At 40.8% G+C, this 144,179-nt stretch overlaps 2 protein-coding genes across 2 annotated transcripts in view; both read left to right on the top strand.

The window, feature by feature from the left end:
• chd5 (chromodomain helicase DNA binding protein 5) overlaps positions 1-20,204 on the top strand; it is a 32,954-nt gene extending 12,750 nt beyond the window's left edge. Inside the window, exons 11-39 of the mRNA XM_008306924.1 lie at positions 282-413; positions 644-752; positions 1,015-1,206; positions 1,409-1,609; positions 1,874-2,011; positions 2,307-2,428; positions 2,627-2,800; positions 3,112-3,253; positions 3,479-3,610; positions 4,268-4,385; positions 4,523-4,647; positions 4,747-4,993; positions 5,330-5,502; positions 8,021-8,195; positions 10,741-10,827; positions 10,966-11,054; positions 11,416-11,549; positions 12,536-12,680; positions 13,692-13,851; positions 13,962-14,041; positions 14,255-14,450; positions 14,550-14,639; positions 14,746-14,889; positions 15,729-15,837; positions 16,057-16,189; positions 16,308-16,503; positions 17,520-17,683; positions 18,900-19,026; positions 20,077-20,204. Of these exons, the coding sequence (XP_008305146.1) occupies positions 282-413; positions 644-752; positions 1,015-1,206; positions 1,409-1,609; positions 1,874-2,011; positions 2,307-2,428; positions 2,627-2,800; positions 3,112-3,253; positions 3,479-3,610; positions 4,268-4,385; positions 4,523-4,647; positions 4,747-4,993; positions 5,330-5,502; positions 8,021-8,195; positions 10,741-10,827; positions 10,966-11,054; positions 11,416-11,549; positions 12,536-12,680; positions 13,692-13,851; positions 13,962-14,041; positions 14,255-14,450; positions 14,550-14,639; positions 14,746-14,889; positions 15,729-15,837; positions 16,057-16,189; positions 16,308-16,503; positions 17,520-17,683; positions 18,900-19,026; positions 20,077-20,204 (4,162 nt within the window). The remainder of the gene's footprint in view (positions 1-281; positions 414-643; positions 753-1,014; positions 1,207-1,408; positions 1,610-1,873; positions 2,012-2,306; positions 2,429-2,626; positions 2,801-3,111; positions 3,254-3,478; positions 3,611-4,267; positions 4,386-4,522; positions 4,648-4,746; positions 4,994-5,329; positions 5,503-8,020; positions 8,196-10,740; positions 10,828-10,965; positions 11,055-11,415; positions 11,550-12,535; positions 12,681-13,691; positions 13,852-13,961; positions 14,042-14,254; positions 14,451-14,549; positions 14,640-14,745; positions 14,890-15,728; positions 15,838-16,056; positions 16,190-16,307; positions 16,504-17,519; positions 17,684-18,899; positions 19,027-20,076) is intronic.
• A 6,187-nt stretch (positions 20,205-26,391) lies between these two features.
• Positions 26,392-137,204, top strand: arhgef10la (Rho guanine nucleotide exchange factor (GEF) 10-like a). Its single transcript, XM_008306919.1, has 27 exons — positions 26,392-26,737; positions 35,590-35,880; positions 40,314-40,341; positions 46,659-46,837; positions 48,958-49,053; positions 49,144-49,271; positions 51,092-51,187; positions 51,926-52,034; positions 53,142-53,242; positions 53,697-53,774; positions 55,013-55,192; positions 56,344-56,460; positions 61,608-61,700; positions 62,603-62,773; positions 64,758-64,903; positions 65,772-65,944; positions 68,895-69,010; positions 70,348-70,475; positions 83,106-83,206; positions 95,479-95,600; positions 112,715-112,801; positions 117,525-117,739; positions 118,658-118,815; positions 121,098-121,240; positions 127,948-128,119; positions 132,627-132,749; positions 133,347-137,204. Exons 2-27 carry the CDS (start codon positions 35,595-35,597, stop codon positions 133,886-133,888), a joined length of 3,888 nt encoding a protein of 1,295 aa, XP_008305141.1. The 5' UTR covers positions 26,392-26,737; positions 35,590-35,594; the 3' UTR covers positions 133,889-137,204.
• The last annotated feature ends 6,975 nt before the right edge of the window (positions 137,205-144,179 follow it).

Here is a 144,179-nt window from a genome sequence, read left to right as displayed (position 1 = left end):
GCAGCATTTTTTGATATTTTTCTAGACTTTTCAGTTCTGTTTTGCAGCCTGCCACTTGTCATATGTACAGCCAATATCTTTTTTTCTATGTATATACTAAAATTTCTGTGCATATCTGTGTCAAACTTAAATGACAATAAAAACAAAAAATATGTTTCATATGATTTTACATATCCCATTAACAAATGTAAAAAGGAAAAAAACAAATTCCTTTTTCAGTGTCTGATTACTGGTCAGTATGTTAAACCTCTGTTTCTGTCTATGCTTATTCTTCTCTGTAGTTTCGATAAAGATGGTGACGTGCACTACCTGATCAAGTGGAGAGATCTACCGTACGACCAGTGCACCTGGGAGGTGGATGATTTTGATGTCCCAGAATATGACAACCATAAAGCCTCTTACTGGGACCACAGGTTGGTTATCAGCATTTTTACCTCCTTCCCCCCACGTAAAGCTAATTCTAATGCTGTGAGGATGACAGTGAGAATGCATAAAATAAGTCCACTGCACACAAAAATAAACAAAGCCATATGTCTACATTTACTGCTGCTTCCTTTCTGCCCTGCTCTCAGTCTGTGATGCCCTTGTTTGAGACATTTGTCATCATATAAAATTGCTGCTGCAAATTCTTTTTTTTTGTTAGAGAGCAAATTTTAGGGGAGGATCAACGCCCCCTTGTGGTGAGGAAAGGAAAGAAACTCAAAGACGACCATGCAAAGAGGGAGGTCCCTCCTGATGCTCCCATCATAGACGTAAGTTAGGATATTCAGATGCACTTAAGTGACAGAAGTCCCATAATTTGCTTTAAATATATGCTTCTCAAACTGTACTGTTATGAGCTGCTTGCTGCAGGATCTTTCTATAGTAAATATCCTAAAAAAAAAAAACCCTGTGAAGCCACAATTATCCTAGTTTATTGATAAATGTGCTGTACTTTTGTTCTTCTGCTATACATATAATCTGATTTCACCAAAGTTACCGCTACAAGACACTACCATATTTTCACATTACCAGCCGACCATCAAATTTGAACACCAGCCATGGTACATCAATGCCACTGGGGGAACGCTGCACCCATACCAGCTGGAAGGCCTGAACTGGTTGAGGTTCTCCTGGGCTCAGGGCACAGATACGATCCTGGCAGACGAAATGGGCCTGGGAAAGACAGTGCAGACAATAGTGTTCCTCTACTCACTGTACAAGGAGGTAAGATCACATTTTAGTTCTCCGAGTGCAATGAAAAAAAAGCACATGCTAGTAATACCAGTTCTCATAATATAAATGGTAATGTGGACTTAAAGATTAAATCATCTTGAATGATCAGAAAAGCAAATGATAAAACCAACAGTGTTTCTTCTTTCTGTGATGTGCTGCAAGAGCTTAGTCCCGTCTTTCCCCTCTCTGTCAGGGTCATTCAAAGGGGCCTTTCTTGGTGAGTGCGCCCCTCTCTACTATCATCAACTGGGAGAGAGAATTCGAGATGTGGGCTCCAGATTTCTACGTGGTGACGTACACTGGAGACAAAGACAGCAGGGCGATCATCAGGGAGAATGAGTTCACCTTTGAGGACAGCGCGGTCAAATCAGGACGCAAAGTGTTCCGTATGAAGGTACCGTAGCTCTTCCAGCACTTATCCAGCTACTCCATACCTATCCAGGTTAAATGCTGTTTTTCAGATGCTTTTTTTTTCTTAGTTTTTTTGAACCCATAAATAACAGAAGAATAAGGTTCTGGTGGTTGACGTTGTACATGACACTGAACAATGAAGACTTCAAGGCGTTTTATAGCGAACAAGTCAAGTGCTTAATCATGTTTTGCATCATTCGATCCCACACTTGAATTGTTTGATGTTCTTCCTTCTGCCCTCTTGCAGAAAGACACTCCTATCAAATTCCATGTGCTGCTGACATCTTATGAGCTGATCACTATAGATCAAGCTATTCTGGGCTCCATCACCTGGGCCTGTCTGGTGGTAGACGAGGCCCACAGGCTGAAGAACAATCAATCAAAGGTAAAAAAAATAAAATAAAAAAAAGCCTCTTTATCACTGCCAGCAGTGAGATGCCATCTTTTCCAGAAGTAGTGTTATTATTATTTTATCAGAGAAACAAAAGAAAAACATAGATATGACTAAGAAATGTTTGCCCACAAGCTTAATACAAGAAATTAAAATTCAGATGTAAAATAACAAATGCTTTTAAGGTCATTTTGATGGAGAGAGGTTGGAGTTTTACAGTGCATGTGTCCTTGTATGCCATCTTCGCCTTAGCACGTCATTTCATCGTGTTGCACAATGTGCTGTCCAGTTTTTCAGAATCCTCAATGGGTATAAGATCTACTACAAGCTGCTGCTTACTGGAACTCCTCTTCAGAACAACCTGGAAGAGCTGTTCCACCTGCTTAACTTCCTCACCCCAGAGCGCTTCAAGTAAGTCCTGCTTTCTTCCTGTCATTCTTATTCCCCTGCCTTTTTTCTTTTTTTTTCTTTTTTTTTCATGATGTTTGACATTCCTTAGATAGATAGATAGACAGATGGATCTTGTGTTATTTGAATTAAATCGATGGCTGATCAAAAAGTGCCAGTCTCTGATGTAAATTCATTTCATTATTTATTTCTTCTGGGCAGTAACCTGGAAGGCTTCCTGGAGGAGTTTGCTGACATCTCTAAAGAGGACCAGATCAAGAAACTCCACGACCTGCTCGGTCCTCACATGCTCAGGAGGCTGAAAGTTGATGTCTTCAAGAACATGCCTGCTAAGACAGAACTGATTGTCAGAGTGGAGCTCAGTCCCATGCAGAAGTAAGATTTGGAATAATAGAAAAAGTATTTGGAGTAGAAAGTTGTGACTGCATGCCACTGCTGTCTATTTTATCTGATTAAAAGTAACATGAAAATCATTAAAATTGCAGTCACATAAAAATTTGGACCTGAAAACAGTTACAGGCTTCTCTAGCTCTTTCTAACTTCATATACAGCAGCCCTGGAGTCTAGATCATTTACCTTTGCGTGGTGACACTAACTTGTAACTGTATCGCAGTTTTAAATTAAAAATCGGAAGTAACTGATTGTTATTTTCACTCTCCTTTCCTCTTCTGACCTCTGACCTGCAGGAAATATTACAAGTTCATCTTGACGCGAAATTTTGAAGCTCTGAACTCCAAAGGTGGAGGGAACCAAGTGTCCCTGCTCAACATTATGATGGACCTGAAGAAGTGCTGCAACCACCCCTACCTGTTCCCTGTGGCTGCTGTGGTACGGACACACATCCGTCTGGTCCATTTGTTTCAGTACATGCCATGAAACCTGCTGTTCAGATCAACCTGCACTTACTAAATTATTGCCCTTGCACGCTCCTTGGGTTTAATCAATCAATCAAAATTACTGTTTCATTCATTCTTTATTTCGAACATATTAAAAGAAAAACTGTTGAACTATTATTTCTCCAGCTGATGCCCGGATTTGATTTTTGTCTTGAAGGAGGCTCCTGTTTTACCCAACGGTTCGTATGATGGCAACCTACTGGTGAAGTCCTCAGGAAAACTGACGCTGCTTCAGAAAATGCTGAAGAAACTCAAAGATGAAGGACACAGAGTTCTCATTTTCTCTCAGGTAAAGTCAAAAAGAAATATCGTGTCTTGGCTAAAAACCATGGTTTTCACTGATTGGGGAACATGTAGTCATAACTCACTGGATATACATAACAGCTATATTGCCATTTCTGGTGCACATTTCAAGCAGCTTTCTCTTCCCCTTCCACTAGCTGTGTTTTCAAAATCCCCTTAGCTACAGAAAACAACAATAGTCACCTCTGAGCTAGCAACCTAGACAGCAAAAATAGCAAGTTCCGCTAAGGACCACAAAGCATTTCCACCTTATGGTGAAGAAGTGTTTTTTATGATGTCACTCTGCATGCAAATGTGTCACCGGACAAGTTCCCCTTCACTATTTTGCAGGAGCACCAATGCTGCATCCTGGCATGCCTGAGATAACTGTGATTGGTTAAAATATACTCTTACAAACTGTTTTCCCCTTTAGCAGAATGATAATGAGGTGCAGCCAGACCATTGTGCAGCACTGACACAGATTGGCCTGGCTGTGCAAGACCAGTGACCACGAAATCCTTAAATCTATCTGTACTGTAGCTGTCTCAATGCCAATGTCAGTTATATGATCTTTTTAAAGATCATTTTAAGTGACAGTGCAGTTTTAACAAGTCCAGTCTGTGTGACTGTTGCAGAACAACTTATAGTACCATCTTGTTCACAGATGACAAAGATGCTGGATCTGCTTGAGGATTTTCTGGAGTTCGAGGGGTACAAATATGAACGCATTGATGGTGGTATTACTGGAGGCCTGAGGCAGGAAGCCATTGACCGCTTCAATGGTGAGTTTTTTTTTTCTTTTTTTCCCCAGAATCCATTTGTGAGTTTATGTGATCGCACGTTTTCCTCCACTTGGCTTCCACTCACTCACACACTCTTGCACACACAAAGCGACGCTCTGCTTTGTTTTGTGCCACAGCGCCAGGCGCGCAGCAGTTCTGCTTCTTGCTTTCAACACGAGCCGGAGGTCTCGGCATCAACTTGGCCAGCGCAGACACTGTCATCATCTACGACTCTGACTGGAATCCTCACAATGACATCCAAGTACTGGTTTCTCTCAGAATATGTGATGGATGCTTGTATGCTTTTGTCGCGTTTGTTCTTTAATTACATTAAGACTGATCTATTCTACTATTCCCCCAGGCCTTCAGCAGAGCTCACCGTATAGGTCAGAACAAGAAGGTGATGATCTATCGTTTCGTGACTCGGGGCTCAGTGGAGGAGCGAATCACACAAGTAGCGAAGAGGAAAATGATGCTGACCCACCTGGTGGTGCGACCTGGCCTGGGCTCCAAAACAGGCTCCATGTCCAAACAAGAACTGGACGACATCCTTAAGTTTGGCACTGAAGAACTATTTAAAGATGAAATGGAGGCAGCACGAGCTATGGGTATGTCTACGCACCATTTTTAACAGTTGTAGCTGCTCCGCACTCAATACAGAAAAGCTTCAGAAAAGTTTCAAACCTCTGCTTGATCTTTAAACTGTAGATGACATGATGGTAGATGGAATAATACCAAACAAATGACATTTAGAAAGGATTTTGTGTGGGGGAACAAACCAACTCCCCTTTGTAAGCTGCTAAAACAGTCCTGATGATCCATGTTTCCAAAAAAATAAGCAACACAGACTAAGACTTTATATGTAGGTCAAAACTGAAATAATTTTTGTCTGCTCAAATGGTGCTGCTTCTGTCAGTTATTAAATAAGAGCTTCATATCAACAGGTGACAACAAAGATGGTGAGGAAGGCAACGTGATTCACTACGATGATGACGCCATCTCAAAGCTGTTGGACCGCAGCCAGGATGCCACCGAAGACACAGAGATTCAGAACATGAACGAGTACCTGAGCTCGTTCAAGGTGGCTCAGTATGTGGTGAAAGAGGAGGACGGAGAGGTGAGAATATAACTGTGTTCTTCTGTCACAACAAAACTGGGATCACATACAAATGAAAAAGACATCGCTGGCAGACTGTCGATCTCATTCATGACCCGGTTTGGTTATTTGGCTCGATGTGCTAGATTCTGAAACTTGAAGAAACAAGATGACACACTTTAAAATAATGCTTGTTTTTAGGACACCCGGTGGTACTTTTGCCTGCGTGTTGAGCTATAAAGCAGTTTTTTTTCCCCCACAATGCTTTTGCTGGATGTTTTTCCCCAGTATGTGTTTCAGGACACTTGTGAACACCATGAGTATGCAATACAGGTTTTGACATTTTATAAGATGGGTTTACATCCCAGCTCTGTTTGGTTTAAAGGAGGCAACATCAAGCCAGTTCTTTTTGGTATGGTAAAGTTATTTATTACACACACAAAAAAATTCCCAAACAAAGGAAGCAAAACTGCTGAGGAAAACAGGGCTTGTGGTTGCTCCAAAATCAATGAAAGAAATAAAATCAAATAAATGCTCCAACTTGCTAAACAAACTGCAAACAGAAACAAAATGAAAGAACTAAACTCTCTACTCAAGCTGCAACACTAAGTACGCAACAGAAGAATTCCTAACTTAATGTGAGTGTTGTGGTTAAGCTAAGCTTGGCCCAGCAGGCAGGCAGTCATAGCGTTTCATTACACAAATCACAAAGCTCTCAGCTATGAATATTCCCTGGTAAGCGGCTACAAAGCACAAGGACAACAACTAACTACCAGCTAGCAGAAAATACCACGTTACTTACAAATGTTTTGGAATTTCCAAGAATACATGAGAACAACAGGCGGCAGAGATGTGAGCTGCTCACATTAAATCACTTGACAAGTTAGGTGTACTTTTACACCCAGGTGTAGTGATTGCTGCAGCCTGATTGGAGCACAGGGCTGGGCAGTGGTCCAATCAGCCATGAGGATAAACTGGGAGAGGAACAACGGCTAGAGCTTCAAGCCAATCAGCCAGAATGTCAGGCAGAATGTGAAGAATGTACAGGAGTCAACAGGCTCGTTGGAGAGGAACTGTGCCTGGAAAGTGGACGAGAACAGCAAAGTCGACAGTCACTGTGAAGTTTCCAGCAGCCTTCAGTCTGTACAGCAACTCACAGAAACAGGCTTATTAAAATGATCTCCCACGAGCATATGAGTTTGTACACAGTCTCCAATAGTTTTGTTTATGACAGGACAGCCTTTAAAAATGCTCTGCAGGTTATCTGTGATGTCTGTTCATGGTTCATTCATTTTACATGAAATCCCCAGTAAATCAGTATCAGGTTAGTTTGGCACAGTACATAAATCAGGAGACCAAACATGTCCCTCTGAAGCTACATAAATAAATCAAAAAGAGTACAGGAAAACAGCTCTTATTACTGAGCAGTCAGATATTATTTACATATGTTATTTTAACAATATTCACATTCCTTACCAGAAATGTTGTTAAATAGCTAAAGAGTGTTAATATAGTGTTAATATACTAGAACTACATATTGTCTACAGTTTATGATGTGTCATCTGAATGTATTCAGCCTCTCTGCCTGATAAACATCACCATCAACCACACATGTCAGTTACACCCTCAAAATCTCTGTAAATCAACTAAAATGAAAAGTTTCTGTCAAATGTCATATTGATGAGTCAACATCTAAACCGATCAGGTATTAGATCAGCCAGACGTTTAGTGCCCTGAGGCTGTGCGTCTCACAATGTTGTCGTTGCCTGTGTTTGATGACAACAGACTAAGTCAGGATCAGGTCGGATAGAAATCTAACCAGCAATCATTGTGTAGCGATCACCGGTGACCGTATCTAAGCAGGTCCTGCTCATCTCGATGAGCCTAAGCCCAGTCAGGGGCCCAGACAAAACAATTTACATACATGAAACAGGGTCATGAATGGTTCATCAATATAAAAGAAGGGTCAAGGCCGCTAAGGGCTGTAACAAGATGTTACTGGACCAATAAAAGGATGAGAAATCGGTTTTCCAAATATTGAATGATGTAGGAGATGCTTTGTTTTTAAAGATACAATAAATCTGAATGTAAAAGCTCGCCGTGATCTTGTAATTCACAATGAGCCCACCAGGATCCTGAGCCTTGTTACACAATGCCTTGTTGCTCGGCATTAAGGCATACCATGATCATAAGTTAAAATATTTTACATTAGATTCAGGACAAAATGTAACACAAGGACATATTTAGAAATACTTATACTGAAGTCCAAGGGCAGCTAGTTTAATGCATTTTCACAAAAGCTGCAGTAAATAGTTGTATTTCCACGACAATAGCGTGATGACACTTAATGTGAAATTTGATTTCACAGCAATAATAATTAATTCAAGTCAAATCAGCATTTCATAAAAGTGACACATTCTTTTAGGGGAGATTTTAATTTTTGCAGTATTTCTATGTTTGTATCAGAAATTGCAGTGGTTTATTTACGGTCATCCTATATATCACCTTCTCACCAATGTTTATCTATGTGTCTGTTCAGGAGGAGGTGGAGCGGGAGATCATCAAGCAAGAGGAGAATGTGGACCCAGACTACTGGGAGAAACTCCTCCGCCACCACTACGAGCAGCAGCAAGAGGATCTGGCCCGAAACCTGGGCAAAGGCAAACGCATCCGAAAGCAGGTCAACTACAACGATACGACCCAGGAGGACCAAGGTAGGCTCTGTCAACACACACACAGCTTCTCTATCAGCACCCACATGTCTGGCTTCATTGTTTTGCCTTGTGCCTCCACCAAGACCTATTTCTAAAGTCTTAATCTTGAGGATTATCTCACAGAAAAATACTGAATTTCTTGGCAGCGTTGTGGAAACAACTGCCATGTTCTGTTATTGCCTCACTAGTTTTAAATGTTGGTACCAGATTTGGCATTCCAGCCCATTTTTAAATATGAGCAGAAATACACAAGAGAACCCTGGAAGAAGAATACAGAATAGATGAGCTTTCTGGCTTGTTAGCTACCGGCTTACCAGCTGGCTTGTGGACACGAGGCAGGCGAGCCAAAAGCATATTCTTAAGGAAAAAAAAGGCATTATTTTCTAAATAAGCCACTCTGTGGACTCGTATTTAGGGTTTATTGTATGAATCTGTTCCTTGTCTTCAAAGGATTTTCCAGCAGTTTAGCAGTGACAAGGTGTAATACTGCCTCCAACAGTTAAATGTTGCATTTTGAATTGGCATTCTGGGAGCTGTTGCCTGTATGACAACACACTTTACACCGAACTCATCACCACTAAACAGATCATCTTAAAGATTAAGACTTTATTGGTTTTTCTTATAGATACTTCTCTGAGTTACACAGATCCATGTTGAGTAGCCTCTTTAAAGTGGGAGATCTGTACTGACGCTTTGAATATGTCACTTAAATCTGTTGCCTTAATCTGCCCCTATTATAAAGGCACATTTTAGTAAAAAGGCTGAATGTTATTGGGAAATATGTAATTGCAATTCCTCGGAATGACTTTGCAACTGATTTACAATATATTTTTTCAAACTTTTGTTCAATACTTAGAGTTCAATAGATTTACAAAATCATTAACTTGACAGTTCAAACACCAGGTCACATGTGCTGCAAAATGTATGGGTGTGGCTATTTACATGCTAAACCCCAAAACCCACTGGAGGGTTGGAAAAGCAGGTTATCTTTAAGAACTGCCAAAATTACAACATTTATCAGAGCCAGAGAATGGCTTTCATCTACTCATCTGTGGTTCCAAAGGGAAAATTAACCAAAATCAAGCTTAAAATCTTGAAATTTCAGCAAAATCACTTTATTCTGTATCTCAAATTTTAAAAACTGCCAAAAATAAAGCCCTTCTTTTACCAGATTCTATGAAAAACAAAGAAGTCTGTGCTCCCCCGGTGTCACCGTAGAGCCGTTGGTGTCTCAGCTGTTATGTGACAAAGATTCTAGGATTTTTCAGCTGAACTGCAGGCTGTGTTTACACAGAGCAGATCGGGGACCACAAGTATGAAAACCAATTAAATATGTAAATAGTAAATTATCTACAGTATGTAGAGCTGCCACGTTTCCCCTCCAGTATTGGAACACCTGTGAGCATTTTTTTTTAAAGTGGTAACTGCTGATTTAAGGTCTTTTCAATTTTTAGGATATAAATGATAAAAAGAAATTCAACTTTTGTTTTTTTCTTTTTGTTTTATGATTTATTGGCACTAGAACTTTGTTGTACGGCACTAAATCAATTTTTGAGTTCTCTCTGCTGCTAGCTGCGTTTGTGCTGTTTCCATAGACGTGCAGATTTTTTATTACAGTACAAAAGAGGCCCACAGTGAGTAAAAATATGACAGGAGCAACACTGCTTGTGTCAGTCAAACCACAGCCTATATGCCACTACAGTGTAGTATAATTGATAAACGGGCAAACAAAAGTTTCCATAAAACTGAATTACAGCATTAGTATCATTTAATAGCCACGCCTTGTACATCCCAAATTGCAGTCATTGCCATTTACTAATTGCATTCTTTCAAATTCAGTTTCAAATTGAAATCGATTACATGTTCAGCCCTACCGTGTATATAATACTATATCTGAATATGTAATGAATGGGCCAGATTGTTTTAGTGTGATCATTTGATTGACATAATCAGAAAGTCTGTCTGTACAACAACATGTAGAGCAACTGAAGCATCATGTTTGCCTTTGATATTTAGCTAATTCATTATCAGAACAGTGCTGCTGAAGCTGCTGCCTGAACAAGCTCTCACATGCTGGCTGTTATTAGTGAGGCAACAGTGTGACATTATCTCAACATGGGATCATTCGGGTGTATCCTCTTATGTTGTAATTCTTAACAAGAGCTATTGGCCTCTATTATATGTGCCACAGAACATGTTATACTGGCCCAAAGCTCACTTATATCTCATGCTTTTATGTTGGTTTTCTCAATGGGCTTTAACACAGCAGTACAGCAGTTTATTACTGCTGCAGTTGTCCCGTTGTTGAACTTTGGAAGCGTGCGCAAAGATTTCAGAGCCCATTGGGGCTTAGAGTACACTCTAAGTTAAAGTGATTGTGTGCCATAGTTGTCAACTCTCACCTCACTTCCAGAGGACAGAAGTGGTACGGTATGTGCATGCGCAGCTGTAGTGGTCTGTAGTAATCTGCAGTGCCATGGCGCCCTCAGGTGGCCACCAACAGAAGCGAACGCAATGTACTGTTTCTCTTTGATGTGTGGCTCAGAGTGGCAGGATGATCTTTCAGACAATCAGTCGGAGTACTCCGTGGGGTCCGAGGACGAGGACGAAGATTTCGAGGAGAGGCCTGAAGGTAAGCAGCACAAACATCATTAACCTCATTTAACTTTGAGCTGTGGTAATAGAATTAATCACACAAATTACTGCTGATCAAGGTTGTAATTAAATTAGCCTGTCTTTCTAACAATGCACTTGGCTTTGTTGTTTGTAGGTGGACGCAGACAGTCTCGCCGGCAGCTCAAGAGTGAGAAAGACAAACCTCTGCCACCCTTGCTGGCACGTGTTGGAGGAAGCATTGAGGTATGAATTCCAAATCATCCTCCTTTACAGGTTGTCCTCATGCATCTTAAAGTGTATAGACTATAATCTGTCAACCACAATGGACACAAGGGGTCACTGTAGGATCCCTCATGCCGTATGCTTACAACGAGGAAATTTTGGGTCACTATACGGCAATATGCCAGCGGGCCTCACTGCTGTGCCGTTGATTCTGGTTCAGGCCTCTGTGGAAAACAGCAAACAAGGACACAATTAGGATCAATAAGTCGTCACATTGTTCTCACACTGTGAAACACTTAACCTTCTGCTCAGTTCTGACTTTTTGACCTTTTACCCTGCATATTCTCTTTCGCCTGTGTTTTCTCATTATCGTCATTACAAGGTCCTGGGGTTCAACGCTCGCCAGAGAAAAGCCTTCCTCAATGCCATCATGCGCTGGGGCATGCCTCCTCAGGATGCTTTCAACTCTCATTGGCTGGTTCGCGACCTGAGAGGGAAGAGTGAGCGAGAGTTCAGGTGATGCCCTCACACCTTCTATCCTTAAACTTTGTTGCACCAACTAATGTTATTTGATTAAGCAACAATTTTTAGTCAAGAGGGGCCTAGCCTTATGTTAAGAGGCAGCTCTGGGCCATTACCTTAACTGTTAAAACTGTTTATTCGCCTCGAGCAAAGCTCAGAAATGCTCATATCAAGGCTGCAAAAGACGGCCTTGCTAATTTCAGGGATCTTTCATTTTAGAATAAACTAGACATGGACATGACAGCAGCAGAGATTCATATGCAAAATGCAATTACCCTTAGGCTGTGTTTATTAGTTCTAAAGTGAATCATCCACACTTAATTACTGCTGCTAATGATACAAAAAAAACAACAATTTGTACTACAACTTGTATTGCTACCCCCACCAATACTGCTAGCGTTACTGCTACCATTGCTGTTATTCTTCTTTCTACTACTTCTATGACTGCAGTCAAGCCACAACCAGGATTTAGAAATGATCCAGAATGTTCTTATTTTATTTAAGCTATAAAATGACATATTTTGTACAAGTTATTTCCCATTATCGAAATGCTATTTCAACGCCTTTGGTCACTAATAAAGTACTGAATCCCATATAAATTTGGCATTTTGTTAGGTCAAAAGAAGTCAAATTTAAATGTGAGCTTATAAACCGCCCACTAAAAAATAAACTCCCCCAGAATGCTAAAACTTTCAAATTCCCTGACCACCACTACTTCCAGTCCAAACAGTGTGCTATACTTGCTAAGAACATCTTGCCAAGCCAATAATGGTGTTGTAATGTACAATTATTTCATTACACGCTACTACCTCTGCTCTGAATGCGGTTAGTGCTTCTCCTACCAGAGCTACTCCTGTGCCTGCCTTTATTAGTATTCCTGCCTCCTGAGCTCCTAACAGCGGTTTGAAAATCTGGTACTAGTGCAAGTAACCTTTGAGAAATTTCTCTTATGTCTACTTTAAAATGTCTTTGTTCTTCAGGGCCTACGTGTCTCTGTTCATGAGACATTTATGTGAGCCGGGGGCAGACGGAGCGGAGACCTTTGCTGATGGAGTCCCCCGCGAGGGGCTGTCTCGTCAGCATGTTCTTACCAGGATCGGAGTCATGTCCCTTGTCAGGAAAAAGGTAGTGGTTATTCAGCCAAAGACATGTTCCACGAGAACACCGAGTCTCATGCTGGAATGCTGTGAGAAAAAGCAGGTTAACGTGTCGAGGCAGAAGCAGAGAAAGAGCACTCCTCAGGCAGAAACAAGCTTAACTTTTCACATTTGTTTGCCATGTGTGTATACCTGAGAGAGATGTTTGTGTGTAATGACTTTTATAAATTCCCAGTAACTACTAGCTTTTTCCAGACTAGTAACTTACTAAAATGAAATTGTACCAGTAAAGTTCAGAAACATCTGCAGTACCTTCCAATCAGAAATATTTATTTATGCAAATAGGAAGTCATGCAGCAACACAAGCTGTAGAATCATTTCCAAATATTACAATTTACCTGGCAATTTTTGAGTTTTATTAATCTGTTTATTCATCAGTTGACTATTTTTCAGAGTTACTAGTATTCATTTAGAATGAGCATGCCAACCAAATATTATTTGGCTAAATTTGTGATGTAAAATCTTGCAGTTTCATTAAACAGCAGTCAGATATTTTGATACTGCTAGCTTAATACGCTGTGAACAGCTGCAGTTGTATTTAGTAGCAACTATTATCTTTGCTAATTAGTTTGAGGATTTAGTATAACTCTACACACAGTAAACACTGTTCAGCATTTATTGCATTTTTCCTGTGTTCATTTGAATAAAAAGACAAATTACACATTTTTGATGTTAGCGTCTACCTGCTCAGGGACTGCAGATGGTAACTGGCAAGCAGCTGCATCTGGAAGAACGCAGCTCTTCTTCTATGAGATGAGAAATGAGACAGATGTATTTTAATGAAAGTTTTTTGTACGCAGCCTCTGGCAAATAGATGTAATAAATAAAACTAAGTTTGAACTGAGTTGATGCATCATTCAACAGACAAAATGAAAACGTAACAAATGATTCAGTGCTGCATTTACGTTCCAGTGCAGTTCTTCCTAATCTCCATATGAGAAGAAAGTGTCATCGTATGAACCAATCTGTTTTCCTGTAGGTGCAAGAGTTTGAGCACGTAAATGGGAAGCTGAGTTCTCCAGATCTGATTCCTATTGGCATGGAGCTGAAGAAACTGACTGAGAGTGTATCTTCTGACCCCAACACCCCGGTACCAGCCAGTCCTGTCGCCACACAGCCTGGTACCCCCATCCCACTAGGTCAGAACAAAGTGTTGGTTATGTCTGATTTTCATCTCTATGTAAAGATAAAGGTCATTCTCAGAAAGACACATTTCTGACAAAAAGCTGAGTTGTTTTCTGTATTGCAGAAAAGAGTGAGTCTTTCCTGGGCACCGCTGAGGACAAGGAGACCACAGAGCAAGACAGCAAGAAACTGTCAGAGCAAGAAGTGCGTCCTTTTATTCCCCTCTACCCATCACTTTCATTCTGTTCTCCTTTATTGTCTTGTCTAACTTCTCATGGGTCATCACACTGAAACCACAACTCATCATCCTCAGAAGACACTTCTGTCAAACTCTGACACCTTTTTAACTTGTCTCCCTGCCCTCTAACAACTTTCCTCTTTCTCCTCTCGTTGCCCTGTCGGTTTTTCCCTCGGCAGGCTTCCAGCGCCGAGCCGGCAACGGTACCTGAGAAGGCAGCTGACAGTGAAGAGAGCAAGGCCAGCTCAGAGGAGAAAACAGGAGATGAGAGGAACAGAACTGAGTCACCGTCCACAAAGACCGAGCCATCTGCTAACCCAAAAGACTCAGCTCTCAAACAGACAGAGCTGCCATCCAGCCATACCTCGCCGAAGAGTGAGCACTGCATAATCCATGTGATGCTAATTTTATTCATCTGCAAGGCTGTACTAGGTTCATTAAATCTTTTTTTTTTTTTGTCTCTGTCATCCTCAGCGGAGCCATGCAAAGAAACAGAGAAGTCCTCAGAAAAAGCAGACACAGATTCTCCTCTGGCAAAAACTGAGGACAAGGAAAATAAGCCAGGTACAAACAACTCAATAACTAAAAGCAAAGCAGTATTCATGAGGAGTCCATGTAGACCTATTATATAGATGTTTCTTCTGAGAAATCATTCTGCCATTTATTGCAGACGATGTGAAGAGTGAAGATGCATTAGAAGGTCGATTAAATGGGGACAAAGACACTTTGGATGAGATGGATGAGAGCAGGAAGGAGGACAAGAACGGATTCAAAGCCAAGTTCATGTTCAATATCGCTGATGGAGGTTTTACAGGTAAGAACAGATTTGATAGTAAACTCACCAAACAAGTAGTCTGTACTCCAAAGATAAACTCGTGAACTGAATTCTCTCATGAGCAAAGTTTCCCAGTTGGTAGTCAACTCCATTACAATTTATAATATGAACCCTGTTAAGACATTTTTTAATCAGTTTTAACATGTGTTTTATCTTAAAGCTGCTAAATTTCAGCGATAAAAGAAACAAATTTAAATCTCAGCGGCATGCATCTGTCATTCATCTAAAAAGGAGAAAACAATAGATATATAGTATAATATAATATTTGTTGTATCTATGAATCATCCAAACTCATTTCCATGATATCGGCGTGAAATATTGCACAGGTCAGTTTGAACTGAAATTAAATTAAAATGTTTAACATGAAGAGTGTAAATAGACAGACAGTAATGTAACAACTGAAACTCAAACTAGTATTTTTTGGGGGATATTTTTGATCTCACTGCTGGAAACACTACATTTAAATCAAATTTTTTTTAATGTCATAAGCTCACAAAGTCGCTGCCTAAGAGTAGAAACAGTCTTCAGGTGATCCTTGGAGTCTCTAACTTTCAGTGAAGAGAGACAGCTGTCTTTGCTTTTAGACTTTACAGGGATGTTTGTATCTTGTGTTTCTCTTTCTTTAATACACCCCAACTTTATGCTCTTAAGTGTCTTACTACAGGCTGTTTGTTTCAGGTCACATATTGAAAGAACTTTGTTTTGCCATGAAGTGTGTTTGTGTTAGTTAAAATGCTTCCCTTTAAATGCTGGAAACATCTTGAACATCACTTTGTGTTTTCATAGAAACTGTCTGTCTTTATTCCTCTCCCTGTCAGAGTTACACACCCTCTGGCAAACTGAGGAGCGAGCGGCGCTGTCTTCTGGAAAGATGCATGACATCTGGCACCGTCGCCATGACTACTGGCTGTTGGCTGGCATCGTAACGTATCCTCTCCCAGATGTAAGGGCGAGAAGCTCAGCATCTGGCAAAGTAGTGTAATTACTTATGACATGAGGGAGCTGCAGCTGAACGCTTGATATTTACACAACTGAGAAGTGATATAAAACTACGCTTTCAGCAGGTCCGGCTTTGCTTTTCCTTTGAAGAATTTTATGAGCTTTCTGTGCTCCCATTTGTTTTCCTTGACCAGGAATCTATTTCAGACATGGCTATGCTCGCTGGCAAGACATTCAGAATGACCCGCGTTATGCGATTCTGAATGAGCCCTTCAAGACGGAGATGCATAAGGGCAACTACCTAGAGATGAAGAACAAATTCCTGGCTCGCCGCTTTAAGGCAATTTTGGAGTCTTTGTGATTTAAAAATAACCACTGAACACTGAAATAATTCAAGGATTAAAGACTTTTTTTATTATGTCTGTCACGCCTGTGCTTCATTTTCTTTCTCCCTGTAGCTGTTAGAGCAGGCTCTGGTGATTGAGGAGCAGCTGCGGCGGGCAGCCTACCTGAATATGACCCAGGACCCGAGTCACCCGGCCATGGCTCTCAACACTCGCTTTGCTGAGGTCGAATGTCTGGCAGAGTCCCACCAGCACCTGTCCAAAGAGTCTCTGGCTGGGAACAAGCCTGCCAACGCTGTGCTGCACAAAGGTCTGCGGTCTACTCTTAAAAATAGCAACATTTGTAACTGTAACTCAAGTGCCCAACCTTGGTAAAGGAGGAGAATAATCCTACACACATGACTTATTACAAGTAAAATGACATATTCATGTATGCTGTGCTGCAGTGGGAGGAGCAAAGTTTGAGTTTAAATGCCCTGGAACGATCAATATTTCACTTCACTGTAGTCAGAAAGCCTTTCATATTCAATACTAGGTTCTGTTTTTTCTTTTGATGTGGGTGAGTACAGTATTGTTTCATTGAAATAACACTTAACTACTAAAAAATCGATGCAGCACTGTGATTGCTGGAGCTACACTGGGGGAAAAAAAGTCTTTTATTGAATTTTTTTTTTCTAAGTGCAGCATTCATCCTTATTTTCTGAGCAGAATCTCCTTGTACACAAAGACCATTTTTGACCTGTTTTGAACGCATTTTCTTGTTTCAAAACACTGCCACTCTGTTGTAAATTCCTTAAAAACATAGATATTTCAGCTGGATTAAGGTTTATCCATCCATTCAGACGGTAAATGAGGTGCCAGAGCGAGTGCACACAGATGTTTTCACACTGCTGTTATGTGAAGAGCTTCTGAAAGGCATCCAGTAAAAAGATCCTGTTCGACACAGTGGTTTCATTTTATGCGAATTTGACTCACCATCAAAACATGCTTACAGTGATTAGCAGGATGAAAAGTTTGGGAACAGGCCAAAGACTGTATGAAACTGAAGCGTTAAAATGATAAAGTTGCTTCAAAATGATGTTTTCTGTGACCCTTGTTGATTTATTTGCCAGTGAAAAATGTTACGCCGTTCAGTTCTTGGCAGTTGATGATTTCAGGTCCTGGATCAAACAATTAATTAGCTTTTTTAATGATTTGAGGCTCGCACTAATTTTTAATAGGATTTTTGCTCAACTTTTCCAAGCATTTTGCCTCCCTAGTGTTGTTCATGTGCAGGAATGAACTGAGCGTTTACATAAGTACAACCGCTCTCGTGTGTTCTCGCAGTTCTGAACCAGCTGGAGGAACTTCTGAGTGACATGAAAGCAGATGTGACACGACTTCCCAACATGCTGTCCAGGATCCCGCCGGTGTCGGCCCGCCTGCAGATGTCTGAGAGAAGCATCCTGAGCCGCCTCACCAGCCGAGGCAGCGAACCTCCACCACAGCAGGTGAGATGAGACCTGACAGCTAACAAGGTCAGATAGCTTGAGAAAATTATCTTTAATTGTTCTAAAATAGGGACTACACAGTGGGTAGCACTGTCGCCTTGCAGCTGGAAGATCCCCGGTTCGCATCCCAGTTACAACGCCTGGGATCTTTCTGTGCGGAGTTTGCATGTTCAGAGTGGGTTCTCTCCAGGTTCTCTGGCTTCTTCCCACAGTCCAAAAACACATTGAGGTTAATCGGTGATTCTAAGTTGTCTGTAGGTGTGAATGTAAGGCATTACACGTAGCCGGGTGACTTGCAGCTTAGTGTACGTGTAAACCAAAGGCCCAAACGCATTCAAATATCACCGTTTTTGCTACCTGAAATGGGGCCTTAGTGTGCTTGGTTGTCTGTCTCTGTGTAGCCCTGTGATGGACTGGTGACCTGTCCAGGGTGTCCCCTGCCTTCGCCCTGAGTTTGCTGGGATAGGCTCCAGCCCCCTGCAACCCCAGTGAGGATTAAATGGTGTATAGATCATGGATGGATGGATGTTCTGAAACAGGCAATTTTAGAGCTAAAACTCATAAAGGGTGAGGAAACAAGGCTCACTGAAATGCACAGCAGGGCGGTGTAAGTTTAAGAAATAAAAGCGCTGTGGCCCAAAAGCTTTGAAGCTCTCAGTAGTCACGACTCAGCAACCGCATTATTCGTTTGAAAACCCAAGGAGACTCAGACTCACTATTCCCCATGGAACAGTCTCCTCAGGTGCAATGTGGAGGGGAAAAAATATCCCTTTAGTTGTTTGCTTTCACCACTGAGCTCCACATTTTGCTCCCAAAGGATTTAACAAAAAAAAAAAAAAAAGCGTTGTCTCATTACATTCCTGTCTCCTGCCTCTATTCACCAGAGTTTTATTGTTTTCTTATCTGTTATACAAGAGACAGTTTCAGTCAAGTCGTCCGATTGGCCATGTTCTCTGACACGGCTTGGTTGCTATACCAACTCCCGTCGTAACCAGGAGACAGTTGGCAATTGGACTTGCTTTCCTTTCTTTTCTTTACATGCTTAGTTGTTGCAGAACCACTCTGACAAAGCAGCTCAAACCTGTGAAATGTTGTGTAGAAGCATCAATACATACTGGATCACTACAATCACAGACAGCAATTATTTCCCCATGAATCAGTCGTGTTAACCTTCTAGCATGCAGCAGAGTAATTCCTGTGTTTGTGTGTTTGTCAGCCTTTTGCCCAAGGTGGGTTCGGCTGCTCCCAGATGTATGGCAGCAGCTTTGGTGGAGGCTTCAGAGGACCAGGTGGACAGCCGATGGTCAACTACAGTCAGATGCCTCTGGGACCTTACGTCAGCGGTAACAATCAACATTTGCAGTCGATCCTAGGTGACATAAGCGGGAAAGGGAGGTTGTTCATGAAACTCAAGTTTTTATAATTGTTGCAATAGACTGAGAGAACTCATTCACAGTGAATTGTATCATTTTAGCAAAAGCACTGTTAACATTTTCGAAGCGAAGGTCTGCAGATGTTTCACTTGCAGCAGCACTGATCTTTGTTGCAATGCTTTTACGAGACTTGACAAGCCAATTGCAATGAATTTAAAGCTTAATGCTCATTATTTAACAGCCGTTTTTTCATTGTATTTGCCAACTTTTCTTAATGATAATAATTAGATTGCACTTATAGAGTGAAATGATGAGATTGTTGGTAAATGATGACATTGGCATCTGAACTGTATGTTGCAGACATCTGTCACTGTTTGCAGACTTACATCTTGACTGAATGTTGTGCTACACATTAATTGCATACAGAGTGAATGTTTGCTACAGACAGTTTGGATGTGCTCACTTTCAGTTTGAATTTGAATTTAACCTTCTGAACCACAAGCAGTTTCTGGGCATCTGTGCTATTATTATTCATCGTGGATCACTATTGACTTAACAGTTATGCCGAAAAGCTCAGAATTTCTAGTTTTTATACTGAATCTGGCTTATTTATTACCGGCTTATTATTGTTATTACTGGCTTATTTTTTGGAGAATTTTGATATGAGACACATTTGATGAAATATCACAATTTTAAAGTTAAATTTGGATAATTTTCTGATGGAACGGCACACCACAGATAAGGAGTTCAAGTACTGCTGAGACGGGAAAAAATCTGACTATTTTTTCTGTTTTCACATTTTTTGTTTTCATCTTGGCAATTTTTTAAAAGAGATAACATGCTTTTTAACATGCTACATGCTGGTGAGTTTTGGGGTTCAGAAAGTTAAAGAGTAAAATTTACTGTTTGTTCTGTTTGTAACATCTGACATAACACTGACTATAGCATGCTTTCAAAATCTCAACAGCCATATTTGTGTTGTTTGTGAGCCACTAAACATTAGATCTCTTCCCTCTTCAGTGTCGTCTAACGGCCCCCCTCCCCCTACAAGCCATCTGGACAAGAAGTCACTTGACTCCTTGAGAGACGTGGCGACGCCTGACCTCAAGTCAGGCAAACCAAGTGATGTCATCTGTATTGAGGACTAGACCGGCTCTGTAACACTGACCCGAGGTCAGAAACTCCCAGGGATGGAATCTGTATAGATGACTGCTGCCCATCTCTTACATTACATCCTCCTCTGTCTCCTGCTCTTTCCTGACTCAAAACCTACAAAAATCAAGCTCTCTGCTGTCTACGGATAAGGCGATTAACTTTTTGATTAATGCAGATGTATCTATCTTAACAGTTGCACTTTTATCTTTTAAGGATCCTATAGAAGTAATTTCAGTAGATATGTGTTTTTGTTTACCTGCGATGGGAAAGCTGCAGATTTGGAGGGAAAACGGAGCAGCTTCTCAGAGAGAGGATTCTTTTTCCGCCCTGCACTACAACGCGAAACTCAAGCGAGTTAGTGAGTTTCTGATGCTCTTGATTGGGGCTCATTCTAATTCTCGGAATGTGTGTTCTGTTCGTGCCAGCCTCGACGTTTTTCACTCTGTGTGCGCCCTGTTGCTTTTATCCATTTGCCTACTCACTGTACACTGTGACTGTGCCGCTCCGGAGCTTGTTCCTGTGAAGAGGAGAAAAATGGAGGACGTCCTCAGTCATAGTTTGATGGGAGATTGTTTTTTTTGAGGGCCAATATTGTTACTTTAACTGAATATGTGTTTATGTCATTCATGTTGTAACCAGTGGATAAAATATTGATTTGAAAGCATCAAAGACTATTATCATGTATGCAGTAGCTGGACACAGTCTGTCTGAATCCTCTAAAGACTGCCACCTGCTGGTAACTTGGAAGAAGTCATTTCTGCCAAACATGCAGCGACACTTGACTGCAACACCTAGTTAAGGTTGGCCTCTTGTACTGTATATACTCAGAGACTGCTGTTTATTTTACCTCACATAGGTCTAATGATAGTGAAAATATGTATACATACATGGATGAATACAGACGAAGGCTTGGTGTTGAGCAGAAGAAAACGCTTGGAGTGACACAAAGGATTTTTAATGCATTTTAGAGAAGACTGAGTATTTCTGTGTATGGTACAATATTTGTGATCCTTTCTATATTTGAATGTTAGTAGTGGCTGTAGAGCTTAACCCTAGGGCCATGACCAGTGGGACTTGACTATAAACAGGAACTCATCTGGTCCACATACAGGGCTTCAGTGTTCACTCTCTAAGACCAGAGTCCTGAATGGAGGGTGGCTTTTGTTCCTCTTATATCCCAGGGACTTCCCCAGTTCCCTTTTAACTGTTAGGACTAAATAAGAACATATGTGCTTACGGTGCAATGCCACCTTAAGTGTAGTATTTGAGGCAAACCAAGCTTTTGTTTGCTTCTCTTTATGTTAAGGTAAAAATTCGATGTATTTGGTCACTTGGTGCCATTAAAGGAGATAATCCAGAATGATTTGTTCTTCGATGCAGTGTGTTTCCTCAACAGAAGTGAAGGCTGTCGTTTGTGGCGTCACAGTCTCAACCTACATTTGAAGGAATATTCTCTGTATATCAGCTTTTAAGGACCAATGTTGCACAGCATTACTTTTAGACGATGTCTTCACTTTAGCTTCCTCGTTTACGCTTTGGTTCTTTCGAGAGTGTGCGTTTTCACCTATTGCTTTACCTGCTGTGAAGGCGCATTAGTTTGGTATAACTACATATCTAGTCCATTCCATCTACAGTTATGATGTGCTAAAGTGACTGTCCACTAAGTAAAACAATCTTTTATAAATTCAACCTTACTATAGTTCATTTTCTATGAAGGCATTGCTGAAATGTTCGAACTCAATGTGCAAATCTTTATTGACATTTTTTTTTTCTTTTTCCAAAGACCAGTGGCATTACCAGTTTGTATTATTCTCGCCATTGCCACAGCACTTATTTGACATTGTTGAAATGACGATTGTGATTGACTAATCTAAAGTGAGGAGGCAGTGTTGTACAAAGTTGGTGAGTGTATTTTCCTACTCTCTTTTTGCCAATGATTGTCCTGAGGTGCTCTCTTCTGAACCCCTTTTCATTTACCTGGATTGTGTAACTACAACCTCCTCACCCATCTTTTATTAACACACTTTAACCTAAAACTCAAATTTAAAACATTGCCACTGGAAAGCACCGTGAGAAGAACCTTGATCATATCAGTTTTGCGCTACTCTTTGTTAACGTTGATCAGTGCTGTTTCGTTTACTGTGTTTCTGTTTATGCCATCAGCTACTTGACCATGACATGGTTGGTTGACAGATAGAACCTCAGAAACATGTAAATACTTGAAAGATTTTTCAGAGATAAGTCCATGTCATATAGATTTTTGTATTAAACTGGAAAAAAAAAGATGAATGTCTACTGGATGGTGTTGCCATAGAACTGTTATGTGCACCGTATGTGCTAATTCAATCAAAATCATGTCTTTTTCCCTCTGGAGCGACGACCGCAAGATGACGTCAAAAACACAATACTCCAATGAAATGCAATCAAACTGAAGTCAGTATGAATGTAATGTCTGTTAAAAAAAGGCTTCAGTCTAATATTATAAATATGTTAACAATGTATGTACATGCTTATTAACATGGCTTCAAAAGCTACCAAAAGACCCTGATAAAAGGCACCTTTGTTGCAGTGAATGCACAGCATGTGAAGCGTTTGATATGACGGTTCACTTTTGGGAGGTGGTAATGTATCTAGCATTTACAGACAATGAGCTCCAAGCTGTGTTATGGTTCTGATATTTGTGCTGTATAGCAATTGAATGAAAAAAAAGTGAATTGTCATCTTTTTATTTGTATTCTGTGTATTTGTTCAATGTGTTTTAATAAATCTTCTGGACAACAGTAACACCATGTGATCATTTCTTGCCCCGTAGTCAGTGTGAAGACAAATGAAGAAGCATGAATAATTGAAGTGAGTTGAGGAGGGCTTCACATTTAATTAACATTCTTGACCTCACACATTACCTTGTGTTCATTGTGCGTGTGCCTGCAGAACTGTAAATGTGATTAGAGGCAGAAAGAGAAACACTGATGTAGTCAGGGAGAGACTAAAATAGCAGTTAGGAGCCATTCACAGAGTCATAGAAGAATCAAAGACGGTCTAAAAGCACCACAAGTACATATGCTTTGCATTTATTACTGCTTAAACTTGTATTTTACTTGATAGTTGTCATTTTCTTTTACTCTATACAGCCACTAGACTCTTTTATATGACACCCCACTGAATTTCCTGAGGGAATTGTATTTTTTACTCCACTACATTTATTTGTTACAACCTGCTTGCAGGGTCATAGCACAGAAGGAAGATGCACCATTTACCACAGTAGCACAAACTAACTTATTAAACAAACTGAGGATACTTAAAACTCATAGAGCCTAAGGGTCAGAAAAATCAATAGGATGTGCATGAGGGTGGAGATAGTGTGAGTTTTGTGAGATGCAAAAACCAAAGTGACAGAAAAAAACCCAAAAAAAAACAGAAGCAGTATTATTGCCCTGCTGCCAGCGCAGGCAGCTGAGTGAGAGTCAGAGTGCCGACAGCAGCCAATGTCTTGTAGGAAACACCGAGCACAGGTGAACCCTGTCCACCTACCAGGCACCTCCAACACAGGCAGACTAAAGAACTGACAAGAATAAGGCAGAAAGAGAAGATTTTACATCCAAAACATGGTAATTTTAAAACATAGAACAGAATAGGGTTTATTTTGCACAGTGTGCAACAAACATGCGTCATTTACAGGGACAAACAGCAGTTTTTAAAAATACAGTAAAAAATAAATATTAACTGTAACCTATGACAACAGTGATATAGATTGTTGTTGTAAATAAAGCTTATTTGTTATATTAGGATCAATATATTTTAAAAAAAAAACAATAATTTACCTAATGTTGCATTTCGGAGTATTTCAAAATGCTAAATGTGATGCTTCTAGTGCAAAAAGAGAACTCTAGCAACAGTTGACATTTCGACTTCCACCCGATCAGATTGGGGTGTAAATGACATCTTTTAAACACTGACGTTACTGAATCTGTTCTTTCAACTGGAACTCTGTGACATTTCATGCAACAGAAATTGAGAAAACAATGTCACCTCCAGTTTAATCATAGCAGCACCAGGCGGTCCCCTTACTGAAAGTGCAACACAAACTTTGAAAAATAGTTGCCCACTGTGTTTTTATAGCAGATAGCCTGTATTTCTGGTACAGGCATCTCCAGGGGGGGAAAGGATTAAAGTACATTTAATAAAGTTGCCACACACAAGTGGTAAAACAACAAATACTTTTATCTTCATATGGCCCAAACAGTTATTACTCAGACTGAAAGTGCGCTATAATTCCACAGTGTCTATTAAGGAGTGAGAGATCATTTCTCTAAATTCCCTCAGCAAGAACTCCAACTTAAGAAAATGAAAATTCTTATATTTATTTTCAAGTTGAATAACAGAGTCCTTTTTCAGGTAAAATGAAACATCTCAGATACACAGACACAAGTTAAGTTGTGTTTTCCTCCTCTTAGCATACTTCCTTTAGTCACATATTCTCAGGTTTTATTTGTATCTGTGTTTTCTGAACATTGTATCATCCATCCATCCATCCATCCATCCATCCATCCATCCATCCATCCATCCATCAATCATCTATACACCACTTAATCCTCACTAGGGTCGCGGGGGGGCTGGAGTCTATCCCAGCTGACAGGGTGAAGGCAGGGGACACCCTGGACAGGTCGCCAGTCTATCACAGGGCTACACTTAGAGACAGACAACCAAGCACACTCACATTCACACCTACGGACAATTTAGAATTACCAATTAACCTCAACATATTTTTGAACTGTGCGGGAGGAAGCCGGAGAACCCAGAGAGAACCCACGCTGCACGGGGAGAACATGCAAACTCCACTCAGAAAGATCCCGGTGACCCCACCGTGACGTGAACCGGCGACCTTCTTGCTGCAAGGCAACAGTGCTACCAACTGCGTCACCTTGCAGCCCAACATTATATCATTAAACATTAAATCCAAAACATATTATGAATAAGTGAGTGGGCAAATTAGTGATGGACACTTGTACACTTTCATGTCACTTTAGACATGTCTTCAGGTGGTATATGGACATTTTGTACTTTAATTATGTGTATTTTATATGTCAGCTACTTTTTTGGCCAGGTCTGCCTGATTTAATTAAGGTTGAACTGTTTTTCTATTTGCACATTTTGTACAGCTAGTTTATAATTTAAAAAAAATCATATTTAACTGGTTGTTTGATCCATAGACTATGATTTGATCTCTTCATTGTTGATCATTTTAAGATTACTGCACTGTTAAATAGTAATTGGTTAGTAGTATTGAGCCTGTTATTTATTTTTCATTCTCATTGTATTATTTCATTTCATACAACCTACACAGTTAACTCAACTTGCACATTTCTGTTGAAGTTTTGAAATAGTCATTCTGCTCTTGGTCTGCCACACGGTGTTCACTTTAGCTCCTTTTCTATTATTCTATTTTTTAGATTGAATTTACTATATTTTCTAACTGGTTGTGATTTGGTGGTTTATTTATCCCAGACCTGGGAAATTATTTTGTTACAGCAGCAAAAACAAAGTATTTCTATTCTATTCTATTCTATTCTATTCTATTCTATTCTATTCTATTCTATTAAATTGGAAAATAAGAATTTTAATGCTAAAAAGCATCTACATTTTTCACATACACTGAACCAAACATTAAAATTGAAGCTATATGCAACAGCCATTGTTTAAATATTCAATCTGAATACACTTGTAAAATATAATTTTACCACTGACAATCAGTTGAAATGTCTCATATCTATATTTCGGGATCGTTTAGAAAATTACTTCAAATGTTTTCAGCTCATAAAATCCTTTATTTTCTTCCTAAGTCTCAGCCAATCAGGAGAAATACATAAAACTGACTCCAGTTCAGCCTGTGAGCAGACACCTTCATCCCATGCGGAAGTGCTGTGAGACAGCATTGCCCCTAATTCCCTTTTGTCCAGCCTACTTTTTCTGAATATTCCCCCTGATTGGTGCAAAAGCTAGCCCCGGGGCTTCTCATTGGCTGCATGCTTGCCTTTGCCGCTCTGCCATTGGTCAGTTGTGACTGAGCGCTCTCAGCCTGCTTTGTGCTGCTGTCTGGGCAGCAGCAGGGGTCTGGAGAGAAGGAGGAGGGAGGAAAAAACCAAAGAAAGGACAGAATGAGACTGGATGGGCCGAGGGGTAGGGGGGCCATCTAAAAAAGAGAGGGACAGAGAGGGGAGATCGAGGGAGAAACACAACCAGACCGGCGAGAGAGGCAGAGAGAAAAGGGGGAGGGAGCAGAGAGGGTTACCTCATCCAGAGCTGCCAGTGCTCACGGTGCAGGGGAGAAGTTGTGGGAAAGTAAACAGCACAGGACCATACCAATCTGTGTTCAGCCACTTGCAGCCCTCGCAGGACACTATAAAGATGAGTGAGCCGGACCCGACAGTGTGGTAAAAGCTCAGACTTTATGGGAGGTAACCAGGATTAAAGGGTCACCAGGGAGTGCCTGAAGCTTCTCGGAGGACAAACCACTGAGGACAAGGAGGTGAGAGGCGTATATATTTGTTGCCCTCCAAACACTCTCTCTCTTTCCTGCCTTCGTTCTGTCTCTCCTCTCTCTCCCTCCCTCCACGCTCTCAGCATGGTTAGCATGTTGCAAAGACAGCAGCTTTGTCCAAGGGGGCCATTGATGGAGAGGAGTTGGGGGGGTGGGTGTGCTGGTCTGTGCTCTCTGTCTCCCTCTCTTAGTCCGACAGCTACAGGGGCAGCTGAGTGGACAAGAAAATGTGGAGGAGGAGAGCTGAGGATGAGGACGGCAGATACCCGTGTGGCCCTTTGGCAGAGTACACACCATCATGGACGATTAAACCTGAGCCTGCCTCAGAGAGCCGGCGGGGATACAGACCGTGAGGCCTTGTTATGATAACAGCAGTTCCTGAGACAGACACCAGGAAGGATGAGTGAGGGATTGGCGGCTTATCCCAGAACCCACACCTCTGGCCGGCTGTTTTTCAGCAGCACTGCACAGCTCTTCCAGTGCCTTGGGCTATATAAAGAGATTCCCTGGCCTGGGCCAGGCCTACACAATTCCAGTTTGACGGTTGCTTCCCGGAGTACAATAGCCCCTCCCAGGATGGATTTCATGCTGCCTCTATACTCTCTGCAGAAAAGAGAGGGGGACACAGGGAGGAGAGGGGTAGGGGGGGAGCTAAGGGACCTCTGACCAACTCATTTGCATGTTGAGCTAGGGCACTGTTTCAGCCTCACTTGCCGGATGTCCAAGAACCTTTTTTTTTTTTTTGAAGGAACTCCACTGTATCAGATTTTTTTTCTCCTTAGTCACAGTCCAGCACTTCCAAAAGACATTAACAATCCATGCATGCATGGTTTTAAACCACCACAAAGACCTCACTATCACTGCGAGCTCTCCCTTTTGCCACACATTCACCCACTGCCGCCATGCAATCATATGTACACATGCAAGGCCTTGGTGCTCAGCTTCACAATCAGTCATTTCATGGCAGTGACACGCCTTCCAAATGTTTACTGCTAGACTCTTTGTCACTGACTACGTTCCACTGGGAGCGTTAGATAATAATAGATCATTTAGAGATGTTTATAAGTTGAAAGTTTATCTGCAGCTTTTTTCCCCCTCTTTCATCATGTCGCCCAAACATGATTTGTCTTATTTCCTGAAAGCTCTTCTGATTACAGGCTCCAAGGCCAAACCAACTTAGCCACACTGGTAACCCATAACCCATAACCATCACCTGATTTCCAGTGTCTGGGCTTACATGGAATTGTAGGAAGATTTCATATTAAAAGCACGGCATGAGCCTTCCCAAAGAACAACTGAACACTTTCATTCAGGAGTATATTTTCATGTGTGACATCTGATTTGACAGGCACATCAGAGATGCAGCCGCCCCTGTTGTGCACTGATAGAGAAAGTTTGTGTCGTTAACTTAAGCTGCACAATAGCAAACATCAAAACACACAAAGTGAAAACTGATGCCAAAGGCAACAGCAGACTGTGGGAATCCAAGAACTTGGTCACTGAACCTTTCACAAAGGGAATTGTTAGATTCTGTTTACATGTGATATATTAGACGTACATATGTGCTGTTCATGTAACTGCTGTTGTTCTGCACCATGTGGTGCCAGTTGCTTCTTGTAGTGATACTGTTGTCCTGAGGCAAGATCTGAATTAGATAGAGGAGCTTGACATCTAGTCAAAAGAAACTTCATCCAATGGCTTTAAAAGGAAATAGGGAGTAATTTCCACTTGGTTTTGATGTTCTGGTCTTAGTTTTTGGCATTTTTATGTTGTCAAAGAACAAATCAATAACACACGTCATACAGCATCATCATACAAACCCAAACATGAGCTTTAACTCACTGGTGGAGTTCCTAGTTTCTGAGCCACGAGCATTCACTGAACTTCAGTGAGAATGGAGATGATTTATTTAACAGAAGTAAAACGCAGAAATTCTAAAAATCTGTGGCCTGTTTATCAGAAAAATAGCAGTAAAAGCATACTGAAGTGTGACAGGGGGATTCCACTGATTTAACACATAAACGCAGCTTTATGAATCATGGATATTACTTAGTCTGTAAAAATGGTTGTATTATGCTCTTCTGTGGCTCAAGAGAAGTTAACTTGATGACATCTCGGTTTAGGCTTAGAGTCTCTGAGTGTGAAGTTAGTGTAAAATTTGAAAGTTGTGGGCAGGTACCAAGCAGGAAGTGTTGGTTAGTTTTGGCCAGGACTTTTTCAGGTCCCCCAAACATCCTCTGTTATGTTTGCTTCTGCCGATATACAAGGTTACCTCAAAAAGTTCTCAGCCTCAGCCTCAGCTGAGAAAACTCCCATTTTGGGGCATAACTGTATATTATAAAGCCTTATATCACTGTCCATAAAAACTCAGAACAAAGGAAGAGGAAAGCTTGGAGCCAGCTGCTGTTGCACCCTGCGTCTGTCCACACAGCACAGGTGGCAAAGGCAGCTAAATGTGGCTTTGAACTGTTGCCCCAAGCACCACCCGACCTGCACAGACTGACTTCTGTTTCCTAACTGAAATCATACTTGTATGGTCGCCATTTTCAAAGTGAAGATGGCCATCCCTGCTGCTGAGGCTCGAGATGTGACCTTTTTCCACGAAGGGATGGTGAAGCAACAACATTGGTGGACCAAGTGTGTTTAAGTTAAAGGAGACTGTGCTGAAGATTAATGCTTTCTCATGTAACATTTCCTGGTGAAGCAGATAACCTTTTATAGTATGATTGTGTGTTTCGATTGTGGGACCATTGGCAGCATTTGTTTAAATTAGTTTTTTGGTACTTTCTATCCGCAGTGTACCCATACATCTATAGACAATACTTCACTGATATTGAAGAAAACTTGTGATGGCAGTTTCCTGGGATTACATCATTATTTCTATGTTTTCGAAGTGGATTTCTGGACATTTCTTTGATGTGGACATTGGGAATGATATCACAATGATGTGAATCATATCCGTGTTCAGATTGGACCATGGCATGATTGCAAAAAATGAGTGTGATTGTTAAAACAAACTGCAGCTATTGGGCAGTAAGGATTTATTTTAATGGTGTCACAGCTACAGCTTCAACTCCTGACTGCTGACAAGCCTATCAGATCATCAAGCCCAACTACAATAACTCACTTCCTGGTGTTGTTGAGAACAATGGCATGCACCTGTTCCTTTCACTTCACATAGTAACTTCACCTCATGCGTGTCCCTTGGCAACCTTCCTTCACCTCCCCCCCCTGCCGTCCCTGGGGATTTGAGCCCCACACTTTGAAAACCTCTGCATTATGGCAAGTGTAGGATCCACTGTTTTTTTGGAACTTGCCCAATAAAGTTGTGTCATCTTGGCCTCTCTCACATTGATTTTGACAACTCGTTGTTGTCCCTTTCTTGTGAGTCTGCCAACTTCTTGTAAGTGCAATTCTAATTGTTCTGCTATTGTTCAAGAGATGACTTTGGTGGCAATAGTTTTCCAATATTTGAAAAGTAAGGTGACTAATCAGACATCAATCAACATGTCCCTGCTGTCCTTTGAGTAGCTTATTACTTTCATTCATTTCTAATAGCTGTCAGGAGGGACTGCAGCACTCATTGAACTTATTCTTCCCTACATATGTTTGTGTCACAGCCTGCACCCAGTGATGGATTGTTGAGCTGGCTGATGTATGGAGGAACTCTAATATAATGTACAATGCCGCAATAATAATGGTTTGGAAAGTGGTGTAGCTGAAAACAAAAGTAGGTGTGAGAAGCAAAGAGGGTGAGACAGCTCATTTTTGAATAATGTAGACAAAGCCTGTGCAGATAAAGCCCCATTGTGTTACATATTTGTGTAGTGCCATATGCTGAAATATTGTGTGCCAAAACTATTCAGTAATATACCATTCTATATTCCATCTATCTACAGCGTCTGTTCATTTTCTTGCTTTCAAAGGTATTTCTCGCGATAAATAAAACCATTGTCTGGTCAACACATTCAGGACATCCTTATCTCTGACCAGTGTTTGGACAGTACAGCACACACATGTGTCCAGTACACTGTTGTGCTGTGAACACAAACGGCAGATGGGAAGTAGAGGTCACTCTCACTGCGTCCTTGATTAATGTGATGTTCCCAGCATATCACTGCTGTCGTGGACTGACATTACAGGAGTGGCGCTCTGCTGCAGAGGGCATACGAAGGCCAAACTGGTTTCTGAATGAATAATATATCCCTGCATGTCTTAACAGCAGCAACATGACAGCAGACCTGAGGGAAAGTGGGAATAAAATATCTCAAATGTGCATAGATAACCCTCTTATCATGTTTACAGCGTGATGTAATATTCCACATGGCCTTTGGCACACAATCCGCTGAAATTCATTTAAAGTGAAATTTAAAAATTTCATTACATTCAAAATATATAATGCAATAGGCTTATCTTCCTCTGTGTTCAAAAATCTTTGGTAGGGGGAACGTTATGTTTAAGCGAATCCATGAAATCCTCAAATGTCTGTGAACAGCCTCCCACTCGGATTGTTATGCCTTTTGACAGCCAAAGAAAGACGTATTCCGTCTGTTCTCAAGGAGCTCTTTGCAGTTTCTAAATTGGCCAAGTCACATTGGTATCTCTTGATAGGAAGTCCACAGGGAAGCTGCAGAAGTAAGAAGCGCCAGAGGCAGAATTGTCTCTGCCTGGCACTGTTTGTTGTTGTCAGCGGTCCGCGAGTCTCTCATTGTCGCGTTGAGTGTTTGTGTGCCACTTTCTGTAAAGGAAACCCCTAAAGTTGCGATGCTCTCAGTGACTTTCTGTTAGATTTCCCAATGCTGTTTATTCAGTCATCACCAGCTGCTGTTCTCTGCCATTGTCTATTGATATACCCCCCTGTCACTGACCAATGGCTGTGAGGTTTGTTTGCAGTCAGTCAAACACAGCTCTCTGTAAATCAGTGGCTTGAACTAAATATGCAGCCCAGCAGATTTGCAAAATCCCAACTGAAAGCTTTGAATGTAGTTACTGGTTGGGAAACTCTTTTTTTCCCCCCTTCTTCTTTCTGTTCTTAAACCCTGCCATTTAATTTCATTTTAAAAGAAGATTACATGTCCTTACTACTTTGTGAAATAAAGTGCAGTACAATGGGGAGCTGAGATGGAATCAGGCAACATAAATCAGATGCCAAGTACACACAAGATCCAACTTGGTAATCAAAGACTGCACACTTTGAATGAAAATAAAATAAATGAGAACAAAACATCCCTAAATATGCAAATCCCAGAACTCCCACATTTAAAACAATATAACCTTTGAGGTTTTTTTTGCTCAGAAGGTGCACTGCAAATGTGTGTCCTGGCATGGCACAGATCATTCATGAAAGTGTGCACGTCCCTCACTTTTCCGCCTTCACGCGTACAACATCCCTCCGCTCATTACCACATTTGGTACACAGCGAGGGAGTTTTTTAGAGCTCTATGTAGGTCAGGGACAGGGTGTGTAGGAGTTGGTTTCATCTCTATTCTGTGATGTATCTTATTTTTCCCTCAAGAATAGCTTTCACACAGCACCACTCCTGGGGCTCTTTATTTTTCTAAGCTGGAGTCTGTTTAATGGCTTGTCCAAATGCCTTCTGTCAAAGAAAGCTGCTCAGGATACCTGTCATTTTAATTCTGAGGAGGGTGCTCTAAGTGAAGAGATGCATTAGCAAGCAGAACTTTTATTCAAGGCACCAGCTATCCCATTGATTTGTAATAAAATAAAAACGATCAAGTGCACCTCCTACATCGCTCTTATGTTTGCTCAATCCAATTCACTTCGGTGAACAATTGAGAGCCATTGTTCAGTCAGCATGGCTTTCATTTGTCAAAGTATCGTCACAGTAGTTTTCAATTAAACTTTAAACTGCAGCTTTTATAGCATTCATTTAAAGATTTGTGCTGCTTTCTTCCAACAAGTTCTCCCACAAGTTTGTGGGAACCATACCGTAAACTGCACAGCCACGGCCCAACTGACCTGTGAGCTAATCAGCAGTGCGGTGACGAATGCAGAAACAATGCTTTCTGAAGGACAGAACAGAAGTCTTCCCTCCACAAAAGAGTCATTGTTGGTTTGACCAGTGAGTGGGCCGAATGGAGAAACTGTGTTTGTGGTACAGAGGAGGAGACTGGGTCCAAAGGCTGCTCAGGCATATTGTAGCTGTAAACAAGCAGAGATTCCTGAAGAAAGTGTTGTGATCCTTGATAAACGTTTCTGTTTTTGTCTATAATTTAAGGAGTGAGCTTCCCATAATGAACATTGAAACACACTGTAATCATTCCAAGTGTTCATACTGCTCATTAAAGGATAGAGACCAAAATTTACAGTTTCCAATCTGTGCAAAAATAAATTCAAGCTTCATCTGAAACTAACACAAGGCTTCAACAGTTTGAGTTAGACTAATCATGAGGGTATCTTTGAAAGGTGATTCTTTTTTTAGTATGGAATTTCCCCGATGTTTTCACAAGCCATGTTTCCTGGACAGGAAATGGATTGATACAAACACAAAGTGAGAATTTGGATGTAACTCTGGGACACACCCGCCTGATTTCTCTAATTTACTCTCCGCTCTCTCATATTTACTTCAGATAAACTTACACATGCCTGCTGTCTTCACTACTTACATTAAAAAATGCACGAGGAAGGGATCTCTTTAGGCTTTGTTCGCACTGCAGATAAATCAGATTTGTTTCTCAAATCAGGTCTTTAGGACAGACTGTCTGCGATGTTTGTTGCATGTGATCGGATCGGATTTGTGTGTCGAGACATCACAGGCGTCAATAATTATCTTGTTTCCGTGGTTCCTTCTAGTTTTGCATCTCTAGAATCGTCCTCGAAAGTGCCACCAAACAATTTACTTCAGTGTGTTTCCACAGACCGAGTTGTCCTCCACAGCACTCTGCCAGTAGCCGCAGGAAATTCATGTTGTTGTCTGCCACGTTGTGAGTGACACAAAAGACACTTTGAAATCCGATTTGAGTGGCCATACTGTCCGGACTGAGATGCATTTGTGGAAATCCTTTTGAAATTGCATTTCAGAAGCACCTCCAAATGTGGTTTGGAGCTGATTTGCAAAAAATCACGAGGCTTTTTGATGTCAAGACTTTGTAAAATCAATGTGGAAACTATCCGGATGAACATATTTTGGCTGGCAGTCTGAATAAGGCCTTCATGACCAGAACAAGAGAAATAAGTAGAGAAACAAGACCTGTATCAGTGTTTATGTGGGGTTCTTACTAATGTTTTAAGATAGACTTGAAAAATACTGAGCCTGTCCTTTGAACACATTTGGTGATAATTCAGGATTCACAGCCATCACTATTCCTGAACCCCGGCGCAAACAAACATCTTGCCCAAATTGAGATGTCAGCAAGTAGTAAAAGATAATGAGAGCCATAACAGACATTATGACAGGCCTTCTTTCCAGGTTAAATAAAAACTGCCTGCAGTGATTTTCACAATCCATAAGCAGCGTGTTTTGGGGTCGTTTCTCCCGCACAGCAATCCTATGTTCAGCCGCCTCCGCACCATGTTGTCATTTTCCCAAAGAAGCCTGACAAACTGCCCTATCAGGCTCAACAATGCTCCGGCACTGGAAGCAGTTTAGTGCTAATCAAAATGCAAAGCAGATGCTGGGTTCAGGAGTGGTACAGTAACATGTGCAGAAACAGAGCCTGCATGTCATAGAAAATCCCCACTTTGTGAAATAATGAAATAATCGTGTGCAGCAATTTAATACCTTGAGGGAATGTGTGTCATGGAAAATTTCCATTTTATTTTCAAAATATGCTAACAACAAGTCTAATTTCCATGACTACAACTGACAATTCAAATATCAAGCTATTTGTTGAGAAGGTTCCATGGCTTCAGCGTAGAACATATTACGTGTTTGCATTCAATGCGTGCCCCTATTGATCTATTTTTGTTATTTTTTAAAAATTAATTTCTGAAATATCTTTGAATAGGCAAGACAATATCAGCCTCTTAGATAACTGGGGGCACATGTTTCCACTGGGCATGTGGGGATATCTTAATTAATCTGTCACTAAGCCTCCTTAGACTTTGATTTAACAGTCTCTCTAATGGCCATATGTTATGTTTATAGCACTGGGATTGTACTGTTTCTTTCTCTCCATGCACCTGAAATATAGAGTTGTCTAATGTGCGCAGTGCTTCAGTTTTATTGCAGTATGTTGTCAAACATACACGGTCACCCTGTGTATGGGTTTTTATGCCTTGTAAGAAAAGTAGCCCACTGAAGAACCTTCTCCTGTGAACACTGCAGGGTTAACACTTCATTTTACTTTGGGTCAGGGCTGTTTAGTCCAACACTGATTTTTATCTCAAATGTATTTTTACATGGGGCTGCTTTGTTAAGCAGCTTTGGTATGTTTACAAAGATAAGAGAACATTCCAGTCTCCCAATCTCCATTTACCTTTGTGCCTTTATCTAAATAACTCTTATTAAACTGGGGCAGCAGTGAAAGCAACATATTTAATATCTGCACATTGGTTTATATTAAGTGCTGCTTCTTATGAGATGCAGGAGAAGACTATTTACAATATGATGCCAATCTGTTTTCAGTTTTGATTTGTAATGTCACAGTATTTGAAACCCTCAAAGAAAGATTAGTGTTTTAACTACATTATGCAATGTCTTCAACACCACCCAAGATTACATGTTATAATTCGTCCTTTAAAGCTCTAAGTTTGTTTTTCATACTCACATCTTCTTTTTTTTGAGTCTGTGATATCAATAATTTTTTCAGATGTCGATTTGAACTCAGATAGGTGGACATATAATTTTGTACCAACACCTTTTTTCTGCTCTTTTTCAGCAATTATGTCTACTATGATGTCGCAGCAGCCACCAAAAGAGGATGAAGAGGAAGATGATGAGGAACAAGGGGAAGCGTTTGTCTTTGAGGACACGGATGAGGAGAAACTTCAGGAAGGCAGTAAAGGCATCAGCTCGGACACTGTTGCACCAGTCCATGTGCCAAGAAAGGAGGACTGTGAGACAGCAGGCACTGTGTCACAGACAGACAGCACACAACCGTCCACAAATGCAGCTCCAGCTGGACCGGAGTGCATTGCCAACAAGGAAATAACTTCTGGTTCGACCACAGGTAAGACATTTTTAGGAACAATATATTTTTAATCTAATGCTGAACCAATGTTAGGCAGTGGAGGACGTACTTATATATTTTTTCTCAAGTAAATATACCACTACCTACGGTGCAATTCAGAGCCTTTCGTTACGTAAAAGTATATAATTAGCAAGATGCTCCTTTGATGTACCAGTTACTTAATAAATGTAATTGGCTACTAATTACTTTAAAATTCTAATTGCTAAATTACTAATTACTAAAAAATAGTTTATTTAAAAAGAGTTGTTTAAATTTTCAGGGACTGTTTGAGATGCACGTGAACTGAGTGCACACATATTATGTGCGAACAGTAACTGTCATAAACCGTGATATCTCGTGACACTATCAATAGCAGGACTTGTGTAGGACTAGATGTAGTGCACATTTGCAGCCTCTCCATTGGCAGCAAACTGGAGCAGAGAGCAAACATCACGTCAGTCAGCAGCCCTGGATGATCCACCCTCACACCTCGTCACTGGTGATGAGAGGTGGGTCTGCAGCTACCACAGAGAGAAGAAGCAACAGTTTATACAATGGAAGAGCACGCAATGTCCAACACTTGACTAGACATGTCAGGTCAGGTTGGACACCTTTAATTAACGCGTCAAGGTTGGACTGTCAGGGCACAGCTGTACTGTCACATCCTGACGTGTCTGAGAAAGAACAGTCAGCACAGTGGCATGTGAGCGCTTTAGCCCATTCATTGTCAATGTAAGCAGCCCTGCAATACATTCAGGCAATGTCGTGATGTGTTTTGAGAGATAGAGCGTAGCTTTTCCCACTTCTCATTGAGGTCTAGGCTACTTTATGTGAATAAATCGGCCACCACTCAGTGCTCCCAGAAACTCCAAAAAGCTGATTCAGCAACTGCATGGCTTATTCCTAACCTCACATGTTTTCAGAAAGACATTTTAGTGAACCGTTTTCACAGTATAAACAGGCTCCAAACGAGCTGCCATGTAGTCCAGTTTGAAATCCATGCAGCCCAGGAGTGAAATGTTCATCCAATCTGGTGCAGCCAGTGTTTGCATATCTGTAGGAGGATGAATCCTTTGTTGTTTTCAGTCATCTATTGTAATACCTTCTAGCTGTATGCCCATCAAGTGTACAACGTTGGGAACCCTCCCCATGTCTAAAAATGCCTCTTTGGGCAGCAATTACACATGGGTTTTTGGTCACAACAACAAAATTGCCGCTCTCCATCCACTCTGTTGGTTAGATTTGGCCTCCTGTGAGTTCTTCCTCCTCCCTCGACTAAATTCCAGTTGAAGGGTCACCGATTGGACACAGTTTAAGAGACTCAGGAACATGACTGTGCTTCGTAACTCATGACTCATGACAGTTACTGCTCCCACATGTTGCATGTGCCCCACGCACAGTCTTGGAACGTTGTGATGAAACTTTCTTAATTTCTATATGCTAACAAACTACATAAGAAACCAATCAATTTCTCAGATCTGTGCAGTGAGTGCTGTACTTTTTCCTCCCAAAAAGCAGATACTAAGATGGGTTTCATGTCTTCTCTATGCAGCAAGTAATGGTGAAAAGTACCAACATATTTTTGGTATTTTAACATACTGGGTGAAAGGATGTGTCATCTAAAAAAACAACAACAATATCAAACAGAGGTTTAGTCCCTTTAAAAATACCTCCAGTCACTTCTGTTCCACCTTCCGTAAGGTCAAAGGTGCCTTTTAACAACTCCAACGTGAGCCACGCCTGCTGCTATTTTCTGGATTTAACAGATGTTGGAATACAAATCAACACGTAGTAACTTAACAACCAGGTAACATTTTGGAGGTACTTGAGCTGCTAACAGTTAACAGATTGCTTAGATGTTAATCTTAGTGACTGCTCTGGTTTCAAACAGTGAATCAGCAGAAGAAACACAACCTCCACCTCTGAACAAATCCAAAGTAATACACTGCCTGTATGTAACCACAGGCAGTTGCTTGCTAATCAGATACATGTGACAACTTGTACTGACGAGTGTCATCAAGGGCAAACCTTTGCTTGAACATTAAAGGAGGTAGTGAGTATCTGGTTTTGGGGGTTCTTCCTCAATACAGTTTCGGTGTCAAACACTTTCTTACGTACCACTCTGTGCCTTTGTCTGTAAGTGTCTGCCTTTAGTTGTTGCATCCATGAGTAATGTTAGAGCAGTTTTTCAAGAAATCAAGTCCCCCGCTTTTTATGTTTTTATTGAGTTTTATTGGGCCTCTGTCTGTAGGAGTGTGCTCTGCTTGTTAAAGCTGTATCACCCAGTTTATATATGGCTACAGCTGCTTTTGTCCGGGTCAGTCCTAACGTCCAAAAACACATAACTTTAAGTTTGTGGTATTGGCAAAGGTATGTCATTGTGAAACTTAAACAATTCTTGTAACTGAATAATTGTGACCAAAGAAACATTTATAGATTCAGATTCTAGGCAATACTTGAGCATTTTTTTCCAGTTTCTATGCTGTCATTTACAGGATTTACTGATGGGTTTCACATATAAAACAAAGAAGTGATCTTTTCTGCAGCTATCCTATTGGATATAATCTTTAAAATATAACCCTCATTAATGAAATCAAGTTTTTTTTGATGTAATAATAACATTGCAGTCACAACATAGGTGCGGCAGTCACTTTATGGCAAGTCAAAAACTGCACCACAGGAGTTGAATTGTTCCTTTAAAACTAGTTCAACTGGTAAAAATGATAGGATTAGTTGTAATCTAGGGCACAGAGCAGGTAGAATACTGCAGAGACATGAGGGTAATTTCAGATGAGATCATTTCTTTATGACCGTTTGACCCAGATAAGCACAGCTGTGGTCATTTGTAAGCCGGATCATAACGCTGAGTTAAAACTTCACTGAAACATACGTGTATATCTGCTCAACACTGGGATGATATTCATTTATGTATGGCCTTATTTAGAGTCTGATGTTGTTATCCTTACTATTTTTTTGTTAATAGGATCACACCTACCTGTGAATACCCCACGACTTAATGCTGTGACCTGTAAAAGTAAAAAAACAGTTGCTTTATAAGCTGTTTTTGAATCTAATGAAGAGTAATTTGTTTTTAATGAGCTAATAATATTTTCTGAGTTCAAAGCCACTGTTGCCTCATGCTGCTAAAGAAGGGTAGTTAAGCAAATAAACACCTCTGAAATGTAGTGAAGGAGAAGTAGAAAGTGGTATAAAGTGAATGCCTAATCAGCTCACTAAGTGAAAACATCTGCGTGGGTGGACTGTGGGTGTGCAGGAGCTTCTAGTGCTCAGAAACTACCTCCACAGGCTGCAATGCAGAAACTCAAAGTAAAACACAAATAGAACAGAATGCAGCTTTATTATCCATGAAGGTGGAAAATGCTGCACAGTGTTGTTTTCTACCACTGCTAACGGGTGAGGAAGTCTGTCTGGCAAATGTTAATGTAAATAGATTTGTTTGGAGGTGGTTAGAGTCTCATCAGAACTCATATTCTCGGCATGTACACTGTCATTAAGCAGCCTCCTGGCTATAACAATGAGCCGCTACCTACTTCTGCACTGTACAGTAACTCGTCTCGCTCAAGCTGGCTCTGAGATGTAAATGTAATGTTTTTTTACGTAATGTAATCTGACCAGTTTTCCGTTGCTACACACTGTGCAAGTGACTCCAGCCAGTTGTTTGTGGTTTTAATCTCTACCCAACAAGGTTTAATTGTTGCCAGAGGCAGACAGGCATTATAGAGCAGGGCTAACTTCCCCCTTTAATTGGATGAAGTTATGCAGATATAAGTATGATATATTTACTACCTGGCTAATGTTGCCAAACAGACCCTGGTAATTACACGCCCGGATAAAAAGGGAGATTTAGGTCTTCGAGAAGTTCAGTCGGACAAAGTGAAGCGATTAGTACTTAATTAAAAGCCTTTTTACTCAGTCTATGTGTGGTAATCCGTTAAGTGGGCTGTGGAGATGCGTTGGGGAATTCTGGCCGTTGATGGTGGTGTGCAGTGGAGGTCTGTTATGCAATCGAGGGCTGAGAGCAGCTGAGATTCAGATCCAGCCTCGCCAGATGACATCAGTTTACACAAAGGGATCCAAAGGAAAATCGATAGCATTCATTTAACGACACCTTTCTCGCGCGTGCATTTTCATGTGAGAATACACCCCAACCACATCAAATCTGTCTCAGTTGTTTCACATTCTTTGGAATTATCTCAGTCTTAGTAATATCTGCTCACAATCATAGATGTCCTTCATGTAACCAATTGTTTTTGGAATAGTTTTACTGTACACAAGAGAGTGAGTCATTAAATCACAAGTTCACAAACTGTCTTTTTGAAATTCAGAGAAGTTGCATTTGTCATTTACAAAAAAAAATGTTCTTCACTTTGGAATGGTTTGTCTCATGGTGGCTGTTTTCCTCATTTTGACAGATGTTCCAGTTACTGAGTCATCCGGCTGGTAAGTTGCCTCTGATTCCTGTCATCGTACCGGGGAAAATTACTAAAGGGCGGTGGATAAAATAAACTCAACATCACTACATCAGTGTTATGTCATTACGTCTGAGATAATGTCATGCTTACATTCCCTCTAAACGCACCACAGCGGCTATGAGATACTGCCATGTTATGCTACATCTATTTGTTCAATATTTAGATGCCAGATGGCTTGTCACACACACTCTGACAAGTGGTAATGTCAAGTGTGAAGCGATGCTGCTGATACAGTTCTAGGGGGAAATCACAGGATTGCATAATTCATGTTGATGCATATGGCATAAGAAGGTGAACCTTGTATGTATTCCACATTGCATCATGGCGAACCGAATTGAAAAGATGACCTGAAGTCACAGATTTTTTTCGTGTAGCCTGATATCTGTGAGGTAGCTTCTTTTAAGATTTTTGCTGCCATCCTGATACAATGGAGGGGAATGAATTTTATTTGTGATGCTGTAACAACAACAACAATACAAGACAGGCTAAACGTCAAAGTCTTTTTCCACTTTAATGCAACTGTGTATATAAAGCATGACATAGAATAAGTCGTCTCTGGGGATTTGACATCACAAGGACAAGACCTTTTGCTATTTACATCCCTTATTGACTTAAACAGGTGACATTTTCTACTTTTCATAGCGTGTTTCAAACATGTCTCATGGTCAGTATTTCCAGTGAGCAGCAGTCACGATACTAAGTTCAAGAAGTTGAATTAGAATGCTCACAGGAAAATATCTAATTGCAAGTTTTTGACAGCTATTGCAGTTTGATTAGTGATATTATTTAGAAGTCAACCTTAAAGTCAAGCTGCAGGTCAATATTCACTGTGTAATACATCTAAAACACATGATGGAGGGCAGCATGAATTTGTAAAACCACTGACAGTTTAAAGTCTTGCTCAGATGCTCTGCATAATGCACATCCTAACATGCAGCCTTTGCAATTTGCAAATTCTAGTTGTTTTAAACTGCAATTTTGATTTAAAATCATGTAATTGTCCAGCCCTAATGCACACCATAGGAGTACAGAATGAGACGTTGTTCCTCACAGGAGCAGTAATAACAACATACATAAAGCTCAAATTAAATGCAGTTTCAAATAATGGTATCAATTGCAGAACTATTTTCTACATGCAACATAGTCCAAATAGAAAGTGATGACAGTGATGTGGATTACAAACTGTTAAAGTGTTCCTGGGAAGATCTATTCTGTGTTAAGTTTTTGTAGTTTCATCTGTCAGTTGTTTGAGTGAAACAAATTAAATTCCATTTATTTTCATTTTATTGGGGTCATACTGTAAAAAACCACAACCAAACAAACAAATTGGAATTGAAGTAGTACATATACCAAATAGCTTTCAGCAATTTTAGATACACGAGGAACCACTAGCTGATAATCAGACCAATGCTATAATTCTATTTTGTTACATTTGAGCAGACTATCACTTTCAGAATGTGTTTATGCTTGCCCTTTGATCTACCCTGGAATAAATTACTGGAAAAATACAAAATTTTAAAGTAAAATACTGCAAAATCTGATTCTTTCTTGGAGCCAATAACAAGAATGAACGTTAAAAGCAGGCTGCTGTTAAAACTATGTGTTTTAGTGATATATGCACTTTTGGATGTTAAACAAGGTTTGTTAGATCTCAGGTCTGGATTATAAATATTAAAGACACACTTTTATTTATGTCTGCAATTCACGGTTTATATATTTTAAACACAGCTGTCATTTTCACAGGAGAATTGTGTTGCAGTGTATTCTAGATGACTCAGTTGTGCACACTGTGCTTCCACTGACATAATCCCAGTCTCTTTATTTGAGCCACACCTTAGACGTATTGCAGCAACTCTGCCCCAGAGTCATGCTAATGGTTTTACAAATTCATGTGACAGTCATACTTTTGTTGTCGTGTCATGTTTTAATGCTCCATCCCGTGTTTTAAATCTATTACAAAATGAACATTTCCCTGAACACCTGTGCGACTGTACCAGGCCACTTAGAGGCAGACACCTTGAAAACCTTTGCACATAGGTGAAAATTTAATCACCTTTGCTGCGATCTGGGCGAAACAGCACGTAGCACTTTTGCAGTGCAGGGATTAGAGATCCTACTGTACACAAACAGAGACATTAAAGCTTAACTGTAATCAAAGTGTTTATTAGTGGAAATATGAAATGAACTGTAGTCACTGTGTACAGCGCCTTTCTGGCTGAGTAGGTGTATAAGTGAGATGACCTCAATGCTGATGCAGTCAGACATCATCTTTCATACAATCAAGAAGGCAGTTTGCTTCAAGGCCTCAGCACAGTAAATGATAATGTGATAGTTTATTGATTCCTCTGAGGCAACTGCCTTTTTGCCTACCCGGCTCCACGGGAAGGTCAGCAGTGAAAGTCAGCGACAGAGCAGTCGACAGGAGCTGATAGAATTAGACAGAGTCTTTCCAAAGGATATTTCAGCTGATGGTGAGTTTGAGCATTTGAACGACAGCCGTCCTATTTAATGCCCGGAGAGCTCTGAATCACATCAGACGGTGTTAAACAGAAAGAAATAAATGCTGAATAGTTGAGATAGTTTGAAGCTGTTTGGCCCCTACCATGTTTTACATACATTACTCTTTTGTTTGTTTCAGCTGAAGCCACAACTAAACACAAAAGTAGACGGCAAACACTGCTCGATCTTATCATAGTATTCCCTCTCTAGTTTTTGTGGCCTACATGACGAAGCCATGCAGGGGCTCTGATTCCGACACCGCCACCCACCTGTGCTTTGAGGAAGTGTGCTCAGAAACCTCGACTGAAAGCTGACTTCATGGTTTGTAATCCTGTGGGCTTTCCTGTGCTGAAATGAGGGGCCTGCTTGTACACAGGTGTGAGTGTGTGCATAGGTTTCTGCTGTGCGCACGAATGCCTGCATGCGCACACAAGAGCGCACGTGTGTGTTTGCGACAAAGTCACGGCGAGGTCTTGGCAGTTTCTCGCGCAGGCACATTTCTGCTGAGTGCACATTTCCACTTTGGTTTTCGCCGATAGTCTGCCTTTTAAAGAGGAGCTATCAATAGCACTTTCCACGATCAAGGTGTTAAGACTGTCAGTGCCTCCACCAGATCTGTCAGCAGGTTTAGAATAATATTGCCAAAATTACACTGCGATTGTTATTGCAGAAATATGGGGTTTTCTAAACAGTGCAGTGACAGCACGTCAGCTCGTTATAGCTATTAGGCTCAAGGCAGCATTTCCCTCCTGTGAGTTATGCCTGCACTCTTTGATACTGGCATTTTACTCCTGACTTCACTTTTTACCACTTGACAGATAGTTTTCATTAAACGGATATCACACGGTATCTCGGCAATAAAAAGATTAACACAAAAGATTACCATGACAACGTGGCACGCATGCGTCTGTTTTATGTACGCAGAGCTCAAACCTTAGAGAGTGCAAGTTAACTTTTTAAACTTTTTACTGCTTTTCACTCATAGAAGCTTTTCTTTTTTTCCTTTCACCTTTGTGCCCTTTTGCAGCCTTGCAGAACTTTACACTTTTGCTCTTGTGAAGAAGCTCATCTAACGTACCCCACAGAACACATTCATTTTTCATTGCCACTTTGTTTGAAGACCTCTCACCTCGTTCTAGAGGGTGCTGTGAAAGCAAAAGCAAAACGCAATACTGTGAAAGCATTAAAAACTATGTTGTATATAGATTTAATGAGAGGCCAAAAAACAAAAGAAACCAGTAGTTTGGGTGCTATCTAGCTGGACTCTGTCATGTACATAAGTAAGCAGTAGCACTGTGAGCTTCATGGGAATGGTTCAATATGAGGAGTGGGCAGTTGTTTGTGGAGGAGATTTATGACCTGAGGACAAACAGAGCTCCATCAGTGCAGTCAGCACAATGCTTGTGCAGTTATAAAGAACAGCTATGCCCAGAAGAGATCAGGGGGCAAAAAAAAGGTACAGCTCTGGCAGCGCTGCCCTGGTGCAGTTGCTGAAGGGAATGGAAACAGATGGAAGTGGGAGATTTGCATTCAAGCAGCTTCCACTTTAGGCTGTGCTCTGCCTCAGGCTATGTCATTTGCATTGAAAAATGATTCCTGTTTCTCTCCTTGAGCTATATGACTCACTGGGGCTTATAGGCACAGATAAGTTGTGAAGGGGTGTGCAAAGATATGCCTAGATCGATAGCTACGCTGCTCAAATCACTCATACCTGACATGAATGCACACAGTCAAGACGGGAAGCTGTGTATCACTATTGTTCTGGCTGTGCTCCCCCCCCCCACACACACAAGCGATTTTAATGACAAGAGATCGCTTTATCGTATGAAATGTGTTGACAAATACTGACGCTCTTTTTTTTTTTTTGCTTTCCACATGGGAGGAGATCATTTTTGTCCTTTAGATTGAGACGAATGATCCTGTGTCATGGAGAATGCATCAGAGTAATACTTTGCAGTCTTTCGCAACTTGTCACCACTGCAAAACCAAATGATTCCTATCAGAAGCTCTAATATGACACGTTGGCAGGGCATTATATCTGCTTTAGATATGTGATGGGCATTTATATTTTCAAGAACGTGGCACAAACATAACCAGAAGTGCAGCTATATATTAGTACTTGCTGTATTTTCTGCATGTACTAGAATGTTTAAATTCACTTGGGATCAGATTGTTGGGGTTTGCTTAAAAAGCTGATCTGAAAGAGTTTTAAAAGCAGAATTTGTGATGCACATGGCCTAATTTATTGTCATGTATGTATAATGCAGATGCTACAAACTCCCCTCTGTTGTTTTTGATTCTTGTCTGCTCTGGCATGCCCCTGTTCCTTTCTGACTCATAACACCTGTTTCACATGGTGCTGTCCCAAACAGTGAAAGAGAAGACCTTGCGGATAGTTTACTTTCTTAGCTATTTATTATAAAGCAAAAGAAGTCTGCAAAGACCTCTCCCCCACCCCAACACTTCCAAATCACAGTATTTTGTGCACATTATTTTCCTGGCATGTCTTGTTTGTCTGAAACTTGCCCATCACTCTGAGTGGCTGCTGCTGCTGCTGCTGCTGCTGGCATTGCAAGTGTTGCTGAGGTGTTTAGCACAGGGACAGATTTAATTAGCGTACATGGGACTCTCCTACATGCTGGATGCTGTCATATTATCAGTCATGTGGGGGAGGACAATCCCTCACTCGCAGCGTCAACACAGGCATCCTGATAGCTGTGTCAACAAGATTTTCCCCTGTGATGTTAGAGTCTGTTTTTAATAGCTGGTTCAGGGCATGTTTTCATTCAGAAAGCCTGCGGTGATTATAGTAAGCCGCAGGCACGACAGATAATGATTTGACAGCACTCAGGAATAAGTTAAGTAACTCAAGTATTAAGCATTTGGTGTGATTATATTTTGTCTGCATATGTGGTGTTGCAAAAGCAAATAATTAAATCAGCACAATGTATCCCACATACAGCTAAAGTTGTCACTGTTAACACAACTTAGTGGGATAAAGTGGCAAACTGTTGTCACAGGTAATTGCTTTAAAGAATTAAGTCTGTAGTTCTGAATATTTTATTCTTTTCAGTTTCACTAAAGTTTTTTTTTTTCTGTGGGTGGAAAAGTTTTCCAATCAAAGGTCTTGTGAAGCTGACTTAGAGAAAGATCCAAATAAAAAGACAGAAGTCTTGCTTCAACATGGCTAATAAAATCTGTTACATTTGTTATGTGTTGATGAACAAAACAAAAATCCGTATCTGATTTCACATCTGCATTAAAATACACATCATTTTAGGGAACAGTGGAAAACATGGTCAGATGTCTTTTTATTAATTTAAGTACACAAAAATGCCTTGTATCATGATGACGAGCAATTATGAAAAAAGATTTTAAAAAATTGTTCCGCTTTGTGAAATGACACCAAAAACTAATTAATTGTTCACTGGCCTGTGCCCTCACACAATTTCTTTGAAATCTGTCTCTGCTAAGTATCAAATTAACCGACAGAAAACACAGCTTCTTTGGTGGAGGTATGAATGCTCGTCTGAGCATACGGGGGGGAATAATGTTCCTGCCTCCAAAACAAGTTAACTTCCAAAACATCCTAATAATTTGACAGTAGCAATATGTGTCCTGTCAGACTTTAGGGAGTGTGAGTTTGCGTGCTTGGATAGCAAAGAACTATTTCCAACCCCCACCTCAACCCCTCTGCCTCCCCTTCCTCTCACTGAAATTAACTTGTAATGAGGCACACAGCACTTAGTGTTAGTTTAACTGTGCTAATGTTTGGGTACCTTCCAGGGCCTCAGCAGCAGCAGCAGCAGCAGCAGCAGCCGAGCCCAGCACCTCAGCTCCTCGTGTGGGAGAGGAGCTCCAGGGGCTTCCTGTGGCGCCGCCGGCTGCCGGGACTTTGGCTGATTCAGGAGACCCCACCAAAGAAACCGTCAAGGCAAGCTGTGGCTCGAGGGACACCTCCGAAGGTACAAAACTAAATTATATTGACAGTGAACTGATGCAGCTTATATTGTAGATCAAGGGTTCAATTTCAGACCAAAAAGATTAAACCTAAGCTTGCCTTGGGATTCAAGCTCATTCCACCTATGTATTATAGTGTTCACTGTGCGGACAGATCTGATAGAAAACCAATTGGGCCTCCAGAGTTGCGTAAACAGTACTGTGGACCACACCATAATGACACTGGCAGTATAAATTGGGCAGCGGTATTTTGTTAGTACTACACGTTGCATCTCTTGACCTTGATCAAAGGTGGCAAGAACACTATATAACAAATCTACGGTCATCTTATGGCTTATTGATTTCTGTGGTGAAAGGCCAGACTCACATAAAGACACATCCATGTGCAAAGACACATCCATGCGTATACACTCCATTCAAATGTATAGCACCACACAACACACTCACATGTACACACATATTGTCTGTCGTGATTTGATTTCTACACAGACATGACATGAATCCAATTAATTCAGGATGAGGATCAATAGAGAACCATTTCCATGAGGGAAAATTGCTTTTGGATTTCGACTCAGTCAGCAGTGCTGCTGTTATTTGAAGGTGGCTCAGAAATGAGAGATGTAAAGGAGCGCAGCAATGCCGCATGACATTTTTTTCTGTCCCACTCTTCTGATGCATTTTCACACACAAGCCTCGGCGTTCATTATGAATGCGCACAATGTAGTGAAACTGATTAAATAATAAAAGTATTTTAAACCTTTCCTCGTGCTATCTAAAATTATAATGCAGAAAGTGGAAAAAGCAAGCTAACCAAAAACCAGATAAACGACTGCTGCTGTGCTGATGCTGATGAGGAATCTATTCTAATGCTACATTTATGTTTTCACACTGTCTACTTTTTTATTTTAGTCTTCAAACATCAGACTCCAGGAAATGTTTTGCATATATATTAACCTGCTGTGGAGGGCAAATTTGTTTATCATGTCGACGGACTGCTTCAGTTTGACCAAATGTACTTTAATACGGTTCATTATGAATAATGAAGCATTTCCTGTTTGTGAAAAACCACCATGTGCCTTCAGTTCTCAGCTGTGGTCATGGCACAAACGGTTGTGATTATCTGACATTGATTTGCAAATGCCTGACTATGTTTCTCATTTGCTACAATTAGCGCATATTCATTAGCACTGTGTATTTTTTAGATGTGTCACTGTGACCTACGAATGAGTTTACTGGAGTGTCGCTGTGCTGCTGCAGAGAAAAGTTAAATAAAAGTAAGGAAACACAGCGAAGAACTTCTGGTTTACCACGTTTGAAGTAACGAGCCATGTTCCCAAGAGGCCCAGTCACTTTGCAGATATGCTGATAGTCAGGCTGATAGACCAAATCCAGTTGTTTTTCTTCTCTATTGTGAATCCTGTCTGAATGCACAAACATAGGAAAGTGAGTGAGATATAGAGAACATTTGTGAGACTAATCCTCTTTTGTGGAATTTTTTATTTTTTTTTTAAACTCTTTGTCCATCTTCTGGCACGTGTCCAAGGTCATTTCAAATTTCAGGCCGAATAATCCACAACAAAATACACATCTTCAATCAGATTAATTGAAAACAGTGATTGTTGCTGTTCAGGGCTTAGGCGAAAGTGTTGCAGACAAATCACAGTTTAAAACCAAATCAATAAAGCTCACTGAGCTAAATTAGGCTGAAACACTCTCAAAGCAGTTAATGACAAATCCTGCCAAGCGTGGAGATAGAATGGGTCAATAGCTCAAACAAGCTGGATACAATCATGTTACGTCATATGGACAAAGCCATTATTGCAACATACACAAGAGATGTGCCAGATCTCCCCGAGGAAAAAGACCTTAAAATGCAAATGACACAATAAGTATGCAAATATTCAAAGGCTGTGTAAATTCCTAACCAGAGGCTAAAAGATCCAGCGTGTTTTATGTATTTTGTTTGCCCAAAAAGATTGAGGCAATGTAAAGCTGCGTGTCCTTGTGTGTGTGTGTTGTTCTTTTTTTAGGGGGGGGAAGCGAAAGAACAGAAGGTGCACGTATCAAACTGAAATGAAGATAAACAGTGTTTCTTTACTTTGATGCTACTGGTTTTCTTTGGCAGCTCATTGTGTTGCTGAAGCTGAGCCACAGACAGCAGAGGCTTCAGAGGTGATCTATGATGATGTTCCAAGTGAAGAACCCCTCACTCCCGATGAAGGTTGGCTGCCACACAATTACATTTGTTTAGGATATTTCTCCCGTTGCGGACTTTGGATGTGTAATATATATTTTTTAATGTCTTTGGCAGATATGATCTATGAAGACGTTCAGAGAGACGCCGGTCCTGTGGAGGCAGACAACGGATGGAGCTCCAGTGAGTTTGAGAGCTATGACGAGCAATCCGATAATGAGGCCAAAGTACCTACAAGGAGCAAGGTAGAGTGTGTGCGCACTGGATATCTGTTTATTCCACACAAAATGCCTTCTCTGTATATTTGAAGTGGCGTCATGACCGACCAGATTGTTTTGGTTGGTTTCCAGCACTTAGAAAATAATCAAGGAGAATATTTCATCCGCTGCTCCTCATGTGCACTTTATTAATGTATAGAAATGGAAGGAAACGGTAAAGAACATAAAAAGTGTATAACAGGCTGTCTTGCTTTATTCTTTCATTGTGGGATGAAAGTAAACAGGAGGCATTTTCTGTTTGAAAAGCCTCAGATCTTCTTGCCTCTTTTCTGCCAAAGATTGCTGTGCAATCAGTGTTCTGCTTCCGAGCGTCTTTCTTCCACATGATGGCACTGTGAGCACATTCACATTGTGCTGCATTTCCTTCATGCTCCACCGACCTTTATCCAACACGCACCGTTGCAGGAATCAGGAAAATTTGGAGTCATTCGAATAAAAAAAAGTGTTTTGCTGAGTTGAATTATTATTAATGTATAGATTTACATCTAACTTTACATAATTTTGCATACAGAAGGTGTTTATGTATGGATATAACTCTGCCTTAATCCAAGAAAATCCAGAGTGAAATCAGTGTGTTGAGAAACAAGGGAGACCAACGGTAACAAACTGCTTCTTGTGCTTGGACAGAAAATGAATTGCTCAGGTAATTACAGGAGGGTGTGATGTGAAAATCCACCCTGCAGTTCTCTTGGCATGCTTGTCCCAGGTCACTGAACAAAAGGAAGGATTCAGCTGCACCGCTTTAACAGTTAATGAAAAAAAACAAGACTATTTGGGCTCAGCGACACTTTTCAACTGGCACAGCCTTCATCAAAAACACCTAGTTTTTAATTAGTTTTGCCCAATTAACTTTCCCCCCCAAGTGTACCTGAAGTGTTCTCCTCTTGTTGGAGGAACTGGCGAAGGATGCAATAGAGTTTGCTTATTTAATATTTGCCCTAAACTGCCTGCAACCCTCCCACTCCACTTCCCCATCCTTCTTTAAAGGCCCCCTCCAGTGATTTTTATTTTTTTGTTACCTTATTAACATGTCTATATGCCTTTTTTTTTATATGCTGGGAGACACATTATGAGCAAATTAGGCAGTCAACGCCATGGCTGAGTATTTCCACCTTGAAGCTGCAGTGTACCGATGACAGTTAAAAAAACGCGGCTTCAGACAGCCAGGCTTGTACACGAAGCAAACCTAAAGAAAGAATCCCATCACCTTGCTGAGTGGAACTCACCAAATCAATATTCTTCCTCAGAATAGGCTTAGTCCGGTTGTTCGGTTGAATTACTCAACTATTGCAGCTTGTAGTTTTACACTGTTTGAGTAATGGGTGAGCTGGTGTGATTGAAGTGCAGTGAGTGTTGGAGGCGTGGGTGGAGAAAGAGGTGGGGGCTTTAAAGACTTGCACAATCTAAAGTAGGCAACGATGTAGAGTTAAATCCAATCTATTTTAAGGTATGAAGGGAACTGTTTTCATGGTGAAAACATCTACATGTGTAACTTTGGTACCCAGAGATGCTGAGTTTTTAGGGGTTTGATCAGTGCCTGGAGAGGGACTTTAAATTCAGTTGCCATCAGTCTAATACAGCATAACCCAAAGCAGTGCTCCGAGCTTTCACTCTCTGTGCTTGTGATTAATTCCCAGTGTTGCGTTGCTTATTTTGCCTTCATCACTTTGCCTCCATTTCCCTTTTCTATTTCCTTTTCCCCCTACATTTTTTCCTACTCATTTCGCTTCTTGTGGCTAAACACGACCTGTGCCCTTGCCACACCCGCCCTTGTCCAACACCTGTAGCTCTCCCCCGAAGTGCGTCGGCTGAGGGATCGGTGTGCCAGGACCAAACGTGAACTGGCCATGAGGCTGTCTGGAAAGCACAACTATGACATCAAGGTATATCTCCAGCAGCAAGTGTTAACACAGTTGTATCACACTGTTTCAACGCTGGGGCTCAAAGACTCTGCTAGATGCTTGCCAATAGCACTAATGATCACCCAGAGCTTGAAATATGCTGCTTCGTATGACACAAAGCCTTAACTGACTCTCTGTGCCATCTTTCCCAACTTTCCCTTTGGACTCTGATTTTGCTTTGACACTCTGGGTTGGACGGTTGGGCTCTCTCTCTTTCCCTGCCTGGTTTAATATCAAGACACATTTATGGGGCGCATGAATTATTAAGTAATATTCTGCATATTTACTTCCATAAACACCAGTGAAACTTGCCCCCAATTAATGACCTACTTTCCTGAAGTAGCATCGTTTAAAAATACTACCACCCTGGGTATATTCTGGGTCTACGGAGTCTGGTTGCAGGGCCCTCTGTGATGCTCAGGGTGGAGTTTGTGGTCAGCTGAATTCTCCCGCGCTGAGCAATGTAGCTCGCTTACTCTGATGTGGAACTCACTCTGTTACCATAATCTTTCCATGATATGCTCATAGACTCTCTGATTAGAGGCTGTACAGCGACCCACAGGGAGTCGCAGATGGCGAGATTCATGATGAGCCCGCTGAGCGCCACTTCTCTCCATTTCTCTCCAGAGGAGGCACCGTAGGTTATCAAGTCACCGCAGCATGGCACTTTCCTCCTGCTCTAATGCTCCTTTGTTGTTTCTGTCTGCTCCTTCCAACCAGGTTCAGCAGCTCATGAAGGCGGCAAGAAGCGGAACGAAGGATGGGCTTGAAAGGACCAAAATAGCCGTCATGCGGAAAGTTTCCTTCCTGCAGAGAAAAGATCAATTGGGTAATGCAGGAAAGTCTGAAAACTTTGTAAATCTTGGTCAGCTGGCTTTAGTGGATCAAAGTTATGCTATTTTTAGTTACGGATGTTGGTTATGAACACCTTATTGTTGACACTTTGAATCGTAGGCACTTGCTTGTGTACGAAAGTAGCCGAGGCAAAGCAGTGTTCCAGACAGATGGAGTGGAAAGTCCTACTTTTTATTTATACAAATCCCTTCAGGGAGAAACGAAAGCACTGTGAAAAAGAGATCTTACTGATTATAAGTATAATAAATAAAACACACAAGCATCCTCAGCTTTCAGACAGACGACGTGGTCGACTGAAGTTTTTGATATGTGAAAAAGAGAAGCATCTCCTGTAGCATCATATAGGGATGCTCGCTTTAACAATAGGGGGAGATTAGCATCCATTAATGGTGAATCGAGCAGTTTCATAAACCATAGACACCAAACCCACGCCTCAAACAAATCTCCAAGCCATCACAAAGAGGTAAAGAGGCCAGTGCTGCTATTTTTAGTTATTGATCGAGGGAAATCTGCACTGCATTGTATTTCTTTTCCACCAATCCTCTGTTATCATTCCAAAGTCTTTAATTGGAACGGTGGAAGCTTCTAGTATCTGTGTCTTTATGGTTACGGGTGAAGTGGGGATTTTTTTTTTTTTTTTAAACTGTCGAATGTCTTTGTGCCAGTGCAGAGATGAGAATGTGTTGGATCGTGTTTTTGCAGACACACTTCTTTGTGCCTGCTCTACTCCTACAGAGATATAGTATTGTTTTGATTTTTTTCTTTTTTCCCAAAGACCTCTCTGCATCTGCCTCTCTCTCTCTCTCTCTCTCTCTGTCTCTCTCTCTCTGCCTCTCTCGTCTTTCTCCGTTGCACGCTCTTTCTTTTTTTTAGCGAGTACAGAAGTCTCTTCATATTTTAGAGGTAATAAACTTAGTGTGTCGCAGTGTCTCCAGCTGCAGTGAGATCTGAAGGCTGCCTCTCTGTTGTTCTCTCTCCTTGTCTCATTCTATGTCACACACACATATTCACACATAACACTCTTTAACTGCTTTCTCCTCTCTCTCTCTTTTTTTTTTTAAACATTTCTCAATGTTTACAGAAGAAGAGGATGATGCGGGATATCTGGATGTAGCTGTGTCAGAAGTGAAGCATCCTCCCCCACAGCTGAGCCCGATGCCAGAGGGGCTGACCAGCCACCAGGTGCACCTAACAGCTTTTGCAAATATTTCTTTTTTTTTTTTTTGTTCCTTGTAACAGTAAAGCCCGCATGCATGCTGCACTTAACATCTTTATGTGAACATAATCTCTACCCAGTAGCCTTGGGATAAGGCTTTAGGCTGTTAAGATAATTCATTTGTTATTTCAGTATTTTCACAGATCTATAAACTCTTCGTGCTGTTTGTAAAAGCAGTGTGTTTCATACCGGCTGCAACAGCTGCTTTCTTGTCATAGGAAATACAATGATTCAACACTCCGGCGGAGGCCTTGTTCAAACAGACCTACTCGTCTCAGAGTCTGTTCCTTCCGTGACAAACACATGATTATAGTGCAATCCATCAACCTGCACCGTGCTTAACTGAAAGCATACCACATACTGCAGCCCAATCATGTCCTCTTAGTGCTAGATTTCCTGACTGGTCTGTTGTCTGCACAGGTTGTCAGACGCCATATCCTTGGCTCCATCATTCAGAGCGAGCGGAGCTACCTGGAGTCTCTCAGGAGAATCTTGCAGGTGAGCTGTTTAGTCCCGTTGTCCTCTTCTGCCACATGCAATATCTTCACAGTTTAGCCATTATGAATTACACTGAAAAGAGAAGCGGCGATATCCATCAAATTACCGAGGTGTCTCAGTATAAATAATCCTGATAAAACAGCCGTCCTCGTTCTTGTGGCATCGTGCTGATGCTTCGAGAGAGAGACTGTCAGGCCTGCGCAGGATGGGGCGCAGCCTCTCCTCTTTAATCTTTCTTTTTAGAGGGGAAAAAGGAGACTTGTTATCTCCTCATCACAGAAAAATAAGAGGAGCACCTACTGAAATGGAATTAACAGCGATCAATGGCTGCTTTCTGTGCTGTAAAATCTTTCACTGTCACAATACAATGTGCTGGCTTTGTTGTTGAGTGACATTATTGTGTGTGATATGTAGGGAGGTTTAGCTCTTTTGAAATATCTCTTGTTATTCAGACAGTCCATTCGAGGAGTAAATGCAGTGTCTCCACACATATAACATCAAAAGATGAAAGGCCACAGCACAATTAGACACTGAGGGATGTAACCTTCTTTCCTACAATAGAACAAATTTCACAGTTGTTGCCGCCTTCCACCGCGCCTTGTGTCAATGATTAATTTTCTGTGGAAGATTTGCAGAGATAAGACTTGCAATATATTAACAAAAATTACCAACTCTATTGCTCAGATACATTAATTTTTTATGTTAAATACGGTTCTCATCTTTTCATGTTTCACTTTTACATAACATTTTCTATATTTAGGCATGTTCAGATTCAGAGAAGTCATGTTTACTGGCTTGCCATCCACAAAGAGCTTGTCAACTCATTTCCGTAGGCTATGCTAATATTCCCATGAGTACTGACTGAAGAATCAATCAATGCCCCTTTTCACCGTGTTGTTTTTGCATCTTTAACTCTGCTGGAAGCTGCTTTTTTGCCATTATTATTCTTGCTTTTATGATTACAAGTCACCTTGAGTTCCGAACATGTTTGCTCATGGCAAATGCTGTTGTACAGGTGAATCCGTCGGATTGCTTTGCTTCCAGGCATCGTGACTACATTTCCTCGCTTCCCTCGATTCACAGGATATTTTTCAGTTACCCCTCAGTTGTCTATTTATGCTGCTGAAAGGAAGAGATGGTGGATAGTTGATTCATCTTAAGCACCCGTCCACCCACGCACATACATATGCACATATAAACAACTGTAAAAACCCAATTTTCTGTCACAATCTCAACAGGAGTACCACAGACCATTGATGGAAGCTGATCCACGCATCCTGAGTCCACGGAAGATCCGGCCCATATTTTACCGAATCAGAGAGATCACACAGTGCCACTCCATGTTTCAAATTGCTCTAGCATCACGTGTGGCTGAGTGGGACTGCACTGAGAAAATTGGAGACTTATTTGTCGCCTCGGTTAGTGTGCGTGCATGTGCATGTTTATGGTATGTACATTCATATGTGGGGAACTACAAATGCAGCTGGAGTCTTATTTGCCGGCTGGTGTGTGTGTGTGTTATGTGCATTCCTTGTTTGTTTCTGTCTAAAACGCAATCAAAGACTTGCATTCTGGGTAGAAGCACTCATATTTTTCTTGCCATTTCTGTCCAACTTTATAACACAGTCTCTGCTACCAGAGCTATAATGAGCTACAGGTTTTAGATTGAGCAAACAGGGATAGTTTACCCCAAACATGGAATCAATTTCAGTGTTGATGAATATCTCCACCACATTCAATGCTCTCTGGGATATGTGTTTACAATTTTTGGCGCTAGAATAGTAGTGCTCAATGCGAGTTTTCTTTTGTGAGTCTCGGCACTGTGCTCATCCATAAGATCCGCTCATTATTTGCCTATTAGAGGGACTGATTTGACTCTCTCCACTGCTGGCCATTATAGTGCTGTTCCACTGATATCCTAAGACCCACCACCAAATGAGGCCACATTGGAAAGGCAAAGTACTGGGACTGTGTACTCTTCACTGAGCTCCCTCTTTTTTTTTTTCAGGTGGTAATGTATTGGTACCTGCAGGGCTTGTAGTAATATCTCAGAGGCAGGGTGCTAAGGGAGGGTGTGGGCAAAGAGGGTTAATTCCTTCATGCGATTTGCCAATTCCCCACCACTCCTCAAACTGCCACTATCAGCTGCCTGGTGTGGGTTTAATTGAGGAGAGAGAATAAATGTCTGCTGCAGAACTGACACACCCTCCCCCCCCACCACACACACACAGACTCACACAGTGTGCCACCTCATTCCTCTTTGCCCAACTTCTTAAATGGCTCGTGAAGGGTGTTTTGCAGTAGCTAGAATAGTAAACAAGCCATTTTTTTTAAAAGCACTATACTTAAATGTCCATTTTCTAGCCTCTCCTTAGATTGAAATTACCTGCAAGTCACCCTGCAAACAGGATGGTTAGCCAGAACTTTAAGATGTCAAAGGAAATACAAGACTGCGGATGCCGTGGTAAAGGCAAAATGTGTCAGAGCACTAAACCCTTTAATTTGTTGTTGTTAGCTGTTACAAATTCAGATGAATATGCTCTCTATTTATACTGTGTGTTTTCCACAGTTTTCCAAGTCCATGGTTCTGGATGTGTACAGCGATTATGTGAACAACTTCACCAATGCCATGGCTCTTATTAAAAAGGCATGCATGTCCAAGCCAGCTTTCCTGGAATTCTTAAAGGTGAGCTTCAGCCCCTCAGCACAATATAGTTTTCACAGCATGTGTTTTTTCTTTTGTTTGTTTGTTGTTGTTTTTTTTTTTTTTGTCAAATTAAAGAAACCCAGCTGTGCTTTAGCTCCTGTTTGTTTTTCTTTCTGATGTTCAGCAGATGTGGAATCCATCAAAACCTCAAAGCCAAATGATCCATATAATGCATAAATCTCAGGTTTTGAAAGACACAGAGAAAGAATTCAGTGGATAGAAAGTGGCTATGTACACAAATGTATGTTATTTACACAGATGGTGTTAAAGTCTGTCCTGACTGTGTGAATTCAGCTAAATCAGCAATTAGACTGAAGAAATGCAGAGCCAGTTTCTAACCCTGGAAATGTCAGAGGTTGTCGACAGAATGAACATGTCCTGTATTCACATTATGATGACATGATCAGAAAACAGATTGATTCACAAAAACAGGAAATTGAAACACTTCCAGTTATTCAATATGTGGAATGTGAAGTAAAAATGGACCACTCTCCATAGAAAGACAATCAAAATGTGTTCTTCTGTTCATTTAGTATTTCAGACATTAATTAAGGATCAGTAGAAAAGGTGCCAGGCAGCATGAAAGGTGCCATGAAATGATTTAAATGTGCCGAGATGAACAATTCTCTGTGCACCTGGCATGCAGGCATGACTATGACCTGGATCACTGAGCTGTAATGCTGATTTACAGAACCAGATCACACAGCTGACAGCCTCGCATGTTACTCCAGATAACATGCGTCCCGTCCTTTCTGTTTAAAGGTTCCTCTGTCTGTCTGCTGCAGCTCTCGCTGGCAACGAGAAGACAAACCAAATAAAAAATTGAACAGACACACACTGGAAAAATCATTGAATCAATGACAGGTTCTATTATGTTGCTTTGAAAACATTGTGAAAGCACCACCTGCATGTGCATGACCACAAGGCCTATTAATTTCAGAGTTAGCTAACATTTCACTGTGATATGACAGCTGCATTTGTAGAGCAACATCAAGGTGAGCTCAGTAAAGATAGTAATAGAAAATAACTTAAAAGAAATTAAATTGAGTCATATTATCTGTGCAATTATTTGCAATGATATAAACAGCTGTTTATTCTTGTACACAGAACAAATGCTAAAACAGCAAATCAAACAAAACATAAAATCTCATAACAATCATAGTGTCTCATTAGGTTAATATCTTTGAAATGGTTTTGCATTTATATGCTTTGTAGAAGTCTTGCCTAGACTGAAATCACTGTGTTTTGGCTGGAGAATGGTTTGGCTGCACCTCATTATCAATCTGCTATAGATTATTATCGTATATTTGTGTTTCTTCAAACCAGTGACAGTCTTCTTAAGCAGCGCTAAGCCCAGAGGCTTTGAATAGAAAAGAATGCAGCAATGCAACAAAAATAGCAACAAATGTAATGTGACATAGTCGTGAGTATATATGAGCCTCTGTATATGTACAATAAATGCCTGAAAAGCAAAGCCTGAATCTGCACCAGTGTCTGTCATGAGGAAAAAAAAAAATAAATCACAACTCTCTCTGCTTGAAACTATCACTATTGGGATCTAAAACCTGACTGCTCTTGTGTGTGACACTGAAATTTTTAGCTAGAATCCACTTGAGGAGGAACATATCATTGAAATGATTTACTTGTGGTCAAGGAAAGTCATCTCTCTTGGTGCTGCCTCGAGATGTATGTGGAGGAGGGAGATGTCATCCCTCCCTCCGCAAAAGAGATCATCATGTGTAGAATAACATTTTGTGGCAAAGAATTGTGCACACGCATTGATTTTCCTGCATCTTTACAACAGACATAATGAGTGCAAAGGCATCATGTCCCCTCGGCACAATAATGAGAAACTGATGGCTAATTAATGTTGCCAGGCTGAAATAAACTTTAACTGTCCTTTGAGTCCAGACTCCTGGCTCTACTCCCTGGTTACTCTGGCCACTTCTCTTAGTTGGGAAGGGGAACCAGGAGTCCTACTCTGCCACAAATGGTGTTTCCCATCGGTGATTATTACAGGCGAGACCTCTCTATCAGCTGAGAAAATTCAGATCATGCTCTGAATGAGGAGTCAGGTGAACTGCAGCTGCTGCATTCATATCATTTGAGAGTGTTGTGGTTTTATATGCCGCCTGTGTTAGACGCATTTGGCTGAGCACGGCTGCTCTCCAATAGGGAGATAGAGAGGGTCTCCTCAAAAGCTCTCTTACCCAAAACAGCCTGTACCTGACACCACTCAAGCATTCTCAGTGCATGAGGCACCACAGAGTCCATCTCCAGTGACATCTTGACCTGGTCAGGTGTGGTGGAAAAGATTTCACTCTGTGCTCCTCAAACTTTTTATGGAATCCCTCAGAGGTCACTTTTGGTTTAACTGGCCACCCAAAAAAACGTATGTGTCCGTCCGGTCACTGAACATTGCATCAGGCAGATAAAGTCTTGGAGATCATTGCCTTAGCACCCTCACTGTGACTTGACAGTTGGGTGGCTGCTGACCAGTGACCGCTGGCGTCTTTGTCAAGTGATTGTGTGTAACATTTATTTCTCAAGGGGCTTCCTTCTAACACCTGCTGTCCTCACTGTGCACTCTTGGTCTGCACCATTCAGAAGGAAAATAGGACAATCTTTGTGTGTATGTTTTTTTCTTTTTTAATCAAAAATCAGTGGTCTCAGAAGCTGACTTTGGAGCTTCAGTGACTAAAGAAAGGCTGTGTCAGGAATCAGTTGTATGCACAGCGATGGAGGCCTGTAACATTTGCATCCTGCCACACTTGTACAAATTGCTGACTTCAGGGATCACCTTACACCTTCTACACAACCAGTACAATGAGAGAGTCTTAGTTTTGTAGTGAATGGCTGGTTAAGCAATGTACATTTCAATTTACAGAATCTGGCACCTTTATTCATGAGTCTTGAGTGTACAGTCGTCCTAAAATGTATTCCTACCCTTCCATTAAAGAAAAGGCAAAATTCACAATAGTCACTCAAATAACTAGAAACTGAAAAAAAAGTAATAATAAATAAAAATGTACTAAATTATAATTTCGTGAAATAAGACATTGCTTTTGAATTGTGGTTGAATAGAATAATTTTAAAAAAAAACAAGCAACAAACAAAACTGTCCTGGACAAATTAGAGCACTTTGCTGATGAGCAGTGGGCCAAAATACCTGTTAACAGGTGCAGAAGTCTGATTGAGAATTACAGAAAACACCTGATTGCAGTGATTGGCTCAAAGGGTTGTTCAACAAAATATTAGTTTACGGGTCCCGTCATGCTTGTTTGCTTGTTTGTTTTGTTGTTGTTTTTGAAAAAGTATTTCTGTTGAACTATAATTCAAAAGCAATGTCATGATTTTCTTTTTTTTTAATTATTATTATTACGTTTGTCAATTTCAACTTATTTCAGTGACAGCTGTTTTTTTCCTTCGTTAATGGGAGGGTATGAATACATTTGAGGAAGATTGTACATGTTATATTTACATATTCTACCATGTCCATCCATCCCTTATCAATACACTGCTTAATCCTCAATCTTCAAAATATGTTGCCTTTTCATTTGTGTAAATGTCTTTAATATAACTTGATAATATGCAGTATGTGATGATATATGAGACAGTAACTGAAGGTGTGATAACATGAATATGAAGACCAAAAAAGTGGAGGTATTCATCTTTCATTGAGCTCAGCTCGAAACATCAGATAAGCTTAGATACATAAGATTTAAAAGACTGTGATGTCAAGTGCTACAAAAACACATACTAAAGACCATCATATCCCAATTACCAAACTATCTCATCTAATATCAACATGTAAATTTCAATCCAGTTTATTTTATAACTCAATCAATCAGTCAGACTTTATTTCTGTAGTACTTTTAATACAAATGAAATGTAAGAAAAATTGCTTTACAGATGAAAGGAATGAAAATGCAATAAAGCATTACAAACAACAACCCTCGGCCTCAACATAACATCATGCTATAAATGAAGGATTCAGAAACACTAGGGTAAAGGAGCTAAGAAAATGCTACCTCGAATATCACATGCCATGAGGAAGTTTAATATGAAACAAAAAATAGAAAGTTAAAACAAATTAAAAATGATATATATATTTAACCCTATTCAGGACTTTCATGTTGCCATATGTAGAAGGTCTTTCGGGGTCCATTAGACCCCAAGAAAGAATATGTGCAAAGTATTTGTTGGTATTCATTATAGACTTTTATACTATGTTAAATACATTTTCTGATAAGTTGGCATATTTTTGGTTCCAAATGCATGATATATATGCAAAATATATGTAGCAAGATAAATAGGACAAAATAAATGTCAAAATTCAGAAAAACAGAATATAAAAGTAAGAAAAAATGAAGTGATAAGAGATTCACTGAACAGACTAAAACATGTAAATAAGTAAAGAAAAGAAATCCGAAAATAAAACTACTTCTAGAAATACTAATAGTAATAAATTGATTAAATCAACTGAATCAATTCAAAAGCCCAGCAAAAAAGGTAGGTCTTGAATTTGCCTTTGAAAACATCGACACTCTCTGCTGCCCTCATTTTACATGATGAAGTTTACATTAAATTGATATTCACCAGTTCTAACCTAAATATGTTATTTTAAAATGACAAAAAGAGCTTTATAGCCCTAAGGAAAAGTATGCTTCAAATAATTCTATATATTGTCTCTTATATCGGATCTCCAAAGTTTGAGAAATTGATTTTCTTCCCTCTGTTTTTTTTCTAAACTTTCTTCCTTACAATTGATCTTCTCCAACCTTTTCTATCATACCATCTATTAAACACGATTTGCCTTTTAATCCTGATGGTGTCGTAATGACACAGACTTAACACTGCACCGCAACGATATCTTTCCCTGACCTGCGCCCACAGTAGCACATTAGACATAACACACATTTCAAAATCTCCTCTTTTATATGACTAAGAGACCCTGATTTTCATACCTCATTCACCCACTCACACGCCTACATGTACTCCACAGAGAATTCTGACAAGCTCCTCTTGAAGTGGGAATAGTTTCCGTTTAATGGCCTTTCTGTGAAAGACTATTTTTCTAACTGCATGTGTCTCATTTCATTCTGTTTTTGCTCTTTTGATTCCAGAAGAAGCAGGCCTCCAGCGTGGACCGGATCACTCTGTATGGCCTGATGGTTAAACCCATTCAAAGATTCCCTCAGTTCATATTGCTCCTGCAGGTATAAAATGTTGTTTGTACAGGTCTAGTCATTTAATTTGTTTTAATTTAATCAATCCCTTTAAGTCTTCCTTGCTGAAACACTTTCGAGTCAAATTAAAGATTCAGCAGCACAGACGCTGATAAAGATGCAAAGCTGCAAGGCCACAGAATTGATTATGGATTTTAACTTATCCAAAGCACAAGAAGTCCTACCTTTCGTTTTCTACAGCTTGAAAAGTAGCTAGCCACATCAGTTTTTCATATTGCTGGCTTTATAACCAGACTTCCACTTTCTATTTTGTGCAAAGATTTGGATTCCAGCTTGACTTGCTGGATCTGCAGTAGCTCATTTCATCCCTCAGTAGGCATTGATTATCCATGAATTCAAAAGATAAGTTATGAATGTGAATCAGGCATTTTCTTCCAGCCTAAACTCAGTACTCCAAAGAGGAAGTGTATGCATTAAATCATACATTACAGGGAAGTGGAGCTGAAGGCAGTGATGTACATCTGAGATGCATATCAAGACAACAGCAAGCTTTTCACTGGGTCATAGATGCAGGACAAATATAGATATGCAAGTCACACAATATGCAGTTTGACAGACTTTGATCATTGTGGAGTTTTTGAATTTGTTTTTATCGCTTCTGAGCTTTGCAGAGTTTACATAACCACTGGAAAGTCAGCGTTGTGTACACAGTTACCTAGATCCTCTGGAAACTGTGACACTCACGCACCTAAACTCAAAGAAAGCATTTGACACAGATTTAAACATTTTAAGGAGAAGAAAACACTGTCATCGACAGCACACTATTTTGCTCAGTGCATTGCAGGATGCAGAGAAAACATGAAATCACAAACAGCTTTATGTTTTTAACTTGCAGTGTTTTTACCTAAAACTTTCCCTGTGACCTTTTTCAGGACATGCTTAAGAATACACCAAAGGGCCACGTGGATCGCCTGCCCCTGCAGCTGGCACTCACAGAGCTGGAGATGCTAGCTGAGAAGTTGAATGAACAGAAACGAGTCGCTGACCAGATTGCAGAGACTCAACAACTAGCCCGCAGCGTCAGTGATCGCTTGCTCAGTAAGGTGACTGGATACATATGGACTTCCTCGTGCACGTGTCCGTGCACTTGGACACGCACACTGGCCCCAATCAAATCAGCTGCGAGCCAGCCTCTGAGCCCGACAACTCCTCCGCGTTGTTATCGCTGTGAGCCAAACACCTAGAAATTAAACTAGTATATAGCAATCACTTATATCACTTTCTCCAACATTAATCTAGGGAGGCATTTTTATTTAGAGAAATTATCTCATAGAAATGATGCCCATTATCATCCCTAAACAGTACCAAATGCAATGGCAGAGGCGTTGCTTCTCCATTACCGCACTGAAATTACAGTCCTGCCGCTGCAAATCTGAACAAATGCTGCTCTGAATAAGAAGAATTAGGGAGTAAATGAGACATTTAATTGGAAACTGTAAGAGAGCTATCTCTTTCACCCTGACGGTCTCCCTCTTCCTCTCTCTTTTTCCACTTTACCCCCCGTCAATTCCCCTCTTGCACTTGCTTGCTTACTCTCTTGCTTACCTTCTTAGTCCACTTACACACTTTTCTTCTCTTTCTCCAGCATGGCTGCATCTTCCTCTGTCTTCCTCACTCTTTCGTCCTCCCCCCCTTTTTTTTTTTTATTTCTCTCTATCAGCCCTTGCTTTCCAGGACTCTGAGATGAGCTGATTCGGCCAATCTCCTCCACTCGCACAGAATTCCATTTGCTGCGGTGACACTGCAGAATTCCAATAGGAAGCAGTCTCCTCTATTGCCCCCATAACCATCAAATGAAATATTCATTCTTTGTCTCAAAGTATCTAAGTCACCAGAATAGGACAGATAACAATGTGAGTGAGAATGGGTTTCATACACACTCGCACACACATGCACCCCCTGTTCACATGAGTACACATGCATGGCTCTATGCCCTCTGTGCCTACTGATGCTTGAAAACTTTACGGGTGTATTCTCACAGCAGCCACCTCTCAAAGGAGCTGAATGATTTCGCGGCCATCAAACAGCAATCCAGGTCGGACTAATGACTCATTTTGTGAGCAATCTGCACCAAAATCAGCTACAGCTTGCAGATAGGATGTCGTCTTTTGTGAAATGTGGTCAGCTGCATTACTGCACTGCAGGTTGTAGAACGGGTGCAGCGGAGGGATTCATTATTTGCTAAGATTTGTGCCTTTCTCACGAAAACACAAACATCAAGGTATCAGGATGTGAACTTTCGTTTGGACTAGGTCGGCTCTGGCATCACTTTAATTGCGATGAGCCTGCCTTAGTTTGGTGCAGTATGCATAAAATAGAAGTATTGATTTAGGCAGTTATAAAAAGAAGCTGGACCAAAGTGATAAAAAGCTTTCTGTTGCTATTTCCCTTTGCCAAACATATGGATGACTGGAAAGCACAGCATGTGCCAACATACTGTAGCATAAATTGCATCTGTTATTGGATTCCTTTACTCTGTCTGCATGTGGGTGTGTACGTGTAAAGGTGTGCACACAACACACATTTGTGTCCCTGTGTAGTTTCTATGTTGTGGTGGAAAGGATTGTGTATCCTAATGCTCGTAAGCTAAGCCACTTTGGACTCTGTGATAGTGGTAAGGTGGATAGCGTGGTACAGACAAAAGGACAAAAAATAATTGGAAGCATGTTTTGGAAGTACAAAAAATAATACAAAACATTTCTGGCAAATCCTGGAGCCTAAATAAAGCGAAAGCTGCCTTTAGGGTCCTTGCCACTGTAAAAATGTGCACACAGCAAAGCTAGTGGAAGTTCACTAAATGAAAAGACTACAGACAGATGTGTGTGTGTGTGTGTGTGTGTGTGTGTGTGTGTGTGTGTGTGTGTACATACAGTGACCTTCAGCAGAATGAATATGTTGCTAATCCCTGATGAGACATCTGTTCCTCCAAGCCTGACTTCTGCGTCCTCCAGGCACTAAACTCCGGAGGACTGGCCCTTTGTGATACTGTCTCCTCCGCCTCTGATCTGATTGCTGTGTCCCTTTTAGCAACTGAACTTGGAGCAGGGGTCACTGGTCCTTTGTGAGACGCTTATTGAGACTGTGTACGGCGAACGGGGACAAGTCCTGAAGTCGAAGGAGCGAAAGGTCTTCCTCTTTGATGATGTGCTCATCTGTGCCAACATAAATGTCAAGTAAGTCCCTCTTGTAGAGCAAGTTGAGCTACATGCCCTTGCATTGAAGAATACTTTGATAATGCGTTTATAATGTGTAGGTCTGGCATGGAGCTGTGTGGAAGTTTTGAAAGAAGAGTCTGGTAAACTGCACAGTTTGAAGAAATTGCTGTTAGGTGGCACAGGGCTCTAATGTGATGCCCTAGGTTTTGCAAGGATATTTGGCAAACTGCATAGTAAAGAGAAATAGCCGCTAGGGGTTTTGAGCACTATCTGGAGTTGCAGGAGCTTTATCAGCTTTAAACAAATGGTAGAATACCTAACTACAGCTGCAGGAGTCCTAGATTACTGACGTAAAACATTTTTTGGTTTCTTTCCAATTTATCTTCTGTGACAGCACCATTGATCACATCTCTCTCTCTCTCCGTCTCTTCTCCTCTCTCTCTCTTTCTCGAGAGAAGTAAACAGGAAAGAGGATTTTGTATATTTTGCAAAGCCGCTGTCAGAGATGTTGCTTAAAGCCCTCTTGTTCAGCCTTCAAAGTAATTATCGCTCTACGTCTCATTCAACTTGACTGTCCCGAAGTTGACTTTGTCTGCCCTCCAGGATCTTGACAAACCGATCACAATGTTGATTGTCTGCGTGATTACAGGAATACATGAATAGCAATGAACTCCTCCTCACAGCCAGGGGTACAATTTTGGCGGGGAACATGGGTGATCATACAAATTCTAATTCCCACTCCCAACTCTTCTTCATGGCATTGTGAGGAGCATCTTCCCCCCATGGTGTGCTGGGTGTAGTGCTGTTAGCGGGATGCGGATATGGAGGAAATTTCTAGTTATCCTTTTAAATATTCCCTGTTCCTTCCCCTTCTTATCTCCACAAGGGGGCCTCCAGATATCAGCAGCCTTGTCCCTGTCGGCCCCAAGTACACCATGAAGTGGAGCGCCCCCTTACAGCAGGTGCAAGTCGTAGAAGTTGGACAAGAGGGCTCTCAAAACAAAGACACCTTGTTCCAGCAGAGTGGGACCAAAAGGCCAAGTGGGACCTACACTTCAGGTAAGATAAAAAAAAAAAACCAACAACACGCGAACCCATCCTATCATATTCCTCTTCCATATGTGTCTAGTTAATCTCATCACTTGGACTGACTGTTAGTCTCAGCCCCTTCCTCTGACTCAGCAACGCTAATCTGTTTCCGTTCTCAAGTGTCACATGGAGGGGAGGAGATGCATCCGTGCTGCTTGTCACTCTGATTGAGGATGTGTTTGTGAGGGGGATGGTGATGATGGTCACTTGTTCCCATCTGCCTGGGGTGTTTTATCTTGGAGAGCGATGTGGGGGTAGTGAGCCCTCTGCCGCATCATCCTCGCAGTCTCATTTCACTCTCTGATAGACCACAAACACATCCAGAGTGGAGTCATCAATCTGTAGAGATTATTCCCTCCCTTTCCAGGCCCAATTAGAGAGCCAGTAGCAGTAGATAGGAATCTGTGGTTGAAACACTAGTTCCTCCGCCACCCCTCACAAAACTCTGGTGTATACAGAGCTTGACGAGATCCCTGATAAATGTGCCATGGGAAAAAGGGAGATACAAAGCCTTATCAGGATGTAATGCTACACACTTTTTAAAGTTGCAGCTCCATGACTTAAATATTAATGGCGCCTTCTTCAGAGCTCCTCGTGTCATGCTCTGCAAGCAGCTACTGTTTTGAGAGCTGGTTTAGATTCTCACTGGATTTAGATTTTGCTGTTGTTCAGGCGGGTGTATGCTTGTATACTCGCAACTTTGCTGCAAGGTTCTAGGATCATTTAAGGTTAGCTCTCAGTGCAGCTGTCTGTCTTCCTTTACCTGTGTATAACTCTGCAAATGCTATGCCTCACAGTGGTCCTGGATACTGATTCTGACATTCTCTCGTCTTCTTTTTTTCACCGTTTCGACACAGTGTGGTCACCTTAATCACGTCTATCCAGAAACCTCTCTGAACATCTGTGGGGCTGTTGCCCAAATTTCCATTCAGACCGGCAGTCCCATCTATTTATAGTCCTCTGTGATGTCATTCAGTGGGGTGTCTCGTCTAAATCCTGCTCTCCCTCAGCATGACTCAAAATGGAGTCATTTTTCATCTTCTGCAGGCCCTGGCACCCTTCTTTATTGAAGAAAACTGGCCTTTAGGGATATCGAGGTTCGTCTTTTTTCACTCTACCCTTTGCCTCTGCCTGTGTCTCTATCATGCTGCCCCTCTCCTTGTCTGTTCCTTCCAACACACAGAAAGTCCAAAATGTTTATGCTTTTTCCTAAAAGCCTCTTGTGCCAGCTGTTTATGCTCATGCTGACTTTGCTCATTCTACCCCATTATACCTCCTTTATTGCTGGTTCCCTTCTGACCCGTTGTCAGACATGCAGTTTTTTTTTTTTTGTCAGAAGTGCACCACTGGGCTTTGGCCGGGGATCAGACAAGGGTTTTTGATGCAGGTGTGGAAGCCGCATTGTCTTTAAAGCCACTTGCTAGCATCACTGGCACAGCAGCTGAGTGCAAGCATGGACCCCTCTGGGCTCAGGCCTTCCACACCAGTGAGTTATGTGCCTGGCGGCTGGTGTGGATAGCCATGTCTGAGTGTATAAACCATATCCTGCCTCACCAACGGGATTACGCTGGATTACAACTCAGCACATTCACCTCTCGGGCTGTAGCCAACAGCGGGCCCGAGAGGACTCAATGAACCTGCACAAGGTTCCAGGCAATCCCTTTGGAAAGGACAGGAAAACATTGTTCTCGCAGCTCGCACACCCCTTTATATTCAGATGTCTCACCTATTGATTTCCTTGCACAGATGACAGATGTCACTGTCTGCCAGCGTCAGAGATCCCATTAAACCCCAAAAGCTACAATGGAGCTCTTTAGATGAAGAATACGAACCCACCCCTCCCTTTTCTCTCTCCCCCTTCCCTCTTATGGTTTTACTCTCACTCCATTTATGCATGTGAATAGACAAAAAGCTGCAGGTCCCCTCAGAGGAGCATGCCTCAGTCAGCCCGCCTACCGGCTCAGCTCTTCTGCTACTTTATTATGTGGTAGCGGTGACAGTGCAGGACAGCTCTGGAGCAAAATCTACCTGCAGAATTTAATTAGGCAGTTCTCACAGAGCCCGCTGCTGGGGAGATGTGGGCCAGGGGAGCTAGGACGGAGGATGGCAGACAGGAGGAGACACAGCTATCGATTCTTGGCAGTAGGAGAGAGAGACTTTGAAAGCGGCGGACCTCAAATCGATGCTGAATTTTGTGTCTAATGAGACACCTGCATTCCTTTTGGCCAGCAAAAGGGCATCATAGCTCCAAATAACAGTTTCTCCATCTAATTTTTTTTTTTTTTTGCTCATAAATTCACTCTCTGTAGTCCAGCAAATAATGAAGATCGATCCATCCGCACATCGAACCTCTTTTATTAGTGCCATTGGAGTTTCAACAAAAGCAACTTTTCTTTCTGCACTCCCACGAGTTCTGAGACAATGTCATTGTTTTCTCTCCATTTGTGCAACTCTTTGACCTTGAGCTTTCTTATATAGCGTATTGCTGAGTGCACATCAGGGCAGTTGGTGCACATATCACATGTTTATTATAAATAGATTGTATCTATTAAAAGGCTTAGTTAATTGCTACAAAATGAATTGGCAACAGTTTGTTTAAATAATTGTTTAATGAAAAATCTCAAACATTCACTGGTTCCTTTAATCATTTTGCATTGACAGTTTATATATTAACTGATTCATCTTGCAATCAAGAACAAAGCAATAAACAGACAAATCAATGATAAACCAATCATTTCTTGCAGCTGTTATTTATTTGCAACATTTCCAGTCTTCCTTACAAAAAAAACCAACTAGTGAACGATTCAATCAAACTTACCTGGTTGTCTTAATATTTTATCTGTACATGCTCTTTTCCTTTGAATACAAAATATGCAGGTGATATTATAAATTCTTAGACTTCGGGTGTTGTTGCGCTCAGGTAAAGCAATCCTGGGACCTCCGCGACTCTACCAGGAGCTGCAGGAACTGCAACATGACCTGTCTGTGGTTGAGGAGGTCACTCTCCTCGTGGGCACACTTCAGGGGACGTACCAGGTATGTGTTGTTTTGATGTTGCTTGAGTGTCTCACAGGGAAATATGTATCAAAGAACACGCAGAGTGCTGCAAAATCAACCGGTCCAGGAGACTCCAAAGGTTAAACCACAGAAGTCACAATTTGTTATGTCACATCACTGCACAGACTCATTCTCTCACGGGTTTGTTTAAAAGCTTTAATTGGCCGCTGAAAAAAAACAAAACACACAGACACAGACTGTCCTTGAAGCAGGATTTTCTCTCCTCCAAAACTACTTTCAGTATCACAAATTATTTATAATCAAGTTAACTCAAAATATTGAATGAAAACATATGAAATATGAAATGCACTCTATAAACCAAAGCTTACCTTACAATACCCTCTAAGCCCTGAGAACACAGCGAGGAATCACAGAGGTAGCAAAGACAACACTGAAGTGTGCACAGTTAAATTAAAATGCTGAATTCCATGCAAACTAAGAGATCAAGCTTGGATAGTGCAAAGATAACCATTTGGGAAACTCTCTTTCTGCTGCTTCTCTTGGAGAAATTGCAAAAATCCTTCAAGATGTTTAAAACGTGATCAAAGAACCGCCTCGCATGCATCTTGAATCATCGGTTTCTAAAAGCAACAAGTCTCCGATCTATCGCCTCATGAATAGTGACACAATGGTTGGAATGAGATGTTCCCTTTTATATACTAAAAGATTCAGATTTGTTATTCTGCAAAAGAATCCATCGGCGCCCCTCCTGTAGCGTTTAAATCAGGACACTTCCCGGTAGTCTGCCGCTGTCACATTACCACCACAATATAGTAACATACAGCAACACATCCAGGGAGGTGTACTCCAGCAACCACCAAAGAGCCTCTCAGGCTGATGGTGGCACCTCTGCCACCCTGCATTTAATGAGCATGATGTCCTCAGAAGGAGAGATGTTGGCCCGACCTCAGCTAAATGACAGATATTCACTTTCCACCCAGTTATAATATTGTCCACTGAACAAATAGACAAAATACGTCTGCACAGCTCATTGACTTCAGGAAATTGATTTGATTCATTTTGACTGGAGGGCCTAGGTTTTACTGTAAAATGGATGCCGGTGCTAAAGTGAATTCAGTATTACATTTGAGAGGATAAAAATACTTTCCGTACATTATTTGAACTGCAGTTTATTTTTTTATTTTTTTGAACGGATGTGTGGTGCTTCCTCAGTTTGTGCCGAAGAATATCAAGTACATCTGCGGTGTGCGGCTGTGCCCTCTGTGCACATAATGTGCTGGGGTGTGTGCTAGATGACCCTGGTGTATGTCACAGCTGAGGAACAAGTTTTAACTGTGTGTGTTTTTCCATCAAAGAACCTGAACACCACTGTGGCCCAGGACTGGTGTCTGGCTCTGCAGAGGCTTATTCGCATCAAAGAAGAACAGATCCAGAGCGCTAACAAATGTCGCTTACGCCTGCAGGTGCCTGGCAGGCCAGACAAGTGAGTTGTATTTCACATACAGATGTGGCTCCAGGTAAAATGCACTGTATATGATATTTTTTGCAACTGAGAACATAATGACAGCCACAGCTGAGTGAATCCATATGCAGTGAAAAAAAAGCAATAACAACCCCAAAGGGTTTTTCTATGCAGATGACTGATTAAAAGTTTCAAAATGCAGATTGTGCAGCAGAGCTGATTTCAGAAAAGGTAGAACCTGGCAGTCATATTAACCGCTAACAGACAACACCCAGTGAGAACATTTTAATGTACATATATGCAAAGATTATAATAACGTAGGATCATAACACACTGGTGTTCAAATAAAGCACATCACCAAAACTAATTGTGGTCCCAATAACCTTGGTATACTGTGGTATTTCTTCAAGATTACATTTGATGAGATTAACCTGCAGAGATGACGATGTGATATTCCAGCAGCGGTTGCTTCCAGCCATACAAACACACTGCAGGAGTCATTACCTTATTTGTGTCAGTAACTGCGCTTGGTGAACTTTTCATTTTGTTTTCCATTTAAAATGATAAACTGAAGCAACATGGGGGATTCTGATAACATTTCATCCATAAATGTCGTGTTTACCAAAACTGTTGTGTAAAGGTTGCAAAAATTCATTTTGGAGCATTTTAAGAGAACCTGTCAAATGCTAGGCAACTCTGCCTTAACTGTTAATGCATGTCTTTTGTTTATGTTTCCATTGGTGATGCAAGTTATTACAATAACATGCCATTCATTTACCTGGGCTTATTCTCAAATAGAATCCATAGCAAAATCTAAAATAAAAAAAAACAAAAAAAAAACACTTTTTTTTAAAATGACAGTTTGCTTCTTTTACATCTTTGATGAAATGAGATCGGCAAAGATATAGGAAGAAGTGATATCAATACAGGACACTAACATATATGCATGTGTATCCCAGCGCCAACAGGCCATCCTGACCTTTTGCAAATTACAAGCAAGAGCAGTTGTTATTTCGTTTATGGGTAATTACCTTACTCAAATAATTTCATTTCCTTCAGTACTTGGATAGAATAATGAATTGTCTCCACAAAATGTTCTTTTGGGAGGATTTAATCAAGACCCTTCTCATTTTTTTTTTGCTTCAGCCTTTACCTAATACTGGACCTTAAGTCATAACTTTTGTAATCTGTTAATATTCATATTAATATACGTACACACAGTGTTAGTCTGAATTGCAAATTTTCGGTGCAAAATTGTTCTCCTGATTGTGCTGTAGCCCATATTACTTTACACTTTTAGTTTTTATGTGAGGTTTTGTTAATACACAGGTGCAAATAGTAAGAAGTAAGCAGAGAACTAGATATATTTATTCCTCCATGTGGATTACTTGTATTTAAACAGATATAGACACTTCCAGCTACATGCAGTGTACAGCAGGTACCTTGTCATTCTTCAAGTGGTAGTTTTAACATGTCAAGGTGGATCCTTGGGTGATGAGTGACTACTGAATAACTCAACACCTACTTAGAGAACAGCAAAGAAGGTAAGGAGAGAGACTACGAGTAGCTTTGAGTACTGCACAGGAACTGGGAATAGCAAATAATCGCAGATTATAATGGATCCCTTTTTGTGGCATTTGGTGAGTATAGGATAAAAAAGAGGCAGGGGGGGACAAAAGAGAAAGAATGTGATAGAGAAGCCAGAGCCCTGCTGTGACAGACCAGAAGCAGAAGCAGGAGAAGGAGAGGAAGAAAGAAAGAAAGGAGTGAAAGTGATGAGCAACCTCCCCCATGAAAGACTTGGCTTGGTGCCGGCAGGGCAGCGGCAGTCAGAAGAGTGGGCCTAATGCTTGAGAGCCAGGGAGAATCTAACTGTGCCAAGCCAAGCTAAAGTGACAGCTTGAGCAGCGGAGCTGTGCAGATCAGTTCTCCCACATCTCCCAGCTTCCTCATCGGCTGTCACACCAGGCCTGCAGGGCCAATCTGCTTACTCAGATGTTTGGTGGAGCCAGATGTCATGCTTACAAGAGAGTCCCCGAATTCCCCTTCAAGGGGTACCCTATTTGCTGAGTTCCTGTGATAATGTCATTAGCAACTGCACTGACAAGGAGTTTTCCCACCCCTACATATGTCCAAGCTGATGATTTGTATTTAAAAGTTAAATAATGCAGAACAAGACCTGCGCTGAAATCATACTTGTAAACGGCCACAGAGTTTGACGTAAGAGACAACAATGTCAGCTGAAAGAGACAAATCTCCTGAGGGGAAAAAGAGACAATTCTGCTTGTGTGATTGTAATGTAATTGAGGCTGGGCCTCTGTGTTGGGTGGCTGGACCAGCAATGAGCCTCGGGGCTGGGAGTGACAGGTGGCACAGTGGGTGCCCTAACCATTCTGACACTACCCAGGGTGCAGTAGTGGCAGATTGCATGGGAGAGCAGTGGGCAGTCTGTCTCTGTCTCTCTCACAAACACAAACACACCTACACAGTGGCACACATACGTGTGCTGGCTTTCCCTTGCTATCCGTCTTCGTTTTGTTACTAATCTGGCTGACAATCTGCAGGGCACAGCAGCGCTTCCAGTGTGTATGTGCATTTTACATGTATTCACACGTACTTCCTGCTGACAAATGCAACTGCACACAAGCAAGCGTGCATCTCAGACAGAGGCAAACACATAAAGAGTCATAAACATAGATACACACACTTGCATGAAGAGTTGAGCCTTTGCTCTGCTGGTGAAAAAGTGGGACCACAGCAGGGACCCCCTGTACTGAGTTGGTCCCCTCCTGTCTGGCCGCAAGCGACTCTCTGCAGTCAGGCAGCACATCACAGCCTCCACACTGCAAACAGACGAGTACGTGGAGAGAATCCTGACTGCTGCCTCAAAGGCACCAGCCTACGTGTGACAGCAGTTCATTAACATCCCCTTTTACTGTGTCTGCAGGAGCAACCACAGGCACAGAAACATGGGCCATACTGGCAAACGATAGATACAGAGTTCAAACTTCATAGTTTAACCAAATATTTTTGTTGCTTCATCCACTTTCACCACACAGCAGCACAGCATACACAAAGAAACAATATTGTAAGCCCCAGAACTCCTTTTTTTTTTTTGTGGAAGCTTTTATGTGCAGACTACCTGCAATGCGAGTGGCAGAACTTTCACCCGCAGTCAGAGTACTGATTCAGGCTCCAGTTCATTCCAACTGACAGTATTGTCCAAACAGACATGCTCCCAGAGAAACTCTTCAATGTCCTTATGACCTTATCTCAGCGTCTGGACAGCACAAGGTTTCTGTAACTGCTCATTGTGTCTAAAGAGAGATGAAGGATGTTGAGAATAGCAGGAATGGAAGGATGCCACCTGCTACAAAGCAACTATAGAAAAACAACATTTCTTGTTTCCCCAGTGGCATCTAGTCATGGAGATAATTTTACTTGCATTAACATCAGGTCACATGTATCCAAGTTTTGGAATTTTGGAACACCTGTAAAATCAGCATCAACATGTCTTTTTAGAGATGGTGTCCTGGTCACTCTGTCTGGTAAAGTCAACACTCTTGTAGTCTTGCTCATTTGGATCCAAGGTTAGAGAACACAATACAGCAGGATAATGCTTTAAAGAACTTTATATTACTCTCTTGACTCCACTGCCTGAACGGACAGTGAGCAAACTAAATAACTTGATGACTCTTGATGACGGAAGAGAAGGGAGCTTGTGTTGGCACCTCTGTGATGCAGTAACAAGGATTTGGAACAACAAGGCATATATGTTAAGGTTGGCTGGTCAGTGGCAAATCATCAGACTCATGAGAAAAAACACTATTTACCATCAGTTCCAGCACGAATTCTGGCTGCTGGCAGGAGTGCTGGGGAGCAGCCAAGGCAACACCAAGTTCATCACCATGGACAGTCACTTGTCCTCCGAAGTGTGCTCCTCAAGATGGCAAAGTGTTCCTATAACATCTGGAACATCCTTGTGAAATAGCGTATGATGGTCTGTGAATGGCACTCACCCTCTGCACTCGCTCCACCTTTCTTGAGCTATTCTTAGCCTTATCCAGGGACAGCCTGCATTTTAGTTCTTTTCCCTTTACTTTCCCACATGAAGTTGCATTCATACCTGGAAGTGAGCAACAATAGCCACACTTCTCTACTTTTAGCCACTTATCAGGTGTACTGAGCCTGGGGTCTAGGGCCACCGACGTCGCATTCCCTTTGGTCAGCTCTGGTTGGTGAAAAAAAAAAAGTTACAGCTTGAGTAGTCAAAAACAAATAGGGAAAAATGTGTTCTTTAGCTCATGTACTGAGTGTATTCTATCTGATCCTCTCATATCTCTGGAGCTTGACTTGAATGTGTACAGCTTTAACAAACAAGTTGCAACAACTAACAAGCCAAACCTGACTTTTAATGCCACACAATGCTGGTTTTTTCTTGTTTTGTTTTTTGTTTTTGCTGTTGTTCTCACTTACGAAGAAAAGATTACTGTGAGTTGCTGCATTAACTTTTAATAATGTAGAAAACTTACATTTTCAGTGTAGCACTGCTGTTAAGCCCGGAGAAATCGAGCAAAAGATAAAATGAAAATCAGGACTTCCGCCAACTAAAATGTTACTGGCAAAATGAAACTGACTGAGAAACAAGAGTAGCATTATAGCAGGCTTTTATTGATTATATGGAATACATTTCTCTGAACCACTGTGGCTGTGCCTGTATGTAGATCTAATTTCATCATTATATGCTTTCTCATGCTACGGTATAACTGGCCAAATTCCCTGTTAAGCTCCCATCAATAGCTCTTAACTGTATATGCATATTTTAATTTTTTCTTTTAGCCAAGAGAGCAAACGCTATAGTAACACTAAGTAACTGTCTTGGACACCACCTTAAGTGCAAACATTGCTGAAAGCACTTAACATTATTTAAAATTTGTCGTGTAATTCTGTGGTTTAGCAGAGACATTTATGCTGCAAAAGGTGCAGATTAGGGTTTTGTATATGTCGATATCCGATATTTGTTTGTGATTTGTCCCACATAGCCAGAGTTATCCCCACAGCGATGTAACAGCGCTTGACAGTGCCTGGATGCCCCTGTTGTCATTCAGTTTTTGAGGAAAAAAAAACCACTTGTCTGTATTTTTTTTTTCAACCAATCACAGTTTAAAATAATGTTGGGCAGGAACTTGTTTTCACGGAACACTTGCATGTGAGGAAATGAGCATCCGGTCAGACAGCAAATGTAAAAATGTTTTTTGTCGATTTTTACTATCACCAAAAAAACTAAGCAGGTCTGCCACATTGAACGCTCCAAGATTTTTTTTAGCAAAACACGCGTCGGTTGTTGCTCAGAAGTTATTGTCGTTTTTCCCCATAATGAAGAGGCTGACGGGGAAACAGAATATCATGTGAAATGCATAGTTCCAGTGGCAGGCTTCTAACTATAGTCTTGCCCTCTTGATAGATGGATGCAAAAAGGTGCAAAATTGCTGGTATTAGAAAAGTACAAAAAGGTACAATTAACAAAAACTACTTACCACCCGTAGAAGTTCTCACCTTTTATTGCTTTTCAACATTGACTTTTTTTTGACTCTTTAATGTCAAAGTGAAATCAGGTTTCTCCAAAGTAGTGCCAATTAATTAAACACATAAAAGGTAAAATAAGTGATTGCAAAAGTATTCACCCTCTTCAAAGTGACTCACCAGGTTTAACACAGATGCAGTCAATTAGTGCTAAAAGACACGCAATTAGTGAAATGGAATCATCTGAGTGCAGTGAATGTGTCTGTCAGTCATTACTCCTGGTTATAACCACACCATGTAGACAGCAGATTGCTCAAAATAACTCCATGAAAGGACTATTAGAGAATGGAGAGTTCTTGGTGGTTTTTGGTCTGATGAGACCAAAAACTGAGCTTTTGCAAAGTACAGTGAAGTATGGCGGTGGCAGCATCATCATTGTGTTGACATTGTTGAGATGCTTCTCCGTTTTCATTCTGAAAAGAAAGAGTCTGGTTTTGTGAAATTCTTGTTTAAAAAAAGGCAAATTAAATTGAGCATGATTCAACATTGAAAATCAGTGAAGGGGAAGGAGGGTGAATAATTATATTTTAAAATTTGTGTATTAAAGTGGCATTGGTGCCTCAGTCAGTTGCACATTGGCACATTGGTAGCACAGTGTTAGCTGGGAAGAGAGCACCCATAGACAGATCCATCCATTATCTATACACCGCTTAATCCTCACGAGGGTCGCGGGGGGGCTGGAGCCTATCCCAGCCGACTTAGGGTGAAGGCAGGGGACACCCTGGACAGGTCACCAGTCTATCACAGGGCCACACTTAGAGACAGACAACCAAGCACACTCACATTCACACCTACGGACAATTTAGAATCACCAATTAACCTCAACATGTTTTTGGACTGTGTGGGAGGAAACCGGAGAACCTGGAGAGAACCCATGCTGCACGGGGAGAACATGCAAACTCCACGCAGAAAGATTCCGGTGCCCCCACTGGGACGCGAACCTTCTTGCTGCGAGGCAACAGTGCTACCAACTGCGCCACCCTGCAGCCCCCCATAGACAGATATTCTTTCATATTGTTTATTTATTTATTTGTTTATTTAGACAGGACAGTGCGTATGAATGAACGTATAATCACAGCTTGCATTAAATACGTTGGATTTAGCACAGGGCTAATTTCCATCCGGTGTCCCACACACTTAAAAGAAAAACACACAGGAATAAAAGATAGATAGAGATAGATTAAAGAAAGATAGATGGATGGATGGACGGATAGATATTTAAATCAGGAATAAGTCACAAGACAACCACTCACAGACACACAACCGACGGCCAAACACAGTTCTGTATATAATCGTATCACATTTTAAATCACATCCAGCCTGAAACCCACTTTAAGTCAGTCTCTTGCAATATTTTTCTGTCAAGTCCTTCCAGAACTAAATCAACAAACTCTCGAAGGGACGCTCAACAGTCTCTTTTAACTCATCTCACTATTTGCAGAGCAAACTTTCTCTGACTGGTTGATTCTCCGGATGGTGGAGGTGAACTGAAGGATGGGTGCATGACAGGCTGCCACTCAGCACTCACTACTACATCTGTCCTGTCCTTGTGCATTAGTGTCACACGTGTACTTCGGCACTGACCTGCTCCCATAAATCCACCGGGCCAGCTCCTCGCTCCGCTCCCTCGCCCCGCTCTGCCCTCTCTCCTCTCCCCCCCTCCCGTCCCTTTTTGACTCGCCTTACCTCTCAGCTCTCCTCATCTCCCCTCTGCCAGCATGCCCGACTCTAGTTCTCCATTCTGGCAGTGCACCACACCTGCACTGCGGCTGTCAATCAGCGGGCAGGAGGGAGGAATGGAGACTGCGCTCAGTTTAGCATGTTTGATGCCGTGTGGGCATGAAGTGTTAAGGAATCCAGCCAAGTGAGTAGTAGTATTCTCGTCACACCCCGTCTCCCTTTCTGTCTTCGGCAAATTGCCTTTGCTATATTTAAGCAGCGAATAGTATAAATTATACCTCTTTGTGAAAGTTCCACTTTTTCAACATGTCAAGGAAGTTTGAGATCTTACTTTATTCTGTTCCTGTCTGCAATCTCTTTCTCACCATGTGTGTGCGTGTCTCTCTCTCTGCCGTTTTCATCCTTCCTCTGTGAAATGAAAATGAATTTGCAGCGGCCAGCAGCAGCAAGTATGACAGAAGCAGGATTTCTGACTGCGCACTGTCTCTCCACTAGGTTACCTTCTAATGATGTTTGAGTGTGAAATTGTCTTCCTTATGTATGCCTGAGACCCCCCCTCACACAGCTCCCCCACCCTTTTCACACATGTTCTTGCACTTTCCTATTTCTTTTTTTTTCCCTCCATCGCCTCTGCTTCGATGTAGAAAAGTTGCACAGGTGACTGAGACGTGGCCATTATTTTGGAAAGCTGCTTAGTGCTTTTAAAAGACGTCTCATCCTTGGCCAGGCAGCTTACTTGTAGTTCCAATAAAGCCTGATCAATCGAGGCAACACAGGACTCCTGTCAGTGGTTAGACACTGGCTGAGTCATTGCTAACTCAGGGTCTGCGCTGCCAGTCTCACTTCAGACTGCTCGGCATTAGAAACTTATTTTACTTTAGTTGACAGAGATGAGAGGGAAACATTTAAACACAGACATGACAAAAGCTGACAAAAAATAATTCAGGAAATAGATTCTTTAGGAAATGCTTAGGTGTTTATCTAAAACTATAGGATTTTTATTTATTAATTTATTGTTAATGTTTCTAGCACTTTACACAGCCCTGACAGGAGTAAGTCTGTGGTCTATCCTGTGTTTATTATTTGTCATCTGTTGGTTTAAGTCAGGGCCATCAGCTGAACCCACAAAAAGAAAATCCACTTTGAAACACTTTGTTCCAAGAGAGACCTTGCATTTCAGAACCTATTTGGTATTGACTTTGGTATTGACTTTAGGGGTGTACTTTTTATTGGTTGATGGAACTCACTGAAGTCCTTCACATGAGACATCCCCCATTGTTACCTTTTGATCATTTCCACTTTTGGAATCCCATTCGGTCTTGATTTAAGACATTGTTTGTCACTGGGGTTATGATTTGGGCTCTTTTCTCTCTAAATTATACCCATTTTGGTTCATACTAGGTTTTATATTGCTACATTCAGCAAGATGTCTTTCTTTAGATGACTCCACCTTTCTCTCCTGCATCGCAGAATAACAGAGAAACTTGAATGACCAGATGATATAAATGTAAATAATTTGTAACAGTAAAATTCTTGATGATGAAATTTAGAAAAACAAAATCCGTATAATTACATTTTATGTCTGTGAAGTTAAAAGACATCTTTTCAGCATTTATCCTTCAGTGTTGATAGCTTTTATTTTGACATTCTTCAAGACCACAGAGTGATGATGACAGACAGAAAGAGACGGCTGCTTCAAATCCAAACTAAAGCTTTTTTTAAAAATAAATAAATAAAAAATCAAATTTTACTTCTAATCAGGATTTGGTATAAAATAACAAAAACGTTACCAATATTCAGAAAAAGGCTGAACGTCAAGTTCAGTAGCTGCTGACGCCAACAATTGGTCGCTCTCTATTCTATACTGAGACGTGAAAACTATTGTTTTTCTAAAGGCAATCTTTGCAAAGAAAAAGAAAATATGGTTAGCTTGTAATATGCATTTTGTGTCAACAACACTCTACCATTTCAAGTTGAATGAAGGTCATGAAGGAAAACTGTGTGAGACACCTGAGTTCTAAAGATCAGGCAGCTATAAAGGTTCCGGTTATAAAAACACTGTTTGACTGACATTTGTTTGTTTAACTCACATTGTCTTGTGCTTTGCAGCTCAGCACTAGCAGGTAGATGCATATTGTAGCTCTTTCATCTTATGAAGAGAAATTGACCTGAGGGGATAACAGAGACACAACACCTGCTGACTTGTGTAACGTAAAGTGAAAATGTTAACTGTCGTATATATATATATATATATATACACACACACACATATATTTATAAAGGCTTCAGTTTGAGTCGATAAAATTTAGATTTAGTTGAATTTTAATCAAACATTCCATTAAAACAATTCTGGTCTATGAATTCTATCAGTTATTTTTGATCGTTTATCGAGGTATTATTGTAGCAAAACTATTTGTAAATGTGTATGTGGAGTTGTGTGTCTGTATCTCAGTCTGTGTCTGTAGTGACATTTGTCAATGTGTAAAAGGATTTGTCAATGTTTAAAAAGATTCGTAAAAGATTTGTCAATGTGTAAAGAGATTTGTAAAAGATTCGTCGACATGTAATAAGATTTGTCAATGCAGACAAAGGTCTGTAAATGTTTACAAAGATATTAATAGGTGAAAAGTCGAAGTATTTGGTTAAGAGATTCGTATTTGAAACTTCAGGGTTTCTTTGCCCTGAGCTGAGGCTCACAGGCTCGTTCATTCTGATTGCGTGCCGTTCTGCTGCTCTGGACCTTAGCAGTTATGCTGCCTGCAAGCCGACAGGCGGCACTATCCCCCAGAGTCTTTGAGGGCACGCAACATTGTCTGGTATATGTGAACAAGTTAAATTTGCTGAGGTTGTGGGTCGCTGAGCAAAAACTTTCATCATGGCTCATGTGTAAAAAGACAGCCAATTGTGAGGCCTGCATGACTTGTAACTGGTGGTTTGTCTGTATTTCCAGCACTTGTCGCCAAATACTTAGACTTTTCATCTGTTAATATCTTTGTACAGATTTACAGATCTTTGTACGCATGGACAAACATTTTTACACACCGACGAATCTCACTACAGAAGTACAACTCTCCATACACATTTACAAATAGTTTTGCTACAACAATACCCCCATAATCATGACTCAGCAATTAAGTATGAAAAGATGCACTTGCCACTTATTTATTTACTGAATACAAAAAATGCCCAAATATGGATGTTGCATTGCAGTAAGGTATTAGAAAAACTGCATAACTGTGCTGCTTTAATTATTCTTATTATTTTTTGTCTCTTTCTTTTGTCGGATGTAGCTTTGAAAAACAATCTGTGTCTTTATTAATTCTACGTGCAAACCACAAAGAATTATGTTCTTACTCAGTCCTTTAAGTAAATGTTAACACTGACAGCATATCTACCTCTCGTCAAAATCAGCTAGATTACCATAGAGGCACAGAGGCAAAATGTAAATTTCACTACAAAGATGTGTGATTTTGACATGTTCGAAAACCCATAAGCAAAGCATATTAACATGACTTCGGAGGACAGGATATTTTTCAGCTCAGTTTAACTTTAAATTATGTCTTCATAATGGAAATACATGAATAGATTTGTTGGCGTTGTGCATGAGAAGCAATATTTGTCTTGTTTGGTAAATAATTCTCTTTTGATTTATTAAACCTTCCAGCGCTTTCATTAATTCATTACCAGTAATGACTAAGCTTGTTTTTCGGTTTGCTAGGATATTGTGTATTTCGAATATTCCACCAAAAAGTTGTGTTTTGAATATAAAACGCTGACTCCCTGCAGGCTTGAAAGGCACCTGCTGAAAAAGTTTGTGGCTTGCTCCTTTGCAGAGGATGGCAGGTGCAGTTGGCTTGAATTCATGGCTTTAAAAAAAAGTATTTATTTTATTTATTTTTTACAATGGATTCCAATGGTGACCCAGTTTCAAGGAAAAAAAAATCATAGAAACTTTTCATACCAATGTTGCAGCATAATGCATTTATCCTCTTCCATTTATGTGTTTGGTATTCATACCGTTTTCTCCCCTTTTCAACCACGTAAAAGGCTTATTTGTAATTGAAATCTCATGAAAGACAGAGAAAACTGGTACATACTAAACAAAACTAGACATAGAATATTAGGTTAAAGTTTTTTTTTTTGGTTGCATGACAATCACCTTTCTTTCTTTCTTTCTTTCTTTCTTTCTTTCTTTCTTTCTTTCTTTCACACATCTAAGATCTGGTGTCGTCCTGTGTCAGACCTTGATTTGTCTCTAAAAGGCTCTTACTGATCGCTACTGGTTGTGCCAGCAAAGCCCACACATTAGGGGCATTTTGCGCGTTGGAGCCCACCTACTATCGATTTACTGTGACCAGGCTGCGTGTAATCATCACAACCTGTCCCGAATGTTGACGTGCAGGCTGAAATCATAAAGCCTCAGCTTACTGGACTGAAGTACTGTAAAAGCTTCAAGCAAGAAAGGGAAAAAACGGAAAACCTTGCTGCATTAAACTTTTTCTCCGACTGTATTGTTTTGCTTTGTGTTCTTATACAGCAGATCCAGAGTGCATGTATATATATATATATATATATATACATGCACTTTTGCTCACTTTCCTGTTCTTTTGTGATGTCAAACCCTAACAGCTTGTGATCATCTGCTTAATGTTAATGGTCAATTTTGGGTTAAAAGAAATCCTGTAAGTGGAATATATCAAAGATTCCCAGAGAAACTTGAATTTTGCACCAGAAGTTTTAGAATGTAGGAGTGTAGATCATTTCAAACTTTCCTTTTTGGACATGACCTCTTTTCAGTATTTTTCTGAGGTTGTCATTACTGTTTGTGATTGCACAGAAAGAGAATTGATTACATGTAGCCGGCTGTCTCCAGCTTTCAAAGCTCCACCTGTTCAATGCTCGTCTATTGTTCTGTTTTTCGGATGAACGTAGACATCCATACAAGCTGTTGTACATTTATATTTGTTTATTTCAGTCTTGATGTCATTTGGTGACAGAGATTGTATTTAATTTCATATTGTGTGTTTCAGTGAAATAACAGCTGTTAAAATGCTGCTTTCCTACAGTCATTTGTCAGCTTTGAATCAAGTTTTCAAAATAAAAGTCAGTTGTAGTCCTTTGTTTTGATGCCAAATCTTCATAAATACCAAGATCACAAATTCAAACCTCAACAACATAAACTCTCCGTATTAATCAGATGATAAAATGAAAACAACAACAACAACAACAACAACAAAAACTGCCCCTAACCCATCTATGTTTCTATGCTGTGATGTTTGGTGAAGACTTTGCGACAGCCATGTTAAAAATTCAGTATTAACAGATGTGTTCTGTGCATGCACCTGAGCCTGAACCTGTGTTTGTGTGTGCATGTGTGTTCTCCTCTAGGTCAGGGCGTCCTGTCAGTTTCATGGTGGTCTTCAACACTCCCAACCCCCTTAGTAAGATCTCCTGGGTCAACCGTCTGCACTTGGCCAAGATTGCACTACGTAAGCACCCACACACAGACACACACACACTCACAGAGGCGTACACACACAGAAAGGATTACTATGTCATTTCTTTTTAAACAGGATGATGTAATACAATGAAATGCAATAACAATGTTTTAAGTCGGAGGCTCAGACACATCATCAGTGTTTGCTTCACACTCTATTGGCTAAGCGCACAACTGGTGCTACGACTTATATAATCATACAAAAACCAAGAGTCTTAACTGGGTCATCAGAAGTTTGTCTGCTGAGGAAAGAGGAGAAAAAGTTTAAACAACGTTACATTAATAGACTGTTCCAAGAAGCCGTCTATCTGGTGTGAAAACAAACATTGCTCATCATTCAGGAAAGATTCCAGCCTCAGTGATAATAGTGTTGTCTTACAAGGATGAAGGTTACTCGCTGTCCTTGAAAAAGCATTACTTTCAGAATTACTTTAAATTCTGCACTACCATTTTGTGAGTCTGCCTTTTTTCATATTCTGGATGTCGAACTGTGGAGGCTCGGTTGTGGTCAACATTCAGCATTGAATAAAAAAAAACTGGCGAGACCCTGCCCAGCAGGGAGCAGCACAGTTCTTTTTTTATCTCCCTAACCTCTTTCCTCTAACCCTTGGCTTGCTCTGCCCAGCCCTTTGCTGATTAGGCAGTCTGACCATGCCGGAGCGCAGGAGGTCTCCGTCTTTTCCGTTCCATCGATGTTTCCTGTCATCCCGTGTCAAAAGCAGAGACGAGACTATCGAGAACATTAATCTGCTCTTTTGCCCACGACGGCGCACATATTCAACCCACTCGCCACCTCTTGTCCCCCTTCTCCCCAGCCTCTCCCACTCTCTGTATTGCCTTGAGCACTTTTCCTTGTCACACACACTAGTGCGGGTTTGTTGTGCATGCAGCATGTCTCTCAACACTGCTCTTGTGCAGCTTAAATTGTATTGTGCAGACATTAGGCCTCTCAGCGTGTCTCTTGTGTGGCTTCAATTGTATTGCTGCCGCTTCTCTCGTCCAAGAGGCCGTTGCGCTGTGCAAAAACATTCATAGTTTCTCGGAAGAAGTCATTGGAGTTAGATTAAAGAACACCTAATTAAACGCCTTGCTTAGATGAGTGGCCAGAGATACGGTTGTCTATTATTTAATACTCAAGCAAACCCTGAGATGATCCGTGTGTTGAGTTCGGCAAACTCAGGGCAAGAAGATGCTTGAAATGCTTTGTGCTTTACAGAAGTTTTCCTGAGACCTTGCTTCCTCCTGTATCTAGAGATTCTTGCACATTACAATAAAAAAATAATACACGACATGGGATTCTTCCCCTGTAGCACTGGCCTACATTTCACAGTAGGGGTATAGAGGTGCATGGAGCATGTGGTGCCCCTGTAGACCCTCCAGTAGAGCTTCCTGTATATAGTTTGTGTCAGAGTGACATTAAAGACATCAGCTGAGAGCAGAGGATGCTGTGGCTGCAGTGAAGCGCAGCATCCCCAGCCTTTTCCTTGTTGCTCACACCTTTATCAGCAACACAGCAGGCGTACTGATGAGGACAGCGGCATAGTTATAGCATACAGCTCTCCTCCCCTATGGCTGCCGTGTGGACATGGGTGATATTCAAAGCCAAATCATGCAAATTATCCCCAGTTGTCATGCTGAAGACGAACACCCATGTTTCAGTTTATTTGTATAGACCATAGGTATCAAATCTGAACTGAGGAGGATGAAATGAACAGAAGAGGATTGGAAGTATGTCATTCCAATTCATTGTGCTAAAATTAATTCTGTAATCAGTATTTATTTGGCATTCCCTTGCATTGAAGACAGCAAATACACATTTACTGTTTTTTTATTTTCTCTCACTTTATTGGATTTTACACCTGTGGAAAACACCTCAGCCCCCCGCAGCCAGTGGATAAAACACTATCAATATGTAAACATTGCACATTATTTTCACCCTCATATTTATTCACTTTAATGGCACTGTCAGTCCCCATCTGTGTTTGTCATGCTATCCTACCACCTCGTAGCTGCAGGTGCTCGTCTCAGACATTAAACTCCCGGGTGCTAAGATAAACCGAAAATCTTTATCTTTCTTTGACTTTGAAACATTTCACAACTTTGACACATCTGAGGTTGTAAGATTTGAGGCCTTTAGCCAGCCACCGCCATCCACAGAACGCTACCACGAGTGAGAACAACAATAAAATATTCTTCTATCCCCAACATGACAAGCAGTCAAGCGTAAAAAGAAACAAGCAAGTGCGAGGAAAAGTAATAAAATAGCAAAGTGAGGACAAGAAATAAAATAAAAAAAATAGCGAGAAGTACAGAAAAGATGTTTTATGACAAGTTGAGTAAAAAAGAGTTGAGGGGATACATTACAGAGAAAGCCCTGCTGCAGTCAAGACATCAAGCAATTAGATGATTTCTATATATCAAGTTCAAGACACGGATTTGAACAGTGGGGCTGCAGAGAGAATAAAGACCGACTCTCAACTTGTTTCACCCTCTGCTGTCAATGATTGACAGCGTGCATTTAAACCTGTGTTTGTTTTGAAGATGTTTCTTTTTACGTCAGAACTATCTGCCAAATTCCAGATTTTGTCCTAGAATAACATCATATAGTTATATAAAAAAAAAAAAAGGAATAAAAAACTGAGTTTATAATGTTAAGTTTTGCACTTTAATATACAAATGAGGCTTGGTTGTTCTACTCTGCAGATCTGGGTGTGTTATTTCACGCTCCTTTGTCTTTTTTGACATCCAGTAATAGCGGTAACTCTCATATCATGCATCATACAGCTACTGTATCTCGTTGCAGTTTTAAAATCCCTGCAGTCCAAATGCAAATTGAACAACTATGAATAGCAAATGCTGGAAAATTGTGACTTGTTTTTATTAAGTTTTTTTTTTTGAAGGTAATAAGGTAAGGCCTTTTTTTTTTTTTTACATTTACCTTCCTCTTAGAGTGCTTATATGAAGTCATGCACATATTCACAGTTGACAGTCAACACTGAATGTCTGTCCATTCCATCTGAAACCTCAGGTAGCCTCACAAACTGAGGTTAATCGAAGTGTTTACCAGGATTAGCTACCAAGAGCAAGGCGGTCACGTACATCGGAGATAACAGCATATTTACTCAAAATGACCAACACAAAACCAAAAATCTCCAAATGTATAAAGTGAGTGACCTACTTGCACAAATTTAATCTAGCTCTTCATTTTGTATAGCTTCTTATCTTCTATAAGGTCACAAGGGTGCTAAAGCCTGCCCTGAGATGCAGTGGGGGTGAGTGAGCCCACATGCAGCAATAATGGCGAGCTATAAATTCAAACTGACAACATCTGCTGGTGGAACATTGACATTTAGTGTAAGCTGAAAAATACATTATGCGCTGAAATCTAAATTACAAATGCATCTAAGTCCTACAAGATTTTGAATAATTGGTGCGTTTTTGATGCTGCGTGTGTGATCAGCTGTAATACACTAAAAACAATGTTTGGGCTTAACAACAACAAATGTTTACAGTTTGCATCAATCTTTTTGAGTTATGACAACGTCTATAAAAATGATGTTTTACCAACAAACTACAATGAGTTAGGGGTATTAGCGTTTCCTCAATGCGCTTTAAGTACCACTGACTTAATGGTTGGTAGCAGAAACACAAGTCTTGTTGAATATTCTTAAAAATTAAGTTCAACTAATTTTTCCACATTATGTAAAAATACATTTTGTGTGGTATGTACTTAATTTCCATAATGATTAATAAAAGCCTCAACTTGGCAACATTTTTAAAATGAAGTTGCTCCAATGTTAAGTAGATAGGAGAGGGGACTTGAAATCATGACCTGCAGGTAAAGAAAATTTAAGTTACCTTAACTTGAATTTAGTTTTCAGTCAACTTGTACAGATTTTTTGTTAAAATTTACTCACAATATTAAGTTAGTGCAATTATGGACTTTATTGTAGATCCAACCCATCAAACTTAAAAGTTTAATCTAAATTAGAAAATTAGATTATTTTATCTTGAAGCCATGAATTTAATTAAGTGGAGGGAATAAGTCCCTGAAATTACTTTTTAGTGTGTAAAACTTTTAGTTAGTCTTACGATTAAAATAAGGGTTAGGACACTTTAAGAGAATTGCACATGCCATTGGTAATAAGAAATACTGAGTAGAAAACCAAGCAACTCAAAGAACCATATTTTTACGAATTGATCGAAAAAGCTTCTAGATCCGATGCAGTTCTTTGCTCCTGAACACGCACACCCAGCAGCCCTGTGACACACTGACACTTATCAGATCAGTAATTTAAAAACAAATGGTAGAGATGAGGGCGGGGAGATGGATTTCATTGTCTCCCTTGGGGAAATAGATCAGCACCAACCTGGTCAGGATGACAATTACATGTTAATTGTATTACACCCACACTTTGCCTTCCCATTTAACCAAATGTAATTACAATAAGGGAGTTGTTGATTTAATTTCACGGATGGTGTACTGTCACCGAGGCTTCCTCGTCATTGCAACCGTAGGCAGGCTTGGCCTGTGCTCAGGGGAGACCTACAGTTGATTCAGCATTTCAGACGCACCGAACCATGGTCTTGTTTAGTTTGAAATGGGTGCCTCGCTCCGAAATGTCCCTGAATGGTGGACAACACAAGTAGCTAATGTTCTCATGCATGATTTAGTGAGTGATTAGATATCACAAAACTCATTTTCCCTGGCCCATCCTCACATCAGTGTTTATCCTGTTGCCTCCATTTAGAGGAAACGCAGCTACACCGCTCCGCTGTACTTGGTCGCGTTTCCTGTGGATGGTGTGAATATCAGTGGCTTTTAGTGACATTTCTGCTTGCTGTATTACAGCCTTATTACTGTATTGCCCATTAACAATGCCTTGTTAATACTGTGAGGTTTTCGCTGAACCCTTTGCACCTAGATCGCCTGCATACAATTTTGCAGCCTGTGGTTGTTGGTGGTTGAGCTCCAGCAGCATGTTGAAGCTGCTCCGGTAGTCAAGCTTTACATGATATAATATGGCAGCCAAGCCTGATAAGACACACTTCCAGTAAACAGCATTTGTCATTTTGTGAGTGCATGTGATGTAGTTATGAGTCCCTGAAATAGAAAGTGAGAATTACCCTACGGTGTTTCTTCACCAGGAGCCCCGGGGTCCATGAATAACCTGGTGTGTCACTGCATCTTTTATGCCACTCCGAGTGGCCCTACTGTTTCTGAAGGGTCTTTGTAAAATAGCCAGAAGCATTGCCTAATTAATGGGCTTTCTTACTGCAGAATTAATTGCTTCCTACCATGCAGTCCCAGCCCTTTCAGACAGGGTTAAGACTGCAGACTTTGATGGCCCTCACAAGACGAACAAGAGGCCGTCAAATCATGAGAGATTGTTGCTGAGACACTGGAGAATGAGGGCAAAGATAGGGAGATGTTAAGGGTGTGTGGGAGTATGTGTTTGTATGTGTGAGTGTGGAGGGGAGGATGGAGAGGTTGTGGGGTGAGGGAGGGAAGGGGGGGTGGAAGGATGATTGAGACAAGCAATCAGTCCCACTGCAGGGAACAGAGGGCAGGCAGGGGGCTGTTGCCTGCGGTTACACTGCTAAGTGTGCCGGTCTCTCGCTTTTTCCCTCGTACGTGGATCAATAGATGAGTGGAGTGCGGCTTGGAGGTTCTGGCACACACTCTGACACGCCTTCTTAATCCACTGTGTGATAACCTATGCCATGCTGATGTATACCGCACAGGAGACTAGCAAGGGGGTAGAATACAAAATCCGCCCTACTGCATGGGAGACTTTCATTAGTCCAGGGTGGGCTAATGAATGGTGACTGAAGTCTTTGCATCAGCGCAAATAACATTAACTATACCTTACATGTATCCGTTGTCTTTTTATTTTGTGCTGTGGAAGTACTTTCACTGAAAAAAGAAGCTTTAAAGATTTCTTTTGAACACTTCTTGTATAAGCATTCAAAGAAGAAGATCTTCCACTCAAAAAAAAAAAAAAAATGCATTCGTTGGGGGAATTTTATGTTGGCTCTACAATTAATCTGTCAGACAGCAAAGATTATCTCCCTGTCTTGCTGTGCTCAAACATGGGAAATGTTTATGATGAGTAAACATTATCACGGATTTAATTAACAGATCCCACACTTGCATTGATCCATGGGAAATATCAATTGCACTGGTGTATTTAATTAGTCTATATCTTTGCCCTTTGTGTCACCAGGGTTGATAGAGCGCCATGCTCTGCAAATTAATCTTCATCAGCAAAAGACTTGAAACAAAAGCATGATTGGAATAAAGAAACTGAGAAACGAAATCTCTCTGCTTAGTATTCCGACACAGCAACTTTACAAATGATGTTGTTACATGTAGTTATTGTACAGTAACTGGGACTGAGTGCGCAGTAGCTAGAACTCACCTTAACCTTTCGCTTGCAAAGTCTCATCATTCATGTAGATTGTGTTTAATTAACACCATGGTTAAATAAACAAACTGTATCACAGTGGGACTCACTAATCAGCAGTCCGCCTTGCAATGCATTCATGCGGCAACTGTAGATCCAGAAAAGATGTAATACTTCAATCTTATTAGATGCTAAAAATAGAAATTAGATTTGTATGAAACTCCACTGTATCAATAGGAGGGGAGCTGTGTATTTGACTTTGTTGTGGTTTACCCTGAGGTGATGAGTGCACTCGCTGCCCAAACAGGTGCTAGCTTCCTCTGCAAAGGAGAACAATTGGCCACCTGCAGTCACTGAACTAAGCACATGCTAATGGAACTATTACATCCAAGCCTGTTTAATTTAAACCTGCAGTGCAGAACTCTTGTCTCCCCCTTTTGGCAGAGAGAGTAATTACAGATGTGCTTATGACATATGCTTTGCTATCAGTCACTGTCTTTTAAAGACTGAACTCTGCACACCAAGATCTTTTTTCTATCTAGAGAATCAGAGACATATCTTAGACTAGGTTTTCCAGCCATAGACTCGGCCATGTTCTTAGCTGCTGTAGCCTATCGCTGCCAATCGTTGCTGGTTTACATAAAATTCATCACTACAGGTGCACCGGTGTGGGAATGTTACCACAGATACAAGATTTAAAACTGTGCAAGTCCTAAGCAATTTACCTGGTGCTGATAGGCTGGACCAGCATTGTGTCAACTCATTTGGCAAGGGCTTGAATGCAGCAGATGTTCATTTATATGTAAAATTCCGACACTCCAGCTTTAAGATGTGCCCCAACATGCATCACTTTCCATCTAGGCGCCTTCCTGCAGAATCCGTCCCTGTAGGGGAGCTAATGGTCAAACAAGGCTGGTGGTGTGTGAGCATTTGCAAAAAAAATAAAAATACAGCTACATTTTACTTCATCTCAGTAACTCTCTTTCTGTTTTGCAGTTTCCAGTTCATTCTGCAGAATGTAGTGATTCTACATTTTAGTTTCTGTGTTACAGTAAGCCCAAATGATGCACTTGACCTTTTTACCCATTCATCAATGCAAATAATAAATATTAAATAGTATGGGGCTTGGACTGCCTAAACGTATACGTGATTGCAACGTTGCTAGTTTATCACAAGTTTTAACACATTTAATGTTGCTTGCCTCCGATGCCAGCATGAAGAAAAGACCAAAGAGAGTCTAAGGCTGCTCTGTTAGTGTTTTCTGATCGTTTTTTTTTTGTATGGGGGTGAAACAAAGTTGAAAATATATCATTAGTGTGATCTGTGTGCTTTTCAGGGAACTTTTACTTCGGCATACTGAGGTAGCTTTATCATATTTCCAAAAGTCAGTTTTGATTTAATGCTGTCTTGTACGTATCAAATGAGTTTATGGGATTTATTTATTTTTTAAAATCTGTTTTAGATGTTTATCCAAGTGGCATGTGCACATTTTTATTTTTTATTTTTTTGCTATTTTCCTACAGGGAATTACCAATTATACTGAGACATTTTGTATTGACACAGGTGCTTATGAATGAACACCACAGGCAATGAATACTATGTTTTTTTTAATGTTTTGATAGACTTTGTGTGTGTGAGTGTGCGATTTTAAACACGCATTTCTTGGCAAGAGAGGCCTCATCATTTGCAAATTGGTTTTACACTCAGCTGCATGTGTGGATTCCAGGCTTCTACATTTTCCTAAATGACCACCCACACGCAAAAATAACCAGTTCATTGTATAACAGCAATACAACTCACAGTTTTGATTTTTATTATATCGGACTGCTGGCATTAGTGGCTTTGCTGCAGTTTGCTGGCAGTGTCGACACATTCGCGCAGTTTGAATCTAATTGAGACACATTGGAAGACACAGTAAGTCGCGCGTCCTTGGCCACTACTCGTAATTGCGATTAGAAGGCTTACATGACTGTTTTTTTTTGTCCTAGTTTCTAAGTCCTATTTATGGTAAATTCAACATGATGTGAATCTAACATGAGACACAAATTGCAGCGTGCTTTACCCGGGAACGCACAAAAGAAACTCAACAAACATAGGAAATGCAGCTCTCTTACTAACATATCTATTTTTGTACAGTTATAGTTCAATTTGTGTTTTATTGATATGTCGTGATCTGAAGGAAAAGATCAGCTTGCAGTTCTTTTTGTGGTCATTATCTGCATTTGAGTGCTACTTTCCAAAGCCTGCCTTTTTACATTCGCCAAATTACCGTGAAAGTGATGTGTCCACAGATAAAATAATCCCTCTGATGTACAGTAGCAATGCAGTGTAGCAACAGTTATTGATTGTCATGTTTTCCTGTGTTTAGAGGTTCAGCTGATGCAAAATAAAGCCACAAATGAGAAAGTGTGTAGCTGTGGGTGTGAGAGAGACAGAGCATGTGTGAGGTTAGTGGCCTGCGTGTCCCTATTTGATGCCGTTTTCAATTTAGGCCTGTGCTTATCATCTGTTCACCGTTATTCATCTTCATTACTACATGGCAAAGACTGAAGGTTAAGGCTAATTTGTGTTCTTTCGCAACCACTTTCTCTCTCTGTCCTTTTGTGCGCGTCTCGATCTTATTCATTCTCCTTCGTTATCTCTCGCTGCGTATCTGTCTTTTCATTTTTACCGACTGATGAATTTAGTAAAAGAAGTCGGTATACCCAAATGGAACATTACTTATGCTAATCTAATAATTAGTTGAAGAAAGTTGATAATTACTCCAGGGTAAAGGAAACCACAGGACTTGCTGCTCCACCTGCAGCAAACTGCCCTCAATTAAAGTCTTTTAATAAGTGACCTCACACCTCCTTGTATCCTTGCAGGGGTTTGCTGAGGGATAGTCAGAACGCAGGCCAACCACCCTCAAAAATTAATTATTTTAGAACACTCCCAAAATTTGGGATGACTGTAAATATAAGTAATAAAATGATTTAAAACTGCCCCACTCTTCAGAGTCACCTTGTTCATAGCATGACTGTTGGATTCACTTTGTTTGGGGAGAGATGAACTGGTTGAATGAGCGAATCTTGCTTGAATTGGTCAACATGTGTCTCCCATAGATAAAGGATCGTCAGAATAAATAGTTGGGTAAAATGGCACTGTAAACTTTTAAAATATTATTTTATTACATCTTAAAAGGTCTAATTTGACATATGTATGAATTATTCAGTTGTATTGTTTTAAAAGTGCAGGGATTGGACAGAGAAACATAAACAATATGTACATTTTAACTTGTGTAAAAATTGCAAGCTTCATAGATTTTCCCCATATATTTAGATTAATGTAACCATGCCGATAGTTCCTGTTATATTTGCAGATGTTTTGAGATTTGTTCACCCAAGAAAGTATTCAGACCCCTTCACTTTTTGAATGTTTACTGCAAATTTAAATTTGAATTATTTTTACTGTCATTTCCCCCGTCAATCAACAGGTCAGCCATCATGAAAGAAATAACTGAAGAAATATTTTTTTTTACATTTTTTTTTCTTTGCAAATGTATTAAACTCACTTACAAAAACATTCAGACCCTCTGATGTGTCTAAAAATTGTTCAGAGAGAACTGAATGACATTGTTTAAAAAGGCGCCTGTGTCTATAGGATCCCACAATTTACACTGCATGCACTGTAGACCGCCATGATGAAACTGTGGTGAGGCATAGATCAGAGAAAGAGGATGAATCATTTCTAAAGCTTTGAGTGTTTTCCTGGAGCACAGTGGTCTGAATAATAATAGTAAAATGTAAGAAAGAAGCTGGAATATACGAAGACTCTATTTAGTTGTACTCTGTGAAATGACAAAGTTGAATCTCATTGTATTAAATGTCTGCCAAACTAAGTTACTGAGCAATTAGGTCCTTGGTCAGAGAGGTAACCAGGGACCCAATAGGTACTCTCATAAACCTCCAGAGGTTCTCAGCCCAGATAAGAGGACCTTCGAAAAGAACATTCATCTCAGCAGCACTCCATCAATCAGGCCTTCGTTGTTGAGCAGGTAGACGGAAACCACACCAAGTAAGACACACGATAGTCCACTTTGAGTTTGTCTAACTTCAATTAAAAGACTCTGAGAACATGAAAGAAAAGATTATCTGGTCAGGTCAGATGAAAACTGTGGGCAGTACTCTGAGTGCGATGTCTGAATGCTCATCATCTGACTGAAGCCATCCCTTTTGTGAAACACGGTGGTGGCAGCATCATGCTGTTGGGTTGATTCTCAGTGGGAGGGACAGAAAGACGAGTAAAAGCTGAGGGAAGGATGAATGCAGTCAAACACCAAGAAGTCTTAACAGAAAATCTGAATCGAAAAGTTAATGAGACCTAAGATTGGGGCGACAATTGACCTATTAGCATGACAGTGAACCAAAGTATACACCCACAGCAGTGCTGACAAATCTCAGACAAAATTCATAAGATCTGTCAGAACAAATGGGTTGATTTTCCCAAATTCAAGTTTACAATCCAGGTATGCAAAGAGTATAAAAGACTTATCCAAGCAGACAAGGAGTCTAGATGCCAAAGAGGCTTCTACAAAGTGTTATTATGAGGGCCTGGATAGTTTTGTAAGGGAGAAATGTATTTATTCTTAAATAACCTTGCAAAAAAAATGAATAAGTGGTTTTCATTTTGTCATCATGGGTCATTGAGTGTTATTCGATGGGGGAAAAGGTCAGTTTTATCCATTTTAGACTTAATTCACAGCACTGAAAAGGTGGCAAAAAGTGAAAGGGTCTGAATACTTTCTGACGTACTGTATCTACTGTTGTAGAATGGTAGGAAGTAAAAGTCTGTCAAGCTCAAAAGACTGAATAAAGGAAATGTGAAAAACCTAACCACAAACAAACACAGACACAAGATAAAAGTCATTGAGGAATACGAAAAGACACAAAGCATTTATGCAATGCTGTTCATTCCTGTCCTTGATCATTCTTGCCGGCTTCTTTTTTTGAATAAACATGTTTTTTTTTCTTTATTCAGATCTACTCAAGCTTTGAATGTGGCAACGATTTCATTCCATTGAGATTCCCTGTTTGCAAACTGTCATCACAGGAGAGTATTGTTACGTGTACGGTGGTAATTTGCATAGCAAAGTTAAAAGAGCTGAAATACACTCCTGAAAGAGACAATACTCCTATCAGATAATCTCTGCAATTAACTTTTTAAACTGTTGCATATGGTTGTGTGTATCTCTGACCAATGTCGGGAGGCAAACTACAAGTAAAATGTAGCTTATTCCAAAGTAATGTATGCAAATAAACTAGGAAGGAAATTTTAGCAACCTGGTAAATTTCATGCACAATTTAGTTTCTATAAATTGAAATTGATGATTACACAATTACATAATGGGAGTACTTTGGCAGATTTGCCCAGTGACTTGTCAGGGGTGCACCTGTTGTAAGGTTCAGAGCTGTGAGCGCAGAGAAGGTGCATACAGCAAGCAAATCCATTATTATAACCGAAATCCAGCAGTTGCATTTTTCCTGCTGGGACAGACGCTCACTGTTGATTAAGTGCAGGTTTAATCACTGTTGAGGCCCTGTGTTGGCAGCACCTGGCCTCGCCTCCTACAACAGGGAATAAGCCTCTGGCTGATTATAACATTCACATGCTAATAACACCATTCATATTACATACCTGAGGTTGGGAAATGTCTTTCTGATTATTTTGCATGGTTTGACATAGCTTGAAAGAGAGTTTACAGCTTGGCTCAGCTGTGAGGGTGAGATGCATGCTGGCAATAAATGAGACAAGACGGTAAACAAAACATCAAGTTGCTATGACCTCTGTAAGAAGGTGTCCTTTTTTTCTATTTCAGGAGACGAGAATTCACCTGGCTGGTTGTGCGGAGAAGACGACGGGAAGATGATAGCCTCTTTTTGGTATCCGCTGCTTTCCTGTCACATGCCTGTCTTTGCTGCAAAGTCACCAGAGAGAAAGGTAAATCTGCTGCCATCACTACAAGACCAAAATGTATTCCTAAAGGGAACAGGTTTTAACCTACGTTCGGAAATGTCAAAGATCTAAATATGATTAACTTGAATCCAATATGAACATACTTTAAAAAAGAAAGAAAGAAAATCATGCTCAACTTTTCTGTAGTTTCAGAGTAACAACTTTTAACACTTCTTAAATTACATGAAAGCTTTCAGCCTACTTCATACCTGCAAACTACTGGCTTTAAAAAATAGAGGTAGGTGTAGAACAGAGGGAATGAACAGCAGTCAGGGTCAATGGAATCAGCAGTTATCATTACCACTCGAAGTTTGATGTCTCCAAATGACAGAACCATTAAGTTGATGCACAGCGCAACTTCTGTTGGGACCAGTTCAAATGATATATGTCTGTGACTGCATTTTTCTCATGAGCACATAACTTTATAATTAGGCGACGATGATTTAGTCTCGATCAACATGTAGTTACAACTCTGAACCTGTGCGAGATAAAAAAAAAACAAAACAAAGGACTGATATGAATAAATAGAGAATTTAAAAAACACAGAAGTTATGACTAAAACAGTGGTATCTGTGAAATATTAGACTGGTACAGTAAGTATTTTATGGGGTGTTTAAAAAAAAAAACTCACTTTCAGAACTATTTTGCACATGGAAATCTGAAGCAATGTTTGGAAGACAGTACCTCGGGGACTATTACAGATAAAAGTTGGAAATGTTCACCATTATTTCTTATCATAATGTATTGAGCTAAGTATGTGTTGTCCAAAGTGACTGAAAACTACAGTATAGTCTTGTATTTCAAAATGATTATGATTAAAAATGCTTTTTCTTACTTATATTTCGAGAGCCATTTTTAAATTTCAAAACTCTGTTCTACTTGGATCAGACTATCTAACAATACTTATTTTAGTTTTTAGTTTTTAAGGTACAACTTGTTATACCTGCTCAAACACATATAAAAGATAAACGGAATTGACTTGTGTGATCAAGTGTTCCATATTAAAAGCTTTCTCTATGTTTAGGTTTGTATTATTGTGACATGCAACCGAATATGGAAAATATCACCAGTTGACTTTTCAATTTTAAGTTTTCCTGAGCTTAAAGATGGGACTTTGCATGACAGATTTTTTTCATATTTCAGCTCATTCACCCATTATCAGAGATTATTTGGAGTATTTGTCTAATGTTGCAGAATCTGAATCAATGACATGATGAGAAATAACAGTGAAAATTTCAGGCTTTTATTTTAGCCTCTAATTTCAATGTGCATAAAAATGTGCTAAAATTAGTAACTGGTCAGTTTTGAAATCAAATTATGTCAAATGGTAATTAATACATCAAACAAAAGTTCCACATTTATCTTTAGAGATATCTTTATTTTGTGTTGTGGAATTTTGAGGCAAATTGTTGAGCAGAAATTGTTCTAAAAAAGAATGATTTAAGATCGAATGCCCCAAAAAGCTTTGCTTATGTGTTAAAAATCACTTATCTGTTGTGGAATACAACCGTATCTAATTACTCTCAGGTTTGCAGGACACTGATTCACAGTTAGTACAGATCTTCTGTCAAACAATCTCTGCAAACTGGACCTTAGCAACTACAGTATATGTCATTTTACATTGCAATACCGACACATACATTTATTATATGTGTTGATAGAATAATTCTTTTAGGTACAATAAAGACGTGCCCTTATGTATAAATTAACTAGATAGTAACATCAGTTTGTCATTAATATAGGAAATCAAATACCTAAATTGGCAACAATAAGGAAAATAAAAAAATCAATATAGCAAAAAGCAATCCTGCTCCTTTTTTTGTCGCATGTTAGTAAAGAACTTTAACGGAGTATCTATGTATCTGTGTGCAAACGCTTTGCCAAACCTTCTGACAGTGGAGGGATTTAACATCTCCTGGTACATACTGCCATATTTACTAATGCTGTCTGGTCGCAGCATGGATGGCAACTTTACAGTCTTACCATAATTAATGGATGAAATGCAAAAACAAATGAAATACTTTGAATGCAAATAAGCTGAAGAAAAAATGCTAAAATAACATGGAACGAAAGTGTGTCTCTCTGTTGTGAAGCACTTAGCATACTAGTAGATGAAAGAATTCTGCTTTTTAAGACTCTCTCCGTCTCAGTTTAATTTAATTGGATGTGCAACAATAATACTAATACTGAAATTAATAATGACTGATATGAAATATTGAAGAATAAACAGCAGAACAAGTAACATTTCCAGCTCGATCGTCTTACTGCTGTTGTCAGTTTCAAGTTTTAAATCGCTGCCTCCTTCTGAGCTCGGCAATTGTACTTTTTTTTTCTGCAAATACTTTGATGTGTTCAATGTTTCTAAACTGGTAGTGTTTATATTCTGGAAGCAAAGAGCCTCCCTTTGGATCAAACAATCTGTCAAAGCAATCTGACTTTCATTGACGTTAACTCCTCTGAAGCAGCCATTAGTCCGCGGTGGTGGCAGAATCTTTATTTTAATAAAGATTTTGTCAAAAGAGATCATAGTGCCATTTTACACAGTCATTTCCCATCGAATGCAATCAAAGCCCACTTGTCTTGACCTAACAGATAAAAATACACCGTCTCTGTGATGATCTCACTCAGAAATACATAGAGTATTGGAATTACAAGGTGACACAAGAGCATTTCTTCAGGTTGCTGGCTGAAGAATTTCGATCAATACAAGCTGTTAAGACCTAGAAGCCTCCAATAGATCAAGTGGTCAGCACAGGTGAGAGATAGACTTAAAGGGTTTTAGAAGTCAGCGGAAGTGGTCTGAAATCAATTTGCAAAGGCAGAAAGATGATATTTCCAACCACATTTTCTATAACCATAATGTGGTTATGGCTCCTACTGAGCAAGTTGGGTGGTGGGGGGAGCCACATTACCACGGCCACCAGGGGAGGATGTTATAAAGTGATCATGCAATTATCTTAATGGCTGTGGGACACCCAAGCATAAATCAATGTTCCAGCATTAGATTAAGACCTATACCCAAACTCATTGTCGGCCGGCCGCGTGAATGAGAGACGAAGGTGAAGGGAAACAATAGCTGGAAGTGCAAAGAAGTGTAGGAGGGAATTTCCCAACAGATCTTGATGACGTTCCAGAATTCTCTGCAAAAGCGTGTTACACCTGACTGGAAGCCGAGCCAAGTCAATTAATATATTTTGAGCCGGCGAGACCCTACAGTCTCAGAGGATCTGCTCATATTCCCCTCTTCACACGCAAACAAATGAAGCACCTGAGCGTGCCAAGCGAAGGATGTGGCATGTCAATCAGAAATGTGATTTGCCATGAAATTGTTTCGTGTGGCTTTATTACCTGAGAATAACAAAAATGAGCATGCATGTTTTTTACGTACAAAAAGTGGGCACGTTTTTGCGTTGCTGTGTGTGCAAGTATTATGCTCCCTGACTTTATGTATGTGGTTTGGTATATTTGTACTGTAGCTTTGCACTTTTATGCATCTCAAGAATGGGTGTGCAATAGGAATGAGGGTCTAGGTATCCGAAAGCTGAAGAGGTAGGCAATAGTATTTCTTTCCCTTTTTTTGACTAAAGAAAAGGTAGCATTAAATGGAGTGACTTTAAGTCCTTCATGCAGAGCAGACTGTGATTAGGGGCTTAACTCCGCGGCAGCCCCCCTCTCCCTCTCTGTGTCTCCATCTTTGCCTCAGCCGCTGCCTCTGGGACACACACGCCTCTCTGTGCCAAAGCTCCGCAGCTCTTTCTCCGGCTCTTGCAGCTTCTCTTGGCAGTCTGAGTTACAGTGAGTAGAAAGGATGAAGAAAAGGAGGCAAAGGAGAAAAAAAAAAAAAAAAGAAATCCCAGATTAAAAGAGATGTGGCCAAAGGGGCCAAAGCCATTTCCTACAAAAATAAAGTTTTAAAGCAGCGTAGCATGAACAACACGCACAGGTCACCTAAGGGAGCTGGAGCCACTGCTGGCTGTGAGCAGCTCCGTGCACCCCGGTCCACTCAGTGGGAGCTGGAGAGGGTGACTGGACGAACTCGTTAGGCACCGGAGATAAACCTTATCACAAGTCTGCTGAGTGCGAACAGCGGGGGCGGACTGACTGCTCTCAATTTATCTCTTTCATTCTTTTCCCCTCTCTCTCTCTCTCTCTCTCTCTCTCTCTCTCTCTCTCTCTCTCCCTCTCGCACTGAGAATCAGGTGCTATCTTGGTTAATAGACAAACCACATTCTGATGGTCCTTGTTGTTTAAAGAGTCAGTGCACGCTCTGTTTCACTGCCCTCTCTGCCATTTTGAAAGATGAAACGGAGCAGGTTTGGCAGTTGGCCCAAAGGGAGGGTGTGAGGTGGTTGGGTTAAGGGATTAATAGGATATACTATAGCAGAAAGGGTAACAGCTGAACCAGACTTCTGTACAGCAGAATTGGCTGTTAAATGGAACAATTAATACTATATTCTGCAGCGGTCGCATGTTGGCACATCATGTTGGCTTTATTATAACCAGTGCTTTCAGTTAGTACAGATAAACGAGTTAAATATCAGCTCAGAATTTGACTAAACTTTTTAATGTAATGTTAAAAGAAATCCATCCATTGTCTATACACCGCTTAATCCTCACTAGGGTCATGGGGGGCTGGAGTCTATCCCAGCTGACTTAGGGTGAAGGCAGGGGACACCCTGGACAGGTCACCAGTCTATCACAGGGCCACACTTAGAGACAGACAACCAAGCACACTCACATTCACACCTACGGACAATTTAGAATCACCAATTAACCTCAACATGTTTTTGGACTGTGTGGGAGGAAGCCGGAGAACCCAGAGAGAACCCACGCTGCACAGGGAGAACATGCAAACTCCACACAGAAAGATCCTGGGTGTCCTCACCAGGACGTGAACCGGCGACCTTCTTGCTGCGATGCAACAGTGCTAACCACTGTTCCACCTTGCAGCCCTAAAAGAAATCCTACATTGAAAATTGATAATTTTGCCAAAATTAACCAGTTCTAAAAGAATTTCTTTTATCTGATTACCTATCCAAGTCATTTGCCAACAAAAAATGTCACACTTCAGCTAATTACGTTTTATACAAAATGAGTATCTTTACAGATGTATGTCATTTTCATCAACTGGTTGGACAAAACAAGCAGTTTGAAGATGTTACCTTAAACCCTGGTCTAGGGTGCCCATAGTGATTTTTCCTTATAATATATTTCGGCTCAACAATTATTAACAAAAACTGTTACTTACAGCCTTTACATGAAATTATAGTTCAACCCTGGAATGATGTTTATATAATTGTACTAAAAATCTTGTCTGAAGCCTGGTGATTATATTTGTCTGCATTCCACTGTTCCCTTTCATCTCTCTATTTGACTTATAGTTTCATCTGCTATATTTTTTCAATTCTGTCAGGCGGGCCATGTTAGTTTGAAGCCCGCAGACCAATAATAGATGTATTTATGAAAGCCAATAATTTGACAGCTCAGCAAGCTGTTTAACAACTGGCACGCAGTGGCGTCCCATAGTGCATTGGGAACTGAAAGGCTTAAATTACATACTTGTTTCCATCTAGGACGCATATATTTTCTTGTGCACCAGTATTTCTCTGCAACAGCTTATTTAGCAAAGCTCTGCGGGAGATCAATGCCCGGTTCCTGTCCTGGTCTAACCGTTCTCAAAGAGGTACATGCGCATTCTATATTTGCAGTATTTTACGGTGAGGGGACAGGAATCCCTTGGCCACATAATGATTCATAAATGCCTCATATCTCCTCGAGTAGGAAAGCACCTCTTCCTCTGCAACTCTAAAAATGTTCTTAAAGATCCAAGGCTACAAAGACTTGTGAAATAGTAAAGGGACACGTTTCCAGACTCCGTTTATGAGGCATTAGGCTAGGACAGGGTTGAGGATGGCTGCTATGCCAGAGCTCTTATAATACCTTGGGGGATTTCATCATGTATGCTTTGAAGTGCGGAATGACAAACTGGAAAGGGGTTTGGGCTGCATCAGGGTTAGCTTTCTTTCTCTTTTTCTGAGAGGATTAGTTTCTGTGTCTCAGCACAGAAAACGGCAAAGCCTGCTCACATCTCACCCCTAATACACCCCAGTAGTTTACATAGATCACACAGATGATCATTACTATGTATTTATTTACTTGTGCTTGTCTTTTTTTTTCTTTTTCATTTTTTTTGAATGGGTGGCAATTTAGCTTTGAAATCCATTAATGGCGTTATAGGTTGTTGCTGTCGTTGCCATCTGTTGAAGCCACACTGTCCTGGGTCACTGGGGTCTGCGCTTGTTTACTGGAATAGCTGGTGCTTTTGGGGCATGTTGTGCATGTCCCCCTTACTCGCTGTGTCATCCATCTTCCCTGCTGATGGAGTGATAAGAGAGCAGCACCGTGCATTCAGCTAACCACATGAAAGTAACTACATGCAAAGAAAATGAGCCTGTTGAGTGGCATCCCTGGCAGTGGCAAATACACTGTGTTCATGGCTACATTTATACCATTGTCTAGGAAATGACTGATTTACGAACATAATGACTCAAAGCTCTTACAGCCAAGATGAATGAAAGGGTTCAGTGTGAAGGCTGTGCGTGTGTAACACACCACAGATGAGACGCTATGTTATGAAATATGGATTAAAAAGGAGAAGGACAGTGTGAAAAGGTGGCCTTTCCCTCAAGCAACGCCTTTCTGATGATTTATTTCTACTTCCCCCTCTAGACTGTTTTTTATTCAAATTTTTTTTAAGGTAAAGTCATCAAGTTGACACGTTACACAATGCCTTTCCCTCTGTTTTTCTTGAAGGTCGTTTGCTACCTTTCAGAATAGCAGATATCAGCCACCTCTCTGATTTGTTGAGAATAGATGCCACAGCATGAATTAAAAGCTCGTTGGAAATCACGTATCCACCCGGGTGTAGCAGCTCCCTTTCTAACTCTGCACTAATATCCTTTGGCAAACAGAAAAACACAAACAGCAGGATGTGAAAGTGCTTGAGACTGTTTCGAGAGAGCACATCGTTCTCTCTCAGACCTGATCCTCATCAAGATCACCCCCTTTTTTTTCTTTGTGTATTGCTTGTTAGAAATTTCAGAATAGTCTGCAGTCAGCACGCTTTTCTGTGACTATCATGGTCAAATGAATGATGATGACAGCCAATAATGGTGAGAGTGCTGTGCTGTGCTTCTCAGTTTTTGCCTCAACGTGTTTTTTTCTTCTTTTTTTTTACAAATTACGCTCAAATATGCCACCACTGACGAAACATCAGCTACTTAATTTAAGGGACTTGTTAGGAATATTTTGCTCCTCTTTTTGATTCACAACCACAGTTTCCTGCATTATTTTTTATTTGCTTTTCATATTTTGCTTTTTAGGTGTCGAAGACATACAGTAGATGCTCACCACACATTAAGTGTCATGCCGATTTTTTCGAGGAGTGAGTTGATGTTTGTATTTGAAATCAAAAGCTGCTGTCTTCAGCATTAAATCAACAGATGCTAGTACATTCCAATGTTGTCTAAAATGGCTCTGATGGTCTTTTTTTGCAAGCTTCACTCTGCACTGGCATATTCACAATGGATTCTGAAACATCCTGGATGAGCCCCCAATATGTTGCGACCCCAGCTCAAGGGAAGCAACGTGAAGGAGCAAACAAAACCGAACAAACCAGATTGTGAGTTTATTGAATAATCCAAGAGAACAATGGACAAGCAGAGTGGCGTGCAGAGGATCCTCTCTGGGAGAGTGGCTGAGAAAGAGAGCTGCTGGTGGAGGACAGACCTTTGAACACTGCGGGTGTCACACATCAGCAAGCAGGACTGGTAGGCTGCACGCCTGGTTCACCTGCAGCCCAGCAGAGCAGACAGACACAGAAAGCAATGTCCAGGGACTTAACATAGTATGACATGTCTCCCAATCAATTATTTTATAAAGGAGAAAAATAACTTACCCCATGTGGTCCTAAATTTAATTCGTAGAGGCTTTGTAAACATGCACCTCCATTCTCTTCACAAAAACAGACCACTGCTGCTCATCCTCTGAGTTCAAAGAGGGCAGACAAGCGTTTGGCATGCGCAATATAAGAAAGCAGGAGGAAGTGTCAATCTAATTTCTCTGTGTGAAGCTGGATCACAGCAGACCTGTCGCTGGGGCTGATACGACTTCGCCCTTCTGGTCACCGTGGCTCGGCTCAGCGAAACCCAACTCCAGACACACCAAACTTGTCACTGTCACAAATACAGGGGGCAGTGACAGCACACAGTCTCAGACTGCTTAACATTCCTGATCGAAGAAGACCTCTCTCTGAGGTCAGGGCAGAAGTCAAACTTTGGCATTCGCAAAGAACAACTCTGAGGGAGTTGTGACAGTTTCCAACATCTTGGCTAATGTACCAGGAGTGTGCAGAGGTCAGTCTTTCTTTGTAGATCTGGATCTCTATTCTGCCACTGCTAAGCAGCATTAGCAGTTGGGTTTATTGAACTCAAGTAATGGTCAGAAGGTACTGTCAAGAATAGAGCAGCAGCTGCCGGCTGTGTGCCTCTCTTTGCAATAAATTTAAATCCTGCAGCCAAAAAAAAAAGATGTAAGTCTCACAGAAATGGAGATTTGGTGGATGGTCATTCCTGCTGTAAATCTTAACTGACAGGTGCAAAGTTACTAACAGGAGGTGGCCATGGTAGTGTGCTTTTCACAAATTTCATTAGCACATGTGAAAAAAAAAAAAAAAAAGAATACTACCTCTAAGTGTTCAAAGCTTTTCGGGCACTCATCCAGATTTGTATTCTTATAATGGGTGATACTGACTTTGTAGTGTTCCACATGTTCTCAAGTGAAGTCATCTTTATTCTTACAGCATGTTTGAAACAACAAAATGGACCCAAAAGGCTCCCCATTTGTGACAATGGATTCAGATTTACCAAAATACATTTTGTTCTTAAATGAAGTAAAAAGTACATTTCAATTATTTCAATTCAATTCTATCACAACTTCAGCCACGCTGATCTTTTTCTACATTTCTAGAAGAAGTAGAAGTGATGTCATTAACAACATGGGATATTAGAGGAATTAAGCAATGGATGACTGCTGGGTTCACCAGAAGTACCATCTTTTCTCAGTGCCACTTATTGGCCAACGCAGCAATACGGGTTGTGCTGCCAGAGCAGACAGCTAAGTTGCTGATGGGTGTGTATTGAAATGAATAGAGGTGTACTGAAAAAAAAAAAAAAAGTGCAAATACCCAAGAGGCTGTGTTAGCAACCAGCATTTTAGTATAATCATGTCATCATTACATCCTGCGTACCTAAGCTTTTAATTAATTTACTAAACAGCTGGAACAGGGACAGTGAAAAGGATTTGGAATTTTTAATTTGTGTTGCAATGATAGGATCGAGTTGGTTTTGTAACTGCTGAGTCTGGTTGTCACAGCGACGGTGTACCAAAGATATTATTTGACTGCATGTAAGTTCAATTTTCTTATTAGAACTTACACAATATTTACATGGCAGTTACAGGCTTTGTGCTACTCTTCTTGCCAATAGAGGGCAGTGCAATGCCTGCGTGTGTGTATGTTTGTTTGTGTGTGTGCACATNTGCGTGTGTGTATGTTTGTTTGTGTGTGTGTATGTTTGTATATATATATATATGCACGTGTGTATATGTGTGTGTGTGTGTGTGTGTGTGTGTGTGTGTGTGTGTGTGTGTGTGTACATATATATAGAAAGGGTAGCCACACCCACTGGCTGACAGTGAGGTCATTTGCAAAGGACCTGATCTGTTGCCGTGACAGTTAACATACTAATTACAGGGAATCATAGACACACTCTAGCAATGCCTGAGAGTAGCTCTCCTGCTCTGGCCCTGGGGTTCTGCTCACTCTGTACTTGTCAAGATAGCATGCAGGAACAAATTATGTACCCAGAAGGGAAATCCTGCAGATCTGCTAAATGTGCTAATTTGGTCACATTCTTCCTCAGTGATTATACATCAACGTGGAGAGGACGATAGGCAAAAACTGCATCAATTCAAAAGGAAAAGGAAGAAAGCCCCTCTCTCCACTTTGATTTCCTATTGTGCCAAAGCAGTCCTGTCTGTTGCAATGATATCTCCCCTCCTTATTCTCTGCTCGGCTAATTAGTCTTCCTGCTACTTGCTTTCAAGACATGCACAACTACCACTCTAAATGCTGCTTAATTTATTGTTGTTGGCCGCTGTTAGAGATTTAAGGGCGGGTTGTCTTTACCTTCTGCTTTCTTTTAAAGTAGATGCAAATCTGAGCTTTCCATTTAGCTTTCATGTTATCTAGAAAGTGTGTTCACTCGATTTAACTTCTGTATGCTGAAACTCACAAGTTCAGTTGTTGTTCAGTTCTGTCATGAAAAACCAACTCTTGGGTCTATCTATCCAAGACTATTAAAGCATTTTAAAACATCAAAATAGAATTGAAACAATGGGCCTGCAATGTGGTGCTTGAACAAGCAGATTAGTATTTGTGAAGCAGTTGTGATTTGTGTTTGTCTCATGTTATGCCAAACAGGCCGACATAGAATTAGGATCCAAGGATTGTAAGGGGCAGATTCAAATTCGGGAGGTGCTCCTTGATGTGCAGCGCTTCCCTGGCAAAATTAACTGCAGCCACCACATGGCTTGGCACCACGGCCCCCTTTGTTCTGTGTTTTCTGCCATCTGATATTAAGGATTATAGAAAGCCTTGTCCATTCTTATGCCCAGGGTTTCATCCAGGACCCCATGTTGACAAACAGTTGTGTCAGTTTCTGTCTTTGAGGTGGGTGAAGATTGCTCATCCAAAGCTTGTCCGGGCCCAGTGCGGATGTCTCCCGTCTTGGCAAAACAGGGAAGGGAAGATGGAGGAAGTGATTGACTACACAGAGAAGTTTTGGACCATCGTCCTCTTTTGAATCCATTAATGCAGGGGCAGTACACCGCTTTCATCCAGAGTTGGAACTACCATGACCGCAGGAGTCAGCGGTGTGGGTGTGTGGATCCGTGTGTGTGTGCGTGAAGGAGGGGGGGGGCATAGCGACACAGCGAATTTGCATCACATTTGTTGGGCATGTTGCAATCGTTCAGCTAGGAGCGGTGAAGGACACGAGGAAGAAAATCTCAGTCGAGTCATGAATATGAGTTTGTAATGTCCTACCAATGTCAGGCTGTGGCTCTGAGCAGCGATATGCAAAACTGCTCTCCAACTTCATTCCACTTATTGCTGATATGATCTGTGGCATAGCCAGGGGAGACAGGGAATCGTTACTGTACAGACAGTGGTTATTAAATTGAGGGAAATGTCCTGAGCTGGTTTCAGTAATAAGCTGATAGCCATATGGTTTAGCTGCAAGTCGTAAGCACCTCTATGGGACCTCATAGAGACCTATCAAGAGTTAAAAAATCAGGCTGTCTACTCAGCCTTCTCGTGCAGATGGTTTAATCTCATTGTCTTCAAATGACTTTGAATATTCTGGGTGTAACGCAGGCCTGCAAGCACAGCAGGTGGTTGGCCCCTTTGATCTCTGCTTGTAGATGCCGGTGGAATTTAAATCACAGGGTGACATCTAGCTCATGAAATCATAACATGAACAGCAAGTTTCCGCTTTGATCCTGTTGTCCTATTGTATTAGGTTCATTAGAGATTATGATGTATTAGAAAATAGATAATGAGCAAACAACATTTTGCTATCCCCATATGGTCGTGTCATGACAGTGTGCATGTCCCCAAATAATGTGTTTGTAATGTTAGCGGTTGCAGTAGGTAGTATACTGTAACTATAGATCCACATATTCTGAGCATGTGCATTGCTGACCTTGTCAAGAGCCCTTGAGCGGACTCAATATTCACGTCATGTGGACCCTAACGTGCCCTTACGTACTTGTGGACACAGAAAGCGCGATACGGAATTTACTTAAAGTGTATGATATTTCCTTTGTGTACTGATAAGAAGAAAAAAAATCTTCCGCGAAATAAGACATTCTCTCCAACTTTGATGTCTAACATTGGTAAAAACTAGCTAGTTAACACCAAATATTAACTGTCGGAGCAGATCAGGAAATGCTGTTCTGTATTTGGTGTGAATGGGTCTCACGTTAATGTGTTGATTGTCAATTTTACCCATATAAGGTAGGAACCCTTCTGCCTAGATAGGGGTTTCCAACCAGAAGGGGACAATCCAATTTTTGGCCACTGAGCAACACACTTGAAAGTTACCGTATATATGGATGTTGATTTGGAAATATGCGCTTTAAGAAGATTTTGATATTAAATAAAGAAACTGTGTGCATCGTAAAGCAATAAGCGTTTGACTTTAATTCATCAGACATAGGTAATAAAGCGTGTCAATTAAGTTTTCTTAAAGCATTGGCTCAGCTTCTACATTAACTGAATCTGTGAAACAGCTAAACCCGAATGAATAATGGAAATTTCAAGCATCCAGTTGGGAACCAGTGCGAAGTGTTCCTTAGAGAATAATGAAAGCGTGAATGAGAAAGTAATTTCAGCCGTCATGTCAATTTACTTCGTCACTGTAGATAAAGGGTTGATTGCATTTTGACCATTTTGCCCTATGCTGACCTGCAGAATTGGATTATCGTTGATGACAAGGTTAAGTCTGCAACAAAGGTCTCATTTTAGTGTACTGCTAAAATTGCTATTGTTTTTTGCTTTCACCCCATGCACATGAAACCTTGTCTTTGGTGGTCCTCCCTTTCTTTTTCAGTCATCTTCACTGAACAGTTGCTACACGTCACCTTGTCTTTTGTTTCCTTCAGCTTCTACCATCTGTTTTTCATACATCCTGTGTGCTCTTTTGTGTGTGTGCCTGACAACATTTTCCTCATTGTGCTTTAATTTTAAATTTCAGTAGCAGATTAACAGTTGTTGTTGTTTTTTTTTTACATTTTCTTGTATGGGTACCTAATTAGTAAGTACGTAAGAAGGGTCCTACTTTGTTCTTCTCTGACTTAAAGTACACTCCAAATGCTCAGTGTGGATCTAGTAATTAGTTTGAAGGGGATTTTTGCGTAAGACCAGAAATCAATCAAGAAAACCAAGTTTTAGTGCTTGGTAGATGTAGAAAGCATGCTTCGTAGCAGACATACCTTGAAGAGCTATACTATGTTGACATAGAATGTCAGATTAGGATGGTTAACAACCTCAGCATCTGTTTTTATTTTAGCAATAAAGAAATGTCAGTTGCCTTGGCTTGCCTTTTTGATAACCTGAGCAAAATCTCCCATGTTAGTAGCTTGTTTAGTGTGCATTACCTGTAGCAGTGCTCTGGATGTAAGTAATTTCAGGTTGACTGGCGATTCTGCGGCTATCCTGCCTGTAGCCTTAGGCAGTGGGGTTGCAGTGGGGAGGGAGCGCCAGCACCAGTCAATTACCAGTTAATAAACAGTGGAAGTTTTCTATTAGTGCTTGTTAGTGCGTGTAAAAGATTGTTGGAATGTGGAATTGGGGGAAGGCACTGTGACTATGGCATTAGAAAAAAAAAAAAAAGTACAGGCATAGTTTCTTTCCCTGAGTCTAATATATGGCACCCAGTTCTCCGTACGCATGCCATTTATAGAGATAATATTTGTTATTTGATTTTCAGCAGACTACACAGTGCAGAATATAGTATTTGCAAACACTTTTTTTTTAACAGTCCCAAAATGTGTGGTCAGGAGTTTCACATAAGGCAATATTTCATAAGTGACTGTAGAGCCCTCTTTCCAATAAAGCGAATGTATTACATAAGCATGGCTGAGGCCAAACAATGCAATGCTGGCTGCAGCGTGTCTCATCATTGATAACATTATAGGCCCCTGGTGAACATGATGCATGGACCCTTTGGGGATAGCAGTTGTCACAAATCTTATGTGTGGTAAACCCCCCATATATCTGAAAGTAGATTTGCTTACAGAGGAATATTGCTGCAAGGAAAAACAGCGCACCTGAGTAGCCTTGAGAAGTAGAAAAAACAAACAAACGAAAACATTAATTGGATTTGGAGAAGGCATCCTCACCAAGGCGACAGTCCTCTGACAGTCTAACAGCATGAATCATTAAAAGCCCTCCTTGTCATATTAGACCACCACCAAGAACCACTGCTAGTTGAAGCTGGTGACATGCTGAGCCAAGAGCTGTAGCAGTGAGTAACTAGGCAAAAATGTTCACAGTAGATAAAAGACAGTCGCAATGAATGGTCCCATCCATTCTGTCCTGAAAGAAAGTAATGTAATTACACACATTTTGAATTTATCTTTCAGAAAAACAATGGATGCCTCTATGCTAACTATTACCACCTGGAACCAGCATATGGGCTGGCGCCCTCTTGGGGTAATGGGTGGGGCGGACTCTCTGTCGACCATTGGGTCATTGGTAACCAGCAGCTGGGAGGCCGCCCTCTCATCACATCAACAAATCTCACTTTAATTAGCTCACCTGCCCATTTCCTCCCTTTCCCTCCCCATATCCCTCAAGTCCTCCATCAAACCTCCCTCAGCTGGCTTACAGGCTCACCTTCCTCTCTCATCCTGCATCCACACAGGGGAACAGCCTCAGCGTCTCGGCTTCACACCTACAGCACTGCAGACGCACACACATACACGGGCTGTTCTATAAACGAGACTGACAATAGACTTCAAGAAAGCTTGGATCCCATCGATTTTTAAATGGGGCCTCACTGATACCGTATTAGCATTGGGATTGCCAGTGATATGGTCATTGCTGAAGGCCCACATTTCCTTTGTGCCTGTCGATATAATTTGCACATTCACAGGTGGAAATGATCTCACAGGCTTTGTTGTTGTGCTCACCCGTGCTCTTTCCATTGGCTGTTTAAAGAAGTTCAATAAGTGGACCAGTGGTTTACTGTATTGATCATAGTCACTGTCTGCACTTTAATGGGAATAGAATCTATCTTCGCCTTGGTATCCTTGTGTATTCAGGCCCCGTAAACCATTCTCATAGAAAATGTTGCTACATGCAGCAGATAAAGGGTTTTATTCCTGATAATATGGAAAATCTGTCCCATGCTAATTATTGCGGGATTGCAAGGATTTAAATAATTGGCCTATATGTAAGAAGTGCTGTTTAACATTTTAAGCATAATAAGGTGTCATTAGCAAACAGCTAATTACATGTACAATATTCTAAAATGAGATTTCGTCTTTACACCCGCAATCATTTTACAAGAGTGGGCGTCAAATTTCTCAAATGGTGGATATCTCATTAAGGAACAAGCCTCTTCATTTACCCATCAGCTCTTTATCTGAATGAGCCCAGTGCTCATTGCTGCCTTTGAATACCTTATGAAGTCATGAGAGGACCGCTCCGCTAACACGAATAGATCCCACTTGTGCTGCCCGACTGGCTCTGTAGTACGCTACCATGCAAAGCAATCGAGGCCCGGAAAGATTGGCCAACGCTGCTCGCCGTTCTCAGGTGAATGATAAAAATCCCACCACCACTGAACTGCCCGTGCCATCCGCCACAGTTTTCCAGTCTCTCTGCTCCCTTTCTCTTAACCACAGGGCTTCCATATGGCCACCTATTATGGCTGCCGCTTAATTACCTATCAAAAAACATTTCACAGCACTTGACGCAGGGGCTAGCAGAAGGGGAGAGGGAGACACACACAAAAAAAAAAGAAGGAAAAAAAAGACAAAGATAGAGGAAAAAGGCATGCATAAAAAAGCGTGAATGATGGGAAAGAGAAATGGGAAAGTGGGACTGAGAGATTGATAGAGGACGAGCCGTGCATCTGTGGAGTGAATTTGAATAGATGGAGACAGACACCGGGGAGGAGGGGGGGGTGGAGGAATAGCCTCGCAGTGCAGATGAGGAGAGCAGCGATCTGGCCAGTATCCTTTTCTTGTTTAGTGTTTACAAACAGGAGAGAAAAGGGGGAGGAGCTTGGCCGGGGGTGGCTATAAATTCCCCGTGATTGATGCTTGTCGCCATGGAGGACGACAGCTAAAGACGTGCAGCTCTCAGCGCTGACACCCGCTTCACTTTCACTCACTTTTACCCTTCTCAAACCCCACCAACTCTCAACCTGCCATCATCCCCGACGACCCACGGTTAGCGGTTGTGTTTGTCACATGGTCGACCTCAGCAGTCACACGCTAAAGTAATAATCATTCCCCAACAGACGGACTGCTGGTTAGAAGAGCAGGCGGCTTGATGCACTTAGCCACGGGCTCCATACTGTAAATGTCAACTTCAATCACTCAGTTTCAGGCTAACAAATCTGCTATATGTTCAAGGGATATAGATTTCTTTCCCCCTTTTGTAAGATGTTGGCGTTTACTTTATTGATAACAAATAGTCAGACAACTTCCTCGGTTCAGCACCTCGGTATTTCGAACCCTTGTGTGTTCTCAGCTTTGGGCCAGCTTCATTTCCAGCCACACTGATTCCACGTCTTTTTAGTGTATAATTTTAGACTTGGAAAATTATTGTGGTTCAGAAACTGTCTGCGTCAACCACATAATCAAAAACTCAGTTTTTTATGCATTTGGAAATAAAAAGGGAACAGAAAGGCTTTTATGCCTGTGCATCCCTAGTTTTCAAAGTGTTATTTTCTGGGTTTCAAAGTTTGCTGAAAGAAATGTTTAAAGGTTGCTGAACAAAAGAATTGCGATATACAGTGTATAAATATAACAATTGAACGGATAGCTGTTCCTTAAAACCTAGACAAAAAAAAAATATATATTAAAACTTGGCATAAAAGCAAATCTACTCATAGAAAAATTGTTTAAAGGAACCTAGAACGACAACTTTTATGTTTTCCTCCAACGACTTATTATTGGTGTTGGACTTTTATTCTTGTCCAGTTGCAGAAAGCAAACTATTATTGAACAGACTGTGGTTATATAATAATAGGACTTTGTGGTCTAAGTCTGACATCTGTTATAAGGTAGAGAAGAAGAGTCAGAGGGTATTCAGCATAATCTGTGGAAATTAGCACGTGCATTTATAACGTGTGTCATGTGGGTGCCAGTTTTATGGTCATTTAAAGGTGTTTTAGAGAAGGAAGTAAGGTCCCTATATTGAGTGATAATACATATGTAATCATTCTTCATTTTATCTCCTAAAGCTTGAGGCTGCCCTCCACAATCCTGTTCACTGTGCACTGCTGGGCTTCTCTGCAGCGAGTACCTCCTTACCTCAAGGCTACCTCTGGGTAAGTAATGTCTTGCTTAAACACACACCCACCCACACACACACACACACACACACAGACACACACACACACACACACACACACACACACATGTACATACACACATACTCAATTCAGTGTCAAGGAGAAGAATGCATATTTTACGGTTACTGATAATTTTAGCTTTTAACACAATTACCATGACCATTTAAATGTTCTCTCTACATTCTGCTCGCATTTATTAAAGAAGGCAATGAAAAATGTATCTCAAGGCTAAGAATGGGACATGCAAAAATTTTTTCTCTTCTCTGTAAAATGTTACCTGTAAACTGTGGATTCATTTAGTATAAAAGCTCGTGCTATGTTACCGTTGCACAGTGTTTCATGATGAGTGGGGCAAATCACGCAGCCAGACCGTCACATCACTTTACCTGGACATGTGCAAATTTAGCTGGATCTAGCGAGAAGAAAATTCAGAGGAGAAAAAAAACGATGCCGCAAATCTGCTATTAATCTTAAAGTTTCAATTTTTGTTCCCTCTCCGTTTTTTGGAGAAGGTGGGTAATTTATCAGGTAATCCTCTTTCGACCTGAAATGTGGCTAAATCAAGTGTAGGCCCTCCAAGACACAGAGTACGGCTCAGTGTCTCCGACTTAATTGCTTTTGTGGTGCTACTCTAAAGAAGACTGGATGCTCACTCGGATGGGGAAGAGGAGATATGGTTCCATTAGCTTTTAAGGTCGTGTGATATCAGTGTTTGAAGAAGCATATGCTGCTCTAAATTTCAGCTTCTTTTGGAACACATTCTATCACAGACGAATTTAAATGCCCAGAACCTTGTCCTTTCTTACAAAGGCAGGATGTCCACATGCTGTGTGTGCTGCACAGGTTAGACTGATGCATTTAAAATCTTTCAATTCCTTTACACTTGCATGCATTTGTGACCACCGTTAACATTTGACTTGTCTGTGGTGATAATGTTTTAAATGCTTTAAAGTGCAGCAATGCGTATTTAAAAGACCTGAGTGTTGTTCAGTCAAGACTAAATAAGTTCTTCTATCTTTCAAGACGGATTCAAGTTATGTCTTCAGCCCAGAGTTGATTGTTACACCATGTCTACACCGAGTGCCTATCGTGCACAACTCTCTTGTGTTCACCGATGCAGTTAGAAGCATTTTGTCTGGAGGGTGAACTCAGTGGAGCTTATTAGGAAACTGACTAAATTAAAAACCAGTTGGTAAGATATCTTTCTGCTTTCATTTAACAAGGACTACAGCCTGCAGCCTGTTTTTGGTCCTATGTTGTGGGTCATACAGCTCCTTTTACCATCCATGGTTGGTGTCTTCAGTGAAATAACCTGGAACAGCTTTCCTAACCTCGTGTATGACCGCATGCATATCAATAACCCATTCAAATAGCCACTGTCAAGACAGGGGGCACAGTCAATCAGAAAATGTCAAAGGTGTATGCGTGGGAAGTGGGCTGAGAGCAAAGCTACAACACAACTCTTTGCTGAAACTTGCAGCTTTTTGGACAGCTGTTCAAGCTGCCGTCCAAATACAATGTCAAATTGTGTCAAATGCAGGATTAATGTATTCACTGAAGTGTAATTTTTTTGTGTTTTCGTTGAAGCATTCGGGCATGTACACTGGAAATAATAGAGTTGATGCGTAAAAAGACACTTTGGGTTCAGTTCAGTGTGTGTGCCGTGTAAGTGAAAAGGCAGGCCCGTGTGTCCAGTGCAGACAACTGTATTGATTAAAGTGGAAGCTATTTGTTCTGACGGACCAGCGTAGGGTGGACGTCTGCAGAACGCCTTCAGTGCAGACATGAGGTCAGTGTGCTGTATGTCTTCAGTATAAATTACAAACTCTTTCATGTCATTCAGTGTGGATCCTAAAAGGATTCCGTTCAAAGTAAAGTTTTCCACAGAGCTGAGACCAAGTTTTTTTAATTAATAGGCCCAATATCTAAATACATCATGTGTGGGACGGTCCAAGGTCTGTGTGTCACTGTCTTTCTTATTTTTAATTAACTCTACGATTTTCAAGGTCAAAACTTGGTCCTTCACCGTTGTGCATTTCAACATCAAATCTTCTGGGAGTCAAGTGAAGTTCAAGATACATTTCAAGCCCACATTTTGTGACACGTTGACTGCAGTCCAACCTCAGGCTGATTTTATAGTAAACTTGTTGCTGTTCTATATACTGCAGAGAGATTTCTGCCCGTGTTGAATTCTTTCTGGGAAACCTTAAAAGTAGTCAATCAATGTGGTCTTTGTTGTTTGTTATGAGCTAAAATCTCAAGAGTGAATTTACTTTGCAGTGCATTCCTGCTCACTCCAGGAAACTAACCTCGCAAACAAGATATGCAGCTCCTTGAGCACTGAGCACATCTGATCTGTTTCCAGCACAGTGACTGTTACATACTGTACAGCGCAACATGTCAACCGAGCAAAAACAAAGTGGTATCCACCAAAAAAAAAAAACCCAACCAAAAAACAGAATATCGAGGGCCTGCAGATCCAGGACGAATAATTAGTGGCTGAGTGTTCCCACCCCCAGTTGGTTCTACCTCCCTGGCAGGCTTGTCAAATAAGGGATGACACTAATCATGTTAAAGTGAGATGGGCTATGGGGATTTCTGTGTGCTTTGATCAGAGTAATGACATTGTGTCTAATCAGCCTGATACCCCAGTGTTTCCCTGTTTGCCTTCACCTTCCTTGTCCCACTTTTGCCAACTTCCTACTTCGCAATTTAAACAAAGGCTCCAGGAATTCCACCTTTATGCATCTTGTAACATATACCTTACACTGTGTTAGCATTATAGCAAGTGTCAGTAATGGGAAACTTAAAAGAAATCCATTTCAGAGTGAATCAGCAATCGGGTAACCCATGGATTTGGATTCTTAATGTGGTGAATGCAACCGAGCAGAGTGTGCTGCCATGACCATTCTCCCACTCCTCCTCCCTGCATCCACAGCAATCTAATTAATGCTGGCACAGCATTTACTGTTTAGGAAGTTTTTGCTTCTCCCAGGGGAAGAACACAAGATATCTATTCCTTTAAATACGTAGTGATGACTTTGTCAGGACATAGTGGTTTTACTGGATCTCAAGGGGAAAAGAGGAAGAGGGAGTGTTCTGTTAACTGGCAGTGACCATGGTGGTGTGTGGAAGGGTTTGCGAGCTCGAAACGGACATGTGAATGTATAAATTGTGGAGGAGCCTGGGTGAGGGGGACCATGCCTCTGGCTCTGGTTCCACAGTTCCTTGAAGCCATGTTTTTTTGAGCTCCCTGCTGCAAGATAAGTCCTCCCTATCTTCCTTTCACCCTGCGCAACAGACCATTATTTGTTCTGGCTTATTCTCAAGAGCCCAAAGGATCGCTCCTGTCCAGATTCTGTACGCTGATACAAATCAAACAAATGATTGCATGCAAATAAGGGTGAGCGTGGAGGAGAAGAGCTAAAGACTATATTTAGCTCATGTCACATTCACACGATGTGATTCATACAGAGAATAAATCTTTGCTGTCTTGCAGCAAGCAGCTGTGCTTTTTTTTTTTTTTTCCCCAAGAAAGACGCTGCATTTTGTCTGAACATTCGTCTAAGCCTAACATGGGAGTAACAAATGAAATTATATTGAAATCCCACAGTGACATTTTAATTGTTTGGGAATTAGAGCACTGCCACCTTAATTGGAATTGCATCAGAGATAGGTTGGAGGGCTCCTGCTTTCTTGGTTTTCTCAGCAGTGGCATTGACAGGTTTACACAAAGGCCAATGTAAATGCGGTACATAGGAAATCAAGCCTCTGTTGAGGCAGATACTCAGTCTGTGGGGTGTGAAATGCCTTGGGAAGCTTGTTATGATTGGTGAACCTTTTTTGAAAACATCTAAGGTTGCTTTCTTCTTTGGCAGGAAGGGTTTTTTTTTCACAACCTGTTCTCTCTTCAAAAAGGGAAATACACCTACAGGGTCTGATTGGTAGAAACCTTCTCCAAATGCAGCCCCTGAAGCCCCTGAAGCCCTTGTGTATTCTTCTTCACTGCTACTGAGAGCAGTGTCTTCAAGTGTTCAGTGTGACCTTGGACATGTTAATATTAAATGTCAGTTTAAATTAATTGAAAATGATTTTTATTTTCATTTTATCTTTAACTGACTCAAGCAATAGATAAATCACTTGATCTCATAAGGAAGTAAGAAACCCCTCATTGTTAAGCAACTCAAAGCCTTTCCGAAACTTACGAAAGCCCTCTCTGTTCTTTACTGATGAAAAGAATGCACAAGTTTTAAGAATTGTTTGATGTTCTACAGATGACATTGTGAATCCGTTACATAATGTGTTTAAAATTCTAAGTGATATTCAGAAAAAGTGAGCGCGGACTACAAACGACAAGGTCTGAAAGGATAATTGATCTGAACTTTTTTTCCTTTTCTTTTTCTTTTTCTTTTTTTTTTTTTAAAACCACACTGCTGACAGGTAAAGAATGTTTAACCAAAGACACATTATCCTCTGGCCTTCACAATCTGATTACGACAGTGAACACCTACTGAAAGCATGATCTAACGGGGAGACTGCCTGGTTCGGCTCTCTGCTCTCCCGATCCCTTTTTTTCTGTTTCAGCAGAATAGTTTATTAGCCGTGGCATTATGATTCTGTCCATTGGTACAGCTTAACATGGGGTCTTGACCTTTTTCAATCAAGTTTTTTTTTTTTTTTTTTCGTTTTCTTCTTACAGGTGGCTGGTGGAGGAGAAGGTTCTCAAGGGCAAATAGAGATATTTTCCCTCAACAGGCCCATGCCAAGGGCTGTGAAGAGCCTGCAGGTGGGCTCTGCTGTCCGATGTCTGGAATACGTGCCGGCACCTACTCCAACCGAGGAAGTGGAGGCGGGAGTTCACAAGGCCGCCTCAGGGATCAGCACCAACATTTGTGTTGGATTAGATGATGGCCGGTAAGAGACTTATATGACACCAAAAAATTGTTTTGATGAATAAGGTCAAATTATGAAATGTAAAAAAAAAAAGAAAGAAAAGAAAGAAGCACAAATACACAGATTAGAAGATAAATGTTTTCCAGTGTCCTCTATATCTTCCGTTGTAAAATAATATCCGGCATTATCCTTTGTTACAGCCCCCCTGAGAGATTTCTAGCAGTATAGATTTGCTTGTCAATATTTCATCAAAGCAAGAAATCAGAGTTGATACCCCAACACAGCATCAATACTGCTACTTCTGCTAAGATCACCGTTTCATTTTCAAATCCAATAAACCTTCTGATCCCCACTGTGTGTAATAGAGGATAGGTTTAATCTCAGTCTCCTGTCACAGTTGCAGTAAATAAATTGTTTGCTTTTTTTTTTCCAGACGGAGAATAGTCTTGCATATCACATTTACCCATTATGTCGCCATTTTTTTCTAAAAATTTCCATTAACAGCAGCATTCGTCTTTTGTATAGAAATCTAAAATATGTCAGCGGTTTGTTTGTGCTGAGTCATTATCTCCCAGTATGAGAGTCTGTCCAGGGAAAAGGAAAAAAAAAGACATACAGTAAAATGCTATGAAAAAAACCAAACCAAAAAAACAACTATTTCAGCATTTTAGTACACTCGAAATCCTGTCAGCTCCAATGCTACTTAACATTTTCTTCTCAGACACAGAGAAACAAACGGCGATGTGCATTTGTCATTCTGAAGAAGACAATAAGATGCAGCAAAGTTCAGATGGCATTTCAAACACAAGAAAGACGGAGTGGTTCCACATACGCAATGCTTTGTGCACGGTTAAATCAAACTGCATGAAAACGAGGCACTCTGTCATTTCAAATGACACTCATTTATCATGTTGGCTTGTGCCGCTGTTGTTCTTCCAGCGTTCTGGTCTACGGCAGTGTGGACACTGCAGCACAATGCCTACTGACCCTCCGTAACCCAGAGGGCTGCCCTGTGCTGTGCCTGAAGCACTCCTCTCGCTTCCTGTTTGCAGGCCTGCGGAACGGGACCATGATGGTTTATGGAAGAAATAACAGTGGTAAGGTGCTCCTGAGGTTGCTTTGTTTCTAGACTGATGGCTCTAGTTTAGTGTCTGTCAGGGGTGGCTGCTGTACTCTCTGTGTGTGGTCTTTGTGGAGAAGTGAGAATGTCTCTTTGTCAGTGGGTTTGTTTTTCCTTTTATTGTATGTAGTGAAGAAAAAGGCAAAGAAAAAAAAAAGACTTCATTAAATACTCTACAAACTGTTTTTATAAACTTTTATATCTTGTAGATACAGTAAATGAGGCTTTTCATTGTATAAAGTCATTATGTGTTAATTCTAGCATTTACTGTGTGTTGTTTTCTACCAGTGCTGTACAGATCCAGTTATACAGGCAGAAGGCATTTATTTCACAGCAAATTACACTGTGTTGCTTCATTTGTAATATGAGGTCATCCAACGTTCTATGCCTCTTTGGTTTCTCTAGATATATAGGTACCTATATATTATAAGTTTAATTTTCTTTCATGTTCATAAAGCATCTATTGTGCTCAAATATGATTATTTCCCTAATAATTTGGACTATAATATAGAGGTTATAGATAATCCATGGTTGTTTTCTTAAAAAAACAAACAAAAAAAATAAACTTTTAGAATTATTACATTATTTTTCCGACCTGCCATTCAAATGTTTGCCTTAAAATCACTTTTCTCGTTACACTATATTTCCCATTTCCAGTGATTTTCACACCTGCCTTAAGTATGAAAATAACACTTCACTATGTGGTAGATGGCATGCTATGTTTAGTCAGGCATTTCACAAGGCCAAGGGGGCTTAACACCATCTCAGCAGCGGTTTGCAGTCTTCACAGCCAGCGGGAGCACAATAGCTCTATCACTGGGTTCTCTTTTACCTGGCCAGAGTATGTCAACGTGCCTGCCTGCCTCCTGTGCGCCTCTCTTCTCCCAAGCAGAAAGGATGATTAATTACACCAAGCTGCTGCATGCCGATTAAATATTACTATTCATGCTTTGTATATAAGAAAAAAAAAAAAAGAAGAAGAAGAAAAAAAAAGGACAGGAGAAAAGCTCTGGAGGGTGCCGGGGAATGTTTGTGGATTCGGCACATCTGTGAAAGATTTATGCCCTTGACTAGCGTGCTACTGTCTGAAAACAAGTCTGCTGCAGCCAGAAAATATCAAGGCTTTAGTTGAGACCTGTATCAAAAGGCATATTTATACACCCAACACATTGTTACTTAGTGAAAAATGTGGTCCACCCTTCCCCTACTGCGATATGTACATCAAGGCAGCTTGCGGTGAAAATATTTTACAAGATAAAGCAGAAAAGTTTGGTTTGGTGCGACAAGCCTGGTCCCCGTGTTAAAGAGGGAGAAGCACTGGCATGGCCTTGCTTAGCGCAAGTGGCCGGAGGGACATTTACAAGAGTGAATTTTGAAAAGGTGGAAAAATGACCTTTATAACAAACCAAACAATTAACCTGTGGAAGTCAGAAGGCATTGTAAAGCTATGCTCCTATGAAAGGGAGAAATAAACAACTCAAAATGTTAATTAAATGGCTGGGTGCACTGCCTTCTTTAATTTTGCTTCATTAACGCACAGCAAAGGAAATGCTTATGCGATTCACTTTATAATGTGCGTCTGTGGTAGCCGCAACGTGTGCCCCCTGATTAAAACTCAAAGCGAGAAAAAAGGGTCCGCTTCATTTTCACACTGATGAAGCAAAAAAGGAGACGATGAGCCGTTGAGAGTCACAGCTCTTTTCAAAGAGAAAAGAAGTGGTGATAAAGAAGCTGGAAAGTTCATTGAAGTGTACACCTCAGACTCATTAGCATGTAGGTGGCAAGGGCGTAAACACTGTGCTGCGCAGTGTGTGGCGATTCACAGTGTGTGGTGTTTCAAATGGAAGTCCACAGTCTTTAGTCAGCCTGTAGTTCATAGACTCTCACATGGTTGTTTGTTCATTAGAGTAAAAGAAAAACCAGCCTCCACTGTGAACCCCCTTCACTGATGCTTTAGTAATTGGTCAACAATGTTGAAATGCTTTAAAAGTTTTTTTTTGTTTTTTTTTTCCTCCATACATAAACACCAACATAACTTGCTGTGGTACAAGCAGGAAGAATTTACTTTAATTGCCTCACTCAGTGTGACAGTGTTCCAGTAGAAAAGGGGGCCATGTGTTCAGCATTTATTAATAAAAATGTTGCCTAGCTGCTGTAAAAGCCTGTGATTCCAAGTGTTTCTTCACATCTCTCTAGTATCTTGGTGGCAGCTTTGAGAAGTGTGTTTGTTGTTTGTTCACTGGGTTTTCGTTTTCTCAGATGATCTTTGGGACCCTGACTCATGTAGATGTGTAACCCTGGGTTCAGACCCGGTTCGGACGCTGCTGGTGCTCGATGATTCAGTGTGGGCAAGCTGCGGGAACTCAGTCACAGTCGTAGAAGCCTCCAGCCTCACTACTCAGGTAAATAACTAAACTGTAGCTAGGCACATTATGTTGCAGTTTACCCTGTTACTGAAAAAAAAAAAAAAAGCAATGAGTTTTAACACTGCTTTGGTCTGCAAAATTCTCATGAATGTGCATTATTTATATGGATATGCAAATATGGGAGCAAAGAACAAAACCACTGAAGCATTGAGGGTCTTATACTAATAAAAGCTCACAGGATTAATAAAATGCTCTATGCCCATGGTAAAAAAAATAAAAAATAAAAATAGACATATACATATACAGTTAACATCCAGCTGATGATCACTGTGAAGCACTGGGCAGCTCAGGAGTTGGTGGAGACCAAAAACAGAGCTGAAAGAGTAATCTGTGTCTGTGTTGTGTTAACAAGCCACTACAAGCTACAATAACTAGACTAGACTGTTTATAAAAGATGGACAAAGCAAGTAAAGCAAATACAGAAGTGTCTTAAACAGTCAGCAGAGGGCGACTCCTTTGGTTGGGTAAAAACAACAAAAGGTCCAATTGCATAGAAGTCAATGAGAAAATTACCGAACCTCTCCCTTAATCAGTCTGTAAATTACAGATCTTGTTAGACTAATATAGACAAACACAAGATGGGGATGACCAATTCCCAAAGGGTTTGATGAGTGCTAACACAAAGGCCTCACAATAGTAGTCCTTCTTTTATGTACACTCTATGATTAAAATGCAAAAGCAATGCTGTTTTGTACATTGCCTATATAAAGTATGAATCCACTATGGATTGTTCTCCTTTCATTGCTTTTCAACATTGAATCATGTTCAATTTAGTATGGCTTTATTTTTTGTCAAAACAGGTTTCTTCAAGGTAATATCAATGAATTAGAAAAGTAAAATTAGTCATGGCATAAGTATTCATTGCACTTAAAATGACTCATCTATTTTATCACAGATGCTGCCAGTTGATGTTACCAGTCACACAATTAGTAAAATGGATGTCATCTAAGTGCAGCGAATGTGTCTCGGTGACTGTAGTATAAAGACACGTGGATCTGGAAGGTCCTTTCACTGGTGAATCAGCACTCCTGGATATAACTACACCAGGAAGAAAAAAGATCACTCCTACCAACTCTGTGAAAAGGTTTTTAAAAAGCACAAGTCAGTGAATGTCCATCCATCCATTGTCTATACATCGCTTAATCCTCACTAGGGTCGTGGGGGGCTGGAGCCTATCCCAGCTGACTTAGGGTGAAGGCAGGGGACACCCTGGACAGGTCACCAGTCTATCACAGGGCTACACTTAGAGACAGACAACCAAGCACACTCACATTCACACCTACGGACAATTTAGAATCACCAATTAACCTCAACATGTTTTTGGACTGTGTGGGAGGAAGCCGGAGAACCCGGAGAGAACCCACGCTGCACGGGGAGAACATGCAAACTCCACGCAGAAAGATTCTGGTGCCCCCACCGGGACGCGAACCGGCAACCTTCTTGCTGCGAGGCAACAGTGCTAAGTCAGTGAATGTGCACAAGAAAATTTCCAAGTCACTAAATATCACTTGGATAACAGATAAATCCATCATTAAAAATGGAAGGAAAATGGCTCATGTGTAAATGTGCCTAAAGTATGCCGTCCTTAAAAAACTGAGTGACTAGCGAAGGAGGCCACCAAGACACCTATGAGTTCTCTGAAAGAGTTTCTTGTCTGTTGTGTGGAATATGCAAAAAGATTGCTGTATTTAAAAGTTGTTGAAATGAACTTCAGATAAATTATCTTGCTTTCATCCCTATTTGCAGGGTCAAATGTGGACATCAGTAACACAGGGACAGTGAATTATTATTATTATTTTTTTAATATTTGAGGAAATTTTCCTCTCCTTTAATTTTCTGGAAAGATGCAAGGATGCATACGCACAACCTTAGAGAGCCGGCGTTCTAATCTGCGATGTCATCAAGATTTACTGCCTGAAGCTGCTGCACGGACAGCGAATCAGACCCCTTGTAGATTCATACAGCGTTTGCTGGAGCCCTCACACACACAAATAAGCCTCATTTAGCCGGACCGCTCTGAGCTCTGAGTTATGGTCCACAAATGCGCACCATTATCTCCACAAAAATCATTCGGGGTGTTGTCTTTGTCATGCTTTCCACTTTGGAGTAGTCATCCTCCAAGGTGTTCTTCTGCACGCTGTGTCATTAGAGGTGTATAGCAGGGTGACTTCTCCGGCTGTCGTAGACAATAATGAATGACATAAAACAAACTCTTCTGGGTAATGTTAATATTCCGATGCCGAACTGCAAACCATCACCATTTAATTATAGCTCCCAGATGTGAGTGTGCGTGGCCGTATAAATGGGTAAGGTTTTACCTGAAAAGGAGGATGCGTAGCGAGCAAACCTTCCCCGGATAAATAGAGTTGTGACATATAAAAATATGAATTTAATCAAACAAACAAATGTATTTCCTAGCATATCATGTAAATTTGTTTTCATTATCAATGTAAATGAGTTACATTTTCAGAAAAAAGAAAAAGTATTACAACAAGAGCGAATGTAACACATTTATTTCACCACTTATTCCATTTGCAATTATTTTTCGTTGTCCTCATGCCAAATACAAACGCTGCAGATGTACAACATGCAGCAATACACACAAGACAAACACAAAATCTAGAATTATGCAAAATACAAGGTTAATATGTATGTTCTTTTCTAAAAGTTTTAACAAATGAAGATAAGCAGTTGACAACTCTGGATGAACAACACAGAAACAGCAGCTGATTGAGTCTGCTTCAAAACCCACATAATCAGGAGTGAGCTGAGCTAGGAATGTCTCCTTTTATTCCTTCACCTCTTTTCCCTAGCGCAGTCCCCCAGAGACACAAGCTTAATCAGCTGAATGGCCACGCAGTTGAGGCACAGTTCTGGTTCACTGTATCTCCCACAGAGCTTAACAGGTCAGCTCTGGTTACTTCTTTGCTAACCTTGTCTTCCTCACTAATATGGACTCAGGAGGGCTGACTTCACAGGGGCTGCGGTGCATATCCAGGATCTGGACAAGTAGTATGTGGTACCTGCAGGAAGAGATGTGACTCGGTGCAAGGCTCCAGGGTTCATGGACTCTTATTCACCTTGCTTTATTCCATTGTGTTCCCACATGTATGCTCACCACTTTGTGAGATTTGCTGTACTTTTGAATAATTTATCCATAACTTTGCTGGACACTGCGCCCTGTCTCATTTGACGCCGTTGATCCTGCACCCCGCTGCTCATCATGTGTCTCTTTTTAAAGCTTCACCGTTGATGCATCGACGACAAGGTGTTATTTAAATATAACCTTTTCAGTCTGTTTCTGGTAAACATCGCTACACTTCCTATGGTGTTGAAATGGCACCCAGCTGAACCCCAGAGGATCATCATAACACTTAGAAATTTGTGTGGACTCCCGGCTTTGTAATATATGATTACATACACTCCACCCCAGTGGGGTATATGAAAATTATGGTGCTGACAAATCCTCAATAATACAATGGCTGTGAGGAAAGCAGTGAAGAAAAATGGGGGAAGGCAAGGCTTTAAAACATGTTTTAATGCGTTCAGAAGCATTCAGTCTTAGATGCAGATTCCTTGTAACAAGCTCACAAAGCCTGGAAATGACAGTTTGGACTATTTGGGGTTTAAAAAGTGAATGAGCTAAATGTTAATGTATGCAGACTAACATGCTCACAGTGACAGAGATAACATACTGATGTTTACCTAGTATATTTTTCATGTTTGCTGTTTTGGTTTATGATGTTAGCATGCTAACATTTAGCACTCAATGCAAAGCACAGCTGAGTGTTGGAATTTCATTAACATTGCCGCGTTTTGTCGAAGATAGTGCAAGTTTATCCAATTCATCTTGAATGATGCTACTAAAACTTAAAGGCAATGCAAATAGATTTGCTCAAAAATGTCAACCAGCTGGTGACAACAGATGGAAAAGTCAGCAGATCACCATCTGCTGAAGGCTGTGAATGTCTATGCAAAGTATCATGGCAATCCAGACAGTATTTACCAGAATATTCTACTCAGAACTGACTTAGCCAGTCATGGAGTCTGGTTGCTCATGGCACTAAAAGGGTAATTCATAGATAAACAGAGATCAGCTTCTCTTTCCACTTATGGTATCTTTGATTTGGCTCACAGATGCGTAAATACAGCTCCATATGGTGCATCGAATCATTTAGATCCAAGGGCCAACCAAGGTACTGCAACAAAAAAACAACCATGTTGAACTAAAAACATGGCCTCCAGCTTTTTTGTTCTCTCCCGGTTGTTTCTTTTTACTTAGATTTACTACAGTCATACTCTGAGCTGTCCGCACCACCAAAGAACTCTATTCACACTAAACTGTACTACTTTTTGATGTGTATTTAAACTCATTTACTCCAAAGAAAAATCTGGGCACGTCAGTGAAATTATAAAAATTATAAAAACCCTATTTATATTCTCATCAGACCAACTAAAAGGGCTTGGTAGCAGCAAGAACACAATGGAAATCTGAAACAACTTAATTGGGGAGAAAATGAAGAAAATCTCAACCAATCAAGTGATATTTGATTTTGCAGATAGACCCGCAGTAGGGGTTGATTTGAATCTGATGATAATGCAATGCTTTGTTTGTTTGTTTTTTTATTTTTACACAAATGTCTTTTTGTTCGAACATTTATGGCATCGTTTGAGACACTTTTTAAGGGCCAATCTCGGTATTATTACGGAGCTCCACAAACTTGAACACTCAAGGTCTGAGTCGCTCCCATGTAACCAGACCTTAACAAAGTAGGACATGCATGGCCATACAGGCTTTGATCAATACTGACTGGCAGACCTTGTTCTTTCCTCTTCCCATTACTATTTCTTACTCTTCCTGCTTTCGCCCATCACTCACATTTCCACTCGACTCCTTCGCCCTCAGAGTGGAGATGTGGACTTAGCTCTCAGCAAAGGACAAAGACACCTTGTCACCTGGCGTAATGAAGGACTAATGAGCTGTTCAGACCAGCTGTAGTGTTTGTGGCTTTAGTTGTGTTGTTATTTCCCACTGCTGGTGGAAGACCATAGGAGGGATGCTGCTGTTTGTATGACACTGCCGAGTTGAGTGGAAAGGGCACATTACTGCTGTCAAGCTTCACTGACTACCTCATCTCTGTAAGCAACGCTGGATTCAGCAGACTAATACCAGGTTGCTGGTTGGGGGCAGCAGCTGCGGCTTGTACTTATCCTGCATTTGACACAGCACAACGGTCATCCAGCATGGTTCAGTCCGTGTCTGTGATAAGATATGTGTGGAATTCTATTTAGGAATGTTGGATAAAATGTGAATTGTTGCTGATGTAAATTGAATTTATTAATTATTAAAAAAAAACAAAACTTAAGTCAGTGATTTAAAATAAATGTTCAGGCATGGCATCCTTTGTATCCCCAGTCAAATGAGCCTGTTGTGTTGTTTTGTATTAGTTTCCCAGAATGCCTTCCAGCTGGTTTCAAACATATGGGACTCAAGATGGCGTTCAACTGCTACAGTATGTCAGCCATTGATTAGCTGGAAGTCCCTTTTTTTTTTAGAGTCACTCGGCTTGATAATGATTAATGCGATCATCTTGCAGCATATACAGTACAATGGGACTGTGTTTTCCTTTACAAACTCGTCAGCTCATTTGAATTGCAATGGGTTATTGAAGGTGAAATGTGCCTTTTTATTATGGATATCTAATTTTTTGATGGCTGCACTTGAAAAACGAAGAGATGCATTGCATATCGTCTCCCAGGCGAAACAGGCACCCACTCCTGAGGAGTCAATTAAAAGAGAAAACACATCAAAGGCTTCTTTCCCTTTTTCCTAATTTCAAACAAAGGAGGACCCACTGGCAAGGGCACACAAACAGGTGGTAATCCCTGTCTGCCAGTGCACTTGGGTTGGGGTTGGCGGTGCATTCTCATCCTCACTCAGTCACTCTCACTGACTAATTGCCCAGCTCCATGCAACTTGTACATTGACAGTGATATGAGTTTCCAAGATGATGCCCAAACCAACCCTTGTCACGCCTTAGACCGCAGGGGCCGCATGTGTTGCCATGATAAGGCTCATTGCATTTATTTCAAGCTGCTCATTAAGACTGGGTGCCTGAAACTCTTTTTCCATTGTGCTCTTAAAAAGATAGAAGCCAGGGGAATGATGCAAAAACATGCCCCGTGTGTCAGGGACTCTGTAAATTACAAAATTAGGAGGGACATTTAGACTTTATTTACAAAAGCAAGTGAGGAGCAGCAGCTGAATGTGAAATTCAGTGTGCTTATAGTAGCATGATGTAATTATGCCATCTATGATACGATGAAGCACGACACAGTCTGCCAATCGTGACTTTTCTATGATTTGTTGTTTTGTTTTTTAATGCATTTTTGTTGTTGCTATGAGAATGGAAGGCTAACTACAAACTGCCTGAACCATTTTAGAAAAATTGCAATCAGGCTACAATAGTAGTAGCACACAAAATATATGGAGAGAAATCTAAGAAGTAATGTATGTTTGGTTTAAAAGACCAGAGATTCCACTGAGAGCTAACCTTTCCGTTTTGGAAATGCTTCTTTTTCCAGCGTACAAATAATGTCATTAGTTGATGTTGTGGGTAATAACATTTTTCCCACAAGTTCCATCTTTTTCTTTTATAAAAGCATGATTGTTTCTGTTACAGAAATTTGAAGTGCATCCAGATCCAATGGTCAGCGTTGCACACATGGCGTGCGCTGGTGGAGGGGTGTGGATGGCATTCTCAGAGGGTTCTTCCATTCGTCTCTTTCATACCGAAACACTGGAGCTTCTGCAGGAAATCAACATCTCGACACGCTCGACGCTGCTGAACACAGGTACCCTCACACCACCGCTCGGTCTTGACCTCTATATCCAGAGGTCATGCTCCGTCCTGCGGCGCAACGCAGAAATCAAAGCACGGTTTCGCACAAAAACTCACACAGTTGCTTTTCTTTGTGACAAATTCATCGTCTGATGCTTCCAAATTGTGCAACGTAAATGCATTTGTTTTTACAGGTCACTTTGTTAGGTCTTTGTTTCATGAGAGCAATGAGAGGGCGGCATCGGAGCACAGATGATGCTGTCTCCTCTCCACATTGATATTCTCATTTTGTGCAGGTTGCTCCTTGGGTCTTGAACTCCTGGGACTGACCTGAATAAGTATCCATCTCAGGCCTTTGCAAAGACATAATAAAGCTATGGGGTGAAAGACAGGGATTAATAATAATAAAAAAAAATTAAAAAAGAAGAAGAAAAGCTACTGAGCAATGAATTGGCAGCCTTAAAGATTTTCTTACATAGAGTTACCATGGCAGTATTCATGCCTTTCTTTAAACATCCCATGCTCCTTTGGTGTCTTGCCCATTTTACCTCTTTTTCTCTACATGTACCTCCCCTCTATCCTGCTTTTGAGTTAATATTTTGCTTTCTTTTTGTCCCACTTTTCCCCTCTCAGTCACTGTTTCATCTCATCCGCTCTGCTTTAAAATCCTCTCACCCCCATTTCACTTCTCACTGCAGTCCGTTTAGGATGCCACAGATAGCCCATTACTTCCTGCGCGCCTGCCTTCATGATGGATGAAATATTTATCAGCAAGTGTGGGTGTTTTCCCTTTTTTGAGGCAAGAACTATGGTAAACAAATTAGATTGCACCGGAGCGTACCTAAAACTGTCTAATGGCGATAACTGCAGTACATGTGACTCAATATCAGCTGGCCACAAACATGTTCAGACTGTGGCACGCGGGCCCCTCAGCTCATTCAGTACATGAATGCATAATATGTGAAGATCATTTTGAGCTTAAGGGAGTGATATAAATGCATCTGGATTTAGAAAAATTTGTCCTTTTTATTGAGTCACACCAGACTTTGATTGATGTATTTAGAGCAATACTCAAAGCTGTGGTAGCACTCTATCTCATAGGGAGAAAAAAAGGTTTTCTCTTGCGAGTTGAGTAAAGAAAGAATAACAACAGGCATGCTTTTCAGACACAAAACTTTTCTCTTGATCAAAGTTCCTTTTTTTCCCCCCTCCCCTTTCATTTGAGAGGAGACTTTAAAGCAGAGCGGACTCCTATGGCCGTGATATCTAGAGAACACCAGTGACCCAGAGGTCATTTTCACCCAGCGCCAGTGCTTCCCCTTGAAATATGCAGCAGATTTGCGGGAGGGTGGCAGCCTCAAGGCTTGGCCCTGGGGGAAGTTACAGGGTGAAAAGAAAAAGAGTTGCTCCGCTCATGTCTTCAGGGTCCACAAAAGGAAGAGGATCTTTGACTTAAGTTGTGATTTGTTGAGCTCACAAGAGGAAAGAGGATCCCCCGACACTCTACAACCACAGATACTGCACATGAATTACTGATAGTTTCTCTCCATCACTGGGTCTCTGCTCCCCTAGGTTTCTCCTTGACTTATGCTAGGACATGCAGTAATGATATACCCCCTAATCCTCTCCCCTTAATGTGATTTATACTCAACAGGGAATTCCAGTTGCAGTAAACAACAGAGAAGTTTCTGAGGCAGAGGAAACTGCTGATCTCTTCTCTACTAATGCCTTTAATAGTTCTATCCTTAGGGTGAAAAAATAATATTCCAAAATAAAGTCCTCAGTGACATATCATAGAGAAACATTTATCTTTGGAGACATCTTCTTTTTAAGGCAAATACCGGCTCCCACGATAAAGCCACTGCGCACTGCGGAGTGTGTACATTTCTGCAGAAATTGGAGGTGCAAGATTGCTTGAGGTTAAGCTATACCTCCTTAATCTCAAGTGCCTTTGTCATTATCCCTCTTTATCACTGTTCTAAAGACAATGCCTGGTGCCCACATCTTCCGACTTAACTCCAGATTTCATGGTAACCCGGGAGTGGGTGTTCATGAGCATCACTCTCTCACTTAAGCTCCCTCACCAAAGTACAAATAGACTCTCAGGCAATGTGAGCAGGTGGCAGACAGTTTTGAGATAAAGGCCATTTTTGCCAGCGCCTAACTCACTGCTGTGACCCTGCAAGGTCTCTACCTAAAGGCTCTCTGGCTTGCTGAATGCGCTCCACGCTACAGCGTCGGCTTCCTGCTCAAGATGATTCATTTCTTCACACTGAAATGAATTAATTAATGACACCGTTGAACCACTCATGCAAATCATCATAATCTGAGCATGACACAGAACAAACATGTAAATACAGCTACACATGTAAATGAGCATTCTCTTAGTTGTGTTCAAATGAGTGTTGGTGTAATTCAATTATAGTTGCCATGGATATTATGGTAAATGGTTCTATAGATAACTAGGCCACAGTGGGAGCCAGAAGCTGAGGGACCACAGAAGGAATGCAAAAATAAATCCACAACAAACAATGCTTTTTTACCCCCTTTGTTAACTGCAAACAAAGGATGTGCATGTATAATAAGAGTGTGCCATTATCCTTTTCCGTCACTAATGCAGCGCTATGAAAACAGTTCCGCAGTGGAAAAACGTCGCAGCATAAAATGTATGTTGACTCTTGCGTCACGCTCTGTACCGGAATGCAAAAAGTAAACTTCATTCGAAGAAAAGCACTGTTTAATCTCATCCAGGGATTATGAACCCACTCTAAAGGAAGTGGCCCTGGATGACATCATTTGTCACATTAACAGAGAACCTCTATACCAGCAGCAGTGACAACTTGGTACATCAAAACTGATCTTATCGGCTGCAGACAAGAACAAAAAACTAATGAATGAACGTAATTAACTAACTTTGTTTACATTCTCTTCAGTCTGTTTGCTGATACAGCCAAAAACTACAGAAATATACATGACAGAGTAAATATCATATGAATAAGAAATTAAAATTACAACCTAAAATAATAATTTTTAAAAAATCATCTGATTTGGCAGCCAGTTGACCCACTTTTAGTGTTTATAGCACAAACAGCACTTTGGTGTAATAGAACAGTTGAAGCTCAGCAGCACATAGCGGTGCATACTACTGCTAAAACAACTCCATACCTGGTAAAGATATTCATAAAAACACTAAAGTAATCAGCTGTGTGTGTGTGTTTGGTATCAGACTCGGCTCCCTTGAAGGAAAAATGCACTAAATTACATGGTTTATTCAAACCGCCTGGCAGAATCTTTAGCTAAGCAATGAGAGAACAGACAAACACAAACAAAACTCAAGAAAGCAGTGTCAAACCTCAACAAATCTATTATAGACTGAAAGATGCACAGTATGGAACTAAATGCCATCACTTGCTATAGACATGCATTACCCCTACTACAGCTAGAAAAGGATGTGACACGATCTGGTTGGCAGGAGCCCATGTAGCTAAGCTGACCGTGACGCCTGACCTGACACACACACACACACATATTTAAAAACATTTCAATGGCATTGTTTCCTTTTTCACATCAGCTTTTTTGGTTTTCAGTGCCAAATTCTATTTTCAACACATTGTCCTGGATCTCCACATACTACACAACAGGAGATGTGCCCAAAACAAAGAAACTATTAACACTAAACTACTAGACTAGAATTCTGACTTAATAACCACTTATGTAGTTTTTAGCTGTTCTGGATGATTGAAATGTTTGCTTGGGACAGTAAATTCTGAAGAATCATATGTTGCTCCGCTACAATAAGGTCACTCAGCCGCTGAGACCTGAGAAGAGGTCTGATCTGGTCACCGAAACTGACTAAAAGCCCCCATGTGGGTGTAACCATGGATACACAGGGCCTGCATATTTAAAATGATGATGATGTTTGCATCGAAAAGGACATCTGTCATGTTACTAGTAAAAGAGGATCGCATTGCATATCATCCGTGCTGTGTACAGTAGCCAGTGAAAACTTTAAATCTCAGTATTTCAGAAGCGCTTAGATCTCAGACAGCAACATGTAATGCCAAGTTAACAGAGTCTTGTTTCCCATGATGTGCTTCTATGAGAGTTTTCTTTCAATTGGGTCAGTGGCAAATAGAAAGATCCAACTTTTCATAATCTTATATAACCCAGAGCCCTAGGTGGCTTTGGTGTGCATGTGTTAAGCTTGTCAAATACAGGCTGATCACAGAGCTTAAACCTCTCCTAAAGCTAACACTGATAACCAACAATAAAAGTGTGTTTGACTTTTTTTTTTTTTCTTCATGCTGGGACTGAATAGTGCTGATAATAATAAAATAAATGGAAGTTCATAATTCACTTTCTAAAAGACAGACCGCCCAATCTGTAAAACTTGTATCATTTTGTCAACAGGCAGTCATCTATTATTTTGTCAAAAAGACCCATAATCTGTTGTGGTTGTATTTTGTAACAATGGGTGGCAAAGAAAACTCAATTTTCTGTCGATGTGTTCTATATTGCAGGTCAAAAGAGCATGCGAGTCACCAGTCTTCTAATTTGTCAGGGGCTGTTATGGGTGGGCACAGCCCAAGGCTTAATTATCACTCTTCCAGTTCCCAAACTGGAGGGCATCCCCAAAATAACAGGTATGGATCAGAGGGGGGCGACTGACTGTGATTGAACGGCCTCTTGAGAGGTCAGAAGAAAAGCGAAAAGATTTTTTTTTATGATAGAAAATTGCTCTGCACTGCCCATTATTGAGGTCACACTCCCAGATTTTTCTTGTGGCTCTGGGAATCAGTGCAAATATTACTGGGCAGGCAACACACAAATCATACTGTATATATATTCTTGCAGGGTAATTTAAAAACTGCCTGGCAGGTTTTGTTTATTACGCCAAGTGAATGAGGTCGATAGTTTCCCACTTGCAGAACCCTTACTTCTCAGCCAGCTTATTTCAAACTAGCTTATTGAATAATATGTAAATGCCTCACAAACTATAGCTTGCTTTACTGTTGTTACAGTGGTACAATTATGATAAATAATTACAATTAACTGTTGATGGCATATAATCCAAAGCTGGGTTTAGGGTAATTTTCAGTTCACACAGTGCAAATTGCATCTTGCATAATGATCTCATTTAATTTATGTAACTGACAATGGCTTGACCCTGGTGAGGTATGGGGACAGAATCTGTTGTCTCTCTGGACGGCATTTAAATATTCTCTGTCTGTCTGCTACAGGAAAGGGAATGGTCTCTCTAAATGCCCACTGTGGGCCTGTGGACTTCCTGGTCGCCACCACCAGCACTCTGGCTCCTGAACTGCTAAAGAGGGACTCTGTCGGGGACGGCCCAGACTCTGCCTGTGGAGGAGAGGACCGCAGCGACACCTCCTCTCAGGAATCACTGCAACAGTCCTACCAGGGGGAGGGGAGAGGCAAAGGACGGGGTGTCCTGTTGCAGTACAAGCTGCGCTCTACATCTGGGCTACCCGGACGGCCATTAACGGCACTGGGCGACGAGGCGTCGGACTCCTCCCTGGAGTCTTTGGAGCACAGCGTGGAAGACGGATCTATCTATGAGCTCAGCGATGACCCAGAAATGTGGGTCCGGGGGCGTCCTTGCGAGAGGGACGGGGGGCGCAGGGACAGGGTGATCTCTGCAGCGGTTATCTCTGGTGGCAAGGGTTTTCGCAGACTGAAAGAAGGAGGAGCAGGTACTAGGACAAGCGGGGAGGGTTTAGAGAATATTCTAATGGTATGGCAGCTCCCGCTGACAGTGTGATATGGAAAATATATGGCGAGGTGATGTGTATTTATGGATGTCTACGGCGCTTATCCTTGAATCACCTGCTCTATAAATTCTAAGGATTTGAATATATGATGAGAAGGTGTTGCCACTGTTACAGAGCTTGACATTTTACGATTTAGCATTGTCAGCCCATAGGAGGCTGTGAATGTTCTAAATTGTGTGTCATTTGCACAGCAGCAGCAGCACAGGCCAACACACATTAGTTCCATGTGATTGTTTTGATCTGGTTCCTTGTCCTGCCTTAGTTAAGATTGATATGCCTCAATTTAACCTCATCATTGCTGCGTGTGCTCTGCCACATCTATTTTATGCGAAGGACTTCTGTGTGAGCACCCATGGACAGCACGCCTTTGAGAGGCAGCCTTTGTTGAATCTGCCATGCTCTGCAGAGTTAGAAATGGACGTCTTTTATCTGATCCTGCGGGAGAGATCCCATCTGTTTAGAGCTGAAAGCTGGGGACTACCATCGCATCACAAAGCACATTAGCACATCACTTTATTAGCTTTGCCAGCCTCTCTCTCATCCCATACAATGTGAATGTACGATACCGTCTATTGTGTCTCAAAACTGAATCTGTGCTCTCTTAAGAAAAGAAAGAATTTCATTTTTCCTGTTTTGTTGCAGCTGTAACAAAAATGTTTTATTTTTTTTTTAGTGATGAAAAAAGAAGTTGCTCTCAAGAGCTTACTATGCCTTTGTTGGGGAGGGTCATGCTAATACAGACTGGCTACAAAAGAGCTGTAAAAACAAACTGATTTGCAAAACAGGTCAAGAGAGTCAAAGACGTTATTGCTCTACATTACGGCATCTATATTTGCACTGTAAAATGACTGTAATTATTACAGTTTTACAATTAATCAAATTAAACTTTACAGAGCCACACTTTAGAGCGTTATCTCTCATAAGTACTATAAATGTCAGATATCTATTTGATTATTCACTGGCATCTATCAGCTCCATTAAACAAATGTGCGCACAGGCTTGTTAATACTCGACTCACATTAGCTGGAAACCCCAGTCACACATCAAAAGCCAGACTCCAACGAATGATGAAATAAAGGTGTTGCAGCATCTAAACTGCTGTCGGCTATGTATCAGCAGAGGGAGCCTACCTAACAGAGACACCAATGAGCATGTTTACAGGACCATTAATTTTCAATAATGTTGAAGGTGATTGTGATTAAAGGCGTTGTTTTCCAATGCATAGCAAAAGTCTGTATTACAATTAATAGATCATGAAGATGTATATTACCGGTGATATCAGCTGCAGCTCCAAGTCGTGGAAGCTTCGTCCTATTGACACTTGTGTTTTAATGCTAATGTCTGACAAATAATTGGAGTTTAATGCAATATTAATATTCTATGGTAAGGGTGTGAAGATGCCCTTTAAACAACCTGTTATCCTTTTTGAGTAGAAACCTCACAACTCCATTTTTGGTGGTCATCCTATCTTCAGATCAGCTGAAAGAATAGGTGGTTTGTCTTTAACCTGACAGGATTTTAAACCCTTTTAAAACCGTATATAGAATGCACTCATTATGCTATGTACAGTTTGTTCTTTTTGTAACTCGTATGAGGATGTGATACGTTGTTTGCACCCGACAACAGCAGTTTGTTGAATTGGAAGTGGTATGAGAAGCACTCTGTGGTACTTTGTGAAATAAGTGTTTCCTTTAAAATGTCATAAATAAAAGTTGTAGTAGCATTGGCAGGCCGGCAAACATGGACTACTGACCTTGCCAAAAACTAAACAGGGAGGTACTTTACAATGCACATTTTTCATAGTTTTCTAGTAGTGGGTGAGGACAGTAGGTGGAGGCCGCACAAGCATCTTAATATGAACAAGGTTTAGTAGATTTTGAATAAACCAAGAGAAGTTGAAGGTTTTTAGTAGATCATCTTTCTCCACCTCTATTCCAGTTAGTTTTTCCACCACACATCTCATCTTATCCCTTTAACACAGAGGCTTGTGTTTTGTATTTTTCCCCAAGGCACATTGAGGTCTATTTTCCCTTCTCCTTCTCATGGAAGAAATTCAAAAAACATTTAACAATATCTGGTTGTCAACTACAATTATTCAGAATTAAAATACAACAAATGTATGCCATAAGGTCATGTACACTATCCTTGGATACTGTCATCTAGATATAAACCTCAGTGTCAAATCAGAAATTTTATTTGAATTCATGTGAGATTCACTGCTCCTGGAGCAATGGCACCCACACAGTCACTATGAAGGTTGTTCATTTAACCTTCTTTTAAGATTATTTTTTGCCTTTATAGGAAAACAAATAGTAGAGATGCAGACAGAAAATGTGACTGGAATCAAACTGGGGATGTTGTGGTTGTGTGGCATGCGCTTTAAAAAAAAAAAAAAAAAAAAAATTGGCAACCAAGGTGCTCCAGTTGTTTGTTCCCCTTAACCAGAGGGTGACTATGTATTCCTGCTTGAGTAGCCTGATGAAATATACATGTAAATGATTCTTTTACTGCCATGCAGTTGGCTTTTGTTTAACTGTTTCAATGGCCTACCCATTGACTTGTGCATTTTATTTGCTTACAGTATATGCCTAAATGTATTATCCATGCACTGAATAATAATACTCAAGAATGAACGTACTGTACTACTAATTAGAACTGTTACTGTACTAATTAAACCTATTTTCCCTTTTGTAAAGAAAGTACAATTCTGTTGATGTTTTCGTGAGACTGTATAAGGCACGCTTTATGTAATTTATTTTCCTGTGGTGTTAAAAGGGTAATTGCAAAGAGGCCTCTTATATTTGTGCATTTGGCTGTTGTTTCTATCAGTTATGATAATTTGGACTCCATGAGTTAAATGCTAAGATTTGACAGCTTTGTGACATCACTAAAGGAAAGACTGGCGAGGTAAGATATGTCTGTTGTTAACGTCCATCACAGTTCACAGACTTTGATCTACCGTTCTTGCTGTAGCCATGCACACACAGAGTTTTCCTTTGCAATGAAGCATTATTATTGGCATAAAAGGTGCACTCACCTTAAGTTCTTACAGCTGTTGACTGTTTTCATTTCAGATCTCAGTAACTCACAACTGTGGTGAGTAAAATCTTACCAGCGTTGATAGAAATGATGGTCAAAGGCAGAAAAGTAAAACAATGAACTAGATTGATCTAAAAGTATTATGCTTAAAGCTGTCATGGGCACATGGAGATGCAGCGCTTGTTTCCTTTTGGTACAGTACTTTAATGTAACATGTCTAAACATTGTCTAACAAGCAAATGATAAATTAAAACGTCTATAACATGAGTTTGAGTTGTATTTTTTAATATGAGCCTGTGTGACTCGGTCTGAGTCAGCCTTGCACATCTGGACACTACAGTTTTATCCCTTCACTCTTTGTAAAACTGCTTTAGATTCTTTTAGGTTACACAGGGATCATGAATGAACAGCCTTTTCTTATTCTAATTCTTATGTAAAGGTCTGCGCTCTGACTCAGTCACTCCAGAACATTCGCCTTGTTTGCTTGAAACCCATTTCTGTGTAGCTTTGATTGTATGCTTCGGGTCATTGTTTTTCTTCTCCCAAGTTGCAGTTTTCAGACAGACTGCATCAGGTTTTCCTTCAGGATTTCCCCATGCTTCGATGCATTCATTTTACTCTCTAAGTTTACAAGCCTTCCAGGGCCTGCTGCTAAGAAAAATTCCCCCGTCATGATGCTGCCACCACCATACGTCACAGTGGGGATGGTGTGTTTAAATGATGTGCAGTGTTTGGTGTCCGCCAAACATATCGTCAAGCCTGATGGCCAAAAAGCAAAATGTCTTCTCATCACACCAAAGAACCTTCTTCCAGTTGTCTTCAGGGTCTCCCACAGGACATCTGGCATTCTCTGTTCCAGATTGAATATATACCTTTTCAACAATGGCCACTCCCCCTTAAAGCTTTGACTGGTGAAGAACAGGCAACAGTTGCTTTAAGCACAGTCTCTCCATCTCAGTCACTCAAACATGTAACTCTTTCTTGGTGGCCTTCCTCACTATTGTCTTTCTTGTATCACCCCTGACTTATGCTTTTCAGTCACCTTTTAGCAGAGTTGCATGGACTGTTGTTTTGTCTTCATGATGTAGTTATATCCAAGATTACTTATCCACCAATGACTAGACCCTCCAGATACAGGTGTCCTCATAAAACAGTCACTTGAGACACATTGACTGCATTCAGATAATCTCCTTTTCACTGATTGTGCGACTTCTGGCACCAGCTGGCTGCACCTGTATTGAACTCGGTGAGTCACATTAAAAAGGGTGAAGACTTATTTAATTGCTTACTTTAAATTTTAGAGTTGTAATTAATTGACAATACTTTGCACAAACTTGTTTTCACTATGACATTAATGATTTTTTGGTAAGTTCTTGTCAAAAAAGGCCAGATTAAATTGACCATGATTGAAAACCATGATGTTGAAAAGCAAAAGCAAAGAAAACTTCCAAGGGGGGTGGAAACATTTTTAATAGACACTGTACATCTACTGGAAGCCAGGGTTAAAAAAAAAAAAAAAAAGTAGGCTAGAGACTGTGTGGAAAGCGAAATTGGATGTAATGTCCCTTAATTTTGCACTCAGCGGTTTTTCCTTTCTGAATATACTTCCCTGTAGACATCACATCACAGGCCACATAGTCCAGTTTATTTGTTTCATGTTGTTCCTCAAAAGCATTGATAGCTTGAAACTAAAGACAGCACCAATTTTACCTGTGGATTTAATATTCCAAAGACAAAAGACATTGATTACTCCTTTTGTTATAGCACAAAAGCAGTCGCAGTCAATTCAGAACAATAAATGTAATGTTTTCATTTTCTCAGATTGACAGCTTTTGTCAGTTACAGGCAAACTGCAGTTTCTATGAGTGCAGTGTTTGAGTACAACTTCTTAGTTAAATGATCACCATTGAGACTTGTTTTGTCACATCCTTTATACCTCTTCACCTTTATCCTAGGAGGAGGGCCAGCGGCTTATGTCGTTGCTGGCACACTGCACTTCAGGGAGACAGTCAGGATTGTTATGAGCGCGTTCAAACTGCAGGTGAAAACACACTGGGGAACTCCTACTATTTCCCATCCTCCTCTTTCACCCTTCCTCTCCATACTGTCTTTGCCTGTCTGCATCTCTGTCTTGCTCCCTCACTGTGTTTCTTTATCCTTCTGCTCGTCTTGCTCTTTCAGCATGTCTTAAAGAACACAAAGAATGCATTGGATACAAATCCATGATATATATTATAAAAGGAAAGGAGGCGTGTGTTTTTTCCTCCAGACCAAGCATTAGGTCAATGTGTGCTGTTGCCCTTTGACCTCAAAATTATATTAATAGCTTCCTCTTCCTATTAACTCCACATGGAGCAGTCAGGTCACATGAAGGGTCCCTTTGGTGCTGACAATGTCAGATAAGGGTGCAGAGGGTGGGGGAAATGGGGCTGTACATCCACTGAAGTGAGCCTCAGCAATTGCCTACAGCAAGCACAAAAGGTCAGTGCTTAAATAAACCATAAATGATGGGCTAAACAAGAGGGGTCACATGGAGGTTCCGGTGTGAAAGGCATCATTTAGATAATTATTGTACATGTCTAAACTGATCACAGCCAGATGAGGCTTCTAGACATACTGTAACTAAGAGTAAATCAGCTAAAGTTTCATTTGAGCTTATGTTATATACATACAAGTGCAGAGGATTTTTATTAATAAATTTAGCAGTCTTCCTCAGTCGTGCAATGATTCAGTTGGATATACATAACAGTAAAAACAGGCCTAAAAGAATAATGCATTCTCTGCCATTATTATGCCTCCTCATTCTCTGTGGATATGAACAATCTAGGTTTTGTTTACTTGTACTCTTCTCAGTTTTGCCACAAGCTCTCATTTACCCAAACTTTTTGGCTCCTAGATGTTATCGTGGGAGCACAGACTATACGCAAGCAGACATCCAGCAACACAATAAGGATCACACCACTACAGGAAAGGGTCCATGAGACTCCAATGAGAATTCAGAATGTTATACCGATCTGATAAAGCAGTGCTCAGTTGCTCCTTGTACCTGGGACAGCAATAGAGCACATCCTTGCCTTGAAGCGAAATGACAAAATGAGAGGCCAAAATGCTGCGCAAGCGTTCCACTGTCAAGACTCAAACAGTATAGGGCATAAATATGTGTGCTTTTTCTGGTGGGACTCCACAAACCCCTTTCTCTAAACCTTTCTATAGATATTTTCTGCCAATTAACCCTGCTCCAGGAGAGATTTGCCTATCTCAAGCCCCAGCTTTGCGCCTGTGCAGCTTGCGGCGTCAGTCTCCCTACGTCTCAGGTATAATTTGCATGCCTCGGTCAAGGCTAAACTGAAGCGGATGAAGCGTTGCAGTTTGAAGGTCTCCCTGCTTTATCTGCCGACTCCTAAAAGCCAGGCATATTTGCATTGCTTTTCATTTCCGCAGGCTTGGCAGTACGAATGATAAAGGAAGAAGAGCACACTGTACAAACCTTGCTTAACAAAGGAGGCAGTAGCTACTGATTTGCATACGCAGAATGCATGGATAAGGCCCACACAGGGCTGCCTCAGGTCTTATTATCGCCCTGAATCTACACTCAGACCTGATGCCTGCCAACACCTAGTGCACAACCCCACCGAGATGGGCTGGGTCTTGGTGTCAAAGTCAGTCCCAAACAAACCTAAAAAATGTGTATATTTCAATAGAAGGTATTGTTTAAACTTGGATCTCAACTGAACTCCCACAATGCTTTGCCAGTGCTTGAACCCATCAATCTCGCATTGCTTTAAGCAGACCTGTCTGTTACAATGCTCTCACTGCTGTTCAGACTTATGTTTTATTTACAACCATTTAATCATGCAAAGGATTAATAAAATTTTGATCACTGTACATTATTCAACTTGTCCCCAGGGAGATGGGTCTGCTTTATGGCATGACACCTTGCCTGTGCTGAATAGTTATCATGTTCCACAATAAATATCTCTTTGTCCATCTATTTGCTTAATGGTATTGAAAAATAAACACTGTGCTTTGTAATGGCTGCATCTCTGTTATGCTTTGTTATTGTTGTACCTGCCTTTGACAATGACATTTTTTTTTTTTTTTGCAGTCAGTAAAAACATAATAGGTGAAGTGCAGCTGAGGAGTTTTATAGGCAATTTCCTCAAAATGCATTTATATAATGTCTCAGAGCCAATACTCCTACCTTCACTTCCTATTTACTGTTTTATGTATAAACATGCCAGTTTTACATGTTTTGCAAATCGCCCTGTCCCGCAATGTTTTATTTTGGAACACTGAACCTTTGAAGGGTGACCTTCAGTTCGTATATCTATTGCTATAACTCTCTGCTACTATCTCAGTGGGACCTCTGTGGAGAAGATAAAATTTCTTTTTATGTCTCGCAGTGAATCAAGTCACTTTTATGCCAACATTTCTCTGACTATTCAAACAAAATGAGAATGTTAGCATTCAGGTCCAGGTTTTCTCCTTTTTTGCATCCCTGTTGAATTTGGATGCCAGCCAGAGAACATTTCAGAGGTAAATAACGTGTTAAATGTGGCAGTAACCTGGCTGCATTTCACCAGAGGAGCAAAATACGACTTGAATCGTTTTTCGGCATCAAAATACAGCGATACCTCATCTCTGCTTTCTCTGTCTATCTGTGTGACATGCTGATGCAATATTGCATCACCTTCATCTGGTGATTCATAGGACTCCTGGAACAATATTCATTTTTTGGCCTGTAGGTTTTAATGATAGCCATTTCTCCAACCAAGTTCCCAGTGTTTCGACTCGCAGCAGTTCAGGATTTTTTTTTTTTTTCTCATTCCGACTCTCCGCTTTTCTGACTAGCTCCCACTCTTACACTTTCTTTATCGTCTCCCTCTCCATGTCTCTTTCTTTCCTCACGCCTGCCTTACTTCCACCTTGGGAGAAGAGATGTGCAGTACCTTTTAGTGCTGTAGTCTGCAGCATGACAGATGGAGGCTATTAAAACACATTTTCATTGTGTTATGGTAAATAAGGCGGCCATGTTTTGTATAATATTACTGTTCCCAAGACAGCGGTAGCATGCCAGGGGAAGTCATATAACCATCTTGTCATGGGTTTACTATCCATGTACACTATTCTATAACCGTGATTTAGTTATAGAGAGTTTCCACTAAACCACAGTGTCTCAACTGCTGTTTTGATTGCACTTCTCAGCGCAGAGTGAAGTTACAAAAAGTTACGACATCAGCTCATCAAGCCTAATTTCCTGCCTTACTAAAAAGGAGTGTAAGAGAGTAATGGATTTTTTTTGCACAAGGCATCGGGGTTGCAGACCGCACACACACACAGAGCAGTTAAGACTCTTTGTTTTCCAGAGGTATAGAAAATCAATATAAGTGCTATGATATTCATTCAAAATGCACTCCCTCTCTTGATAAAAAGAGGAAAGGACGTTTGGCTTGGCAGGAAGCTTGGCAGTTTCTAAGCTGTCTGTTTTATAGAGTGGACATTCACAGTAACCAACAATGACAGTTTCTATTTTTATACCCCTCACTCCTCTGAGAGAGATCCTGCAATCCAACACTGTCACCGTGGTTGGCTGTTACTGGTAGAGCTCCTGTTTAAAATCACAGAATGGGAAAAAAAAAAATACAGCATGTCACAATCACATGGAACTGGCCAGATGTTTTGACAGGTGAGTTAAACATTGTTTACATTGTGACGATTAAGTGTGAAGTGAGTGAAACTCTGAGAAAAGATGTCAAACAGTCAGGTAGCAAAATGAGAGGTGGATAATTCATACAGTGTGAGTTCCAACGAAATATACCAGAAACAGCAAGTAGCAACTGTTTTCACAACATTACCTACAAACTCTAATCACATTTTAAAGAAAAAAAAAAAGTAATCTAATGCCCTAAAACAATTTAAGGATATTTCTCATTTCAAATAATATTCCTAAATTTAACTAAGGCAGAATGTTTTAATTGGAAGTTCAGAGGATGTTTAGAGGACGTTACATGATTAGGTAACAATGTTGTCAAACCGACAAAAATGTTTTCAAGATGTTTTCGAGGCCTCAAATGACTCAGAATTGCTGCAATGTGACGTATGAACAAAGTGGAACATTTTGCCTGCAATATTCTGAGGATGTTTTAGTGAAGTTGTTAAGGGAACACATTATTAAACATTCTTCCATAAAACATTCCCAAAGAGGACTTTATCCTGCCTTTAAGATTCTGGGACCTAAAATATAGTTTATTTGGGCGCTTATGAGGATGGATTATTAGGGCGGTTATCTTCTAATCACAAAGTTGGCGGTTCCTGTCCCTCACCAGTCAAAGTGTCCTTGGGCAAGGCAACTAATTCGAAGTTGCTCCCAATGGCAGGCAGGCACCTTGCATGGCAGCTCTGTCACCGTTGGTGTATAAATGTGTGTTGGAATGAGAAAACATTGTAAAGCGCTTTGAGTACCACTAAGATAGTACAGTGTTATATATGAGGTGTGTCAGAAAGGTTTCAGGACTGGTGTCACAAAAGATGTATTTCAAATCCAAACTACAAACCACAAGTTTTCCCCTTTGAAGTAATCTCAGCATGTCTACAAAGAGATCCTGCGGCGTTTGCTTCGTTCAGTGCACGAGAAGAGGCGAGAGTTGTAGCAGGACAAGTCATGGCTTCTTCACCATGACAACGTGCCTGCTCACAACGCCCTGAGCATCCCACAGTTCCTGGCTGAGAAGAACATCGCCGTGCTGGAGCAACCTCCCTACTCACCCCACCTGGCTCTGTGTGATTTTTTCCTCTTCCCCAAGCTCAAAGGGGTCATCAAGGGGACCCATTTTGAAGACATGGACAAAATCAAGATGGCTGTGATGACAGAGCTGCGGAGGATCCTGGAAGAATCCTTCTAGGAGTGCATGGCAACGTGGCAGAGAAGGCTGGGAAAGTTTGGTAGACTCCAGGGGGATTACTGCAAAGGGGAAAACTTGTAGTTTGTAGTCTTTTGTGACACCAGTCCTGAAACTTTCTGACACACCTTGTAAGTACAGACCATTTAAGACAACAACAACAACCCCTTACTAAAATCATTATTAGAACTTTGCAGAACTTTCTCAGAAAGACATAAAATCTATTCTAGCTAGGGTAGACCATGTTCATAAAATTATCCAGCAGGGGTGAAGTACAAGTGGCATTAAAGCCATTAGCTTTTGTAACAGAGTTGTTTTCTGTGCACGTATGAGTACTCTTAAG

The sequence above is a fragment of the Stegastes partitus genome, unplaced genomic scaffold (assembly GCF_000690725.1).
Source record: "Stegastes partitus isolate 25-593 unplaced genomic scaffold, Stegastes_partitus-1.0.2 Scaffold49, whole genome shotgun sequence".
Taxonomy (NCBI): Eukaryota; Metazoa; Chordata; class Actinopteri; family Pomacentridae; genus Stegastes; species Stegastes partitus.
Note: the sequence above shows the minus strand (reverse complement) of the source record. Positions and strands in the feature narration are given on the sequence as shown.

Excerpts from the sequence above, each read along its gene's own strand:
- arhgef10la (XM_008306919.1), top strand. The coding sequence starts at position 35,595 with ATGTCTACTATGATGTCGCAGCAGCCACCAAAAGAGGATGAAGAGGAA. Across the intron at positions 65,945-68,894 it reads AAGTGGGACCTACACTTCAG|GTAAAGCAATCCTGGGACCT; the intron begins GTAAGATAAAAA and ends TGTTGCGCTCAG. Across the intron at positions 121,241-127,947 it reads CCTCCAGCCTCACTACTCAG|AAATTTGAAGTGCATCCAGA; the intron begins GTAAATAACTAA and ends TTTCTGTTACAG.